General features: G+C 40.9%; 11 protein-coding genes and 1 long non-coding RNA gene across 17 annotated transcripts in view; 1 reads left to right on the top strand and 11 right to left on the bottom strand.

Annotated features, from left to right (window-relative positions):
* Positions 1-13568: 13568 nt before the first annotated feature.
* pane1 (proliferation associated nuclear element) lies at positions 13569-17613 on the bottom strand. Its single transcript, XM_058380758.1, has 6 exons — positions 17444-17613; positions 17198-17277; positions 16503-16601; positions 16289-16368; positions 15617-15708; positions 13569-14242 (listed from the first exon to the last, which is right to left on the bottom strand). Exons 1-6 carry the CDS (start codon positions 17498-17500, stop codon positions 14099-14101), a joined length of 552 nt encoding a protein of 183 aa, XP_058236741.1. The 5' UTR covers positions 17501-17613; the 3' UTR covers positions 13569-14098.
* A 1439-nt stretch (positions 17614-19052) lies between these two features.
* zgc:158803 (LUC7 domain-containing protein) lies at positions 19053-27760 on the bottom strand. Of its 2 annotated transcripts, XM_058380719.1 has the most exons (10): positions 27124-27752; positions 25038-25132; positions 23838-23936; positions 23200-23310; positions 22165-22308; positions 21849-22025; positions 21460-21638; positions 21337-21366; positions 20761-20898; positions 19053-20599 (listed from the first exon to the last, which is right to left on the bottom strand). In XM_058380719.1, exons 1-10 carry the CDS (start codon positions 27182-27184, stop codon positions 20365-20367), a joined length of 1269 nt encoding a protein of 422 aa, XP_058236702.1. In that variant the 5' UTR covers positions 27185-27752; the 3' UTR covers positions 19053-20364. The 2 variants fall into 2 exon arrangements, with proteins under 2 accessions (XP_058236702.1, XP_058236703.1); XM_058380720.1 differs by lacking the exons at positions 19053-20599; positions 20761-20898 and adding an exon at positions 20935-21142 and having other exon boundaries at positions 27124-27760.
* A 4940-nt stretch (positions 27761-32700) lies between these two features.
* mri1 (methylthioribose-1-phosphate isomerase 1) lies at positions 32701-43905 on the bottom strand. The gene is made up of 6 exons (XM_058380726.1): positions 43538-43905; positions 40852-41075; positions 38386-38555; positions 38100-38276; positions 37750-37974; positions 32701-37188 (listed from the first exon to the last, which is right to left on the bottom strand). Exons 1-6 carry the CDS (start codon positions 43667-43669, stop codon positions 37055-37057), a joined length of 1062 nt encoding a protein of 353 aa, XP_058236709.1. The 5' UTR covers positions 43670-43905; the 3' UTR covers positions 32701-37054.
* A 347-nt stretch (positions 43906-44252) lies between these two features.
* cc2d1a (coiled-coil and C2 domain containing 1A) lies at positions 44253-61999 on the bottom strand. Of its 2 annotated transcripts, none has more exons than XM_058380620.1 (30): positions 61860-61999; positions 61445-61659; positions 59412-59494; positions 59160-59307; positions 58952-59058; positions 58323-58553; positions 56795-57092; positions 56614-56723; positions 56387-56459; positions 56177-56260; positions 55955-56082; positions 55617-55689; positions 55378-55511; positions 55117-55228; positions 54502-54674; positions 54053-54163; positions 53333-53391; positions 52661-52777; positions 52515-52585; positions 52318-52376; positions 52174-52225; positions 51092-51191; positions 50730-50820; positions 50404-50559; positions 49818-49873; positions 49643-49715; positions 48970-49096; positions 47967-48043; positions 47843-47890; positions 44253-47431 (listed from the first exon to the last, which is right to left on the bottom strand). In XM_058380620.1, exons 3-30 carry the CDS (start codon positions 59466-59468, stop codon positions 47399-47401), a joined length of 2958 nt encoding a protein of 985 aa, XP_058236603.1. In that variant the 5' UTR covers positions 59469-59494; positions 61445-61659; positions 61860-61999; the 3' UTR covers positions 44253-47398. The 2 variants fall into 2 exon arrangements, with proteins under 2 accessions (XP_058236603.1, XP_058236602.1); XM_058380619.1 differs by having other exon boundaries at positions 61793-61929.
* Positions 62000-62145: 146 nt separating this feature from the next.
* Positions 62146-67287, top strand: LOC131346888 (uncharacterized). Of its 2 annotated transcripts, XM_058380631.1 has the most exons (6): positions 62146-62445; positions 62762-62926; positions 63132-64892; positions 65062-65237; positions 66015-66113; positions 66486-67287. In XM_058380631.1, exons 2-6 carry the CDS (start codon positions 62873-62875, stop codon positions 66589-66591), a joined length of 2196 nt encoding a protein of 731 aa, XP_058236614.1. In that variant the 5' UTR covers positions 62146-62445; positions 62762-62872; the 3' UTR covers positions 66592-67287. The 2 variants fall into 2 exon arrangements, with proteins under 2 accessions (XP_058236614.1, XP_058236615.1); XM_058380632.1 differs by lacking the exon at positions 66015-66113.
* Positions 67288-67773: 486 nt separating this feature from the next.
* Positions 67774-69225, bottom strand: nanos3 (nanos homolog 3). Its single transcript, XM_058380757.1, has one exon. The coding sequence runs from the start codon at positions 69075-69077 to the stop codon at positions 68517-68519; it is 561 nt and encodes a 186-aa protein (XP_058236740.1). The 5' UTR covers positions 69078-69225; the 3' UTR covers positions 67774-68516.
* Positions 69226-69784: 559 nt separating this feature from the next.
* si:ch211-286b5.4 (afadin- and alpha-actinin-binding protein) lies at positions 69785-75775 on the bottom strand. The gene is made up of 12 exons (XM_058380276.1): positions 75715-75775; positions 75412-75515; positions 75108-75176; positions 73839-73962; positions 73660-73738; positions 73189-73306; positions 72854-73004; positions 72128-72231; positions 70882-71043; positions 70470-70587; positions 70131-70281; positions 69785-69919 (listed from the first exon to the last, which is right to left on the bottom strand). Exons 1-12 carry the CDS (start codon positions 75773-75775, stop codon positions 69823-69825), a joined length of 1338 nt encoding a protein of 445 aa, XP_058236259.1. The 3' UTR covers positions 69785-69822.
* Positions 75776-77505: 1730 nt separating this feature from the next.
* On the bottom strand, positions 77506-81685 carry si:ch211-286b5.5 (uncharacterized protein LOC100003596 homolog). 2 transcript variants are annotated; one of them, XM_058380774.1, is made up of 3 exons: positions 81476-81685; positions 80096-80255; positions 77506-79164 (listed from the first exon to the last, which is right to left on the bottom strand). In XM_058380774.1, the coding sequence occupies exons 1-2, from the start codon at positions 81566-81568 to the stop codon at positions 80130-80132; spliced, it is 219 nt and encodes a 72-aa protein (XP_058236757.1). In that variant the 5' UTR covers positions 81569-81685; the 3' UTR covers positions 77506-79164; positions 80096-80129. The 2 variants fall into 2 exon arrangements, with proteins under 2 accessions (XP_058236757.1, XP_058236756.1); XM_058380773.1 differs by having other exon boundaries at positions 80129-80255; positions 81476-81683.
* A 2006-nt stretch (positions 81686-83691) lies between these two features.
* Positions 83692-84748, bottom strand: LOC131346702 (GTPase IMAP family member 7-like). The gene is made up of 3 exons (XM_058380277.1): positions 84700-84748; positions 83820-84519; positions 83692-83737 (listed from the first exon to the last, which is right to left on the bottom strand). The coding sequence occupies exons 1-3, from the start codon at positions 84746-84748 to the stop codon at positions 83692-83694; spliced, it is 795 nt and encodes a 264-aa protein (XP_058236260.1).
* A 7292-nt stretch (positions 84749-92040) lies between these two features.
* LOC131346910 (GTPase IMAP family member 7-like) lies at positions 92041-96289 on the bottom strand. Its single transcript, XM_058380700.1, has 5 exons — positions 95307-96289; positions 95092-95217; positions 94344-94665; positions 94087-94168; positions 92041-93977 (listed from the first exon to the last, which is right to left on the bottom strand). The coding sequence occupies exons 2-5, from the start codon at positions 95175-95177 to the stop codon at positions 93127-93129; spliced, it is 1341 nt and encodes a 446-aa protein (XP_058236683.1). The 5' UTR covers positions 95178-95217; positions 95307-96289; the 3' UTR covers positions 92041-93126.
* A 12296-nt stretch (positions 96290-108585) lies between these two features.
* Positions 108586-114493, bottom strand: LOC131346961 (uncharacterized). Its single transcript, XR_009203681.1, has 3 exons — positions 114001-114493; positions 113812-113898; positions 108586-113696 (listed from the first exon to the last, which is right to left on the bottom strand). It is a non-coding gene; the product is annotated as an uncharacterized LOC131346961 (long non-coding RNA).
* A 23942-nt stretch (positions 114494-138435) lies between these two features.
* LOC131346905 (GTPase IMAP family member 5-like) overlaps positions 138436-142148 on the bottom strand; it is an 11897-nt gene continuing 8184 nt past the window's right edge. For both annotated transcript variants that reach the window (XM_058380687.1, XM_058380688.1), the window contains exons 5-7: positions 141629-141989; positions 141340-141421; positions 138436-141217 (exon numbers count right to left, since the gene is read on the bottom strand). In XM_058380687.1, the coding sequence (XP_058236670.1) occupies positions 140367-141217; positions 141340-141421; positions 141629-141989 (1294 nt within the window). In that variant the 3' untranslated portion in view covers positions 138436-140366. The remainder of the gene's footprint in view (positions 141218-141339; positions 141422-141628; positions 141990-142148) is intronic.

Below are 142148 nucleotides of genomic sequence, written 5' to 3' on the forward strand. Positions count from 1 at the left end.
CGACGTGCCGCTGAACTGACAGACAGAGTCTCATGGTGCTCTAATGACCTAAGAGGGTCTGACCCTTGTCCATGTGGTATTTTGTTTTTCTTTCTAAGAGGTTCAAGGTCAGACTATATTTAAATCGCTATAAAAACCCACCCACGCACACACACACCGCCCATTGTGAGTAGTCAGGCAGGGATAGGCGAGTGAGGGAGAAAGCAGTACGTGCATGCAGCAACGTAGCCACTTTAATCCTGCTCGAGCAATCTATCAGCACCTGAAACACACACACACACACACAGTCCAGTAACTGAAGGTGCCCCTGTTTGGTGGCATGGGACAAAAGGCTGGTCCACGGGGAGGACGGCGTAATCGGACAGAGAGGGATGGCCAAAGAGAAGGCCAGATTACAGCCCCTTAATGCAATGCAGCCAAAGGCCTAAAGATTATTCTGGTAAATAAGGTGAGAAATGTGGACACAGAAGCAGTTTTTTTTTCTTTTTTTTTCTCTGACCGTCACAGGGTCAGCTTTGTTTGTGTGCATATTTATACAAGACAGGATATCTGGACATGTGCTTGTTTCAGTGCACACGGTCAGAGATAAGAAGGTCACCATATGGGGTCAGACACTATCATGACATACATATAGACACACACATAGAGAGAGAGAGAGAGAGAGAGAGGAGTACGTGAGAGAGAACATAAAAGGGTTCGTTTTTTTTCCTTGGGTATAACGGATAAAGTTTCCGCTGAGGGAATTAATTGAGAGTAAAGAAATCTGGTGCACAGGTTAGTTGGCAACAGGTGAATTTGTAAAAAGAGAGGAGGGGGGAGAAAGAGGGAAAGAGAGAGGGAGAGAGGGAGGGAGAGGGATTGAGAGAAAGAGCGAGAGAGGGGGGCAGAGAGAGAGAGACAGAGAGAGAGAGAGAGAAATGAGTAGAAGAGAAAGAGAGAGGGGGGGGAAGAGTAGGAGAGAGAGAGAGAGAGAGAGAGAGAGAGAGAGAGAAATGAGTGGGAGAGAAAGAGAGAGAGCGAGCGAGGGAGAGAGGGATAGAAGAGTAGGAGAGAGAGAGAGAGAGAGAGAGAGAGAAAAGAGCGGGAGAGAGAGAGAGAGAAAAGAGCGGGAGAGAGACTTTGCATTTCAAGGTTATTCAAGTACACAGTGACCAAGATCACCAGAGAGGGGGACGGAGCTTAAAGATTCAGCGACATGTACTATGCTGTGGTTTACACTGTGAGCATGAACAGGATTTACAGCCATGAGCTCATTAAAAAATAAAACAATACTCTCACATTAAAAATGCAAAATGCCTCACTATCGATTTCTTTTCCTGGCAGATTTTCAGATGCAGCGCAGTTCTGTCATGACTAAACTATCAGCAAAAAAACCTTTCACAATACAGAACAGGATTAAGCATTTTACCTAGAACAAGAAGAAAAATGTGTGATGAAAAACTAAATTAGTTTTAATTAAATGAGTTTTTAGTGCTGAATCATAAGGAGCAGGCGATGGAAACAAAATAGTGTGTGTATGAATAAAGAATGAAATAAAGAAAGAAAAATAGAGAGTGAGAATTTGGCATATATGTAGAAAGAGAGAAAAACAAGCAGTTGGAGAAAGAAAGAAAGAAAGAAAGAAAGAAAGAAAGAAAGAAAGAGTCAGAGTTCAAAGCTCAGTTGCACTGCATTGCTAAACTAACAAATTCTACATCTACAAGTCAAGTCAAGAAGCTTTTATTATCATTTCAACAATAAACTGACGCAGTACATACTGGCATGAGACAATGTTTTTCCAGCACCCTGTGATACATAAAACACAACAGAGCTACATAAAACAACACTGAGCTACATAAAACAACACTGAGCTACATAAGGACAACACAGAGCTACAGAAAACAACATAGAGCTACATAAACACATCATAGAGCTATATAAACACAACATAGAGCTGCATAAAACACAGAGCTACAAACAACACAGCTACATAAGGACAACACAGAGCTACAGAAAACAACATAGAGCTACATAAACACAACATAGAGCTACATAAACACAACATAGAGCTACATAAACACAACATAGAGCTACATAAACACAACATAGAGCTACATAAACACAACATAGAGCTACATAAACACAACATAGAGCTACATAAACACAACATAGAGCTATATAAACACAACATAGAGCTACATAAACACAACATAGAGCTATATAAACACAACATAGAGCTACATAAACACAACATAGAGCTATATAAACACAACATAGAGCTACATAAACACAACATAGAGCTACATAAACACAACATAGAGCTATATAAACACAACATAGAGCTACATAAACACAACATAGAGCTATATAAACACAACATAGAGCTACATAAACACAACATAGAGCTATATAAACACAACATAGAGCTATATAAACACAACATAGAGCTATATAAACACAACATAGAGCTACATAAACACAACATAGAGCTATATAAACACAACATAGAGCTATATAAACACAACATAGAGCTATATAAACACAACATAGAGCTGCATAAAAAACACAGAGCTACATAAAACAACATAGAGCTACATAAAACAACACAGAGCTACATAAGGACAACAAAGAGCTACATAAAACAACACAGAGCTAAATAAACACAACATAGAGCTACATAAAACAACACAGAGCTACATAAGGACAACACAGAGCTACATTAAACAACACAGAGCTACATAAGGACAACACAGAGCTACATAAAACAATACAGAGCTAAATAAACGCAACATAGAGCGGGGGGTCACGTGATGTTTTCAGAGTGGAAGGATGTGACTGACCGAGCTCCTCGCCGTATAGTTGAAATTCTTACGAAACAGTCATCCTAATTACTTAAAAAGTGCATAGAACTGAGGATAAAGTCCTCGACACCTTTTGGTCGCAAGCGGATCCAACTAATAAACAAGCTAGAAGAAATACACGGCAGAATAAAAGCACTAACACTGAGCAAGATGGCGACAATCAAGGCCCAACTGCTGTTAATGAAGCTGCCCTATCGGGAGATGTAGTTAACTGTATTGTCGAAAAGGTGGCTATTGTTCTTGAAACGAAGTTACAAGCGATACGTGACCCAATCTCCGAGATATCAGGCAAGTTGAACAATATGGACAAGAGAGTTATAGAGGCCGAGCAGAGAATATCCGACCTCGAGGATAACCAAACTAACAGCTCAACGCGCATTGGCTCTATCGACTCATCCCTGCAAAAAGCACATGAGCGCATAGAAGACCTTGAAAGTCGACGTCAGAATATCAGAATCATCGGTCTTAAAGAGGGCAGTGAGGGGGGCGACCCGGGGGCTTTTTTCGAGACTTGGATCCCAACCACATTGAATAAGAACGCAAAGAACAGACTGATCAAACTGGAAAGAGCGCACCGTATCGAACCACTGAGAAAAGAAGGTGAACGAGTGAGACCCGTGATTGTTCAACTACACAATTAAAGACAAAAGTCTGATCCTAGAAGCAGCGAGACGTCTGAGTGACCTCCGTATCGAGGGGAAAAAAGTATCGTTTTTTCAAGATTTCTTGGCTGGTGTGCCGAGGAAGAGAGCAGAAATGGCAGAGGCCTGACAAAAACTGTGAACGCCTTCTTGGAATCGACTCAACAATCATAACATCCCCCGGCAGGTACTCATGGTGTACAAAACACATAAAGTCTGTAATTAATGCATAGGTCAACTGTGGCAAATAATTATCTGTTTGGCTTGGAGCTCTGTTGATGCGAATAACTTTAATTTATGACACGCTAGAAAAATATCTCTGTATCACGAAATTATGAACAAAAGTCTCCCACGCTATTACCGCTCTCTTTTCTGTTTTTTGGTTTATCTTTAAGAGGATCAGTTGTCAAATGTGAGAGGTTCACAAAAGTGGCATTTTTTGCGTTCCTATACAGTTATAGCCCCCGTTTATGGTTGGGGTTAATGTGAGTTAATGAGTTAATGTACACCTGCACAGTTCTGTCTACACGCAGGTTTTTTGGTTTTGTTATTTTTTGTGTTTCAAGCGGTTGTGGTTTATTTTCTTACTCATTTACTGTTTTGCTTTTCACTTTCTCTTTACAGTATGCGCACTTTAAAACAGTTAATACATACATACACATCTAATTGGTAATTTAATCACCAATGAGTAATCCCTATAACTCTAACATAAGGATACGTACTTGGAATGTAAAGGGCGTCAACAATGTTGTTAAACGGAAAAAGATCTTAAATATTTTGAAAAGGGACAAAATTAATATTGCTTTATTACAAGAAACCCATTTGAATGATCTTGAACACAAAAAATCCGTCAGAGACTGGGTGGGTCAACTTTATTATTCATGTTTTTCCACCAAAAAGTGTGGAGTAATAATACTGATCCACGAAAACTTACTATTTCAACTACAAACGAGTTATTCTGATAAAGAAGGTAGAACAGTCATAATAAAGGGCCTATTGTATGGAGAGGAGGTTGTGATAGCAAATATATATGCCCCAAATATATATGACGAAGATTATTTTGCTCCGGTTTATAATAAAATAGCATATCTAGACTGTAACAATGTAATTCTAGGGGGTGATTTCAATTGCTACCTTAACCCAGAAATGGATAAATCAACTGCAGTTGACATAACCTCTAAAACCGCTAATATTGTTAAAACCTCATGTCAGGAGCTTGGGTTGATTGATATATGGAGATTCTTAAATCCCACTGTTAAGGCTTACACATTCTATTCCCACCCTCATCAAACTGCCTCACGTATTGATTATATATTCTTTTCAAACCAGATGATAAGTTTGGCTGAGAAATCTAATATAGGCCCTATAACTTTATCAGACCACGCACCTGTAACTGTTACAACGCTGCCACCCCAACCTAACTATCAGTCATGGATATGGAAACTTAATCCCTTCCATCTTTTAGATGGGAAATTTGTTGACTATATAAAAGAGCAGACAGAGGCATACTTTCAATGTAACGATACAAGCGAAATAGACCCTAGAACAATATGGGAAGCTTACAAAGCTTTTTTGAGAGGAATGATAATTGCCCACACTAGCAAAAAGAAAAAGGAATTATTATTTGAGCAAGTAAAACTAGAAAAGAGAATTATCACAATAGAAAAAGAATTCTACTCTTCCAAATCAGCCCAACTCCTTGATGAACTCAAATGTCTGAGAGCCCAACTAAACCAACTGCTCACTAGAAAAGCAGATAGGGATATATTATTGGCAAGACAAAGATTTTTTGAAATGGGCAACAAACCCAACTAATCTCTTGCTAGATTAGTTAAAAAGATGTCCACAAAAGGACACATTTCGGCAATTAAAGTTTACTCAGGACGCAGAATAACAGAAAATAAGAAAATAAGTGAGACCTTCAGACAATATTACGAAAAATTATATAGCTCAGAAATAAATACACAAAGTAAATCAAAAAATACCTTTTTCAATAATCTTTGCATTCCCAAAATAAATAGTAAACAACAAGAACTCCTAGAAGCTCCCATCACCCTGTTGGAAATTAAAAGTGCAATAAATCCATTACAATCAGGAAAATCTCCAGGGCCTGATGGGTACCCAGTGGAATTTTTTAAGATTATGAATGACAAAATAAAAATCTCTTGAAAGCTATTAATACATCATTTCAGGCATCCAAACTTCCTAATTATATGAATGTAGCTAATATTACTGTAATACACAAAAAAGAAAAGGATCCAGAGGAATGCAGCTCTTACAGACCAATCAGCTTGCTAAATGTGGACTTAAAGGTTCTGGCTAAAATCCTGGCCAAACGTCCGGATATCACAGACCCAGATCAGACACGGTTTATAAAAGGCCGCCAGTCCTATTACAATGCCAGAAGATTATTTAATATAATATGCCACCTTAGACAGAGTAGAGTGGAGTTATATGTTTGATGTTTTGTCTAAATTTGGTATTGGCGAAAACTTCATAAAGTGGGTCCGATTACTGTATACGTCACCCAGGGCTGCCGTACTAATTAACGGCGTTCTCTCTGACACATTTGTGCTTCATAGGGGGACCCGTCAGGGTTGCCGCTTGTCACCACTATTATTCGCCATAGCGATAGAACCCCTGGCAATTTATATTAGAAGTAATCCAAAAATCTACGGTGTCAGTATTGGTAATAGACAACAAAAGATAATGCTTTATGCAGATGATGTCTTATTAACTATAACCAACCCGCAAATATCACTACCTGAATTAACTGACTTGATCAAACAATTTGGAGCTATTTCCGGATATAAAATTAATTTTCATAAGTCAGAGATAATGCCGTTAGGATCACTAAACAGGTCAGAGCCCAATTTTATTAAACCATTTAAATGGTCCCCCAGTGGTATCACATATTTAGGTATCCGTATTACTTTCACAGCTCTACGATGCCAATATTAAAAAATCAATATCCCGTATCAAGGAAGACTTAACAAGATGGTCAAAACTTCCAATCTCTCTTTTAGGAAGAATAAACCTTATTAAAATTATAATATTCCCAAAGATTTTATACCCTCTGTCCATGACTTTTTCAAACCTGACAAATACTGATATAAAAGGTCTTAATAGTTCTATGTCTAAATTTATTTGATCTAGTAAACGACCTAAAGTTAAACTACAAACTTTACAATTGCCCAGTGATAAAGGTGGATGGTCTCTCCCAAACTTTAAATATTATGTATGGGCAATACATGCTAGGATCATCTTAGATTGGGTACATAAACCTGAAGATGCTTTGTGGGTAGATATAGAACAAGAGTTTTGTAGCCCAGTTTCACTGATCAACTTATTAGACCAGGAAACCCAAGCTCCTGACAAGGTAAAAGAAAACCCACTTGTTATTAGAGTTATCAAAACCTGGTCACAGATTAGAAGGTCTCTCAAGTACAGTCAGAATCTGTCTATACTATCCACACTGACTAGTAACACAAATTTTTATCATACCAATATGGGCTCTCAATTTGGTAGCTGGATTAATGTGGGATTATACAGAATATATGATCTATTCCACAAGGACGTTTTCATGTCATTCAATGAGTTACATTCAAAGCATAACATCCCCCAAAAAGATCTTTATAAATACCTGCAGATAAGACATTTCGTTTATAGTAGACAAGGCAGTCTCACCCTGATCAGCTCGGATTTCTTTTTGGACAGATTCTTTCTTAAGAATACTGAAGTTAAGCATTTCATTTCCAAATTTTACTCTATGATTAACAATTATAAAACAGACAACCTGATTTTGCTGCAGAAGGCATGGAGCACACTTAAAATGTGACATTGACGAAAATGTCTGGGAAGACATTATTAGACTACCCTTAAATATCTCAGTCTGCAATAAATTTAAAGAAATGCAATTTAATATTGTACAAAGAGCTTATATATCTCCAAATAAATATAGCAAAATAAATAATACTGTATCACCCCAATCTCCCTAATGCAATAACTATATCGGCACATTCTTTCATTGTCTCTGGGAATGCCCTATGATCGCTGACTTCTGTAATCTATAATCTATAATCTATAATATGTAAACAGAAGGTTACAGCATCCCCGTTAATGTGCCTGATGGGTGTTTTGCCCTCTTCCTTTTCGGAACATTCAGATGCCTTTAAATCCTTGCTTATGTTGGGGAGGAAATTAATTATGAATAAATGGATCGGGACGGAACCCCCTCTTATCAAGGACTGGATAATCTTGATTAAAGATACTATACTTATGGAAAAGATTGGATATATATTGAAAGGTAAATCTAAGTCATTTCAGAAGATATGGGTAACTCCTTTGAATTGTCTTGGCATTGATTGTAAATTTATTAAGTATCCTTAACTGTCTACATGATGGTACTTTTAATATTGTTTTGATCTTGACCACACTGCTGTTTGTTTTTTGTTTTGTTTTTTTCTTTCTTTCTTTTTCTTTTTCCTCCTCCTTCAAAGATTGTACGTTGTTAATGCTTCATCTGTCACTATGTCTGTTCTCTTTATACAAAAAAAAACAAAACAAAAAAAAACAACACAGAGCTACATAAACACAACATAGAGCTACAGAAAACAACAAGATCACCAGAGAGGGGGACGGAGCTTAAAGATTCAGCGACATGTACTATGCTGTGGTTTACACTGTGAGCATGAACAGGATTTACAGCCATGAGCTCATTAAAAAATAAAACAATACTCTCACATTAAAAATGCAAAATGCCTCACTATCGATTTCTTTTCCTGGCAGATTTTCAGATGCAGCGCAGTTCTGTCATGACTAAACTATCAGCAAAAAAACCTTTCACAATACAGAACAGGATTAAGCATTTTACCTAGAACAAGAAGAAAAATGTGTGATGAAAAACTAAATTAGTTTTAATTAAATGAGTTTTTAGTGCTGAATCATAAGGAGCAGGCGATGGAAACAAAATAGTGTGTGTATGAATAAAGAATGAAATAAAGAAAGAAAAATAGAGAGTGAGAATATGGCATATATGTAGAAAGAGAGAAAAACAAGCAGTTGGAGAAAGAAAGAAAGAAAGAAAGAAAGAAAGAAAGAAAGAAAGAAAGAAAGAAAGAAAGAAAGAAAGAAAGAAAGAAAGAAAGAAAGAAAGAAAGAAAGAAAGAAAGAAAGAAAGAAAGAAAGAAAGAAAGAAAGAAAGAAAGAAATCTTTGGGTGAGTCAGAGTTCAAAGCTCAGTTGCACTGCATTGCTAAACTAACAAATTCTACATCTACAAGTCAAGTCAAGAAGCTTTTATTATCATTTCAACAATAAACTGACGCAGTACATACTGGCATGAGACAATGTTTTTCCAGCACCCTGTGATACATAAAACACAACAGAGCTACATAAAACAACACTGAGCTACATAAAACAACACTGAGCTACATAAGGACAACACAGAGCTACAGAAAACAACATAGAGCTACATAAACACATCATAGAGCTATATAAACACAACATAGAGCTGCATAAAACACAGAGCTACAAACAACACAGCTACATAAGGACAACACAGAGCTACAGAAAACAACATAGAGCTACATAAACACAACATAGAGCTACATAAAACAACATAGAGCTACATAAGGACAAGACAGAGCTAAGGACTAAAAGTAAGTTGTCCTGGCCACATGGTGTGTAAGACGACAGAGCAAAAGACGATACAAAACAAACAAAACACTACAGGACACACACAATACACAAAATAGCGCTGACCAGTATACATTCTGTATATATTATACAGTACATTATGCATAAAATAGAGAGATGTAAACAAAGAGGGTTCTTGTAAACATATAAACATCTGTAATAGCAAGCAGTTGGTGACAGTTTGAAATATGAGCTGATGAATGAGGAAAATGAAAGGGGAAAAGAGTAGAAGGAGTGAACTCTGGAACAGGAAGTATATAAGATTAGAAAGGATGAAGCCAGGAAGACTTTGAAGAGGATGAAAAGTGGAACGGCAGTTGGTCCTGACGATATCCCGGTGGAGGTCTGGAAGTGTCTAGGAGAGGCAGCAGTGGAATTTTTAACTAGTTTGTTAAAACTGAGGAATGGAGAAGAAGTGTATTAGTGCCGCTCTTTAAGAATAAGGGTGACGTGCAGAGGTGCAGCAACTATAGGGGGATAAAGTTGATGAGCCATACAATGAAGCTTTGGGAAAGAGTAGTGGAAGCTAGGTTAAGGAAGGTAGTGGAAATTTGTGAGCAGCAGTATGGCTTCATGCCCAGAAAGAGCACGACAGATGCAATTTTTTGCTCTGAGAATGTTGATGGAGAAGTATAGGGATGGTATAGGGATAGAGGTGGAGGTTTGCACTGGAGAGAAGAGGAATGAAAGTCAGTCGTAGTAAGACTGAGTACATGTGTGTGAATGAAAGGGAGGGAAGTGGAACAGTAAGATTACAGGGTGAAGAGGTGAAGAAGGTACAGGAGTTTAAGTACTTGGGGTCAACAGTCCAGAGTAATGGAGAGTGTGGGAAAGAGGTAAAGAAGCGAGTGCAGGCAGGTTGGAATGGATGGAGAAAGGTGAACAACGTTCCTCCTAGACCAGAGGTGCTACACATAACACAGACAAAGTACAGTGATGCAGACAAACATAGAGCTAAACACAGAAATAAATACTAAACTATACTTAAGGTGCAAGAAATAAACTAAACATACAACAGAAGTGCACAGGATGACAAGACAAGACAGTGCAGACAAACAACATGTAGACCGACATTTGTGCAAATAACTGTGTATACAGTGAGTGCAAATGAACTGAAGTCAATGAACAGCATTCGTAGGTAAGTGTCTTTATTGTCCAGGTGTGTGAGGGCCAGATGGAGGGTTGTGGTGATGGCATCGTCTGTGGAGCGATTTGGACGATACGCAAACTGCATGGGGTTGAGTGAAGGTGGCAGCAGGTTCTTAATGTGTCTCATGATGAGCCTCTCGAAGCACTTCATGATGATGGGTGTGAGTGCAACGGGACGGTAGTCGTTAAGACAGGACACTGGAGACTTCTTTGGCATGGGGATGATGGTGGTTGACTTTAGGCACGTTGGGACGACGGCGCTGCTCAGGGAGATGTTGAAGATGTCCATGAAGACATCTACTAGCTGTTCTGCACATTCCCTGAGCACTCTGCCAGGAATGTTGTCTGGTCCAGCAGCTTTCCGTGGGTTAACTCTGTGTAGAGTTTTCCTCATGTCAGCCGTGGTGAGACAGAGCACCTCGTCCTCTGAAGAAGGGATGGTCTTCCTCGCTGTCACGTCATTTCGTGCCTCGATCCGAGAGTAGAAGCTGTCCAGCAAATCTGGAAGGGAGGCATCACTGTCACAGGCAGGTGGAGCTGGCCTGTAGTTGGTGATGGACTGGATGCCTTGCCACATGCACTGAGAGAGGAAGAAGAAGAGGAGGAGGAGGTGTCAGTTTGAAATGTGTGCAAAAACAACAACAGAGTTAACGTGCAAAATAAAGTGTTAACAGTTAGAATATGGTGGAGTTATAGACATGGAGGAATATTGAATTGAATTGAGTGTTTGAGTTCAGTTGAGTTCACACAGTTGGGAGAGAGAGTGTGAGTCTGTTCAGTCTCTGTCTTTTGAACCGTTTGCTTATTTCATTTCATTTTGCATAGACTAAAATATCATTTCATTTATTTTTTAAATAATCTAGCTCTTTTTCAGTTCTGTGTGATCTGAACTCTTCTGAACTCAAACACTCAGTTCAATTCAATATTCCTCCAGGTCTGTAACTCCAGCCATATTGTAACTCTTTACATGCTGTTCAATTCAATTTCATTTCAATTCAATATATTTGTATAACACTTTTAGCAATGGACATTGTCTCAAAGCAGCTTTAAAGAAGTTACTATTTTATCCCTAATGAGAAGCCTGAGGTGATGATGGTGAGGAAAAAGTCCCTGAGATGATCTGAGGAAGAAACCTTGAGAGGAACCAGGCTCAGAACCTCGGGGACCCTCATCCTCATTTGGGTGACACTGGACACTAAATAATGTAAATATTGATAATGTCCTTTCTACAACAGCAACCACGAGTTCCTGAGGAAATGGTTAGGTCAGCGTAGTTTCTGAGTTCATTATAGACTTTGCACTGTTAACACTGTTTGCACGTTTACTCGGTTGCTTCAGTTGTTTTTTTTACACATTTCAAACTGATACCAACTGCTGCTATTACAGAAGTGTACATGATTACAAGAACCCTCTTTGTTACACTTCTCTATTTTTGCACATTGTACTCTACAACATATACAGAATGTATACTGGTCAGCTGTATTTTGTGTGTCTTGTCTATCTGTCCTGTACTGATTTGTATTTGTTTGTTTGCACTCTTGCTGCTATGCTGAAACACTTCCGTTATTTATATCATAAGCACATACATCAGGTAAAATAAGTACTACCAATGTGCTACTGACATGAAATTTTCACCTGATGTTGGTAACAGACCATGCAATCCACACCTGCAAAGAAATCAAACCATGGATGTCCATAAAGTAAGTTATGTGTAATAATGTAAAATGAAACATTGAACATTGAACACATGAAGAAAAGGAGGTGTAAAAAGGCATGGAAAGCCAAAACACCAGCTGAAGTCAATCAGTAATTAGAAAGCAGTCCTGCCTGCTGGTCAGTGCAAATTAATATCAGCTGCTTCAGTCCCAACTGATGGTCTAGAAAAAGGTGTCTCATTGCCAAAGGTGTCACACAAGAAACATCTCATGATGGCTAAAAGCAAAGAGCTCTCTCAAGACCTTCGCAACCTTATTGTTGCAAAACATACTGATGGCATTGCTTACAGAAGTTCCCATGACCACTGCTGAGGCCATAATCCAGAAGTGGACAGAACGTCATTTCACCATAAACCGTCCACGACCAGGCGCTCCTCGCAAGATTTCTGACAGAGGAGCAAAAAGAATTATCAGAAGAGTTCAAGTCCAAGAGCCAAGGAGCACATGTGGAGAGCTTCAGAAACACCTGGAATTAGCAGGTCCAATTGTTTCAAAGAAAACAATAAGTATTGCACTCAACCACCATGGCCTGTATGCACACTCACCACGCAAGACTCCATTGCTGAAGAAACATAAAACATGTTTAAGCTTGTTTATAAAGTTTTCTGCACAACATTTGCACAAGTCTGTGAAATGAAACTGTGGGAGAATACAGTTCGGTCAGATGAAACCAAAATTGAACTTGAATGCCTTAATTCATAATGTCTGGAGGATAAATGGCACTGCACATCACCTCAAACACACCACAACAACAGTGAAGTTTGGAGGAGGGAACATCACGGTGTGAGGCTATTTACGCAAACTTTCTGGCAAACTTCATATCACTGAAGGGAATGGAAAATTTTTAAAAAATCTGCTGCCATCTACCACAATGATGAAGATAAAACGATGGTGGACATTTCAGCAGGATCCCAAACACACAGCCAAGGAAACTCTCAACCGGTTTATAATCAGATAATCAGATTTATAATCAGAGTTTACAGAAGATTTGAAGAGTGTTTGTGTGGAACAAAGGGCCAAAATCACTCCGGAGTAATGCATGCAGCTAGGTTCTCCACACAGGAGGTGTCTTGAAGCCAACAAAGGTTTTTAATATTAAGTATTAAATACTTTTCCCCTGTGTCATTTCACATTATTACACATAACTTCATGTATGGACATCTATCATAAATCCTGTCACCAGCTAGCTATAAAACCCTCTCAGAAACCCAGACTCTCTATAGCTTATTAGCTACGTTGACAAGTTATAACACTCCTCTCCAGAAATCCTGTCAGGTTAGTTCATGTTTGTTATTTTTCTTTTTGAAAGTTCTCAGGTTAAGTGATGTTAACTCTGTGGCCTTTTTTGCTCAGAAATTGAGTCAGCGTACGTTAGCTACCAAAATGTGTTAAAAACACGAGGCACATGAGTCTGTTTTTGTGTCTACGGTGTTCTGTACAAACGCCTCACTGACTTTATAGTTTATTAGAAAAACCCAAGAACCCCAGTGAAACACATCATACGCATTCAGACTGAAAGTGAGACAGAAAAAAGCTTCATGGTTTAATAATGAACACTGTGGCAACAAAAGACAAGCTGAGAGCGTTAAAAACACAGAAGAAATCATACAGCTACTGCTATACATATCTACATTATGTAAAAAAACTTTATACACGAGGACCAAGACATGAGGAGCTGCAGAACACACCACGTTCAGCTAGGATGGATGGGGAAGGAAAATAAGAAAACCTACAAGGTTCAGGGATATAGGGACACAGCACCACCTGCTGTTAACTAAGGTGCAGTAAAAAGTGACACAAAAAGAAAAAATCTTGAGATCTGTAAGTAAGCTGATAACTTTGCACCTCAGTGGAACCTTTTAGTTGACCACCTGATTTATTTACTAAAACTCCTTTGTGGTCAGTGTAAATATATTACATTACAACTCTGATTCTAAAGCTTCAAATTTATACATTTTTCAAATTTCCTATTGTAACTGCAGACTCTAAGCATCTCGACAGGGATGATACTGATGCAGGATCTGAAAAGAATCAGAGAAAGGTAAAGGGGTGAAAGGTCAGTCCTCATCGAGCTCCGAGGGCACGGTGCAGCGGGTCAGAGTGGACAGGTAGAGCGCTGTGGTCGCCACGGGAGACAGACCGGCCGACACCTTCAGGAGGGTGAGGAGTCTCGACGCTGCCATGGCAACACCATCCTCTGTCTGTAGGGAGGAGAGAGAGAGGCAGACAGACAGACACAGAGAGAGAGACAGAGAGACCGATAGAGACAGAGAGACACACAGAGAAAGAGAGAGAATGTTGTACTATTCTTCTCAGTGACAGTACTGGTAGTCCTACATATGAGGACACTTTCCATTCCAGACTGTGAATTAAATATACATAATAAAACTAATAATAATAAAGCTCGAAGTCCTTTTGGCTTGAATAAACAATAGACATTATCTGGTCATCTCCATCGATCTCTTTCCTGTTACAGGCTCTAACAATTTGACATGGAAATGACCAGATGTGGTCTGTAAATGAACATCTGCACTGAATCTCAATCTAGCTAACTCTAAAGGGATACACAATTAATAAAGCCAGCATTTTTATCTAAATACCTTAGACATTTTTTCCAGCATAATTTGTAGTGCAGTATTTAACTACAAGCGTAAGGAAGATTAGTTTCCTAAAACCCAGATGTGATGAAATATTTACACTTGACCATGTAAGAATCAGCTGAGCATCTTGTTTAAAGACGGAAGATAAAACCTTTAGATCATTAATGTAAGAGATAAATATTCAGCATAAATCAGTGCTGTTAGTATTCCAACAGCCTTCCGATGTTGGTTTTGTGCGTTTTTCACAGACCCTCCTCACTCAGGCTGCACTGTTGCTCTTAACTTTCACTTTCTTGCGTTGCCTTCACGCTCAGACCTGCTCACAAAGACGCTGTTAAAATCATCCAGAGAATCAATCTACAGCCTGCATCATGTTTCCTTTGCAGGTTAAGCTAGACAACTAGATCTTTTACAGACACAGGATTTATTTCTGTTAGAAAATGTATTGATGTAATGTATTGTTTATTAGGAGGGGAAAAAGGCATGGCAGATAACATTTTGCAAAGAAACATGACCCATTTAGAGATGTTTCCTGAGATCTATACACACGCACACTGATCAGCCATAACATTATGACCACCTGCCTAATATTGTCTTGGTCCCCCTTTTGCTGCTAAAACAGCCCTACCCCCTCTAGGCATGGACTCCACTAGATCCCTGAAGGGATCTGGCACCAAGATGTTAGCAGCAGATCCTTTAAGTCCTGTAAGTTGTGAGGTGGGACCTCCATAGATGGGACTTGTTTATCCAGCACATGCTACAGATGCTCGATTAGATTAAGATCTGGGGAATTTGGAGGCCAAGTCAACACCTCAAACTGGTTGTTGTGGTCATCAAACCATTTCTGAGTAGGAAGAAGTTGAGTCCCATCCAACCCAACACTGTATGTGTTAATGTTTTTAGTCAAGCCTGTGCTACGTGTGCTCAGTAGTGTAGTGTAGAGCTGAGCTGATGATGATGATGATGGTGTCATACCTGGTGTTCAGCACAGATTAAAGGACATCGGTGAGACGCTGCAAGTTTCTTCACACTGAGCAACCGCTCCTGAGTCAGAGCGCCACACCTCGCTGAGTAAACACACACACACCACTCAAACATCTGGATGTGGATTGAACAGTGTGATCCCAGGTGGTTGCTTAGTTGTAGTTAATCGGTTGCTAAGGAATCTCAGGTGGTTGCTAGGGTGTTAAATGGGTGCTATAATATTCCAGGGAGTGACTAAGAAGTTAATACATGATATTGCCAAAAGTTTTAGGACACCCCTCCAAATCATTGAGTTCAGGTGTTGGGCTCATCCCAGAGGTGTTCTCTGGGAGCTGGGACTTCAGGCCAGTCAAGTTCCTCCACACCAAACTCACTCATCCGTGTCTTTATGGATCTTGCTTTGGTCACTGGTGTGCAGTCATGTTGGAACAGGAAGGGGTCATCCCCAAACTGTTCCCACAAAGAGCATGAAATTGTCCAAAATGTCTGGGTATGAAGCTGAAGCATTAAGAGTTCCTTTCACTGAACCCCCAACCCCTGAATTCAATGGTTTGGAGAGGTGTCCCAAAACCTTTGGCTATATAGTGTAGGCAGAGCAATGCTGATTTAATATTTTTATATATAAGAAGCATATCTGCATTAACATACAAAGACATCACCTACCATCAGTCACCATGAAGCACACCTTCCCGAGGAAAAAATCTGATCTCAGGTGACTGAGGGAATTCTCCACCACCTGAAGACTAAGGATACATGAGAGCAGAGAAACACAGAAACAGCAGAGGTAAGAAAGATGAACTAAAATGAGTCAAGATGGCCCTTGAAGTAGCAGAATCAGATAGGCATGTGTCTGAGAGCAGAGTGTGATGGAGGTTACCTGTGCTCTGACAGGAGGTTGACTATAAACACCACCAGATCCACACGGGGCCGAGTCTCGCTGTTCTCCACAGGGAGAGGAAGTCTACGAGCCAGACGCCTGAGAAACGGATCAGAATTTAAAAAGTTTTGCAAGTAACAACCCGGATGAAGAGCAGTTCAAGATGACGTCAAAGAATGAAAGAAACGGACTGAATATTATTAAAACTATAACATTTTTACACACATTTGCACGTGCTTGTGTGAGCCACGCGTCTCCACGTCCAATCTCTGAACAACATCGTTCTCAGTGAAAAATCATTCATCACCATGGCTCCTGAACAACAAATCCCTTACCTCCATTACATCCAAGAACCCAATCACTATGCTCCCAATGACCAAGCCCTGACCTCCATGGTCACCAACCGCCAATAACCAATCATCACTGTAAATAATGTCATTCTGAATCACTGCCCGTCTTCAAACGCCCGGATGAAGACCAACCTCCTACCGAAACACTATTTTCCCTGTTTGTTTTGATGTATTGTTGTATGTTTAGGCTGATGGTCAGATCCTCAGGCTGTGACCTGTTGACCAGTGTTAATGTATTCATTGACAGAGACCCCAAAGCACTCTTTGTCACTCTGGATCTGCCAAATGACAGAAATGTAAATGTTAATAAAAAATGACAAATCTATAAATATGCAAATGACTTACACGTTGACGATGGCGTCGTTCTCGCGCTGCACTATAGCGTCGGCTAGTCTGGACTGAAACTTCTCCTCGCTTTCGACCAACTGATATAACACAAAACAAAACAAAAAGAACAACAAGTTTTACAAAATTTTAAAAAGTGAAGCTAGGTCCAGTGTACTTAACCAACCACTAGCTAGCTAACTGGAGCCGTGTGTAAACAACTGTTAAGCGAAACACAAAGACAACACACGTTAACTTGCTGCTTACCAGAATAGTCGCAGTATTGGGTTCAGGTATTTTGGTGTAAGGTGCCAGTAATGCCATCTTACATTTTATATTTATTTATTTATTTTGACAAGACTGCACTATAGCTCGTGCTGCCGCTTCTTTTCAAAGACTCTGTCGTCACTTCCGTCGCCATTTTGCTGCCCGCTAGTGGCCGTGCAGCACCTTTACTCCTCCTGCCTCAGAAAAACAAATCATATTTCCTCACTGTGCGTGGGGCATAAAACATCCTGTTTAGCGACTGAGGGTAAGTGTAGACTTAATATGAATTATTTTCTCAAAGATTTAACGACACTTCTGAGGTAAATGTTGATTAATTAAACAGTTAGCTGCGTGCTAACTTCATCGTTTCCCTGAGAGAGACAGCGTGCGCCGGTTGCCTAGCAACAACTTGAATGACTGGCAGCCATTTTGTATTCAGGCGTCATACCATTGAGAGAGAGAGAGAGAGAAATTAAAACATCTGAATAGAAAAAAACATTTTGTAATTTCCAAACGCCTTTATTTAACTTTTATATCATTTGCTTGAAGGTTTCTTCAGAAAAACAAACAAAAGCAAATTAAAAACAAACAAAAAACAGTTGTGCACACAACATACTATAGTAGAAACAGTTGGCCTTGGTGATGTACAACCTGAACGTACAAAGAAACATGGAAGAGAGTGGTACTGTTTGTTTTCCAAAAGTAAACGAAGGCTAGCTCTTAAACGCCACGCTGCTGTACTGAATTAGCACGCCGCCATCGGTCAGTACACCATCGTGGACGCTGAAAGTAGCCCGAGTTTTGTATTCACAGTTACCTGCTGCTCAGGTCAAGTGTAAGCATAAACTCAAACGCCGTCAACACACCAAACCTCTCAATCTAATCTTAATCAAATACAATAAACAAAAGCTATGAATCTGTGAGTACTGGTCAACAAGCGAACTTTAAGAACATCATGGGCCTCAGGATCGTTAGGCATTTCATCTTGGTTATCACACAATTCAGATTTGGCTCTTGTTAACGAAATATGGTGCTGGAATCAGGAAAACACACATATATTTGAACATCTGCCCAAGATAATAAACACTTTCTCTCTCTTTTTTTTTTTTGGAGAGGAACTCCACCACAGGACTGGTTTTGGGCAGCTTTACTCATTCATCAATGTAGAAAATTAGAGCATGTGGACAAAGAATATTCTGTAATCTCAAACAGTGAGAAATGAAATAAAGCATCATTTAAAAAAAACAAAAACAAACAAAAAAACCCGAATCTCAATCATTATTGCATGTGTACCATATGTGCAGTCACCATAAACAAATCCTCACCCATTTCCATGTACTGAAGAGATAACTGTTACTTATAATAAGCCTAAGGGCACTCGTTAGGGCAGTCAATAAGTGTCTCAGCATGTTCTTGTACAGGAAAACAGGTCAAAAGCTCCATGTGTGATCACTGCACATAGGTTACGTTCATGCTAACCAGTGATTACGTAAAAACATGCTGGAACTTCCTGGAAGATGAGAAAACGCCGGCCGCTTCGGGTTCCACCATTATTCGCTTGTTAACGAATAACTCCAGCTTCATAGCAGCTGTAAAAACATCCTAAGCATCAGTTACCATTTGTTTAATAACAGTAATAAACAAACAAACAAAAAAAAGACTCGTTCATTTTGAAAGAAAATACACATCTTTTGTGGTAGCTGAACATCTGGAGGAGTTTAATTCCTCACATTAAATTGCCGTAACATGAATGAAGGTGAATCGCACACTCCCCCCCGACTCGACTTTGGTTGGCTGGCAGATTGCAGGTCGCTCCCTCCATATCTGAATGCATAAACACCAGTCAATCTCTGGTCCTGTACACATCTTCCCATTTGTAACAAACCCCCCCACCCAAATAAACCCGGTCACAACCCGTCAGAGCGGGCGAATCGTCAAGAGTCTAACACGCGGAGCCGGGATGTGCAAACCTGTTTGAAATCTATTCGCAAATGTTATTTACACGCCCATCATTTCCACTACGTCTCAAAAGCAAACAAAAACCTTAACTAGAGTCCTCGATTCTTCAATCTGCGGCCACTGATTCGTATCTCAGAGGATTGGGTGAAAGGTCATGCAGAGAGCCAGCTCGGTACACTCCTGGTGGAGAACAGGTCAGTCAGATGCATGCCGTCTAGCTGCAGCCCTGAAGGCCGAGTCCCAGAATGGACAAAACCTCAGCTTTGTCAATCAGGCTCTATTCTCTTGTGTAGAAATGTATTGGTGTATTACACAAGTTTTAATAAAATTCATATGAAATCTGCTGTAGTCCGTGATTACAATCCATTAACTCCAATTTGGTCAGTGAGCTAAAGGTGGCTCGGCCAGTTATTTGGATTAAGTGTTGTTGAGGAGTGGACATATATATATAAATATATTAGGTGAAGTTTGGTGAATTTTTTATTAATTAATATTTTTCAGTGTGATTATTATTAACTTAGCTGCACATTACGTAACTTCACGCTGTCGGTCTGCAGGGCTGCAGTTTGACATGCTGACAAAATATCATTACACTGGACAAGACTGAAAAAACTGGAAAGTGGACAATCTTTTTAACTATTTTCAGTTTAAATGGAAGAAAAGAGCGAATCCTTATGAAAGTACAACCTAAACGAAGGATATGAGGATGAGGTGAGGATAAGATCTTTCTTTTAATGTTTAGTCATCAAAGGAATCTCAGATACACAGCATGTCTGTGTGTTGTAGGAAATAAGGCCTAATTGTGCTGATAATTCAGATCAGTGATGAGACATCAGATGTGATGTGCATCTCTCTGCCAAAACCCATCCAGTCACTGACAGATCAGCTAACACAGAAATAAGGAACCGGAACAGGAAGTCATGTGAAAGCATAGCAACCGACATCATTCTCTATCAATCTGTTTATATCTCTCCTGACTCCCTCTCCTCCGAGCTGGAGCGGTTCTCTCTCTCCACGGACACGGATCTTTCTCTGCCCCTCAGTCTGCCCATCTCCGGGGACGAGATCGACCTCTCTCTCTCGCCCGGCTCTCGCTCCATGTCCCTCCAGCCGTCTTCCCTCCACCTGTCCTCTCCTCCGTACTCCCTCCATCGCTCCTGCGATTGGGATGGCTCCCGCTCTCGGGTGTGTGACGACCTGAAATGGAAAAATAATTAAAGTCAAATCAAAAACTTCATGACTGAAGTTCTGCATCTGAATGATTCACATAATACCCAAGATAATATCTAAGATAGCATCCTGTACCAAATTATTATTAGTGAATAAGTGTAGGCGTATAATTAAGGTGAAAACCGCACCTCTTCTTCTTTCTCCTGTGAGAATGAGAGCGAGAGCGATGGCGGTCTTTATGTCTGTGCTTCCTCTCTCGGTCCCGGTCTCTGGAGTGGGAGGAGCGATGTCGCCGCGAGCGATGAGATGATGAGCTTCCACCATCCCTAACACACAGACACAGAACCTTATGGCTTTATGACATGTCTTACCTCTCAGCAGACTACTATCTCACAAAACTAAAGGCTTGTTCCAGAGTCGAGTAACAGACTCAACATCCTGAACATCTGGAGACAAGTTTCAATTCTGACACTGCTACAGCAACCTGTGACCCGTCTGTGCTCCGGGGGTGGTGGTGGTGGTGGTGGGGGGGGTATGCACACCCTTTCTTTCCTGCCCATCACAGCGACACTATCCAATCATGTACATCTGTTAGATCATTATTAAATAGGATGTTTGTAAAGAAAACGACATTCCTTATATGTTGTGCCACTAGCTTCATCTGTTTGCACAGAGGCAAATGTACATGCAACAATAACAATGGTCCTTGGTAAAGTAATTTTTATTTAGCTCTGTTCCTCTACATCTACACACACTGTAGTCACCTGTATCTGTCCCCACTGCGAGATCTGGACCTGAGAGAGAGAGAGAGAGAGAATTTGTAAGTCATATGCTATCATATGATTTAAAAAATTGACACGGATAGATAACATACGAGTGTAACTCACCTCCTGCGCTCTCTCTCCCTCTCCCGTTCCCTCTCTCGTTCCCTCTCCCGCTCTCTTTCTCTCTCACGTTCACGCTCCCTCTCTCTCTCCATCTCCCACTCCCTCTGTCTCTCCTCCTCTCGCTCTCTCTCCTCCCGCCGTTTCATGCGCATCCGTTCCTGCTTTTCCACCACTGCTTTCTAAAAGACGGACAGAGGTGAAAACAGAAAGACAGAAAACGGACGGACAGAGATGGACAGAAAGACAGACAAAAAAAGAAACGAAGAGGCAGAAAAAAAAAGAACAGAAGACAGAGATGGACAGAGAGACGGACAAACAGAGAGGTTAAGGATTAAACGTGTCTTTGCATATCTAATGGGTCTACAAAAAAAGTCTGTTCCTGTCCTCACTCTCAGTTTCTCGAGCTTCTCCCGGATTTCGATGAAGCCAAGGTGCAGTTTCCCGCCAAAGTGGTCGGCAAGGCGACGGTCGTTGTCATGGAGGCCAAGGTAGGCGGAGCACACCTCACACACCCTCAGCTTCTGCTGCTGGAAACTGGAGGCTGGCATGGAGTTCCGGTATATGTCCTAAACACACACACACAGTCATCAGTGTCGGTGCATGTGTGCAGGCCAAGGTGATGTTAATCACAGTTACTCATCGAAGTGTATCTCTCTTCAATGGAGGTGATCATGACCATCAAAAAATGAAGTAAATGAAACTGACCTCTGCCTCTTTCTTGAGGGCGCGCGTTTTCTCCACCTTCTCCAGAACCTGCTGAGCCTCTTCCACGTTTCCCTCTCCACCCAGCTGCTCCGCTCGTGCCAGGAGCTTCCCGATTTCCTCGTTGAGTTCATGCACACGCTCTGCCTGGAGAAAAAGTAGTAGTAGTAGAGGAATAAGATGGAAGAAGCAGAAGAGCAACAACAGTGGTCCAGCAACAGTAAAGGGATTACAAATTCATCAGCATGTGAAATATAAACTGCCTAAATCTGATCTCTCAGAACTCAAGAACAATACTTCCTGTCTGGTTTCATGACATGAAGCAGTGATTCCTGCAGCAGCAATAACATCTGGATGGAGCAAAGGGTTTAATCTTAGATAAGGAACGTAGTCAACACATTAATATGAAGTCCCTAAGCTGACATGTTAAACTATTCCAAACAAACAGACGTCAGTCCATTTTGAAGATGAATATTTAAAAAACCATTAAGTATTGCTATTTTGTGGAGCGCTGTAGCGAACTTCCTGTCAGCTGTTCAGCAGGTGTCCAAGCCGCCTGTTTCAATGCCACCTAACCGACATCCTTTCAGCACAGAAATAGAGTTTCAGAACAAGCAGTAGTCTCACTGGGAGTTTCACACACTCACTCTGGAGTCAAGAAAGGCACTCATGCACCAGAACACACACTATATACTTTTTTATTTATAGCTGCTTAATGAGCTAAAATGTTAATACAGTGATCTTGGGTTTAAATGCAGTTGAGCTTCTGATCAGACCAGAAAATGGTGTTTTGGTCACTGGTTAATCACCATCTTTTTTTACATTTTCGTTTCTGCCATTTAGGAGACGCCCTCATCAAGAGCCACTTACATTTTTTATACAACTGAGTAATTGAGGGTTAAGGGCCTTGCTCAGGGGCCCAGCAGTGACAGCGTGGAGAACCTGGGATTCAAACTCACAACCTTCCGATCGGGATACCAACTTCTTAGCCACTAAGCTAAAACAGTACATGTCCAGGTGGCTAAACATTGTGGTTACCTTGGCAGCGACCTCTGCGCTGATCTCTTCCTGAGTCTCAGCCAGACGTTTCTTGGCCAGTTCGGTCCTCCGGTCACAGTCTGCGATAAAGGACTGCAAGTGTTCGGCAGCCTGGATACGCCCACAACAGACACCCACAGACAGACAGACAGACAAACACACCCCCCAAAAAATAAAATAAAATAAAATATCAGTCACATGATTTTTCTTTAGCTATGTGACTTTTTCCAACAAACATTTCCATAAAGATGTGAGACGTATATTCGGTTAAACGCATCACTTTGGCTGTTGCTACATAAAATGTGAAATAAACGATTTTGATCATTACTCTCAACATCCACACTGATGTGTTTCTGTATCAAACCCAAGGACAAGACATTAATAGAGCCAATTAAGCCAGGAAACAATTAATCATCTACTTTCATCGGTAAAGACGTCTGAGGAGACATCTGTTTCTATAGTAATCTGCAAACTGGAACCAGTGGATTTTGTGAGTTCTCATTGATGGGCATGTTATTTCTACACTACTTACCACAACACAAAAGTTTTTAGCACTACAAAATGTCAGTTCTATAAAGTAGTGCTCTACACAGCAAACATCTCATCGAAAGTGTGGAGGCATCTGACATCACACTCACGTCCAGCTCGAAGAAGTACTCCTGGTGTTTGGAGGCAATCTCGTAGTCGGCTCTCAGAGCCAGGTCGTGCACTTTCAAACACTCGCCCAGGTCCATACGCTGCACATGACACACAGGACCAGAGTGTGAAGAGGAAGATTTACAGTCAGGAAATAAAAGCACTGCACATATATTTATACAATGGAATGCTGGTCATGAATCTCAGAAACCCGTTAGAGATCTATACTCATGTACATGTACATTTCTGGCAGATGTCCTTATCCAGAGTGATCTACATTTATCCCTTTTTTTTATACAACTGAGGATTAAGGGCCTTGCTCAGGGGCCCAGCAGTGACCAGCTTGGTGGCCCTGGGATTCGATCTCATTTGAACCTTCCCAATCGGTAGACCAACATCTTAGCCACTAAGCTACCACATCCCCACTATACTCAATATGATCCATACTATAACGTACAACACTATTCTATACTATACCATACCACACTATACAACACTATACCATGACATACTATACTAGTACAAAAACATAGAGGAACAATTTTAAAGTTAAGCTACTATTTTATCCCTAATGAGAAGCCTGAGGTGATGATGGTGAGGAAAAAGTCCCTGAGATGATCTGAGGAAGAAACCTTGAGAGGAACCAGGCTCAGAACCTCAGGGACCCTGATCCTCATTTGGGTGACACTGGACACTAAATAATGTAAATGTAATTAATAATGTCCTTTCTACCACAGCAGCTAAAAGCTCTTGAGGAATTAAGTGTTGGCGATCTAGCTGTCTCCCACTCCTGACAAGTTTGTTAGAAAGCTGATATCTTTTCCTTCGTATAATAACCCCGAAGCTCTTTAAATGCTTTGTATGAAGTGTTGTATATGAGAGAACTATCATTACACAAACTCAGTACATTTTACTCCTTCACAAGAGAATAATCATGTGATGAAATGCCAGAATAGTCTAAATTTTCAACTCCAGATTAGAAATGAGCTCCTCAAATTAAGTGTGGTCAAATACATTTCACTATGTCATACACGGCAGGTAGAACATCTCATTCAATCTGTGGACGTTGTTTCAAAATATGTCACTATCAGTAACTTATGTTCATATCACTGTATCGTGTGTAAAAATACAGAACGATTAAAGAAAATCCTCCACAAATTCCCATAAAGCCTGAACTGTCTGCCAAACAGACACACACTCACCGTCCCTGATAAGATGTCGTGAGGGCAGGATTCCAGCAGATGACTTTTACACACACTCTCATCTGTGAACTTGATCCTCTGGCGCATCGTGTCTCCTAAAACCACAAGAAAACACAAGTTTCCTGAAACGGGGCCAGCTGCTGAATCCCATCGAACCTTTCAGACTGATTCAGAATTCTCTACATGTTAAACACTCTTAAGACTAGAATTTTATCCTGCTTTAGCCACTCAAAAGGGGTTTCAATTTATTACTTTCTCCATAGCCTTTATTTTTTATTGTGTGTGTTTGTGACAGAAATAAACAATCCACACCGCTGCATGTTATGCCATGTTCACACTGCACAATTGTCAAAGGAGGTTACATGCTGCATGACTTCACAATAGGACAAACTCTGTCTGGTCCACAAGCTACCTCTCACAACCAAATACATAACTCCTCCCCAAGCTTCACGCTGCCCTGTCTCACAGTGTTCTATGGGGTTGAGGTCAGGACTCTGTGCAGGCCAGTCAAGTTCCTCCACACCAAACTCACTCATCCATGTCTTTATGGATCTTGCTTTGGTCACTGGTGTGCAGTCATGTTGGAACAGGAAGGGGTCATCCCCAAACTGTTACCACAAAGAGCATGAAATTGTCCAAAATGTCTTGGTATGAAGCTGAAGCATTAAGAGTTCCTTTCACTGGAACTAAGGGGCCGAGCCCAACCCCTGAATTCAATGATTTGGAGGGGTGTCCCAATACTTTTGGCAATATAGTGTATTTCACAGGCATCGGCGATTCTCCCAGATCGAGTCTTTGATGATCCGCACTGCGTGATTATCACTCGTGTGATACGAGCACCAATTTGCCTCCGAATTCTGGGCATATGTCTGCGATTTCGCAAAACCTGTTTTTCACCTCGACCGAGTGAAAATCAGGGCGAGAAACGTACAGTGTGAACTCGGCAGTAGTCATTAATGATGTCTACAGAGAAAAAAACACCAGCACATGAACGATGCTTCGAAGGCAGAGGTAACCTCAGAAAGAGTTTCGTACATCAGATAGTTTAGTTCAAAGTTTTGCTGAACCGTGGCACAAACCAAACAGCAGCCCTGAGGACTGGGAAGAGGGAACTCGTTTTCACGGTTAATTCTAAAGCTACAAGCTTTCAATCAAGGGTACATGTTTTATAGCTTTCAACAGTATGACCATCACACCCATATGAACGTCTCATTCCATATTTATTCCCTTTTGTTGTTATAATCAGCTCCACTCTTATCTTCTGGAAGGTTTCCCACTAGATGTTGGACTGTGTCTGTGGGGATTAGTGATCATTCAGCTACAGGAGCATTAGTGAGATCAGACTCTGATGTTGAGGAGCATTAGTGAGATCAGACTCTGATGTTGAGGAGCATTAGTGAGATCAGACTCTGATGTTGAGGAGCATTAGTGAGATCAGACTCTGATGTTGAGGAGCATTAGTGAGATCAGACTCTGATGTTGAGGAGCATTAGTGAGATCAGACTCTGATGTTGAGGAGCATTAGTGAGATCAGACTCTGATGTTGAGGAGCATTAGTGAGATCAGACTCTGATGTTGAGGAGCATTAGTGAGATCAGACTCTGATGTTGAGGAGCATTAGTGAGATCAGACTCTGATGTTGAGGAGACTCCAGTTCATCCCAGTGGGGTTGAGGTCAGAGTCAGGGCTCTGTGCAGGACACTCCAGATCTTCCACCTTCTCCAACCTTCACCCTCCACACCATGGAGATCTTCATGGAGCTCAGGAGCATGGTCAGTGTCCGAGTCTCTGAGCTCCAGTGAATAAAAATTGTAATGATAAAGACATTACAGATAATGATGTACTTCAACAGTTTTAGGGAAGAACCAAGACATGGGTGTGATGGTCAGGGGTGTCAATACTTTTGTACGCATGTACTACTTGTCTATAAGGTTTTAATGATACATCAGCGATTCTTCAGCTCCAATGAGTTCCTCTCTGATGGAAACATCTGATGGAGCAGGAATGAGGAAACACTGCTCAGAGGCGAAGCTAAAGCTAAGCTAAAACACGATTAAACAGGAAACACACACTGGTTATAACTCACCGTCTCGGCCTGTGCCCATCAGCTGGTCCAGCATGGCTCTCATCTGCGCCTGGGCCGACATCTTCACTCTTATAAATTATTATTAAAATAAAATCTAATAGTTTCTCTCCTCAGACACATGCAGGCCTCGGGTTCAGTGCGTGCCAGAGTGCGCGCGCGCGTGCATGTGTGCGTGCGCGTGTGTCTGTGTGTGTCGAATTTAACTTTTCTGACTGAAAGAAAGACCCCGGATGTTCAAGTATTCCGCCAAGTATTAATCCTTATAATGTTTATTTTAGACCCGGGAGTGTCTCTGTGACCGAGGCAGCACTGTGTGAATGCTTCCGTCCTTTTTCACCTCTCTCTCTCTCTCTCTCTCCTTGTTAGCAAAGTCTAGCTAAGCTATACTAAGCTAAGCTAAGCTAAGCTAAGCTAATCTACGCTAGCGCTAGCCGCGCGCAAGGGGTGAGAAACTTCCGTTTATATATAAATATTTTTCTTCTGAAACGATTTCCCCCGCTCCGATAGCGACTATTTCACTCTGGAGTTAACCATGTTCAGGACAATTGTTTTTTAATTTTTTTTTAAATTTATCGTTGTTGTTGTTTTTTTTTTTTTGTTTGTTTCGTAGCTTTGCGAACTTCCTGCTCTCCCTCTCTCCGAACCGCGCGCGCTCGCCTCGCGGACGCGGCCTCCAGGAAGCGCGGCGTCATGGCTCCCGGCGTCTGATTGGCTGAAATTCTTGTGACGTCAACGCAAGGCTTCCGTTCCTAACTAGGCCTTAACAAACTACACGTTTAACATACACTCATCAGCCATAACATTATGACCACCTGCCTAATATTTTCATCGTCCCCCTTTTGCTAACCCGTCCTGCACTGTGCATTCTTGACCGCCCATGACTCTGTCTCCGGTTCACCACTGTTCCTTCCTTGGAGCACTTTTGATAGATACTGACCACTGCAGACCGGGAACACCCCACAAGAGCTGCAGTTTTGGAGATGCTCTGATCCAGTGGTCTAGCCATCACAATTTGGCCCTTTTGGTCAAACTCACTCAAATCCTTACGCTTGTCCATTTTTCCTGCTTCTAACATCAACTTTGAGAACAAAATGTTCACCTGCTGCCTAATATATCCCACCCACTAACAGGTGCCATGATGAGGAGATACTCAGTCTTATTCACTTCACCTCTCACTGCTCAGGATGTTATACCTGATCTAATTTAATTTTCCTAATTAAACTGTTGTATCATTCTTCTAATCGATACATACGTCATATTGCCATCTGGACAGCAGAAGGGGGAATTATGTCAAAATGCTGTTTGTCGACTACAGTTCAGCGTTTAACACCATAATTCCCTCCATACTCACCACTAAGTTGGAGATCCTGGGCCTTAGCCCATCCCTGTGTCGGTGGATCTCCAACTTCCTGCGAGACAGACCTCAGGCAGTACGGGTGGGCAACCATGTCTCACCCTCACTCACCCTCAGCACTGGAGCCCCCCAGGGTTGTGTTCTGAGCCCCCTGCTGTACTCTCTGTACACCTTTGACTGTGTGGCCACTTCCAGCTCCACCAACATGGTGAAGTTTGCAGACGATACTGTGGTGGTGGGCCTGATCTCCAATAACGATGAGACGGCCTACCTAGAGGAGATTAAAAACCTGGAGACATGGTGCCAGGTCAACAATCTCCTCCTGAACGTCAGCAAGACTAAGGAGCTGATAGTGGACTTTAGCACAAAGCAGGAGAGGAATTACCAGCCCCTCACCACCAACGGGACCCCAGTGGAGAGGTGTTTACATCACGCAGGACCTGACATGGTCCTGTCACGTTAACACCCTGGTGAAGAAGGCCTGGCAGCATCTTTATCATCTCAGACGCCTGAAGGACTTTAAACTGCCCTCAAAGGTGCTAAAGACATTCTACACCTGCACCATTGAGAGCATCCTGATGGGAAGTATCACAGCCTGGTTTGGGAACAGCACCAAACAGGACAGGCAAGCTCTCCAGAGGGTGGTGCAATCAGCTGAGCGCACCATCCGCACCAAGCTTCCTGACCTGGAGACTATATACAGCAAGCGGTGCTGGACCAAAGCCAAGAAGATTATGAAGGACCTCAGCCATCCCAAAAATGGACTCTTCTCTCTGTTGAGGTCAGGGAAACGTTTCTGTTCCTTGAAGGCGAACACAGAGAGAAAGAGGAGAAGCTTCTTCCCGCAGGCCATTCAGGCCCTCAACCAGTACACCTAGAATCTGGACTTTCTGGACTTACCCCCACACGACATAACATTCCACCTCAGCTGATTGTTGCACATGCAATAATTGCACTACTTTGTACTCTGCACTACTCTGTACACACAATAACACTCTCACTGTACAGCTTTTCTGTACATCTTTGTGTGCACACTGCACTGACACTTTACTCCTATTTGCCTTATATATACATCTACAAATATATTTATATATTTATCTTACATATGCACACTGTACATACTGTATTCATTTGCTACACCATTTCAAAGTTGACCTTTTTATCTACATACTGTATATGCATATACTGTACCTTCTATATATTATAGAGTCTACACATATATATTTATTTATATTGTTCTATTTTTCACATATACTATATACAGGGGTTGGACAATGAAACTGAAACGCCTGGTTTTAGACCACAATAATTCATTAGTATGGTGTAGGGCCTCCTTCTGCGGCCAATACAGCATCAGTTCGTCTTGGGAATGACAGATACATGTCCTGCACAGTGGCCAGAGGGATTTTGAGCCATTCTTCTTGCAGAATAGTGGCCAGGTCACTACGTGATGCTGGTGGAGGAAAACGTTTCCTGACTCGCTCCTCCAAAACACCCCAAAGTGGCTCAATAATATTTAGATCTGGTGACTGTGCAGGCCATGGGAGATGTTCAACTTCACTTTCATGTTCATCAAACCACTCTGTCACCAGTCTTGCTGTGTGTATTGGTGCATTATCATCCTGATACACGGCACCGCCTTCAGGATACAATGTTTGAACCATTGGGTGCACATGGTCCTCCAGAATGGTTCGGTAGTCCTTGGCAGTGACGCGCCCATCTAGCACAAGTATTGGGCCTAGGGAATGCCATGATATTGCAGCCCAAACCATCACTGATCCACCCCCATGCTTCACTCTGGGCATGCAACAGTCTGGGTGGTACGCTTCTTTGGGGCTTCTCCACACCGTAACTCTCCCGGATGTGGGAAAGACAGTGAAGGTGGACTCATCAGAGAACAATACATGTTTCACATTGTCCACAGCCCAAGATTTTCGCTGCTGGCACCATTGAAACCGACGTTTGGCATTGGCACGAGTGACCAAAGGTTTGGCTATAGCAGCCCGGCCATGTACATTGACCCTGTGGAGCTCCCGACGGACAGTTTTGGTGGAAACAGGAGAGTTGAGGTGCACATTTAATTCTGCAGTGAGTTGGGCAGCTGTGGTTTTATGTTTTTTGGATACAATCTGGGTTAGCACCCGGACATCCCTTTCAGACAGCTTCCTCTTGCGTCCACAGTTACTCCCGTTGGATGTGGTTCGTCCTTCTTGGTGGTATGCTGACATTACCCTGGATACCGTGGCTCTTGATACATCACAAAGACTTGCTGTCTTAGTCACAGATGCGCCAGCGAGACGTGCACCAACAATTTGTCCTCTTTTGAACTCTGATATGTCACCCATAATGTGTGCATTGCAATATTTTAAGCAAAACTGTGCTGTTACTCTGCTAATTAAACCTTCACACTCTGCTCTTACTGGTGGAATGTGCAATCAATGAAGATTGGCCACCAGGCCGGTCAAATTTAGCCATGAAACCTCCAACACTAAATTGGCCAGTGTTTCAGTTTCATTGTCCAACCCCTGTATATATTATATTGTACTGTATTATACTAGTGTATTATATTTTTGTTTTTAAATTTTTTTTTGTTTTTTTATTTTAATTAATATAGACACTTGACTTTCAAGTAATTTTTTTGTGATTTCCACCATTTAATTTTCCCTACTTTTCCCTATATATTCTTAACTATATCCCCTATTTTTCATGTCCACACTTTAAATTTTTCTTTTTTACTATTTCTTTTTTATGTAAGACAGTCGTAAAAAGCATTTCACTACATGTCGTACTGTGTATGATTTCGTATGTGACCAATAAAATTTGAATTTGAATTTATTTGAATTTGATATTGCCAAACATATGTGCACCCCTGACCATCACACCCATCTGTGGTTCTCTTTACCACAAAGTTAAGAGTACACAACTGTACAGAAGTCTCTGTGTTCTGCAGCGTTACAGTTTCCCTTCACTCTTGGCTAAAACACTGTTCCAGCATGACCATGCTCCTGAGCTCCATGAAGATCTCCATGGTGTACAAAAGTATTGACACCCCTGACCATCACACCCATGTCTTGGTTCTTCCCTAAAACTGTTAGAAGTACATCATTATCTGTAATGTCTTTATCATTACAATTTTTATTCACTGGAGCTCAGAGACCCGGACACTGACCATGCTCCTGAGCTCCATGAAGATCTCCATGGTGTGGAGGTGAAGGTTGGAGAAGGTGGAAGATCTGGAGTGTCCTGCACAGAGCCCTGACTCTGACCTCAACCCCACTGGGATGAACTGGAGTCTCCTCAACATCCCAACATCAGAGTCTGATCTCACTAATGCTCCTCAACATCAGAGTCTGATCTCACTAATGCTCCTCAACATCAGAGTCTGATCTCACTAATGCTCCTCAACATCAGAGTCTGATCTCACTAATGCTCCTCAACATCAGAGTCTGATCTCACTAATGCTCCTCAACATCAGAGTCTGATCTCACTAATGCTCCTCAACATCAGAGTCTGATCTCACTAATGCTCCTCAACATCAGTCTGATCTCACTAATGCTTCTGTAGATTAATGATCACTAATCCCCACAGACACAGTCCAACATCTAGTGGAGAACCTTCCCAGAAAAGTGGAGCTGAGGGGAACAAGACGTTCTCAACAAGTGCACATGGGTACGATGGACAGGGTGCACTTTTGAACGTATGGTGCATGTTGAAATGTTACCTCCAGAAACAAATACATGCAAATGAAGTAGAATATTTTACAAAATATTTTATACTGTGTTGAAAACTCTAGATTATACTGTGTATGGCTGTCCAGCTTTTATAGATGTAGAGGAATATTTAAAAGAATAAATATATTTTGTAAAAATGCATTATTATGAAACAAATAAAATGATTAATTTAAAAAATAAAAATTAAAGATAAGTCTTTAATTTGTCTTTAATTTGATTCATGATTCAGACATGGTTTCTTTAAAAAATTCCAGGATGTAATGTAATCCAAGGTTTTGATTAAAGTTTGAATAATACACCTCCATGTAGAGAAAATAGAAACCCTGATGGATTAAGTGCCTCAGATCCAGCAGTACTGTTATAGTCTCTAGTCCAGTGTTGATGTTTTTATTGGTTTTATTGGTTTATTATTTGCTGTTATTATTGGTGTTATCAATAGTAATGAAAATCAATCAATCAATCAATAAAATCACTGACCAGCAAATGAATGAGTCCAGAAATGCATTGCTTCTTTATTGTACTGATGTGAAAGAGACATTTTTGTAGTATATGTAAGCTGTATACAGTTTTATATTCATATACATATGTATAAAAAAATCAAAGGTGTTTTTTTTTCTTTTTCTTCTCCTTAATCTTTTTCCCTCATTATACAAAACACAACCTAGCTGTGATCAACAGGTAGAATAAACGAGAAGATGGGTATGGGGAGGGGTTTTGTTTGGTTTTTTTTTTTTAAACTCACACGGTCACCCCACCGAGCACACTTCCCATCGGTCAGGAGGGTGGACCGGGATGTGCTCTGACCGGCTTGGAGCGTGTAGCAGTTATGCAGAATCGTGCGACCGTCTGGACTCATGTTTTATCACATCACTCTTTTAATTTAGTTAACTTTGTCACATGTACATTACAGCACAGTGAAATTCTTTCTTCGCATATACCGTCCTTAAGGGTTGGGGTCAGAGCGCAGGGTCAGCCATGATACAGTGCCTCTAGAGAAGGGGGGGTTTGAGGGCCTTACTCAAGGGCCCAACGATGGCAGCTTGGTGATGAAGGGTCTTCTTCTGGTCAACGACCCAGAGCCTTAACCATTTGAGCCACCCTTAAATCCCAGCTCAAAATTTTCCTCTTCAGAAAACCATCAGTGAGATTTTTCTACACTATTAAAGGAAACAGGACTGGAATAAGATTCTTTTTATTTTTTAAAAGACAAACTGCCTCACAACCTGGAGTCTGACCTCGGGAACTGGACAACACAGTGAGTCGCATGGTAAAATATTGTCTAGCCCATGATTGGCTGGTGGTTGGTGTGAAAGCCGCTCTCTGTGTGAAGACGGCCTACAGCTTTTGAACCGACAAGTGGTAGATATACGGCATACAGACTGTATAAACACTGAATTACCACTTCATCAGGTCTACTCAGTCCTTTTACACCTACAGAGTGACCAGTAATATTAACCTAACAAAATAATATAAATAACGGACAGTAAGTGCGGAGAACCCGAAACCTGTCGACTTCGTATGTGTTTATACATATACTAGATAAATAAAATCACCAGAGTGAACATGAGGGTTCGTACTTTGTACCTTTTGAGTGAAGTGGACACGGACATGGATGGTCACAGATTTGCTACAATTTTGTGTAGATGTTTTTATACAACGTTAATAAAAAAAATCTCAAATACAGACATTTTCTAAAGAGATTAAAAAACACAGAAATACTGCAGAAAAGTCAGAGAAAAGGATCACAAGGATACTGACTGCAGCTGTGATGATTTCAGGAAACTTCATCCAGATGTGATGATGATGATGATGATATGAGCTATATGACTGACTGACACACAGGTGATTTGACCGATTCATTTCATCATGCTACATTTCCAGTCAGATTGTCCATTAAAACAAAATACAGACATGTTGACCTTTTTTTTTCTTTTCATATCGTTAAAACCTCTACATTTAGCTGTACAGAGCTTTATCTGAATAATTCATCGACAAATCTGAGCAAGATGTCGATATTTCTGATTACACTGTCTTGTTCTCTTCATCGACACTCCTTCACATCGTCCAAAAAAAACGACCTTTAACGACTAGCTGCTTTACTTGACTCGTCTATCGTAAAGAAATGGGACAGATTTTCATTTATTGCTGGATTGGACTGGTGCAGAGTAACACAGACCACTCCTCACTTTCCTCACAAACTTTCACTTTCCTGCCTTAAAACATGACCAAACTGACTGGATTGTTTTGGGGAAAAAAATAAAACGATAATTCACAGCCTCTCTGATCATCCAGTTCATTGTTATGGCACCTAACATCATATTTTATTTTTGTTCTTTTCCTTAAGAAAGCGATCTCCTTGCTGCTATGCTAAAGAATACCGGCAATGCTAATGGAAGGTTTCTGCTGGTGGCAGTGAGGTGAAGTGGCTCTGCTACATTCAGTAACATTGGAGTCGCGATCGGGATCTGACCAAAATGCTGATGATCCCGATGCACCTGCTAGCTGGCAAGACATTCGTTGCTAGCGTGTGTGCCTAAGCTAATGAACAAAAGCTAATGTTGCTAGCTAGCATGACGACGTTTACTAGACAAAATTAGCTTCAAAGTGTCTGTAGATATTCCATTCATTTCGATTTGTTCAACCTGGATGCTAATCGCCTCACGATGTTTACTTCTTTTAAATGATATGCTTGCTGTGTTTACTCACTCAGAAGAAGTAAATTTTCTCATCCATTTTACACAATTTCTGATACCTTTTCCCACCACTTTGATGATGGTAGGAGAGAAAATTCTGTTGGCGACTGATGCTAAACGTAATTATGCAGGAACGTTAGCTACAAGGAGCCTTTTCTTAGCAATTCATCGACACATCTGAGGAACATGTTGACCTTCCAGAATAACCTCTCTTGTTTTTTCACCAATCGCTCAACAACTAGCGATCTCCGACATTAGCTCCATTCCTGTGCGGTATAATGAGTAAAGGCCCAGGCTAGGATGGCGAGACTCCTCCTAAGTGTGTGTTTATGGCGAGACATCACAGACCTCACTGAGGAGAACAGAAGAAAAGCGACTATAAGCAACAGGAACAGAGGATTCTGGGTAATCTAGTGAGGTATAGTGTAACGTCTAGCTCCATAGCACCGTTTACTCACTCCAGCTACGACTACCGCTAGCTATTTACACGCTTACGTAAGATCGGCTCACGTTATATAACCGTGTTATAGGACAGTTTAGGAGTTTCATCGGGTTTTAAACACAAAAGTCTATTTCAAATTTCAGATACAGCAGAATTCGGGCTGGAATATTAATACAGAGTGGCATTCTGGGTAATTTCCATTCTGAAATAAGACTTGCTCTGGCCATTTATTTAGCGCTAAATATTTCGGGAGCAGATGAGGAGAAGTGTGTAGTAGTTTGAGATCATCGTAGATTAGCAGGAGGTGTGTATGAGGCAGTGTACGTTGCGTTCATCTTTTGTTCTTATATGAAAACGAGACGTTAACATTTTTTTTTGGCTTTAATAATTTAGCTGTGATATTTCACCTCTGCTTCCCTTCAGATTCTTCTCCAGGCTGAAATTTAATCATCGCTCTTGAACGACCTTGAAGAGATGCGTCTCAGTGATTACTGGGTAAATCGGCTTTAGTAGCCAAAGTAGCGAGTGCTGATAATACGGATCATTAAGTGGGTTTTTAAAAAGAGCAAGAGCGCGTCATGAAAGGAGGAGGACAGGAAGGGCTGAACACATCAGGGTTTTCCAGGTTCTGTGATTTAAGAATGTTTTAATCAGATTGGTATTTCTACAGACGCTGATCCTTCATGAAAGCAGAATACGGTTTGAGAAACCTTAAACTGGGTGGAGTCTGTAGAGCCGCTGACATGACACAGATTTAGGAATATTTTATATGTTTGGTGAAACATTAATAAGTCAAAATATCATTGTTATTATTATTATTTTTTTTTTTAAACAGATGAACGCAACACACTGGGGAGCAGGAAAATTCCACAGAACCCACATTTTCTTGTAAGAGCTCCAAATATCAGATTTGCACCCATGATGGATCCTGGACCTTCTGAGGAACACCACAGATCCTGGACAAGTCCCTGTTTTGTGTTGAAACTGATCCACTAGGTTTGTAATACTGAGAATGAGTGACCGGTGCTGGTGTGGGGACGCCCTCGGTGCGCTTCACATGGAAATAACTTTCTATAACAGTTCTATATCTAATTTATGAGTCAGAGGGTCAGTTTTTGTTCAGCAGACATCACGGCTGATTCTGTACATGTACACTACAGGATAGCCCTTGTTTTATGGAGCTAAAATTGAATTCTATGCCAACACGCTAATCCGTTAATTAACACTTTAAAAAGAAAGACGTTCACAAAATGAACTGACTTTAGTTTTCTTCGGGAATATCGGTTAGAAAACGAGACGCCCTCGCTAGAGCCGAGCTCCGGGACACGCCGTTCAGTAAGGACTGGAGCTGAGCGAGAAAGGGGAAAGAAGGGAAGGACGTTTAAAGAATATTTATAAACATAAACAGAGAACACGGACGGCAGAAAGCTGCATTATACACAGACCTGAAACGGCGTGGTTGGTGTCTACGTGTCTGTGTATGTGTGATTTCGAAGCGTTTCCGGTGGTTGTACGGCTGTGGAAAATGTATCATCGTGTTGTAATTTTCACTTTACTCTGCATGTGTGTGTGTGTGTGAGATAGAGAGAGTATATTTTTAACCAAGGTGAGATTTCCACCCTGTGTGAAGTAATGGGAATGAAGGTGTGAGCTGTGAAGCAGTAGTGAAGGTGCAGTAACACACTGTGCCCTGCGGGGGGCGGCTTGGACTCTACAGCGCGGTCAGGCGGCCGGTGAGAGCGGCCTGCAGCTCAGACGGCAGAAACACTCCGAGCTCGGTGATGATCCCGCCCGTGATCAGCTGATGAGGAGTGACATCAAACGCCGGGTTCCACACATCAATACCTGCAGAGAACAGTGACACAGAGTGTAACAACCTACAGCATAATAGAGAGAGAGAGAGAGAGAGAGAGAGAGAGACACTAAAGGAGATGGAGAAGGGGAGAGACACATGAAGAGAGACTGAGATGAAGTGAGAATGAGGATGAGGGAAAGAAAAAAATGAAAAATGAAATGAAAGACGGGGAAAATAAAAATAAAAACAAAAAGACAGACAGAACCGAGAAGACGTATCTCTGAGCCGAGTCATCACATCTCTGTTCACATTCACTCTGGATGAAACACACTCGCCATGATGTTTTATTTTTTACAACACACAGTGTGTGACTGATCTCAGATCATCGTCTTCTCTCTCAGTGCTCACTCACCAACACACACACACACACACAGCTGTTACAGTCTGTCATTAATTAAACTGCTCCCACACACACACACCTCAAACATGTTTAATTAAAAGACAGCTCGGTACAGTTTCATCTCACAGACTCTTCTCTCCCTTTCTCGCGCTCTCTCTCTCTCTCTCACACACACACACACACACACACACACACACACACACCCACCCACCTGGAGCAGCGACAGGGATGCCGTTGATGCTGGTGAGCTCCTCAGGTGGTCTCTCTTCAATCACGATGTCTCTCCCACTCTCCAGACTCAGGTCACATGACGTGCTGGGAGCTGCCACGTAGAACGGTATCCCATGATGCTTTGCAGCAATGGCCAGCTGGTAGGTGCCCACTTTGTTGGCCGTGTCACCGTTAGCCACCACCCGATCTGCCCCAACAACGACGGCTAAACAAACAAACACAAAATACAGTTTGCTGGAGTTTCTTTCCCAAAACATCATGTGCACCAACAAAGGAAAATACAAAAAAAGAAAAAATGTTTTCATATGAAATGACGACACACACACACACCTGTGATGCCTTTCTCCCTCATGGCGAGAGCGGCCATGCTGTCTGTGATGAGCGTAGCAGGGAATCCCTCGGCCACGGCCTCATACGCTGTAAGCCTGGCTCCCTGGTTATACGGCCTCGTCTCTGTACAGTACACCCGCTTCAGACGCCCCAGAGCGTGCAGCGATCGTACCACACCTAAACACACACACGGTAACATAGATATGGGTTATGGTCTGGATTACACACTCACACACACACACACACACACACACACACACACACACACACACACACACACACTGACCGAGAGCAGTGCCGTATCCGGCAGTGGCCAGACTGCCCGTGTTGCAGTGTGTGAGGATGGTGACCGAGTCTCTTGGCACGCCGGACAGGATATGCTGGGCTCCATAGTTACCAATTTTCCGGTTATCGTTAACATCTCGTTCCAGCATCTCCTCAATCCAACCAATTACACTACAGAGGGGCGGAGCCAAGAGAGGAAGGTTAGGTAAAAATTACCACAGAAAGAGCTAACTTTACCACAGAAAGTTATTGTTAGAGCTAACTTTACCACAGAAAGAGCTAACTTTACCACAGAAAGTTATTGTTAGAGCTAACTTTACCACAGAAAGAGCTAACTTTACCACAGAAAGTTATTGTTAGAGCTAACTTTACCACAGAAAGAGCTAACTTTACCACAGAAAGTTATTGTTAGAGCTAAATTTACCACAGAAAGTTATTGTTAGAGCTAAATTTACCACAGAAAGAGCTAACTTTACCACAGAAAGTTATTGTTAGAGCTAACTTTACCACAGAAAGTTATTGTTAGAGCTAAATTCACCACAGAAAGTTATTGTTAGAGCTAAATTTACCACAGAAAGTTATTGTTAGAGCTAAATTTACCACAGAGAGGTATTGTTAGAGCTAAATTTACCACAGAAAGTTATTGTTAGAGCTAAATTTACCACAGAGAGGTATTGTTAGAGCTAAATTTACCACAGAAAGTTATTGTTAGAGCTAAATTTACCACAGAGAGGTATTGTTAGAGCTAAATTTACCACAGAAAGTTATTGTTAGAGCTAAATTTACCACAGAAAGTTATTGTTAGAGCTAAATTTACCACAGAAAGTTATTGTTAGAGCTAAATTTACCACAGAGGTATTGTTAGACCTAAATTTACCACAGAAAGAGCTAAATTTACCACAGAATGAGCTAAATTTACCACAGAAAGTTATTGTTAGAGCTAAATTTACCACAGAAAGGTATTGTTAGACCTAAATTTACCACAGAAAGAGCTAAATTTACCACAGAAAGTTATTGTTAGAGCTAACTTTACCACAGAAAGTTATTGTTAGAGCTAAATTCACCACAGAAAGTTATTGTTAGAGCTAAATTTACCACAGAAGGAGCTAAATTCACAACAGAAAGAGCTAACTTTACCACAGAAAGTTATTGTTAGAGCTAAATTTACCACAGAGAGGTATTGTTAGAGCTAAATTTACCACAGAAAGTTATTGTTAGAGCTAAATTTACCACAGAGAGGTATTGTTAGAGCTAAATTTACCACAGAAAGTTATTGTTAGAGCTAAATTTACCACAGAAAGAGCTAAATTTACCACAGAAAGGTATTGTTAGACCTAAATTTACCACAGAAAGAGCTAAATTTACCACAGAAAGAGCTAAATTTACCACAGAGAGGTATTGTTAGACCTAAATTTACCACAGAAAGTTATTGTTAGAGCTAAATTTACCACAGAAAGGTATTGTTAGACCTAAATTTACCACAGAAAGGTATTGTTAGACCTAAATTTACCACAGAAAGAGCTAACTTTACCACAGAAAGTTATTGTTAGAGCTAAATTTACCACAGAAAGTTATTGTTAGACCTAAATTTACCACAGAGGTATTGTTAGACCTAAATTTACCACAGAAAGAGCTAAATTTACCACAGAAAGTTATTGTTAGAGCTAAATTTACCACAGAGAGGTATTGTTAGACCTAAATTTACCACAGAAAGTTATTGTTAGACCTAAATTTACCACAGGAGGTTATGACAGAAGCTCAAGTTAGAAGAGGAGGATGTAGGTCAAAATCTTTAACATGTATGATTTAGGTACATGATTTTTTATTGAACTATCTGTGTGATATTTAAATGGCCTCTGTTCGTAATGAACATGATATAAACAAGACTAACTAGTCATAATAGAGTTATTTGCTTTTAGTATAGTGGCCGAGAAGTGCAAAACAAAATGACAAATCAGAATACAAAATAAATTCATAACCACAAGGACGATTCAGACAAAGCAGAAAAGGTAGGTATATCCTTTAATCTGGAATAGTTTGATTTTCCAAACATTCTTCAGGTGTGTTTTTAGAGATTGCAAACTAATCTTGACTCCATGATACACTATCAGTATATCCAACATCACGCCATATGAACATCCTTCCTCACAGTAGCGCTGAATGAACTCCATTTTCTTATAAAGATAAATATATATCTTTATTTTCTTTAAAAGATTTTAAGTTGCACTACTGAAAAATGGTTTAAAGTGAAGGCAGAACTCCACACATGTACAAGAAATAAAGTTAGATACACAATTTCCTACTTCCTGTATATGTTGAGTGACCAGAGTCTCGTCCAATCAGAGGTCAGAATTCCATTCACAAACTATTCCTACATTTTCCGCCTTGTCTGAATCGTTGTTGTTTTCTGATCTGTTATTTTATGTTGCACTTCTCGGCCACCGTATTTTATCCAGTGCTCTTGTACGTTTCTCTGAGCTGCTCTCCGCTTTTCTCCATGCTCTCGTTCTCGGTGAACTCCATTAGCTCTCGTGCTGCTCGGCCCATGTTGACAGCGGTGGGCCGTGCCGAGGTCAGGTGACACAGAGACTCCCTGATGAAGGACACGGGATCCTCACCCCCGGCACCGGCCCGCAGCTCCACTGCCAGGCTCAGGCAGCCCACTATGGCAATTGCAGGAGCACCACGCACCTAAGGGGTCAAATGTCATTAGTCAGAATGGTCATTAGGTGCACTTAACTGAGTAATCTTTTTATGGTGGATACACAATGTATATACAGTACTGTGTAAGTGTCTTAAGCACAGAAAACACAGACAGAAAAACCAAAATCAGCTGAAGAGTTCAGGTGACCAGCCTTTTCCTTTACACCTGCATTAAATTCACTCCAGTTCACTCATGCAATCTTATAAATAAATAGACAGACAGAGAGACAGACAGATAGATAAATAGATAGATAGAATGGATGGACAGACAGAAAGATAGATACACAGACAGACAGATAAGATGGATGGACAGACAGATAGTCAGATAGATAGTCAGATAGATAGTCAGATAGATAGTCAGATAGATAGTCAGATAGATAGTCAGATAGATAGATAGATAGATAGATAGATAGATAGATAGATAGATAGATAGATAGATAGATAGATAGATAGATAGATAGATAAGACGGACGAACAGACAGAAAGACAGATGGGTGGACAGACGGATAGCCAGATAGATAGATAGACACAGACAGACATAAGATGGGTGGATGGACAGAGACAGATAGCCAGATGGATAAATAGACAGATAAGGTGGATGGATGGACAGACAGATAAGATGGACGGACGGACAGACAAACACACAGACAGACAGACAGACAGACAGTTGATCCCATGAGGGGAATTGACTTTGAAGAGGTCCTGCCACAGTTCTTCCTGGCTTCAGTTTCTGCAGTAAAACCAGACAGCTTCAATAATTATAAATTTTAATATAGCTTAACTTTAAATTAATATTTTGTTCCATCTGCAAACAGCTTTCACTACTTCATCTTACTTCCTTTAACAATACACAAAACCCTCTAAAGGTCCGCATTTCCATGTGTTTGTCTTCTGTATTGAACTGTAATCCAAGATCATTCTAACGAGAAGCACAAAAAAAAACATCATAATCTGTAAAATATTGTTTTTATTACACCACTATGTTCCAGGAAGTGTTATTATCTTTATGAAACTCCTCTGCAGGAAGAAGAAGAAGAAAAAAAGTTATTACCATAACAGCAGACTCTAGGAAATGTTATTAATGACATGGGCTCTATGGTGATGCTTAAAGACACTATGACATCACTACGACATGTCAGGAACGCTCGTCAGCGTTACAGCGTTGTCTTTTGAGATCATGACCCTTTTTGACGAAAATGATTGTGGTTCTGACGTCAAACTGTGACATGTCAGAAGGGAAAAGTTATGACCATCATGACGTCATACTCGGGGAAAGGTTCCTAATATTATGAAAGCTGTGCCTTCTGACGCTTCGGAAAAAGGAACGTTCTCTGAAATGTTCTCTGTGGGAAAGGTAGCACCATCATGAAAAGTTCTTAGCTTTTGACATCACACCCTGTGAAACCATATTACGTTTATGACAACATACTACAGGCAAAGTCTTTACGTCTATGACATCACCTTTACATCATCCATCGAAATGTATTCACCTTTACGTGAAAAGTGGTACCTTTCTGCTTCATGAAAATTCTCACCTGTGTGACATTGCATTCTGGGAGAAAATTATTATGTCACTCTCAGTTAAAGTTATTAGCTTTATGTCATCACACTGGGGAAAGGTAGAGCCATTATATGACCATGAGAAGTTTCTATTAATACCTTCAGCTATGTATAGATAGGTAGATCACTTAAGTTCCACCAGCTGTGTTTAGTAGCTGTGACTGGATAAATGTCTAAATTTAGAGACAAATATTTTGGAATAAAAATACTAGTTAACGCTTCAGCAAATCTCAGCTCTCACAGAAGGAGCTCGTAGTGTTTAAGAGACACACAAAAGAAAATAAAAAAATAAAGCAATTTCAGCTGGCGGGTGCGCGTGCAGACAGCTGTGCAGAAGTCTCGTAAAGGGGGGAATAGCAGGAAGAGAGCTAAGTGAAGCTAGCTGCAACATCAATAATTCATGTTGCAGCTAGGTTGGCTGTGACAGCAGGGCGCGAGCACCTCTAATTAAAAACGATGACGAGCACCGGGAAATAACTGGACCGCACCGGGAAACGGGGGAGACGACAATGCTTGTAAAAGTGACACATCACCGAGGAGGTGGAAAAAAAAAGAAAGAAAAACGATTGGAGTTTCCTTTCATACAGAAAGGTTCCGTTCACTTTGGCCGGTTAAGACAGCGCGTGAGCGATGCTGTGTGGTGCTCGAGCACACCGACGGAGACGCGGAGACGCGCGCGTGCGTACGAACGAACGAACAAAAGCGCTTGACACAAAGAAGCGTCTGCGTGCCTCGCGCGATCTAACGTTCTTCACGCACCGTCTCGTGCAGGGAAGGGGGAAAGGGGGAAAAAAAAGAAAGCAGGCTGACTGAGAACAAATAAATGCAAAAACAAACAGATAAAATGGTAAACGGAGAGAAGTGAAAGAAGACTTGCTGATCTTTCCTACCTTCATGCTCTTGATGGCCTCGTATCCGTCCTGCACCGAGCGGATCTCCTCGTACACGGTCTCTCGCGGCAGCAGCAGCTGGTTGAGGATCTGCAGAGACCCGGCCCGGTACCGGATCGCTTCCAGCGTCATGACCCTGCTTTTAGGCGTGCTCAATTCGAGTGCAGGTTCCGGTTAAGCGCGAAGGATAGAGTGAACAAAAAGAAAAAAAAATCTTCAAAAACACCGAACACCGGGGCCGTGTTCGCTCGTGAAAGCCTCGCGGTGTGGGCGCGATTTAAAGGGGCTACACGCGCGCGCAGCAGCAGCGACAACAACGCGCACTGACTTGACAGAGGGACCTCTCGCGGAAGCACGTGCTCATTCCGGCAGGAAACGCACGGCTCGCTTTTTTTTTTTTTAAGCCACGCCCACCGTTTTTGGTTCTCTTGCGCGCGCTCCCGTCACCTTAGCATAGGATGGACAGGCGCGCACACGTCAGACTTCACACACTGACCCTTGGACGGATGGCGTGGAGATAAAGATAAATAAACAGAGATGGATATTTATCTCTGTGAGGACCTTCCTCTGTCAGAAGTGCTAATAAAGCTGAATAATGCTCTAGTTCCTCTAGTTCAGTTCTTAAATAAAAAGGTCATTAACTCTGGGATACTTCTGTCCTTGTCATGGACATTCGATCCCTCAACACGATATCAGAACACATCACAAACACACATCACATTTCATACTTTAATGAGTCAACATAAAACATCTGCCCGAAAACACCTGGATACACAGTGTTACAGGGTCACTGGGGAAAAAAAACACCACATACATGAACACATACATGTGTACTGATTGCCATGTTATTAAATATGATGGAGGAGTATGTGTGGAAAGATGAGAAACAACAAAATATTAGAATCCCAAAATTATCTCGTTACAGAGACCGCGTCATGAGATGAGCTGTTGCGTAGCGAAGAAGAGCTCCGGTACTGCAGGTGGTGCTGTTCAAATGTTCTAACCTCGACAAACACATGAAGACGACCATCCAGGTGATCCGTCCCAGAACGAACATGAACCTTCACCTGTTGTCTGTTTTCTCCACGCCGTATCGGCAGGACGTGTGCCGAGGCTTGTAGTGAGTGTGAGGAGGAGGAGGAAAGAAATTTGGGATTGTCCTGGTGGAACCCAGACAACCACCGACGAACACTTTCCTGATAGGATGATCATGCTACCTGCACCAACAGGGACTTCCACCGCATGTGACACTTTAATGCGGCTCATTTCCTGCCGAACCAAAGTGATAAAATTACCACAGATTTCTAACAAAACTTTTACGAATCAGTGTTTTTGCCAGTTATTATTATCAGGACCAGTGTTGAGTCCAGAAAACCACAAGGAGGCAGGGCTAACATGCAAAACTCAAAAACTCAGGTAAACCGGTAACACTGAAAGGTAAAATCTGAAGATTTATTAAGCTACAGATTCACTATAATATGAAAAGAAGCGCAGTTTTGGTGTGAGACAGGAAATGAGCTACATTAGAAGGGTCAAACTCGCGTCTCAGACGCCATAGGTTCAGCTCATGAAGCTCCCGGTAACTAGCTGAATTGGAAAGGAAGTAGAACGAGTGAAGTTCACTTGCAAAGAGACGCATTAAATCTCGTCCATGTTCTCCAAACGACGGACTGCACAGAAAATCCCCGCTCCAGCATAGTCACATGACTGGTTTTCGACAGGTCTGGTTTCAGCAGCGGTCTACTCCACACTACACAGTTTAACACTGAGAAACAGCAGTAAGACGTATTAGCCTTGTATAGTAAAAGGAAGTGGCACGGTAGCTACAATATTGTTTGCATATACTTCGAATTGGTGTGTTCTGTCAGGGTTTAGCTAATTATGGAGCTCTCCTCTGTGATAACAAGCTACTAGTGTTATCAACTAGTCAGCTTCAAGAGTGCAACGCTGTGATGGTTGTAGCAAAACGAATCACTTTTCCAAATATTTTGTTTCCTTTTCAGTTCAGAACGAACGCGAATGCTGGCGTTTGGGACACGGCCCTCAATTTTTCCTTTATGTAGTCCCCAAAGACCACAATCTGCACCTGATCACCTGGCTCAGGTGTGCTGAGAGGCAGAAGAGAACATAAACCAGGAGCTGGAACCTGATATGGCTTCAGTTAGGTTCACAAATCCAGAGCCTTGTTTGTTTGGGTGAAGGTTGAAAGTAGGCTGCTGAAGCTCTAGAGTGTAGCGCTTGGTAGCTAGCATAGGTTCTGTGTGAGAGAGAGCGAGAGAGAAGGAAAAGAGAGAGAGAGAGAGAGAGAGAGAGAGAGCTGAAGCTGTAGAGTGTAGCACTAGGTAGCTAGCGTGGGTTCTGTGTAGTTTATTGTAATGATGGAAAAATGAGAATAATTATTACCAGTACTAATAATAATAATATTGCGTGGCTCCTCTGGACTTTAGTCATTTGATCCGAACGCTGGTTATGAAACGTCCCACAGTCAGTTTGTTCGTTTTTTTTTCTCTCCACTGGAGATCAAAGGTCACCTGGGCGACCAGACGAGGGCTAATCCCCGATTATGGGCTGTGATCCTGGCCCCTCCCCTTTTCCTCTATATACATACACAACCCTCTATTCCCATCTCCTTAACCTTCACCGGCGGAGTGTTAACATTATCCCCCGTATCACAGCATGCTGAGCTGCACACAGGAAGGATTAAGCAGAATCCAGTGCAGAGACCAGATTACTCTTCATATGCTCTCTATAAGGATTTACACCATTCTCACACACACACACACACACACACAAAGGCACATGGAGCATGGAGACGGATGGCAGATGGAGAGAATACAGAAAAGCTGCTGTACTGCTGCACGCCTCATCAAATGTGCAAATGATCGCTAAAGGAGCAGTTTGGCCGAAAACGAAAATGTACACAGTGACCCCTTTAATGCCGACAAGGTCAACGGACCAAAGTGACCACACACTTATCAATATAGACAAAATAAAAGCACAGAGATAAAAACATCGGCCTGTCTTAAAGCCAGAGCAGCACCAGACTGAGGAAGGAGGTGTGGCCTAAATTTTTGACAGCTGGAAATCTGAAGTGAATTAAAAAAAAAAAGCTTTCCTCCCTTGTTAGCTAAATTAGCTTAGTAGTGAATAAGTAAACACGTCTAGTAGTGTGCACATTTCATTTAAGGCGAAACTGCTCTGTTATAAAAAAAAAAAAAAGCCCTGAGTCACGTGACTCGAAAACATTCGAAACAATAATAATTAGTGCTTCATTAATACGACGCTGTCGTCGTCATCCTGTTCTTACACACGCCCACACAGGTCACGTTTTACTGGCGACGTTTTCCGTTCACTTAGCGGCCTGTAACGCCCTCTCGCTAGCAAATGAGAAGTATTTGTAGGCAGAGACTGTACTGCTGTTTTGAAGTTTCGGAGCTTATGGATTGGATGTGCTGCAGAACTAATTTGCATAAAAGGTAAGAACGGTTACATTTAATCTTAGCTTAAGTTACGTTCAGCTTCCACTCCCACACACACACAGGGTTACACATCTGAACTGCGGTGTGTGTGTGTGTCTTAACTCCAGAAAAGAAAAACAAAAATAATAACTTATGGCCTCGTTGGCCATCCATATAGCCCGAGTGAAAAATGTTTTTTTTTTTCAGTAAAGTAGTCCAGTTGATCTCAGGTGAGTCTGGACTAAAATATCAGGAGTGTTTGTTTAAGACGCTACAGCGAGAGGAGAGAAGTAACAGAGAAGTGTGTGATGTTTCTGGAAGAGAAGACGTGTGTGTTAGTGACTGCTTCTGCGTGTGAGAACAGTTTTCCAACGCACATCGACGTTCCACCTCCTGTACATGTTCACGCAGGACGCTTCTTCCTCAGAGACTCCATCTGAGAGAGAGAGAGAGAGAGTGAGTGTGTGAGTATATGAACAGACGTGTGTGAATGTGTGTTCTTGGTTGTTTCTGTACTCTGGCTGTAGTAGTGATCACACACTGGATCTGTTCTGACTGGACTCACTGTCTAACTGACCAGAGAAACACACAGACTCATCATACACAGTGACCATAAGGCAGCAGATGAAGTGACACAGAACTGCAAGTTCTTACATCTATTATTTAAACACAACCACGGAGTTAAGCTCCAATGCTGGAAAAACATGTTTTAAAAAAAGCCTTTGTGTATTCGTGTATCTGGGACACATCACACCAAAGACCGAGCCCGGTGTCCAAACCGCTGAAAAACAATAACCTTCTAACTTAAAACTAGTTAACTAGTAACCATGTAACCTAGTAAACATACCTCGGTCTCCACCATCTTAAGCCTTCCCAGAGCATCTTTAGCTGCGTCCTGGACACAGAGAGAGAAAGTGTTAAAGAAAGAAAGGAACAGGAACACGTGTGTGTGTGTGTGTGTGTTTACTCACTCTGTTGCCTTCACTGGAAAACCTCTTCACAGAATCAGCCAGACCATGAGCGAACTTACTTAATACACTATCATACTCTAAAGAGAGAGAGAGAGAGAGAGAGAGAGAGAGAGATTTAATGATGAAGAGAAAGAGATGGAATGATGGAGAGAGAGAGTGGGAGAGAAAGAGAGAGAGATGGAATGATGGAGAGAGAGAGAGTGGGAGAGAGAGAGAGAGAGATGGAATGATGGAGAGAAAGAGAGGGAGAGAAAGAGATGGAATGATGGAAAGAGAGATGAAATGATGAAGAGAGAGACAGAGAGGGAGAGAGAGAGACAGAGAGGGAGAGAGAGAGACAGAGAGGGAGAGAGAGAGATGGAATGATGGAGAGCAAGAGACAGAGAGGGAAAGAGAGAGAGAGAGAGAGAGAGAGAGATAGAATGATGAAGAGAGAGAGAGAGATGGAATGATGAAGAGAGAGAGAGAGAGAGAGAGAGAGAGAGATGGAATGATGGAGAGAGAGAGATGGAATGATGAAGAGAGAGAGAGAGAGAGAGAGAGAGAGATGGAATGATGGAGAGAGAGCGTGGGAGAGAAAGAGAGAGATGGAATGATGAAGAGAAAGAGACAGAGAGGGAGGGAAAGAGAGAGAGAGAGAGAGAGAGAGAGAGAGAGAGAGATGGAATGATGTTGAGAGAGAAGTTCAGTTTTTGCTTTTGTGGATGTGGCTTGTCTGTTTGTTTTTTTTTTTAACAATGGCAACAACCACAATATACACACTCATCATCATCATCATCATCATCATCATCATCTAAGTAGCAGGATTTATTAGTCATCTAATTATACGGAAAATATTTATTTTGTTGCCATGACAACTGCTTTTTGTTTGAGAGCACTAAAGAATGAGTTATTGAAGATGTGTACCTCCTGGAGGGCAAAATATGAATGTAGACTGTTTGTGTGTGTGTGTGTATGCTTGTGTGTGTGTGTGTGTGTGTGTTTGTGTGTGTGTGTGTATAACCTGCTAACACAGATGAAGAGCCCCTCTCCAGGTAGGATTTTTGCCACTGTAGTCGGTGGCAGATCTCTTTATGCTGGTTCAGCAGATCCGGCGGTGGATCCCGTCTGTTTTTCTTATAATCACCGATCTGTGGACAGAAAGCAAAACCCTGCAGTGCTACACATCAAACACTCAAAATAAACCTCAACACATCTCAGTGTTCTTTCCCTCTCTGTTTATCCGGTCCTCTGAAGGGAACAGAGAGGCAGTGTATAAACTACCAGTTTAGATTTAGCCTCACTGTAAAATCTACATTTTCAGAGTTCACTCTTTAGATGATGTTGATTTGTTGGAGTTGTTTGTTGGAGTTGCCGTAATTGAATAATGTGTTTATAAAGACAGGAAAATGTCTGAACACTGATTTTCAAATTACATTCACATCTACATTCTAACTGAAAGCTAACATTCTGAAACTGTTTTATTATTCTGTCAGATTTAAATTTATTACTGATCTGTGCAAACAGTGCTGAAACTATTCAATATGTAAGACACAGACAGACAAACAGACAGACAAACAGACAGACAAACAGACAGACAAACAGACAGACAAACAGACAGACAGGCAGACAAAAAAACAGAGACAGACAGACAGACAGAGAGACAGACAGAGAGACAGACAGAGACAGACACACACCTTTCTCTCTAGTCTTTCCTTGTCATAGTTGAGGAGGCTGAAGCTGTGGAGTTTGTATTGAGGAGGTGAGAGCCTGAAAAGAAAAATAGATCTCTATAATGAGACACCTGTGTATCACAATTACACCAATTCAGCTGTTAGAGTCTATTATGAACAGGACACACACACACGTTACCTTGAATGGCCGCTCTTGCCTTGATCGTTGCGGGGTTTGGATTTTGGTGAAGGTGCCTTTTGGAGAAGAATGAAATGTGAAATGAATGAGACACAGTGATGACCGAAGTGAGATCTGATGGGATTTTTTGAAGGTAGTAACACAACAGAACAGCGCTTCTAAACACTGCACTGAAAAATAACAATTTTCTCTCTTGTACAGTATGTAGGACAGTCTCTCTTCATCCAGAGATATAGCAGACTGATAACAACAAGAGTCTGTCAGATTTCTGACAGAATAAACCTGACAGTGAAAATGCAGGCAACATCCGGAATACAGAAGATTACACCAGATTGAAGTAGGTGAAAGATCTCTTTGGTGCTACTATGATACTCTGCCTGGACCAGTGCTTGGCCCCGTAATTTGTGCCTCGGTACTTTGTACCCTGATATGATCCTCATTCTTCATACTTGCCCTCTTAAAATGATGCTTAGTGTTTGACCCATTGATCCAATTCCTCTGCACTTGCCTCCTGAATATGTTCCTTAGTGCTTAATACCAGGATCTTTGGTGCTTGGCCCCCTAATTTGCTCCTTGCTGTTCTTACCCGCTCTCTGGCTCTCTCTCTGTCGGGGGTGATGGCCGGTGGATCCACTACGATCCATTTCTCTGTGACGGACTGGAGCTGGGCCCCACCCAGCGGCTCCCGAATCCTCACCCTCACCTCCAGCTTCCCTCCTGTCGCCTTCCTGCCATCCAGCACCTTACACACACACACACACACAGCAGCTCACATGCTGACCTCACATTTCTGTATATATATGTGATGTGTAGATATGATGAGGATTCTGCTGAAGAGTGAGCGATATTTTATGAGGGTGAAAGATGAGAAACGTGTATGAGAGTGTGTGTGTGTGTGTGTGTGTAACTCACATCTATAATCTCTCTGATCTCACACTGATTCTCCAGTGCTTCGAGTTTCAGCTGAGCATTTCCCACCACCTTATCGTTCTTGAAGAGGCCACTGAAACCACACACACACACACACACAGGGAATATGAATGAGTCTTTAAAGTTTTCAGTTGCATGCATTTTCAGATAAATCACACAAATCATGTTTATTTAATATTTTATACACCCACATTCACGTTTTCACATGATTTGAGTTTTTCTCACATTCTGCTGGTTAAAAGTAAGTATTTTTTGAGGCTTTTGAAAGGATGGTGTGATTTTTCTCCAGCCTTCTTAAAACTTTTAGAGTTTTATTCGATGATAGAATTAAAATAAAACCTCACCCTTTGTGGATGACCTCGAACCTGATGCCTTTAGTCTGCACCACTCTCTTAAAGCCTCGGTGTGTTCGGTTGATGAGCAACTTAAAGTACGCTTTGAACTCTGTCAGTCACAGAGAGAAAGAAAAAAGGAGAGTGTGTGAGAGAATATACACCGATCAGGCATAACATTATGACCACCTGCCTAATATTGTGTTGGTCCCCCTTTTGCTGACCCGTCCTGCACTGTGTATTCTGACCCCTTTCTATCAGAACCAGCATTAACAGCTGCTTGAGCAACAGTAGCTCGTCTGTTGGATCGGATCACACGGGCCAGCCTTCTCTCCCCACGTCCATCAATGAGCCTCGGCCGCTCATGACCCTGTCACCGGTTCACCACTGTTCCTTCCTTGGACCACTTTTGATAGATACTGACCACTGCAGACCGGGAACACCCCACAAGAGCTGCAGTTTTGGAGATGCTCTGATCCAGTGGTCTAGCCATCACAATTTGTCCCTTCATCAAACTCAAAGCTCAAATCCTTACACTTGTCCATTTTTCCTGCTTCTAACATCAACTTTGAGGACAAAATGTTGACTTGCTGCCTAATATATCCCACCCACTAACAGGTGCCATGATGAGGAGATCATCAGTCTTATTCACTGACATCGCTTAATGTACAAATGACAGCAGCTAAGATGTCACCATGTAATTAGATCATCATGTAAAGTTCTAAACAAACAAACAAAGTTCTGTTTGTAACTCTCTCACATCTTGGAGTTCTGGGAGATTACCACAAAACCCCTACAGAGACAAAAGAAGTCCCAACGTGGGCGGCTGATTGGCCGTTACTCTGATGGACAGGACCGTTGTTAATAGTGTAACACTGTAATTTTACCCTGAAGGTCACGAGATTATGGTTACAGGTCTTCTTTTCATATTTTTGAGCCATATCTGTTACATGGAGAGTAAATGAATGATGTGAAAGCAGAACTGTTTATGCTTTATTACAGCATTATAACTGAACATATAGCTTGTCATTGCTGAAAACCTATACTAGAGCGGAACACAGGGTTAAGGGGTGTGTGTGTGTGTGTTTTTACACCTGGGCAGTTGGTGCTTCTCACAGTGTTGGTTTTGTCTCTCTGAGCTTCTTCCTACACGATAAATAAACAATACAACAATGAATAATACTATAATGTCAGAGAGGCAGAATAAGAGAGAGAGAGAGAGTTTTTATTTTTTGTACCGAGCTCGGGAAGGGAAACTCAAAGCGCACGCTAGCGTCCAGATCACTGGCTGAAAATCCTGCAGCACACACACACAGAGAGAGAGAGACAGAGAGAGAGAGAGGGACAAAATGAGTGAATGATCCAAGGACAAACAAGCAAGAGATCATTTCTCATCATCTCTCTCTCTCACACACACACACACACGCGCACACACCTGGAGTGGGCAGGTTGATTCCTCTTATGATTGTCAGCTCCATCTCACTGGCAGTGAAATTAGGAAAAATCCTGCAGAGAGACAGACATTTCATATTGGCACTTGAGTGTGAGTATGAGTGTGTGTGTGTGTGTGTGTGTTTTTACTTGACGGTGTTGATGGTGCGCTCCTCTGTGTGGTGGCCTGGAACAGGATAGCCTTTTGCATGAGCTTTCTTCAACAGTTCAATATTACTCATACACTCCTCTGCCAGCTTCTCAAATCTACACATATACACACACACACAAATATTTATCATGTCATGCTACACTGGTTCTGAGAGTTAATATAACATAAATGGAAATGCACCCAAAACCAGAGAATCACACTACAGGGCGTGGCCTAATAATCTAATTTGCATACTACATTGAAGTGCCCTGCTATGCTCCTCCCCTCAGGCTACTTTTGGGCTACTTGTTAGCTACATCTGGTCATATTTACATTTAAAATTCTGACATTTGGCAGACGCCCTTATCCAGAGCGACTTAAAATGTATCTCATTTTATACAACTGAGCAACTGAGGGTTAAGGGCCTTGCTCAGGGGCCCAGAAGGTGGCAGCTTGGTGTCACTTGGGATTCGAACTCACACCCTTCCCATCACTAGTCTAATACATACTCTACATCATGTCATGTCTCTGATCGATTACATTCAGATACACTTAAAGAAGATTGAACTGTAAAGCTTCAAGCAAATAAACACAACCACACACACACACACACTGATACAAATACCTCAGCCGACCAAATCAGAATCAAGCTGATATATTTTTTTCTTCACCTTATGGTCTCGGCCATGTTGCCCATTTGAGTGAACTGCTGCGTGTAGCTCAGGCATTTCTGTACACCATGAGAGAACAGAGATTAGTGAATGTTTAAGGAGACCTTCACAGTGTACTCACAGTGAGCTTTTTTCCTACCTGCTGCCTGGTGAGTACCAAAAGTTCTAAGTGTGGTTCATTTATTTTCAGTTTGCTCAAGATCAGCACCAGCAGGAACTAATAGTGAATTCAATGAAAATCTTCTAACTGGTAATTAATACGACCTCAAATTCAGCAGGTGAGGTCATATCAACATGGCTGCCCACAGCGTTAACAGTAAACAAAGCATACCATTAAAGGAGTTACACTATACACCGATCAGCTATAACATTATGACCACCTGCCTAATATTGTGTTGGTCCCCCTTTTGCTGCCAAAACAGCCCTGACCCTTCAAGGCATGGACTCCACTAGATCCCTGAAGGTGAGCTGTGGCACCAAGATGTTAGCAGCAGATCCTTTAAGTCCTGTAAGTTGCGACTTACCGTTGCCATGATGAGGAGATACTCTGTATTATTCACTTCACCTCTCACTGCTCACAGTGTTACACTTGATCGGTGTATATACTTAATATAATGCAGCAGATTTGATTAGACTACACTGCTAACAGGTTATAACCCCTGATGTTAATGTATAATATGTGTGTAACTGGTATGTAGGTGTTGGGGAGCGTGTGCTGACCTCGTGCTGTTGCCTGAGGCGCTCCATGAGCTGAGTGTACTGCTGGGTTGAGCGGGAAGAACGAGTCTGAGAGAGAGTGTAGTCTTCCTCACACACTGGGGCACTGGGCACCTACAGAGTGAGAGAGAGAGAGAGAGAGAGAGATAGACAGATATATATATATATATATATATATATATATATATATATATATATAGAGAGAGAGAGAGAGAGAGAGAGAGAGAGAGAGAGAGAGACAGATAGAGAGAGACAGGTGAATAAAACAAATTAGAGGACAGGTCAATAAAGAGTTGTTCAAGGTCCATCACAATTATTCAGTCGGAATTTTTCCCCATTAGCAGATTCTTTAATCGCACCATGGAATCATCTCAGGTGTATAAGGTTGTATTTGTACTTCAGTCCTGACGGTAGTGTTGTGAAAACTCTCACACACACACACACACACACACCTTGCTGATATCCACGGGCAGGCCTCCTTTAGCTGCAGTGATCATGGGGTCGAGTCCCTTGGCATTGCGCAGATGCTGCGCTGCTCCCTGGACGTCCTTCATCTGCTTGGAGCGCAGGGCCGCTTTAACAAACTGCTGCCTGCGACGGAGGAGGAAGTCCAGCTGCTGCTGAGCTACACACACCCACACAGTAATACAAGTTACCATATTGACATTCATGTAATTGCAATTTAGCCATTTGTTATTATTTTTAATAATAATTATTAAAAAATAGTAAAGGATTATTCTACCATAATGGCTACCTTTAGCATCTGCATTTTTACAGAGCTTGTCCAGAAATTTCTGCAAAATTGATCATTTCTTTTGATCAGTTGATCATTGATGAAGTGTTTTATGGTACTACTCCAGCAATAATCATGATTCGATACATTTGTTAGCATTTCTCCAGTCCCACTCCAGCACTTTTGAACGTGTGCCAATTGTTAAACTACATTTCTGCTACTATAGCAAGGACCAGTAACTTAGAAATCAGCTCTAGAAGGTTAGTAATGGTCAAAGAAGTTAACAAGGCTTAAGAATCTATTGAATTCCCATGATTCAGATCCACCTGCTCACCTTTATTTCCCAGTTTGGAGGTGTCTGTGGAGGCTGTGGGGGTCACTGCAGGGGATGAGGAGTGTGAGGGGGCAGGAGCTCGAGCTTTCTGAGCAGCAGGACGCACCGCTGGCTATATAACACAAGGGACAGATACATAAACAATCCAAAACCAGGATAAATACATTTGCATAATTAAATGGAGGACACCAGTCATGTCCATCCTGATCCACTAGATTTGGGGTGAGGAACAATTCTTCATCCTTTTTTGTGGTCTGTTACCTTTGCCACTTCATCCTCGGCTTCATCATCATCCTCCCCTGCGTCTGCATCCCGATTGGCTAGTTTCACAGCCGTTTCCAGGACACCCAGGAAGTTTTGCTCGGTGCTTTCTGCACCTTGTAGAGGAGGACAACCTGAGAGAGGGAGATAAAAATGCTACCGTAAGCACACCTGGACACTGATGGACATGCCTGGACACATTCTATCACACACTTCAGGTGTGTGTGTGCGCATGTTACCTGGTGGTACTGGTAGCTCTGCTAGATTGACGGGTCGTCCTGCTTTGTGTGCCTTAATGGCATCTTGATATTGCTAAACACACACACACAGAATACATATTTTGTGTATAATCTTAAATACAGATACAGCTGCTAGTTGAATGATAGGCTGCATGACCACTATGTGTATCAGTCTCAGTGAAGGAGGTGTGGCCTTAGTGTGTGTCAGTCCCAGTGAAGGAGGTGTGGCCTCTGTGTGTGTGTCAGTAAAGGAGGTGTGGCCGCTGTGTAAGTCCCTGTAAAGGAGGTGTGGTCTTGTGTGTGCACTAGACTTAGTGAGAGAGCCGTGGTCTTTCAACCTTAGCAATGCGCTCGTGCATGCGAGCTTTCCGGTCATCTCCTTTGCTCTTGGCGCTCTCAGCTGCGCTTTTGTATTTGTCCATGCGCTGCTGCAGGGCCTCGGCCAGGTTACGGGGAGCAGGAAGGGCTACACACACACAGACATGGGTTATCTCCAGCCTAGTATTTGGCATCTATATTGCACTGTAGCCTAAACACACTCACTCAGACAGCACACTTACGAGCTTCAGCGGGTGGAGGAGCAGGGGTGGGTTTGGCAGGTGCAGATTGAGGAGGTGGAGCAGAACGCTCAACTGCAACATCTCCTGCAGTGTGTGTGTGTGTGTATGTGTGAGAGAGAGAGAGAGAGATAGAAATCAGTTTAATGAACAGGACATACACTGTGCTCATTAACGTCAAAGTATAAATGCAATGTGATGTTGGGAACAGACCAGGAGGGGGCGGCAGTGAGCTGGCATCCATATGCTCTCCTCGGTCAATCGCCTCTACCACAGAATCCAACTTCTGTGGAAGGAAGGGTCAGATTCTAGTATAAATTTCTTTATTGCTGCCCAGTATAATACATGGGGAGGAGTTCTGAACAACATTGTCATTTTTGACAAATATGTGTTTGCAGTTAAAAACAGGATTTTGAATTCTGACCACCAGAAATGGTTACCTTGGCGATGACAAGGTGTTGCCTGGCCAGGTCTGTGTTTCCACTCTGTTTAGCCTGAATAGCAGCCAGTTTATATTCCCTCTGTCTGCTCAACACACTGGCCTTCAGCTCTGTGATACACCCAGAGAAACACGATATAGGACAATCTTTTGGGTGATTCTGTGTGTGTGTGTGTGTGTACCTGAATGCTGGGTGTTGGGCTGGACAGGAGTTAAGGGTGAAATAGCTGGTGTATCTGGCGTCACAGCAGGAGTTTTCTGATTGGGCGGCTGCAGGAGCTGAGGTTTGGGTGGGGTTACAGTCTTCGCCTCCTGCAGTGGCTTCTCATTGGTCCTTGGTGGTGGAGCAGGCTGTTCCTGTTCTCTGACCGGTTCTTGCTGTGCGGTGGTGGGTTTAGCTCCGGTAGCTACTGGGGGTGGGATCTCCTCCTCGTTAATGGGTTTTCCCTTTTTCACAGATGCCAACATGGACTGTAGAGTCTGTAACCACAATTAAACACACACTTAGGCTAAATCTGACCTGAAGTGCTAATGTACACTATATAGGCAAAAGTTTTGGGACACCCCTCCAAATCACTGAGTTCAGGTGTTGTTTTTCAGGGGTTGATCTCGACCCCTTAGTTCCAGTGAAAGGAACTCTTAATGCTTCAGCTCCATGCTAAGACATTTTGGTCAATTTCATGCTCTTTGTGGGAACAGTTTGGGGATGACCCCTTCCTGTTCCAACATGACTGCACACCAGTGACCAAAGCAAGGTCCATAAAGACATGGATGAGTGAGTTTGGTGTGGAGGAACTTGACTGACCTGACCTCAACCCCACAGAACACCTTTGGGATGAATCAGTGCCTGACCTCACAAATGTGCTTCTAGAGGAATGGTCAAAAATTCCCATAAACACACTCCTAAACCTTGTGGAAAGCCTTCCCAGAAGAGTTGAAGCTGTTATATCTAGCAGTTTGTGCTAACATTCTTGCTCTGGTCATTGCACCAATTTGTGCATAAATTCAGTCATGTTAAAGAATTGAGACATTTTGTGAGAGGACAGTTTGATGCTTTCTGTTTATCAGCTTAATACAAAGGGACACAAACAGGAAGCTGTGACAAGGTTTTTGCACCATGCATGTTTGCTCCCATAATTAACCGAAGGTAAATGACGAGAACAGAAAACTACCAAACTTGTGATAGTTCAATCAAATATTAACAGTGAAAGGTAAGAAAATAAGTCAATTGGAATAAATCAGTCAATGGTGGTACTGAAATCTGTGTTATTTTTACACAGTTAAAGGTGCTTTACAGATCACTGGTTGATGCAGTAACATGACCACAGACCAGACATAACGAATGGATTACTGATTTGCAGAAACGTGGACTTATAAGGAATTATCCCTTTAACTTGAAGACACGTTATTTAAAGCAGCAGTGTGTAATTTTCAGAGCACAGTGCTGATGCAAGTGCACAGAAAACAGTAACAGTAAGCCTTCCCATTTTCCACCAATCGACTGCTCCCTCAAGACTAGGTATAACTTGTCAGTTGCCTTTTCTGGCTATGTTTCAGCTGGAGGCAGAGCTAATTTCTGGGCCTGAAAAATGTAAAGAGAAGCTTGAAATGAAAGTACAGAATGGTAGTTTTACAACTGAGGTGTGTAGTTGCACTAGAACAACAAATCTGTTCTGAACTATAACATGGGTGTTAGAGGCATGGGGTCACCTTTAGTCCGCGCTCATATCTGCGAGCCTTGCTGCCCTCTCCTGAAGCTTTGGCGTTAGTGATGGCCGCCTGGTACATGCTAATACGCTCCTGTAGAAGGGACTCCATTCCGCCTGCGCCACTCGGGGTAGTGGCGGTGGATTTGGGGGTTGCATTAGAGCGCTGAGGCGGGGTTGGTGCAGGAGGAGCCGGTTCCTCTTGATCATCCTCCAGAACATCGTTCAGTTCAGCCTGATTTACAGAGAGGAGCCAAGGTTAAGCATGACAAATTAAAAAAACTGTTTTGTGGTTTGGTTTATGAGCTAGTCTTCCATGTAGAGCTGTTTTCACCCCTACACTCCACACTTAAACATCTCTTTCACCTTGTGCAGATCAGCAAAACCCTAACCAAACCTAACCCAAGAAAAATCTAATCTACTGATCTATTCCTCAAATCTGAGCTAATCTACTCACCAATAGCTAGCAAGTGAAAGCTAACCAAGTGGGTAAAACAAAAGTGGGTCTATTGAGCAAAACCTGAACTAGCGACTGAAACCTAGCAAGCCTAACCTTCTGACGGTGTCAGACACAAGGTTGAACGATCCCACCTGAACCTCAGTGTACTGCATGATACAGTGTTCTGTCATTACCAGGAGTTCTGCATCGTCCTCCAGGCCTTCATCATCCTCTCCTTCCTCATCCAGGTCCTTCATGCACAGGGCGGCCATGCGCTCAATGTCCTCCATGGGGACAGGAGCTACCACAGGAGCGGATTTTTTTTTTTTTTTTTTTTTTTTTAAACAATATTATTAAAAAAATCAGTCATTTCTTCTGTGTTTGTTTATCTATACTTCTCACCTTTCCCACCATCATTCTTTCCAGGCTGCTTGCCCCTGCCACCTCCTCCTCCTCCAATCAGAGCAAGCAGCTCCGCCTCTAAAGCCTCATCATTTCCACCAGAGTCCTCCATTGCAGCGTCCGGAGACAGATCCAAGAGCAAACCCATCTGAGAGAGACACAGAGAGAGACAGAGAGAGAGAGTTAACGTCACTCATGAAAACCCAGCAGCAGATCTGGGTTGCTGCAGTAATTAAGCTCCAGACTGTTTACCTGTTTGGCTCGGGCGGCTCCTTGGCCTTTTTGTGGAGGATTCCTGCTGCGACTCATGATATGTGCTGTGACCGAGCTCAGAGCTGGAAGATGATGAGAAAGAAGATTAAATTTACCTGGTGTCATCGCCAATAGAACAGTAAAGCATAACGAATAGCAGGTACATAACGAGTTTATCAGAAAAGCCTTCACTTTACTACAAATTATCCAGCCAAGATGTGTTTACTGTCTGGCATCTACAGCACTTCTGATTTAAAGTTAACATGTCATGGAGGTCTGTAGCCTCCTGGTGGGAATGGTCGTTTCCCGGGCAGGGAGCTACCCCAGCCACTGAAGAGTTAACCCTCAGTGCCGGTCCCAAGCCTGGATAAAATGGGAGAGTTGCGTCAGGAAGGGCATCTGGCATAACACTTGTGCCAAATCAAAGCATGTGGACCTCTGTGGTGATCCCAAACAGGGAGCAGCCGAAAAATAATCAACAACATTTCATGGAGATCTGTCTCTCTGTCTCTCCTAAAATCTACCTTTAGTTCATTACAATTACTGTATAACTGAATGCTTAATATTTTTTGGGGGGTTGGGTGTCATCTGGACAACCAGAATCAGTGATGAACCTAAGTACAGTTCGCTATGGCCCCACCTCCCACTTAGGCCCCGCCTCCCACACTTTGAAGGTAGACTTGTAGCAGAAAGGTGGAAGAGCTGCAGATGATAATTCAGTTCTACTCTGAAATTAAACACATGTAAAATAAGAGGTGACTTTCGATTATAATCTCATTCACAGAAATGTTTATATGGAAATGAGATACGTTAGAAATGAAACACTCTATAACATGCTGTGCAGGTATAGTAAAATAATCGATGACGGGGCTGTATGATGAAACACACTTGAAAAACCTTTACCACACCAAAGTTGATTATTTTCCTATAACAACAAATTCACACTTTTTTGTTACTCTTATAAGCCAGCAATTTGCCATATCTATCTATCTATCTATCTATCTATCTATCTATCTATCTATCTATTTAATAATTAATATATATCTGCAGTGGTCAGTATATATCAAAAGTGGTCCAAGGAAGGAAGTGGTGAACCGGTGACAGGGTCATGGACGGTCAAGGCTCATTGATACACGTGGGGAGAGAAGTCTGGCCCGTGTGATCCGACCCAATAGACGAGCTACTGTTGCTCAGATTGCTGAAGAAGTTAATGCTGGTTCTGATAGAAAGGGGTCAGAATACACAGTGCAGGACGGGTCAGGGCTGGTTTAGCAGCACCAACACAATATTAGGCAGGTGGTCATAATGTTATACCTGTTCGGTATAAGTCTGTTGGCTGAATTGAGCTGTTGTTGTTGTTGTTGTTGTTGTTGTTGTTATTTAACACCTTCCCACCAATCAGATTCCACAGAGCTCTGAAGCGCTCAAACATGTAGGGCGTGTACAGAAGGATTCCGGCTGAGCTACAAACTTTACATGTTTGCTGAAGTAGTAATGAAGTGTAAAAAAAAAATAAAAATAAATAAAAGAGCACTGTCACTTGGCCCACAGTAAATAAAAGTAACAGGAAATAAGCCCAGAAATCAGATAAAGAGACTATGGACCTGTCTGACGTCACACTCCTAATGTCATCTACACTTCCGGGTATACACAGTGTTGTCCTGTGCGTCCTCGTTTTTTCCACAGCATTTCTCCAGATATTTAATTCATATTGTTTCTTACTAACATAATCACATATTTATGATTACCTACCAGGTTTACTAGTCGGGTTTCTGTACCTGGAGAGCAACCAGCATAAAAAATATTGACCATAAACCTTTCGGGATGCAGTTTAAAGTGAATAAGAAAGTTTTGCTGAAACCTAAGTGGCACCATGTTAAACATCAAGTGCACTAGATAAAGCAGGGAGCTCTCTAATTAGTGCACTTGGTTAGGGACTAATAAACCCCATGGAGCTGCTACCATCTAGACCATTAGCTGAAGGCTAACAGAAGAAACACGCAGCGTTCTCCTCGACTCCTGGACACTCTTACCTTCAACATGTATTTAAGTCTTCCGTCAGGCAGTGCTGTGTAGTTTTAGATGTCCTTTTAGTGAAATATTGCCCCGTTCAGCGAACATAAATCTCTTCCAAGCTCCAAAAACTACCCTGAGCTGTTGTGACTCTTGCCACTTCCTGCTTTCCGTCTCGTCTCCAATAGCAACGACAGCTTCACGCTTTACGGCAGTGCCGTGTTAGCCTGAGAAGCTAAAAATAAAACGAAAATAATAATAACAAATAAATATTATTTTTTATTTACATAACGATGTATTATGACTAGCAGTAATGTTTTTTTTAAATAAATGATTTCTCTCAGTGTTAAACAGTCAATAATAATTACTTTGTGTAGCTCTTAGCATCTTTCCTTAGCATGTTTAAATCTCCTGGAGTCGACTCTTTTCCGATACCTGGTTATGAGTTGGTTCCACGAAATTTATGAGACACTGCAAACTTCTTGAAGAAATCATTTAGTTTTCAGACACAACTTCATAGAGTACTTTTTACTCGTTACTCTTTTATTTCCCGCAGTTTGTTCAACAGCGCTATCTGTATCAATGTTTAAGACTCGAATCAAAGAATCGGCTCCATAAAAAAGAATCGATTCCTAGTCCTGTCATCCCCCTCGTGAAGTCTTTTGATACTTTAAAGACTTTAACAGAGAATAAATAAGTCCCGAATCTACTGTGTGTTAGTGGGTACACTATGGTAATTTATCGTCGTTTGTATGTGTATGTGTGTTTAGTTAAATTGCTTTAATAGTAGTAAATACAAAGTAAATTTAAAAAGTCAGCGGTTGCCGAGCTACTTCGCGAAACGGCGAGAAAACGCACGCGCACAGTTTCCCCAGCACTTTCCCGCCTATAAAGATGGAAATGTTTCTCAAAGACTCTGACAGAAAAATGACTCTATAGGCATTAAAGTGATGAAAACTCTTCACTTAATGCCTAAAGTTGTCTATTTTTGTACTTTTTCATTAAAACAACTTTATCACAGGTAAGTAAGCTAGAAACAGAAGAAAGTAAGTGGTTTCACAGCCACATAACTAGCTAACTTACCTATATTTTAAACCTGCTAATGCTAACATATCTATCTATCTATCTATCTATCTATCTATCTATCTATCTATCTATCTATCTAGCTATCTATCATTATATTTATATTCATGTTCATTGAGGAGCCATGATGGAAGCAACCATAAGAACCAATAGTTAACATGAGAGAGACACTTTTAATGTATTTCAGTTTCCATGAGAGATGTTTATAAACCTTCATTTACCTCCTCAGTTTATTCATGACTCTTTGTTTTTAGACTACTTTTTAGACAGGTCCATAAATATTAAAAACTCTACAAGAGCCTCTGTCTTGTCTGCATCCACCTCCAAGTTCAAGTCTCTCCTCTCCAACTCGTCTGATAGAAGTGATGGTAAAATTATCCGGCGAAACGAAAGAAACACATCCCGTAGCCTGGAGATCGGTAGGTAAACTTTGTCCTGTTTTTCAAGAGCACAGTTAAGCTGTACCATTTTAGGCAGATGTTAGTGATGCAAGCTTGTAGTAACCTTACAAGATGTCTACTTCTACATTATCCATAAAATCTAATACACTGATTAAATAGTCTTAATGATTGGTGTTAAAGGAACAGTTCATCTCCCCAATGGTTTCCTTCCACATTCGTTTAGACTGCAGAAATGGTTAACCCCAGTTGTGGAAATGAACCACATGTAGACAAGTTTAAAGAGCATCAGTCTCAATGTGAAGCAGTACAATATAAAGAATCAGACAAAGAAATATCCATGAGTGCAGATGAACGAGAAGCTGTTTCCGGTTCTGTCGTGGTCCAAGGCAATGCATGTGACGGATTAGAGCCTGCTGATGTTCAGGAAATTGACACAGACCTGATTGTTGTCCTCCCTGAAGAGATACAATGCAGTGTAACCACAACAGAAACTGAAGAACTTTGTACTGATATCAAAAACGAGCCCCAGGACCAGAAAGATTTGGAAGGTGCCATCATTAAATTCCTTGGAGACTTGGATGAAACCAAGGCAACCTCTAGTCCTCAAAGCTCCCCAAACCCTTCACCTTCCCTACATGTTAACCGAGATGACCTGCCTTTTCAAGAAATAGAAGAGAACAGCATGGACCCAAAGGCCAGAGATGATCATGCTGAAAGGTTATCAGATACAATACTAGAGCATACAGAAGAAACATGTTTCAGTAGTGAGATACAATCGCAGGCTACTGAAGAGACGGAACCTTTGGAGCCTCCAGCAAAGAAAAGATTAAAGAGAAGAATGGGTATGTGTGGTCTAGGAGACAGGAAGAAGAAGTTGCTCTTTGATGGACGGCACTGTAGGCAGGGTCTTCTAGGAAGACAGAGGGAAGAACGAGCTCTTAAAGGAAATGAAGTTGTCCAGCACTTGTATAACACTGTGTTAGAGAGTGATGGTACCACACCAATGGACCATGAAAGAACTACTGGACCTGCATGTAAGGAAAATGATGAAGAGGTTCTGAAAGCCAGTGAGAAGCATGGTGCTGCAGTGATGGATGATGATAGAACAACAGGAGAAGCAGAAAAGGAGGATAGATACAACACGAGTAAATGCACTGTGTTAATGAATGATGAAGCAAACGCAGATGAATCCCCAAAAGAATATACAGATGTTCTGAAAAAAGGCACCTCAGAAGAAAACCATGGAACGGTAAACATGGATGACAAAGGAACTGCTGAACAAGTGGTTTTTATGCTTGACCCATTAGAAGATACATCAACAGGGATGGGTCAAGCACTACCAAGTCTCACCACTGGGACAAACTTAAACATGATCCAAGATGAACTGTCAGGACCTGCTGCTCCCAGTGACCATCAGATGGAACCTGCTACCTGTGGTGAAGAACCAAACTTCCCTGGGACTGAAATGACCAACAGTGGACAAGATATGGAGTTCAACATGAAACATGAAGTTCAGTGTGAGAGACAAACTCATCATACTGATAATAAAGTACATGAGGACCCTGACGAGATTGCAGCGGAAGTTGAAGTTGCACATGAAGTGAGTGGTGGCACAACTTGTGCTGAGATAGAAGTGTCTGAAGATTCTGTCATGGTCACTAAAGTGGTCCAAGCGGTTCAAACTGGTTTGGAAGAATGTGAAATAGAGATTGAAGAGAAGCATCCACCTAATTTTGCTGCCACTGAGAAACATGAACCAAATAGTCCTGACCTCAGCAGGTCCACTGAAAAAGGATTAGACCATATGGGTATTCTGGAGGTCACTTCCACTTATGAAACACAGAATGAAAAAGGTCAGGGTGAAAATGACCAGTCTGCTACAGCTGTATACGAGGGTATGGATCGTTCTGGGGGAGATGCTGAGGATTTTAAGGAGATCAGTGAACCTCTAGCACCACCTACTGGCCAGGAGCTCCACATGCATGTAAGTGAGGAGAAACTGTGGTACTAAACAGAATGTACTGAACCTAGTTCTAGATCAGTTTATAGTGCATAAGGTAGTAGCAATAAAAATAACTAAAGATAAGTTGTTATCTTTATATCTATGTGGCTGTGAAGATTACTTGTATTGTTTGTTTTTTACCCCATGTTAGTGTTTTTTAGCCCAGAATGCACGTGATACTACTGTGACCCCTACTGTTGGTGAGCAGCAGGTCTGTAACCCCACCCTGACCTCTGTTGCTAGTGAGCTGCCTCAGGAAGCTGATTTGTCTGACCAACCCTTGCTTTACTCCATGACAGACTCCCAAATCCATAAAATTGCATTAAGGTGAGGGTAATGACCTGGATGGATTAGATAAAATTTGGAAGACAATAATGACTGAATTATAACATTCTGACCACCTGCCTAATATTGTGTTGGTCCCTGTGCACTGTGTATTCCGACCCCTTTCTATCAGAACTAGCATTAACAGCTACTTGAGCAACAGTAGTTTGTCTTTTGGATCGGATCACACGGGCCAGCCTTCGCTCCCCACGTGCATCAATGAGCCTTGACCGTCCATGACCCTGTCACCGGATCACCACTGTTCCTTCCTTGGAGCACTTTTGATAGATACTGACCACTGCAGACCGGGAACACCCCATAAGAGCTGCAGTTTTGGAGATGCTCTGATCCAGTGGTCTAGCCATCACAATCTGGTCCTTCATCAAACTCGCTCAAATCCTTACGCTTGTCCATTTTTCCTGCTTCTAACACATCAGTCTTATTCACCGCACCTCTCAGTGGTCATAATGTTATGGCTGATTCAAGATTTAAAGATCAGTTAAAGATAGTTCTCCAGTACAGTGTAATACTGTTCTCAAAACACTGAATCACACAGTCATACATGGCAACAACCCTCGTATCATAGGAACGTGAACAGCTGTCTTATTTCTGTCTTTGATATGTTAGATATAATTAAACAGATATTGAGATCTGCATCATCTTAAAAGAAAAGTTACACACCTCCTAAGAACAGTACAGACCACTGTCTGCATACAAACATGATGTTTTCTTTGTAAGCGTACTTGTTTTGTGCCCTCTTGTTAATTTTGTTAATCTTAGCATGGAGCTGGAGGACCAGCCTGACCCAGAAGACTGCGATCAACAGGAGGATGCCTCAGAGCTCGTATGTGGCCTCATCAGAGAACTCTCCTCTCTGAAGTATGAGCGATAAATCCCAGTAATGCAGCATTAGCGGTGTTTCCTTACATGTGTCAAAATGAAAATTTGCACAAGAGAAAACTTGACAGATTCCTCTTGAGGCCTAAGGTGTGAAAGTTGGCATCTCAACAGATTTGGAAATGGAAACAGCGACTGTGTGTATTTAGCTAGCGGTCCTTGAAGTATTTACAGCAGGAAGTCAGTAAAAACACACACAGTATGCTGTTTATTAAGCTTTGAGCCTGAACATTCACATGCGCAAAGATTTTGGACACCAACTCTCAGAAAAAGAAATAATGGTTTAGAATGATTTCAGTCTTGCTGTAGTGTCATTGACTAACACTCATAATGTTTTCCTTCTCATCACACCAGCCGAACCGTGATGGCGGCCCACCGTGAGATGGAACTCTTGCGGCGCGGAAAACCTCCGAAGGCTCCAAATCGCCGCCATTGTGGTCTTCCCCATCCTGAGAAGTAGCCACATACATCCGGCCTTCCTGATGATGACGTAGCTGTGATGCAGAAAATAATACTGCATCTGATTCGTCAGTAGGGACCATTAGTACTTAATTTACACAAATCTGTTTATAGAGAAAAAGTAAATGGTGTCATTTGAAATGTGTGTTCCAGACTGGATCTATCCGGGTTGTCTCTGGTTATACAGGTTTACTTGTTTGTCCCTGAAGTTTGATTCGTTGTTCAACTATAAAATGAATTGCCAGTGTGTTGGAATGAGCCTCAGTATTTTCGTGACATTTCTGTCATCAGTGCAAGAAGCAGCTAGCTATACCTCACGGTGTATTTATTTTCAGAAACAGATTAATAGGAGGGGTCAATTGATAGGTCACATTGTAATGAGCGCCTTTGAATCCACTTGCCATCGTATCATCTTTCTTTTAAAGGCCTTCACCTTGGTTTGTAAACTGTTTAACTGTTGGATCTAAGACCAGTTGGTTTCAGCTCATCTACACTGGTGTACATTTACCATTTGTGCTCACTTCTATACTCGTACAACCCTAAGGAAGTGTATTGAATTCACCTGCAGCTGAATTTTGGAAGTGGTCACTTTGTTCTCCTCCAGGTGTTTAGTCTGACCAATGTACAGGTCACAGAGAAAGTTCTTAAGTGATGCCTGATTTCAGTTTACTACAGACATTTCAGTCATTTTGTGTGTTGATGAATAAACATCTTCCTCATTATAGTAAGATATATGGTGTATGGTTGAAGTTCTGTCAGTGAATGTTTTCTTGTGTTGAGTTTCTCTATAACACGTTTCTGCTGTCTTACATTTTTAAGAGAGTGTATGGTTTCTGACTGTAGTAGCATCTGTTGCACATATACAGTTTCCTATATGGAGAAGAACCTGAAGATAATGCTCAAGGAGTGTAAGGTAGGCGTTCTTAATAAACTGGAACCTCAGGAAGAATGTGATTTCATCAAGAGTAAAATAATGCACATTAAATGTCAGGAAGAAGGAAGGAGAAAACAGACAACACAGAGTTAAGTCTTTAAATGTATTATTAGAAATTGAACTTGGTACAAAAACCGCAGAAGAATCAGGGGCATCGAAACATCTCAGTCAGCCCAAAACACTCCAAAAGATAGATATTTAAAACAAAACAAAACAAAAGCAGCACAGAGGCTTGTTCCAAACAAACAACTCAAATCCAAAAGAGTCTAAAACATCTAAAAAAGTCAAAACGCCAGAATTTCTTAGAATTATGGACAATAAAATGGACCAGAAGAACCCCGGGAAGAAGGTCATGCTCCCATCATGAAGCCAGGGAGAAACCTGCACCTGTGATAAGCCCAAGAGGCCCGAGCACAAGCTTGATAGAGAGAAATCAGGTTCAAAAACCACACCCAAAAACACACCAGTGAAATAAATCAACAACTCAAATAACCACACAATTATAAAACACACACTGAATTAGGAAAAACAAACGACTCCCTGGCTGTTACAGCTCTAAACCCAGGGCAGGTCACTCCCGAGAGTGCTTATAGGTTCATGACACACACACACACTACTTAAAACAACAAAACCTAAGCGCACAAAGCCATAATGACTATTAACTACAATAAAATGCTGAAAAGCGTTTTTTTTTACAAGTTGTTTTTTTTAAAAGCACTTCCAACTTTCTGCATCTCAGAAATAGACACCAAACTTCACTTCCTCTGCAGTGTCATCATTAATTCTGCGTCATCTATTGTACCTTCAGAGTGATTTATAGTGTAGATATAAAACTACATCCGGTACATAGTGTGGCCTTAATGACCGCTGATGGAGCTACCTGTGACGTTTTTCCATCTAAAAGCTTATTCTTATTGTTATTATTATTAGTATTATTAACATTTCCAGGTAAAAGAGACAGAGTGCGAGACTGAGATTCGGTGCTTTCGTCATTACCGGGGAGCCCGGGTGTACACGGAGCTGTAGGTGCTGTCCACGAGCGGGCAGAAGCGCTTGGTGTGCGCGCGGCCGCCGGTCGCCCCGCACTGCGGACAGACGTACCGGCGCAGGTAAGGACACACCACTTCTCCTCCGCGGCCCTTCAGGCAGTGCGACGTGAAGACGTTCTCAGACTCGCCGTTGTGTTTGCAGAAGGTGCAGAACTTCTCCCCAGAGCGAGGACTGACCCCAGCTGTAGCTGAAGGTTGAGATCCTACGGTCCCGGTGCCAACGCATTTCGGTCGCCCCTTCTGCGTTTTCGGTTTGTCCCCGAGCTCGGACATCTCAGGCTCAGGGAAGATCCGGAGCGCGCCGTCGTGTCCGCGGCGATGAGAGATAAACCCCAACTCCTGCTGAGCTTCTGGACCGGGGGATTCCGAAAGGCGCGAGCTCCGCATGGCGCGCACCGTTTCCGCGAGACCCATGTAATCACGCCACGGCTGAAAGTGCCGCTGCTCCTCGGACTCCATGGAGCCGTGAGTCGTCAGGATGTAGCGCAGCAGAGAGAACACCATCACAGGTCATCGAGATAGAAAGAGAGGAGGAGGAGGGGGGATACAGAGAATACATACCAGAGTCCTCACTTATGTAGGCGAGTCGGGAGCGCGCACGCGTACGGCGGGTGAACGGCGGGTGTTGCTTCGGGAAGCAATCAGTGCGCACCTGCTCCTGACCCCGCGCTCGAAGGTTCGATTCAGCAAAGAATCGGTTCTTTTCTTGCTGAGAATCGACTCACAGGTTTCTTCTCAGCTCACTGAATGTTTAACTGTAGCCTGTTTAGTCATTCATTTGGATTAAGAAGCAGATTACCTGGGCTACACAATTTCTGCTAGGCTGCTATATAGAAGTGAATAATCGCTGTGCAGAAGTCACTTAAGGGATCTGAATGGCCATCAACACCACAGACTCATAACCACATAATGCCGGGGTCCTGGAGAAGCTTCTGCACAGGTTTCCTGCTCCATCACACCTGATTCAAGTTAGCAGCTAATAGCAGTTATTTCTTAGCAGATGTGAGTGTGTTAGAGCAGGAAAATACTCAAATGTGTAGTGATCTGATCTCACACACACTTTATCCACTCAGCTCTTATGGGACATAAGGAATGATACAGTATAAAAACTCCACATCATCCTACAGCTGGAACATTGACCGCATCAAGACTATTGAGTAGACAAACAGCAGCTCATTCTCCTTATAACACACAGGGCATAGAGTTTAAAGGACTTTATTTATACAAACTGCATCACACACACACAGAATTAAAAGGGCCAGTTGTCCATGTTTTGTTTGTCATGGCTGAAGTCAACTCTCTGTGTCTCCTTCACCCAGGTCTCAGATGGAGGACTGGCACTTTCCCTGAGAGAGAAAGAAAGAATTATATTAGAATCTTAATATTTTCTGGACTATGACAGTGTATCAGCATTCACACAAGAGAGAGAGAGAGAACAGATTCAGAAAGTAAGAATAGCAAAGGCACAGAAAAATTTTTAGAATAGAAAAAAGATATGAAAAGTGTAAGAGAAGGTAAAGGTGTGCAAGTGTGTGTGTGTGTGTGTGTGAGACACACCTGCAGTACAATGGCAGCTGAAGGACACAGTAAAGCTCAGGGGTATTGGGGGTCATTCCTGTATTCTGCTCTGACCAGGGCATGACCTCTGAGCCTTCAGAGGATGGAGTGATGCAGGGGGAGAGAGACAGCCGATCTGGAGCCATCATCCCTACATCACACACACACACACACACACACACACACACTATTTGTAATGAAGTTTTTGTTTAGTAAAGTACAGTATGTTTGTGTGTATGGTCAGCCTTATCAAAATCAGTATAAATTAAATGAGTAAAAAGAATCAGTAATGAATCTAATTGGTGAGTCAGGTGTCGTGTGTGTGTGTGAGATGCATACGCAGTTCACTGAGTGCTGTGCTCTCTCTCCTGTTGGAGTGTGAAGTCTTCATAACCGGAGATGTGCTGAGGAACTGCTGTTTTAACAGAGACGCCTTCTGCTGCTCAAACTCACATCTCTGCAACACACCCACACACACACACCAATACTATACCTACAGACAGTTAGCAGAGGGTTAGCTGTAACAAAATATATTTTACTATACTAAAAACAATATTATTAAACTTTAATTCTGCCGTATATCCACAATCCTCCTGTGCCAAAGATATAAATGTGGTCTGATGATTAGGGAACAAACATCAGGAGGATTTACTACACAAATATTTCAACCTAAACTTAAACCATTTAAACTTACAATTAATTTCCCGTTACTGTCCCTCACCACAAAAATCGCTCTGTTTTTCCTCCTTACCTCACGGCCCAATCGGATTGCAGCATCAGTGAAGGCCTGCCTCTCCTGCTGGAAGCTCCGCCTTTGCCTGTCAAACTCGGCCCACTTGTCCTGCAGCCGCTCCCACTCCTCCAGATAGTAAGAGTCGATCAGTGGGTCTGGGAGAGGAGCGATCACACTGTCCTGAGAGAGAGAGAGAGGAAAAAATGAGAGAGAAAGAGTGTGAAAGAGTGAGAGAGAGAAGAGAGAAAGATACAGTTAATGAAGATATCTGGGACAAACCTGTTAGCCATGACTTATATTATGCATATATTATGATGTATTGTTGTTATTCTTTCGGCAGCTCCCCATTTGGGGTCGCCACAGCAGATCATTTGGTCCGCATATTTTGATTTGGCACAGGTTTTACGCCGGATGCCCTTCCTGACGCAAACTTCCCACTTTGTCCAGGCTTTGGACCGGCAATGAGAGTTAACTGTTCAGTTGTTGGGTTAGCGTCCTTCCCGGGGAACCGAACCTGGACCATGGCAATGAGAGCGCAGGATCACCAGGAGGCTATATATTATGATGATGGAATAAATTTGCTGATCCTTTTAATGTATACTTTCACAACACCACCAGAAGCTGTTTCAGCTAAGTTGATAATGTAAAAATCATCGTTGCTTGGTCATTTGGAAATGCAGATGCTAAGCATAATCTAACAAATGACCAACAGCAATTTTTACCCTTCACACAAAATCATGTTTTCTTTTGTTAAAGGATCGAGTTCTAACTGATGACTAACTTTTATTAATCAAACTGCCAGAGTTTCCACAGCAGTGGCATCATGTACCAGGGGAGGGGAGGGGAAGGGAAAGGAAAGGAGAAATGTGGCATTTGTAAAAATCCAGTGTATTTAGGCAAAAACCAGATGAACCTCCATTTTGCTCCCAAGTTTGTAGAGATTTACATAAGGAGACTACTGTAAACCTCCACTGACTTCAAATGGTATAACTGTGGAATTATTCACTTCATCTCTGTGAATTTGGCCTTTTGTGGAATTTTCTGGCCTTTAATAAATGTAAATCAGTGGTACCATAAAAGTATCTGGTAAATTAGGGCATTTAGGGCTGAATAAACTTTAAACAGACGCAAACTTTAGAACACCAACCCAAATCTATCAGGAGACGGTGATAAATAAGTGAAAACTCATGAAAAGCTTTCTAAAGTTTTCTAGAATTTATATTGTATTAAACAAACTGGACACGTGTCTGAATTTATAACAGACCTGCAGTAGCTGCTGCTGCACTCGGACCAGCTCTCTGCTCTGCTCCAGCTCTTCTTCAAGCTGAGCCAAGAGCTTCTCCTGGTCTGTTCCCACTGCAGCTGGACCTGCGCACACACACACACACACACACACACACACACACACACACACACACACACACACTTCGTTGCAGCTCAAGAAAAGTTCTGGTGCATCTCAATCATCTCTCTAGTTCAGTACTCAGAGTGCCGATCAGGAAGTCGGTCATTCTAAGGGATGGGGCTCGGGCACTTCCTGACTCAAAGTCCTTCCAGTGCACTGGAACATTTGCTGTTTACTCCCTAAAAACCCCCACAATGCACCACAAAAACCAGGGAGCTTCGATGCTCACTTACGATATGTTCATTTACTGGAAAGGACACCATTTTCTGAAGCCTCAAAGAAAAAAAGGAGACAAGCCAAACTCTGCCAACTTTGTCTACAGATGTGAGTAGCTTGTTATTGTGGCTCTTGAATCGGCACTTGTTGCTTTGTTTGACTTTAAAATGATAAAAAAAGAAAAAATCCACGATCCTGCTGGAAGCACCATGAATGAAAGAAACGCATCATTCAGCCAAAACTGGAATATTCGATAATTTACCAGAGCCCTGACTCCTGTACCCCATGTACTGATTCACCAGCTAGAGAGCTGATTGAGACACACCCCTGGTTTCTGCTCCTTAATGAAACACAACCACGCTCACACACTTTGTGACTGCAGATCCCTCAGCCTCTGCTGGACGTGCGTCCACTCCAGAAACACACCCCCTGTCACATGATCACCAAGCGACTGCTCCGCTTGGACCAGCCTGCTCGTGTCCGTCTTCTCGTCCTCAGAGTCCACGATCTCGTTTAGAGTCTAAGACACAAAATGAGCAGAGAAAGTTCTCAGAGAAAGAGTGGACACCAAAAATATCTAGGCTAATTTTAATATAATAATATAACTTTCAAGCAAAATATCATTATATATATATATATATATATATATATATAAGCTAATTTTTTTAAATGTCCTGTAGCTGCATGAGCTCCTGGTTTATCACCTGCTGCATGTCAGTTCTGAGCGTGTGCAGTAGCGTCGTGAGGCTGTGACGCAGCTTCATAGCCTCCCTGAGCTCAGCCTCCCTCCTCTCCAGCATTAACCTCAGAGCCTCCTCTTTCCTTCAGAGAGAGAGAGAGAGAGAGAGAGAGAGAGAGAGAGAGAGAGAGAGAGAGAGAGAGATGGATGAAGATGAAGAAATAAAAACATGTTCAAGATGACCCCAAAACAAATGTTGCTGAAACATGACCCTGGATATCAAATAGTTTCTCATTTTGGGGATAAATGAACCAGAACCTAAACTGCTGTTGGGTTCCGTTTGGACTGGTCCTTTTTATGTACAGTTACAGTGTCTTTGTCTGGAACTGAAAATGCCTGACTGATTTTGGGATCAGTCTTTTATCTCCAGCCTAAAAGCTGAACCTTGTAGGTAAGAAGCAGCAGCATGCAGGACATACATACATATAAAGCGTACCTCCCATCAGGCCGTGCGCTCCGGGACACAGGCTCTCTCTGTCCTGACGGCTTAGGAAGAGCGTTTAAGATCTCTATAGCTGTAAGGAAAAGAAAACATAGCCACAGTTTCTCTTAACCCCAGTCCTGTACACGTGCATCTCTGTATTCAGAGAGAAAACACAGCTCTGTGTCTCTTACACACGCCTCTGTCTCTGTGTCTGTCTGTAAACTGGGAGAGCTTCTCCCTCATCCTGTTGACCAGCTGCTCTCTGCGCTTTAATTCTAAAGCCTGCTGGTTACAACGAGACTGCAGCCTGGAGTTCTGTACAGGGGGGGGTACAAGAGAGAGAGAGACAGCACAAGAGAGAAGGGGGGGAGCGAGACAGAGAGAGGAAGAAGAAGAAGAAGGAGGGAGGGAGAGAGATACAGACAGAGAGCAAGAGAGAGAGAAGAAGAATAAGAAGAGGCAGAAGGAGGGAGAGAGAGATACAGACAGAGAGAGCGAGAGTGACAGAGGGAAAGAGAGAAGAAGAAGAAGAAGAAGAAGAAGAAGAAGAAGAAGGAGAAGAGGCAGAGGGAGAGAGAGAGAAGAAGAAGAGGCAGAGGGAGGGAGAGAGAGATACAGACAGAGAGAGCGAGAGTGACAGAGGGAAAGAGAGAAGAAGAAGAAGAACAAGAATAAGAGGCAGAGGGAGAGAGAGAGAGAGAGAGAGAGAGAGAGAGAGAAAAGAAGAGGCAGAGGGAGGGAGAGAGAGATACAGACAGAGAGAGCAAGAGTGACAGAGGGAAAGAGAGAGAAGAATAAGAGGCAGAGGGAGAGAGAAGAAGAAGAGGCAGAAGGAGGGAGAGAGAGATACAGACAGAGAGAGGGAGAGTGACAGAGGGAAAGTGAGAGAGAAGAAGTAGAAGAGGCAGAGGGGGAGAGAGAGAGAGAGAGAGAAGAAGAGGCAGAGGGAGGGAGAGAGAGATACAGACAGAGAGAGGGAGAGAGGGAGAGAGAGAGACTGTTATACTTCTAATTAGTAAAACACAGTGTTCCATTTGAGATGACCGTTGTAACATTCGTACACTGGACAGTAGAATACAGTGTATAGTGTAAGCGTGTAGATCACCACATGGGACACGGCTCCTGGTATAAATTCTGCATCAGCATTATTAGTGTTTGCTGTTTGTTAGTGTTTGTTACAGTAAATTAGCATCACTGTTTACATGCTGCAGAACACTGAAGGGCAAAAATGACTCGGAGGTTTCAGTGTAGAAGACTTTGTAATTACCCCTGGGTAAAGATTTAAAGCTGATTACAGGGCTGTCACATCTTCACTACACCAGTAGGAGGCACTAAAGTGCTGCGTTAGAGGCAGTGTGAACGTCATGAAGCAACCATGTCTCCTATATTAATATGATATTGTACACACACACACACACACACACACACACACACACACACACACTGCTGTTCCTCCTTACCTTCTCCCTCTCACACTGAAGTGCATCCTGCAACCTGGTGATATGCTGATCTCTCTCCACGAGCTGTTCCTGAGAATGGTTTGGTGGGATGATGAAATCACAACCAAAACTTTACACATCATTAAAATAAAGAAAGCTAGTTAATATTTACAAATAAAACACGAGCTGGACATGGGAGGAGTTACCACCCCAAAGCTGTTTATTTTACTACAACACCTCACGTTAAACATTGTAGTTTTTACCCGTTTACGGCTACATCTAATCCTGCATTTGTTGCTCATGTTCTCTTCCCTCATCACCGCACCTGAAGCGATACCTTCTGTTCTTTCTCTTCTTCTTTGCGGATCCTGCTGGACGTGGAGCTGCACGCAGAACTGATCTGCAGCAACACTCGAGTGCTCTGGACCTCTGGAAAAGAAGGAAAACACACACAGGAAACTGAAGCTCATTAACATACACACATGCACACATATATGTGTGTGTGTGTGTGTGTGTGTGTGTGTGTGTGTGTATGCTGAGCTTCAGTTTCCTGTGTGTGTTTTCCTTCTTTTTCCTGAGATATATTATATTATATATATACACACACATTCCCCATGCTGGAGAATACCTGAGCTGTCATGAGTCCTGCCATGAGATTTTAACAGCCTTCCTTCTTGTCTGTATGCCATCAGACCTAAAGCAGACCTAAAGACCCACACACACACACACACACACACACACACACACATTTTAAAACAGAGGTCTTAGAACTATTTCTAATGCATAAATGCAGTTCTATGAATATTAAGGACCAGACCCCAGGCAGAAAATGAAATGTACACAATATCCTCTGATCATCTGAGACACCTTCACTGTCTGATGTTTCTTCCTTCAGGTTTTCACTCAGTTACAAGGCTAATCAAGCGAACCAGAGCCTCTGTATATAATTGTCTTTTATATAACTGTATATAAAAGTCTTGTGGATGAACTCTAGCTGGACTCTTGAGACAGTGGAGCTGCATCTAAACCTGCTTTGTGGAGATGTTTAGTGTCTCCACCGTAACATCACATCATCTTAACACAATCAAGAAATTATTATTTTTTTGTATGGAAATACGCATGTGTTTATATACAGCGGCTCATTTGCAAAAATACATCTTTTTAATTAAGAAAAATAGTTGCAGGAAAATCAACAACACATCAACAGCATAACTACTCTCACCTCACCTATTTACCCGCAGTGGACAAAGGTTTGGAATTTGTGATTCTTTACCTGGCCTCGTGCTTGAACAAATGAAAAACTCGTCTTCTGGGAAAGAGATGAGGTTTAATATGATCCCATAGTCTGGAGTTAGAGACTTGACCCTGAGTGTGTGAGCTGAGCTCTGACTCAGGTGGATGTTATTACTGCTCATCAGTTACACACCTAACCGTGCTGCACTGAACCCCCCCCCCAAACCACACACACACACACACACACACACACACACACACATACAGGAAAACTGGATAACTCCTCCCCTTTCAGTAGAGAACAGAGCTGACCAAATGAACACTGACAGTATGAAAATTCCACAATAATTACAATATACAATATATTGCCAAAAGTTTTGGGACACCCCTCCGAAGCAAGGTCCATAAAGACATGGATGAGTGAGTTTGGTGTGGAGGAACTTGACTGGCCTGCTGAGTCCTGACCTCAACCCCATAGAACACCTTTGGGATGAATTAGAGCGGAAACTGTGAGTTAGGCCAAACGTTTTGGGACGTCTGCCTTCACATGCACATGAATGTAATATGGAGTTGTTCCGGAGTTGTTACAGTTATAACAGCTTCAACTCTTCTGGGAAGGCTTTCCACAAGGTTTAGGAGTGTGTTTATGGGAATTTTTGACCATTCCTCTAGAAGCACATTTGTGAGGTCAGGCACTGATGTTGGACGAGAAGGTCTGTCTCACAGTCTCCACTCTAAAATGTAAAATGTTCTGTTCTGAACTGAAAGAAATGAGAAAGTTTCCCTCGACATGGCGCAAATTTCTAACTTCATAAAACTCTGAATTCATTCAGAAACGTTTGTATTGTTCTTGACTTTAGTGAACTTAAAAAGTTCTTCTTATTGTCACTCTTACAATTTCTATGACATTTTATAACAATTACATTTTATTTGAATCACGTTTTTAAAAAACTGACAATATCGTTAAGCAGCTTTACTTATATATTTTACTTTATATTTTATCCTGAAGGAAAATCGTCTGGAGACGATATGTCTATGAATCCAGACTGAAGACAAATCCCAGTCATAATCTATTATAGTAGATTATTGGGACAGGATGAGTTCATGTGGAGCAGATATTATTTTGTAAAACTTATCATCAGGGAAAATTACACGACTTTGAAGATGAAAAAAGATCGCACACAGATCAGAGGTAAAGTGTGTAGATTTATTGAAAAATTTACAAAGACAACGTAAGGCACGCAGATTCAATTCAACAGTCTCACTAATAACAAACAACAATAAAGAAAAGCACTACATCAGAATGAAGAGTGATGAATGGATTAGTGTTTCGTTTTCATACTTTAGTGAATGTGGAAACACAGACAGACTGATTTTCCCCTAAATTAGAAATAAAGTTTCACCCAAAACACAAGAAAAATCAGAGCGTTTATGCTTCAGTGTTAATATCACTCTAGTGTTAGAAACCTTTCAGCTTAAGGATTAATATTTATGTGGTTTGCATATCCAGAGCATCAGTGTGTGTATGTGTGTGTGATAAAACACATGCATATACAGTATCATAATCTGCACATGTGGTCAGTAATGTGTTTTTAGGGCTAAAAACCTCGGTTTAATGATGAAGAGCATAAAGTGTGGAGAATAATACTAATACGAATCAGTAGACCAACATTATTCAATCTTTTTAATGTAAATCGATTGCGAATAAATTAGTAAAGGATCATTTTGATAAATCTACACCCTAGTGTTAGAAACCTCTCCCATCATTCGTCTAATATAGAACCTTCTTCATATCAATGCTAGAAGGTGAAGTTTAAGAAAAAAGTGGAAAAGCTTCCATGAGGCCGGTTTCCGCGGCTTCCACGATGGAGACGCTCATTCTAAGGCGTCCATTTCTAACACTCTTAGAAAAATAAAGTTCTTTCTCTCGGGTTCTCCAGATGAGTTATGGTTAGGAACGTTGTAGCCCCTTTACATAATCAGGAAACACTGAATTTTTAAGCATTTCTGCAGAGAAACTTTTAAGGTTTCTAGATTTAAGCTTGGTTTAGTGTTAGTGTAATTACGGTAGACGCGATACTCCAGTGATTTACGGAGGCATCAGTCAGTGTTCTACGCATTAAAAGTCTAATAACAGAAACATTTATAGTATGTTATAGTAACGTTCTTAATGATCAAACGACTTTATGATGAAGGCTTCATGATTGAATGAAGGCTTCATGATTTCACACACCTGACATCAGCAATGCAACACTGTAGTATCAGGACAAGCGTCACACTACGCCAATCAGACGATGTTCTGCTAACACGTGGCATAGCGACAGATATGTAGAAGTATGCAGAACTTTGTTTCTCCAAGCAGAAAGAACATCAATCTCCAGAGCTAGCTGTAGTCTTGGAATTACAGTACCTAAAGCAAGTGTGTGAAGGGATTCTGTATCAATACAGTGAGAAGTGTCAATATTAACTCCCAAAAAAAAATAAAGGAAAAAGATAAAGGTAACAGTACAATCCTGCTCTGAACGATTCACTTCATCTCTCAGCATTTACAGCAATTTTAAACCTCAAAGGTTTCTTTTTCCATAACAGTTTTCTGCCTTGTATAAAAGAAATAATTCGTTCTTTTGAATCGGTCGTCAATCGCCTCTAAAGCGCTGAGAAGGCAGGAAGTGGGCCGTTCAGTCAGGACTGGTTTAGTGAGAATACGATACTGCAGTTTAGAGGTCATGCACAGTGTAGGGCGAGACATCCAGCAAGAAGAGCTCTCATAACACTGTAGTATAGTGTGTGTGTGTGTGTGTGTGGGTGTGTGTTGCTCCATGAAGTCTTTTTGGATGACCATCACCTGTGCCAGAGCAAAAAAAACAAAAACAAAATAAAATAAAATTAGTGTGCATATGACAACTAAAATAAAACAAATGCTAGACATTTTATTAGATCATTTCATGTCAGCTGGAATTTAGAAATAAAAAAATTAATGACATGGAAATTTGGACGTAATTCTTTCTTTCTTTCAGCTTTTCCCTTCAGGGGTCTCCACAGTGAATCATCTCTCTCCACCTATCCCTATCTTCTGCATCCTCAACACTAGCTTCATATCCTCATTTATTCCATCCATATACCTCCTCTTTGGCCTTCCTCTTTTCCTCCTGCCTGGCAGCTCCATGTCCAACATTCTCCTACCAATATACTCACTCTCCCTCCTCTGGACATGTCCAAACCATCTTAATCTGTCCTCCCTAACTTTGTCCCCCAAATGTCCAACATGAGCCGTCTCTCTAATGTACTCGTTCCTAATCCTGTCCAACCGTGTCCCTCCCACAGAGAACCTCAACATCTTCAGCTCTGCTACCTCCAGCTCTGACTCCTGTCTCTGTCTCAGTGACACTGTCTCTAAACCATACAGCATGGCTGTAATTACTTAAATCATTGTGTCTTTGCACTTAAATGAAGACGTGTACGATGACAATCGTTGCTTTTCCACGTTCCACGCAGTGTTCACACGCAAACTCAAAGCCGTGATTTCAGCAACAAGTGGTAAAACAGTGGCGTTACATTTAAACTCATTTATATGTAAATCAGGTCCGAAATATTAAAACAACAAACAAAACCAATCTAAAGATTCCTCGGACCAGTCCGATGGCATGCGTGTGTGTGGGCTGTCGTTACTTTAGTTCCTATCTGCAATTTAAGAAAGATTTTGTCGCACACATCCTCTTATCAACCTTAACATATATAAAGAAGCGATACATATTATTGCTACTGTTTCTCCTCACAGTCCACACAGTGCACTGCAGCAGGCAGTGTACCTCAGAGCAGGCCACATGATTTGGGAGGGCGGAAAGGGTTATCTCCAGACGGGACGCCCATCAGCAGAGGGTCTTTATGAGCATTCTGGAGGCAGAAATTCTTCAGATCTGCAGCTGCCTGGGAAACCTGAACAAACAACAGGGTTAACATCAAGCAGGAGGAATCCGAATCTATCTATCTATCTATCTATCTATCTATCTATCTATCACTACATTTAACATCAAGAAATATGACGCGTGGAAAATACTATTGCACAACAGTTTTTTTAATTTGTAGAAGAGATACATCTACATAACTGACAAATCTACACACGTTATGTCCATTTTATTAGAAACACCTGCACTTCCATGCAGCTATCTCATCAGCCAATCACATGGCAGCAGCACAATGCATACATTCATGCACAAATGCATCATGAGCTTCAGTTAAGGTTCTCATTAAACATCAGACTGATGCTATGATATATTTTTCATTATCATTTATGATTATCATTCGGCGTAAACTCCTGTGGAAATCTCAGTTCAGCAGTTTCTAAAAAAAAACTCCATGCTAGACGAACATCCATGCCACTGTTAAGGTTACAGAGATCAGATCGATGTGAATATTAACTGGAAATACTCTCCTGTTTATTTTTCTTAAGACAAAGCATATTTATGTAGAATTTCAACTAGCTTCTGTTTCATAATATACTCAAAAATAATAATAATAAAAAAAAAAAAAACATTTTAAGGCGTGGTACCTTGCCTAAGTCCCCAAACACCACAAATGATACAACCTTGTTTACAGGGCCAGGTTATTTACTACACAACAGAAACGAGATATGAGTAAAGTAAAAACCAAACTGGCAAATAAATACCAAGTCACTTTTGTTCGTGTTTTCGGTGCATTTATTTACCATTTTTTCGGATTTCTTAAAACTTTTTTTTTTTTTTTTATTTAGCCAAAAACAGTAAACAAAACGGCTACAAGTTAAGCTAACTAGCATCTCGGCTAGCATTAACCGTTTCCCCAAGTTTATTTGAGACACTTTGCTGTAAAATCTATTAAAATATATCTACATAAACATATATATTTTTTTTAAAAAAGCCCCAGAGATAGAGAGATTATAAGACACTTTCAGCGAATCAGTTATTTTTTATCCCTGAATTGATTTCTAACTCCTCTGTTAGCAACTAGTGTCATTATTCTGGACAAATCCCAAATCCCTCTATTTTACATTCGCAGTGCCCTACGTAGGGAGCGGAAGAATGAGCATCTAGTGCACGTGTACAGGAAGGACGACGTGATTTGGGATCCGCCCCAAAAACTTTCACTCGGTTACAATGTTTCTTTCTTTCAGGACTTACGTGGATTCGGCGGACACTGGCCTCGAGCCGCAGCTGCTTCACAGCCTTGTGAGCGACGGCCAGGCTCGTGCTGGTGGCGTTATTGTTCGACATGGCGACCAATTTAAAGATTCTCCACTTAAAAAAAAGAAAGTTTTTAAAAAACGCCCAAGAAACTGAAACCGGAAGCGCACACTATTAGATAGATAGTGAACTCACTCAACACCCGCCTCCTGGGCAGGGTTGCCAGGCAACTTTTGAAGACCTACCTACTTTAAGGGGTTGCCAGACAATGGGTACAATCTGGCAACCCTGTGAAAACCCGTCACGTATTTTGGAAATGAATGTAAAAGTTTTCACCCTCTGACATCTGGGTGAACCAAGAAGTAAAATATACCTGTGTTTAATTTATTTTCCCACCCATTCTTATCCATCATCAGTAAGAGTTTTATTCTTGGTGTAGGGCCTGTTACAGAAAACCACTGAAAAAAACCCCAAAAAAACAATTTGCTTTTGACCTTGATGTGAGATTGAAGAGTTTTTTTTTTTTCTAATAATTTGGTGTCTAGAGTTTTTGTATGAGACAGTGGTGAGACCGGCCCTGCTGTATGGTTTGGAGGCAGTGTCACTGAGGAAGAGACAGGAGTCAGAGGTAGCAGAGCTGAAGATGTTGAGGTTCTCTTTGGGACGGTTGGACAGGATTAGGAACGAGTACATCAGAGGTACGGCTCATGTTGGACGTTTGGGGGACAAAGTTAGGGAGGACAGATTAAGATGGTTTGGACATGTCCAGAGGAGGGAGAGTGAGTATATTGGTAGGAGAATGTTGGACATGGAGCTGCCAGGGAGGAGGCAAAGAGGAAGGACAAAGAGGAGGTATATGGATGGAATAAATGAGGATATGAAGTTAGTGGGTGTAAGTGTTGAGGATGCAGAAGATAGGGATAGGTGGAGAGAGATGATTTGCTGTGGAGACACCTGAAGGGAAAAGCCAGAAGAAGAAGAAGGTGTCTAGAATTTTTCTCTGATATCTTAATTAATATCTGACCCGAAAACATACATTTTATTTACATTATTTTCTGTCCAGTGTCACAAAAATGAGGATGGGTTCACTTCTGAGCCTGGTTCCTCTCAAGGATTCTTCCTCAGATCATCTCAGGGAGTTTTTCCTTGCCACTGTCGCTGCAGGCTTCTCATTAGGGATAAAACTTTAACTTAAACTTTATATTTTTTTCCTCTTCTCCGTTTCTATACCTCTCTAAAGCTGCTTTGAGGCAATGCCCATTGTTAAAAGCGCTAAACAAATAAACTGAATTGAAGTTTTTTACTTCAAAAAGTGTCCACTCTATCATGGCTATGTGTCTGAGGGGTGTAAAATGAAATCTGAATGAAATGAAATTTAATGAAATAAAAATTCAATGGTCATGCAACAACATTCTCGAACAGTGACACAGTGGTTCAGTAGTCTTGAAGAGTTTAACTGCTAAAAGCAAGACACAGTTGATTCATTTGAAATTTAATGAATGAATAGGAAAAATCAAAATACATGAAAAAAATTCCTTTGCTTTTTAGAATGTTGCAGTTGTCTTTTTTTCTGGTCCTTCTTCAGGGTCTCCTCTCTTGCTTTCTACCAGTGATGATGTGGAGCCTTTTGTTTTGAGTGACATCAAATTCAAGGCCTTTATGCACATGTGCAAGAGCATGTCTGAAACAGCAACACCACCACCTCAACACACTCCTTGAGATGTTCCCACCTGCAACCTGCTATCAGTGGTTAATGCCTGACGCCTGGTAGTTCCCACTCACTAAAACATCAGGTAGACAGCAGTATCTATCACTATCTTCAAAAGCAGACAAAGACCCAACTGTTCTACACTTAACTAACTCCTAACTTCTCAGCACTCCAAAAAAAAAAACCTGCACTTTGCTCCTCTAGCTCTCATTTAAAAATCTGGCATGGTAACATTATTTGTATTGTTGTCTGTTTGATGTAAGGCTTGGGTAGTATTTCCTCATGTGTAAGTCAATGTAGATAAAAGATTCTGCTAAATAAATAAATGTAAACATACTCTGAGCGCTATCTACCCACTTATAAGCACATATTTTAATTCTAGCCACAAATACCAACAACACTCTAACACACTCAGAACTTTACACACACTGTATAATGAAAATAATAATAATTATTATTATAATTAGTAAGACCATAAAAAGTAAGATCATAAAAACAAACCCCTCTATGATTCGTTCTGAAAATCCTCCAATCCTCCAGTTAGTTTCATTCTTGGCATAAACACAGATCAGTATTAGAATGAGCAAGCATTCTAATTTTAACCAGAAAGACTTCTGATATGCATCTTCTAACTCTGCCTTCAGATTTTTGTTCTCGTGCTGCTCATCTCTCAGTTTTATTGCCATCTTATTCATCTTCCTCCTCTCCTCCATCTGCATTTCTTCTTCCATAGTTTTCCTCTTAAATTCCTCTTCCTGTCCGATTTCCATCTCTCTGCTCTTATAGTCACTCCGCTCTTGTGTGTAAAAGTAACCCATGTTCAAGTGTAGCATTACATTGATCTTTTCCAACAACTCTGTGACTTGTGTGTGGTTACTTTGATCATAGTTGTTAAAAACATGATATCTACTTTTGCAGTTGTTTACAAGATTCTGGAGATCATAACTATTACTAATAAACTTCTCCACTGGCTTCCCTTCCAGCAGATCTCCACCAGTGAAGAGGATCATGGTGAAATCCAGAGCTTCTTCTCCAAAGTTCTCCTGAATCCACTTCACAGCGTTGTTTTCCTCCACTGTGAATCTTCTGAGCCTGATAACCAACAGGAACACATGTGGTTTGGGAGAAAACATGGAGATACAATCATGTGCATCGTGGGTCTTTTGGTCTGATATTAACCACGTGTCCATGACACCAGGAGTGTCAATTATGGTGATGTTTTTTCCATCCAGGACTTTGTTCTTCACTTTACAGTTTGCGGTCACAGATGAAGGAGACACCTCGACTCTGAAGGCCTCTTCACGCAGGATGGTGTTTCCTGATGCACTCTTTCCTGCTCCAGTTTTCCCCCACTAACATCAGTCGAAGCTCAGGATGATTCACCTCATGTTCTAAAAAGCAGATAAAACTAAGCAGATAATGTGGATAATACAGGGGTCTTTTGCGTGGTGTTTAAATATTAGTGGGAATATTGGATTTGATATTTGGTAGCTGTAGTTGGATCAGCATTTACCTCTGAAGGTGAAGTGTAATCCAATACCCAGTGGAACCAGAGCCAGCATGGAGATCAGCCAAATGAGAGAACGAATGTTTTTCTACAAAAACAGGCAAAACTGAGTTTTGAGGCAATGATATTTATTTAGGCAATCCTTTAAGAGGCAGTTATTTTCAGGCAGGTATGTTTAGCAAGCACATTCTGATCTGTAGGGTAAACAAAAGCCAATGCAAATATTGAATTCTACACTATTTCATATGTGACAGCAACGTCTGCACCGCAGCCTTACAGCGGGTATTTTCTGCTACAGTACAGTGTGGGTGCTGAAAGGACAGCGGTACCTCAGCACCATCAGTGAGGCAATGCTGACTGAGCAAGAGCTACCAAATCCACCCCAAGCCAATAAGCCATGGGTAGCTGGGAGTGCCCTACATGCCCCCACAATGCCAAAAGCCCCCATCACCATTGTTGATATCAATGTCAACAGGCGGTCTCTAGCCCTGCTCTTGGTCTCTAGATGTACGGTGACATTGGCCAGCAAAGTTAACTATCCAGAACCAGGAGGGTGAGTGGCCCTTGCTAGTTGGCTTAATTGCTGATCTTTCAGGGCAAGACTGGTCGGGGTCCCCTGCAAGAAGCCCACCAATGAGATCACGAAGACAATGTAGGACTTAAAGACCTCAGAGAGTCTGTCTGGCTTGGCGCAGAGGGGATGCTCACATGTCTTCCGAAATCCACCTGATACAGCTTACCACCTTATGTCTACTGTCTTTAATCAGGTTTCATGAGAATGCTGTTTCATCTGGGAGCAAAAGGAGGATAAGCAGCTGAAACACTGCCTGCTATATCAGCCCTCATGCACCTGGCCCATGCTCATCCTCTTGGCGGTCACCTGGCAGCCTGAAACACCTTGAAAAAATTAAAGGCTTTATATGGGCTGTGATGGATGTGGAAGTCTGGGCCTTCTGCCATCAATGTCCCCAGTGCCAATGTACATCACTCCAGATGCCTGCTATCACACAACTCATACCACTACCAATCATCAGTGTCCTCCTCAAATACATGGATCTCAGTGGACTGCTGCAGAACTCAGACCAGGGTCATGGTACATCCTCGTTATTATAGACTACGCCACTCACTACCTGAGGAGGACCCACTGCGGAAGGCCACCTCCCGTAACATTGCCCGGGAACTTCTGCTACTCTTCAGCAGAGTAGGGATACCGAAGGACATCTTAACTCACCAAGGTACACCTTTTGTCTCCTGAGTTTTGGTTGTTCTGTTCCTGTTGTGTCTGTGTTTGCTGTATCCTCCATAGAGCCCATGGATTGTGCCTTGGTTGATCTCAATCCATCCCAGCAACAACTAACCGAGTTGGTGGACCAGTTCACATATTTTCATCAATTCTCGGCCTTAACCATCTGGTCCACCACGAGAGCAAGACTCCTCCAGGAATAGTAGTCAGACAGCGGCCATACAGGGTACCTGAAGCACGCTGTCAGACTACAGAGGCAGAAGTGAGCCAAATGCCTGGTCTAGCCCCATCGAGGTAGGAGGGAGCCTTTGCTTTTTTGTAATGACTTCTGGAGGCTCAACCATGTCTCAGTGTTTGATAGCTACCCCCTTCCCTGGGTGGATGATTTAGTTTGGGAGCTTGGGAGATCCCGGTTCATCTTCAGTCTGGACCTCAGAAAAAGTTATTGGCAAGTGGCCCTTGCAACCTGATGGTAAAGAGAAGACTGCCTTCAGCATGGCTAGTGGCCATTGGCAGTACTGGATTCTCCCATTCGGGCTGCACAGAGTGCCTGCAACCTTCTAAAGATGAATATATATTGTACTATGCCTATTCCATCTCTATGCAGCTGCCTTCTTGGATGATGTCGTCATGCATTCCTCTACTTGGACTGACCACCTCTGCCATCTGGGGGAGGTCCTGGGTGTACTCTGGAAGGCTGGAATTGCATTGGGTGGGGCCTTCTATAACCACAAGAGAAGAAGATTGAGGCTGCCCAAACCTACCCCCGTCCAATCATCAAGAAACAGGTATGGGCCTTCCTGGGGCTGGCGAGTTATTACCGGCATTTTGCACCTAACTTCTCCTCTGTAGCTGCCCACCTCTCAGATCCTACCAGGAAAGGACAACTGGATCAGGTGCAATGCACCACGACAACAGAGCAGGCATTCCAGCAGCTAAAGGATGCCCTCACCTGCGCCCCTGTATTGCATAACCCTGCCGCCCCTTTATTGTCCACATCGATGCCTCCGAGACAGGAGTTGGCAAAGTCCTGTCTCAAGTCTTTGGAAGGGAGGAGCACCCAGTTCTCTACCTGAGTCGAAAGCTGATCCCATCTGTTAGCCGCTACACTGCAGTGGAGTGAGAAGCCCATGCGATTAAGTGGGCCATTGAGGAGCTCAGGTATTACCTGGCTGGCCATCACTTCACCCTAGTGACAGAACCTGCCCCCCTTCAATGGATGGCAAAAGCTAAAGATGCTAATGCCCAAGTGACTCAGTGGTTCTTGTCACTTCAGGTCCAACATTGAGCTGAAACTCACAACGGAAATGCTAATGGGCTGTTCCAACATCATGCCTTGTGGGTCAACATCCGGCAGTAGTAGGTCTAAAGCTGGGGGTGGGCGTGGGGGTTGGGGTGCGACTATTTACAGCGACTATTTTCCACTCCTCACTCTATTACAGTGCAGATGCTGAAAGGACAGTGGCACCTCAGCACCACCAATGTTTTGGACAGCTGAGGAGTGTGTGCTGGCAGGGTGGGGCGACCTCAGCAGGGGGAAAATCTTATTGGCCTCAGTCATCTACCCTTGCTGTACTCAAACTAAGTGTGGCAGGAGGACTAACACATGTTTCTCTCTCTTTTTCTTTTTTCAGAATGGCCCGAAGATATGGAGCACAGTGACATTGCCTGAAAACGCTGCCTTCTCCAGCATCCTGGGTCCCAGCCTTGTCAGCCTGCCTAAACTTCCAGCAAGAGCACCCAAGTTCTTTCGTGCTGATTACCATGCTGCTGCCTGCCTCCACATGGCCTTTTCCTGCTATTTTTGCACTGATTTGAATTCACTGGTTTCTGCTCTTTTTTCTCACTTTGCCCACTTAAAGTAAATCACATGAAGTGTTCACAAAGTGCTGTCACAGTGTCTGTGTTCTGCCCTCATAGGTGAGTTGATACACATAGTGCGACAGCAGGATTGTAAGAACATTTTCCCTGAAATGATACTAACCTTTAATTTCCTGTTGTTATGATTTGACTCCTCTAACAGTCTCTCAAGTCTTCTGTTCTTCTCTGTCATTTCCTTTAACTTGTCAGACATGTTTTACTTCTCCACTTCTTCTTCTTGTTTCTTTTGAATCCTCATTTCTCTTTGTCTGTTGGAAATTGTTAACTGTTCACTTTGAGAAATTCGGTGGTGTACAGTGTGAAACGATGTGGTATTAGAATGTTACAGCTAGTTGCTTAGCACCCTATTCAGAAATTGAAAAGCACTTGAAAACCTCATTTGAAAAACAGGACACAGCAAAATTTCACAAAAATAGGTCAGTTGATAGCTTTCAGATAGCTTTCTTCACATTCTTAGCAGAAGTCTTACCTTGAACCATGGTAATGACCTAGTTCTTCTATCCTAAAATTGTGCCGCAGGTCCATAGATTCATTATCTTCATTGTCTCCATGTTCATGTAATTCTTGCTGATTCCCGGTTGAGTCCCTGTCTATTTGATTTACAAAAAATAAATTATATTAACATATTTGAGAATACATTTCATGCAGTTATGTCTGAATTTGTTAAGAGTTTTACTGACCTTTTTGTCCTAGTTGTGTTACGCACTATGAATCTGGAATCAGTGTCAAAGTCAGTTTGCAAGTCTTCCTCTGACATCCATGACACAAGCAGAAAAACTACAGAGAATAAAATCATAATAAATAAAACTCGAGAAAAAAAAATTTGTACAATCACTTTAAATTTGAACAGAATTCATATGGCTCTATTCAGAGAGCAACAGTATAAGCAAACTGCGAAAAATGAGACGATTGTTTGCTTGTAATTTCACTTTTAAAATACGTTGTCCTGTTTTACATGCAATCTGATACATAATTTAATAAATATATAAATATAGAGCGTGGTGTCTAGAAATATTGAAAACGTGAATTTCAAAAGACATTCACCAGAAACCTACAAATCTAATATGGGCTTTTTAACACTCAAGTGTGATGAGTATTATTAGAATTGTATAATTCTAATTGTTCTAAGAAATATGTTCTTAACATTTATAAAATATATTCATAACTTTAGAGTTATTATTATTATTTTTCACTCCTAGTAATCTGTACCTTTATCCTTTAATGACTACCTTGAACACCATTAGCCTGGTACACCAAGACCAACTCTACCACCAACTAACCAGGGGAGCTCCTGAACCTGAATGTATGGGTCAACATGTAACTTCTCTTTGAACAGAGAGTAACCAAACCTCTTGAGAAAGGAAGATGTCGTAGTTGCAATTTTACAAAATAAAATGTATTGTGTAGAGTTCAGTGGAAAAGCTAGAATAGGTCAGAAGGTCAAGGTAAGTAGGAAATTGTGATATGATTAATACTACACCAATCGTGATTTTGGCTGTTGAGTCCCTGTCTGTTTGATCTACAAAAATTTTTTATCCCCCACATGTTTGAGAATACATTTCATGCAGTTATGTCTGAATTTGTTCACTGACACCTTTGCATTCCATTGTGGGTTTTTCCTAGTTGTGACACTGATTCCAATGCACCATGCAGTTTGCTAGACTTTTTCTGTGACATCCATGACACGGGCAGGAAAACTACAGAAAATAAAATCTAAATAAACAAAACTATAGAATAAAAACATGGACTTAATTTTTTGACGAATATCAGTTTTGTTATTTTGGATGCACTGAACAGTGACATAACCAGTGTGGGACTGAATCAGAACAAATACTCTGCAGTTTTCATAGAATGTGCATTTACAGCATTCTTACTAGCACAGATATAACACACACACACACACACACACACGATAAAATCTCCATTTAAGATTCCTGGCTCAATTACATTGATAAAACCAGTGACTTTGAAAAGCAATTACTTTAATATTCTGTTAATCAGTGAAATAATTTTTTTATATTGTGAACACAGAGCAGGTCATTATGAAGTGATGTAAGGGAGTTTAATGGTCTACCAATTTGAAATGTCATTTTTATTTCAGCAGTAAGATGAAGTCAAATATATATTTTTTGTTGTCAGAGACTTACTCTCTCGTTTGGTCCTTTTTAAAAAGGTATTTACAATCTTATTAGTAAATGTATTTCTGTTTATTTTAATGCTTTAAAGCGTCTCTTTAAGCTTGAAATATTTTGCCCATTTTATTTTGTAAAGAATTTAAAATATTTTTTTAGCCTGCACACTCACAGATACTGTGAATGTGATGTGCTTGTTTATTTATAATGAGTTTATTTATATTTTATTTAAAGACATTTTAATGAAGTATTGAACCTGGACAAATCATCAGCAATTTATTTGCAAACAATGAATGTTTTTAAATATTAATATTAGACATTTTGAGGTACAGCAATATGTATTCTTTAAAAATAACAAAGTAAACAGATAGTCCAATAATTGTTTAGAGCTTTGGAGTCATTTGTTGAGACATTTCTTGCACAAAGTAACAGTAACAGTAAAAATTCTCATTTCTCTATTAAACATGTAGTAAGTGCGTGCTTCAGCTGCAGTTCCTCACTGTTCCGGGTCTCTGTCATATGACCAACCAGATTAAAGTATATGCTGAGAGCAACGTGTTGCCAGGTGAGATTGAATAAATGGAGCGTGCATGAGATACTGTTTATTTAAAAAAAAAAATGCACAAGGAGCTAAATCCAATACAGTCAACATTTATATTTTCATATCTACTTACTTTTCTCTTCAGAGGACGTTTTAGGTTCTTTCTCTTTTCAGTTTGCTACACCTGTAAACTTTGGAGTTTGGACCATACTCTACTTTAATTGTTTTATTATTATATAGACCTACCATAATATATCTAAAAAATCCTCAAAAATCCTCCAAAATTTCTCTTTGGAGAGAAAAAGGCGTGCCACCCTCAGTTGTTTAGAATGGTTTAAATGGAGGAAGGTGTTAGAGTACTTAAGCCTTTAAACTACCACAAAGTGCTACCCCTTCTGGCCCTATAGTGTTGCCAACTGGGCAGGTTCCAGCCCAATTGGGCTCGTTTTGGTCACGTCTAACCAGGAGAAAATGCACTGGGTGGGTTGATAAAATTTGGGCAGATTTTTGATGCAACTGGCGGGTTTTTATTTTTGACTGTAAACACGATATTTTATTCCATTTTTCATTCAAATGAACTTCACAATAAAGTATAAACATGTAATTTGATGTTTTAATAATATGTTCAGTTTAGCCAATAAGGTTGTCCAATCAGACTTCGATCCTGATTAGCAGGTTGTTGTGATCGTTGTACTCGTTAAGCCAATATCACAAGTGTTTTAACATCATCATGCCAACGTGGGAGAAATATAGAAAGTTCTACAGTAAAGAATGTGAGAGCGAGCTGTTCTATAATATTCAACTCATATATAGGAGACGTTCTCATCAGTTCTGAGAAGATTCTCTACATTAAGTCCCTATAAAAAGGTAAGCATGTTTATACGCTATTATTCTGCTCTAAAATTCTGATGTCATGTTTGATAATTAAATAAAACATATACAGGTAGCTAACGCAGTGTGTGTGTGTGTGTGTGTGTGTGTGTGTCTAAATAGTGCCTTTGCACTAACCCATTTGTTTTGGGTTTTCTGTTTGTTATTGTATTAGTTATCACAGTTTGCATTTTGGGCTGGTATTTTTTTAAATGGGCGGGGTTTAAACTGTAGTCAGGCTGAAAATCTTCAGTCCAATCTGACAACACGGGCTGGCCCTTGAACAAAGCTTTTAACCCCTCAATTGTATGAATTAGATAATATGTAAGTTGCTCTGGATGACAGTTTTCTCCAAATGACATTTGGATTTAAGTGAATTTAAGTGAACACATCATTTAGGTTGGACAGAATTATGTGTATTATAGATTACAGTATGAAGGAATGTAAAATTAAATTAAAAATGAAAAGAAATTTAATGAAATGAAACTTTCATAGTCAAGCCACAACATTCTTGAGTAGTGACAGTGATTCAGTAGTCTTGAAGAGTTTAAGAGGTAAAAGCAGACACAGTTTATTAATCTGAAGTCTTTATTTTAATGAATTAAAAAACAAACAAACAAACAAAATACACGAAAAAAATCCATTTACTTTTGGTAACATCATTGTTGTTGTGTACAAGATGTACGTGTACAAGACCTTGTCTGGACCAGCACCACCACCACCTCAACACTCTTCCTGAGGTATATGTTCCCACCTGTAGCCTGGTATCATCATCATCTCATTTTATTACATTTCATTTACATTTCATTGCACATTCTTTTTCTCTTTTTTTCAGTGCTAAGTGTGCTGTGTTTTTGTGTTGTCTTTTTTTGTATTTATTATTTTTGCACTGTCTTGTTGTTGCTTTCTTTGCACCTAGCTGCACACTTACACTTTATGTGGCTTGGACGAACTTTTGGTCCTAGCTTTATGTTCTATGTTTATGTAGCACCAGGTCCTGGAGAAACGTTGTTTAATTTCACTATGTACTGCGTCAGCTATATGTGGTTGAAATGACAATAAAAGCTTCTTGAATCTTGAATCAGTGGTTAACGCCTGACACCTGGTAGAAAATATTCAGTAAAGCATAAGGTCCCTGTCCAGAACCATAAATCTGATTGTCCCAGAGTGGTGAAATAATCTTCCTAACTTAATCCAGACAGCGGTATTTAAAACCCAGATAGCAAAACAGGTCTGGCCCAGACCTGGCCCACACAATGCACTTACACTTGGGCCACATACCACAAAGAATGATGGCCCTTTGGTGGCCCATGTCTGGTTTGCAAGAGGTGGGCTCTAACACAGCTCTCACTGCCTCATTGATTGTAATAATTAACATTTTTGTCATGTCTTTTAATGGGTGCCAATCTGGAGCTGACTGTACACTTCTGTGTTTTGAACGAATTAATAGTTTCAGACATGTCTGATATCAGGTGAATCAGCTCTGATTTTTAGATTTTTAGTCCATTTCTAGTGAATTTATCTGCATATAGCCAGTCTAACACAACTGGGAAAACACTCCAACACAACAGGCAAAGCTTTACACACATGTATACTGCAAATCATTATTATCATTTGTAAGACCAACGTAAGTAAGAACATAAACAAGATTTTTGAAAAAACAGAAAAACCTGGAAAAATGGAAAATGAGTTTAACTTCAATTTGCTGTAAGTTTTAAAGATTATTCAAAAGTTACAGTTAGTTGTGAAAATCAGCTTCAGCTAGTTTATTTCTTTGCACAAACCACAATGATCAGTATTAGTATGAGCAAGCCAGTTGAGACTTTGAACCAGAAAGATGTCTGATATGCATCTTTTAACTCTGCCTTCATATTTTTGTTCTCGTACTGCTCATCTCTCAGTTTCATTGCCATCTTATTCATCTTCCTCCTCTCCTCCATTTGCATTGTTTCTTCCATAGTTTTCCTCTTAAATTCCTCTTCCTGTCTGATTTCCATCTCTTTGCTCTTATAGTCACTCCGCTCTTGTGTGTAAAAGTAACCCATGTTCAAGTGTAGCATTAAATTGATCTTTTCCAACAACTCTGTGACTTGTTTGTGGTTACTTTGATTATAGTTGTTAAAAACATGATATCTACCTTTGCAGGTGTCTACAAGATTCTGGAGATCATAACTATTACTGATAAACTTCTCCACTGGCTTCCCTTCCAGCAGATCTCCACCAGTGAACAGAATCATGGTGAAATCCAGAGCTTCTTCTCCAAAGTTCTCCTGAATCCACTTCACAGCGTTGTTTTCCTCCCCCGTGAATCTTCCCAGACTGATAACCAACAGGAACACATGAGGTTTGGGAGAAAACATGGAGATACAATCATGTGCATCCTGGGCCTTTTGGTTCGATATTAGCCACGTGTCCATGACACCAGGAGTGTCAATTATGGTGATGTTTTTTCCATTGAGGATTTTGTTCTTCACTTTACAGTTTGCGGTCACAGACGCAGGAGACGCCTCGACTCTGAAGGCCTCTTCACGCAGGATGGTGTTTCCTGATGCACTCTTTCCTGCTCCAGTTTTCCCCACTAACATCAGTCGAAGCTCAGGATGATTCACCTCATGTTCTGAAAAGCAGATAAAACCAAGCAGATAATATGGATAATACAGGGGTCTTCAGTATCTTTAACTTTAGTGGGAATATTTGATATGATATTTGGTAGCTGTAGTTTTTACCTTTGAAAGGGAAGTGCAATCCAATACCCAGTGGAACCAGAACCAACACAGAAGTCAGCCAAATGAGAGAATGAATGTTTTTCTAGAAAAATAGGCAAAACTGTGTTGCAGCAATGATATTTTCTAAACCAATCCTTTAAGAGGCCGACAGGTCTAGACAGGTACATTTAGCGAGCAAATTCTGATCTGTGAATTCTCCACTATAACATAGTGTGACAATATGATTGTAAAAACGTTTTCTAAAAAATGATACTGACCTTCAATTTCCTGTGGTTATGATTTGCTTCCTCTAACAATCTCTCAAGTCTTCTGTTTTTCTCTTCCTTTTCGGTCAGCTGTATATTCACCTCCTTTAACTGTCCATCAAGTTTACTGTTTTTCTCTTCCTTTTCAGTCAGCTGTATATTCACCTCCTTTAACTGTCTCTCAAGTCTTCTGTTTTTCTCTTCCTTTTCACTCAACTGTGTATTCACCTCCTTTAACTGTCTCTCAAGTCTTCTGTTCTTTTCTGTCATTTCATGCAAGTTTTTCTTCTCCACTCCTTCTTCTTGATTATTTTGTATCCTCCTTCCATTTTGTCTGTTGGAAATTGTTAACTTGTAATTTCACTTTCAAAATCAAGTGACGTGTGTGAGTAAAAGTTTAGCAAATCTGAATTTTCAAAGACATTCATCAGGAGCCTAAAATTTTAATGTGGGCTTTTAACCACTTGAATGTGATTAGTATAACCAGAAATAATTCTGAGATGTTTTTAGCGTATACATACAGCATATGTACATAATGCGGTGTTAACTCCACACTTGGATGGTGTACAGTGTGAAATGACGTGGTGTTAGAAAGTTACAGCCAGTTGCTTAGCAACAGACACCCAATCAGAAACAGAACAGCGCTTGAGAACCTCATTTGAAAAACAGGACGCAGCAAAATTTCACAAAAACACCTTGGTTGATAGCATTCAGAGATTTTTTTTTTTTTAATAATTTTTCACTTTCTTACAAGTCTTACCTTGAACCATAGGAATGATCTGGTTCTTTTATGCTAACTGCTTGCTGCAGGTCTAGAGATTCATTATCTGTTGTCTCCATGTACATGTAATTCTGCTCTCTTGCTGATTGCCGGTTGAATCCCTGTCTATTTGAGTTACAAAAAAAAATTATATTGACATATTTGATTATACATTTCATGCAGTTATGTCTGAATTTGTTCAGAGTTTTACTGACCTCTTTGTCCGAGTTGTGTTACGCACCAAGAATCTGGAAACAGTATCAGAGTGTTAAGTGCATAAATGTAACATCTATTATTATTTTTTTCACTCGTAGTAATCTGTACCTTTATCCTTTAATGACTACCTTGAATACCATTATGTAACCCAGGTTAAAAGAAGGGAAATAACCATGATAGAATAAAAGGGATAATAAAAAATAAATAAATAAATTGAGGAACCAGTTTAATTAAAGTTCAATTAGTTTAATTTAATTATGGAAAAAATTTGAATTTGTAAAACAACAATTTGTATGGGTGGAGGCGGAAGTGTGTGGGAAAAAAAGGACGTGCCGTGTAAATCACGGGCGTGTAGGTGATTAATTGCGAAAAAAAGGTGAATTATTAACAGTTATTAATTCCGAAGTATATTGTGTAATAAACCTTCATTTAAGCGCAATGGATTGCTTTAGGTTAACGACTGTCGAATTTTGAAGCGGATGTTAGTGGATTAGAGAGATCCTCGAGAGAACACAAAACAACACGGAGTTGATGTTTAACTGATAGTTGGTTGATTGACTTGGTGAGTTCTTTGTACCACTGTTTTATTTCTTTGTAATTCAATGATAATTTGAATGTTATTGTTATTTTTCATAAGTGTGATGTGAAACTGCTAGATTTGTGAAATGTAGACGATATGTGACTTCAGGTCATCGGTGATGTATTTGTAATTTATTACAGTGTAAAGATGATTTTGAGGGATACATATTGAACTGTCTGTATACACAGGTCAGGTTTTTTTTGATGATGAATTAAGAGAACAAGGATTGCTTAATTTGAGCTGGCGAGCCACCCCAGGATTTAGCTTCAGTGTGATAAGAGAAGGATTAAAAACATCTCTACAGATCATCACCACTGGCAACTTGGTGAAGTTTTTTTTGCACTTACACCGGAGTGGATAACTTGATTTCCAATTATGGACAACTTGTTAATGTATTTATTTATTTTCATGGGTCAGTAGGAAAAGTAGGTATTTGAAATTTGAGTTGTAACACTGAAAGTCAAAACCATTGTTTAATTATAAATTTTGATAATTTATTTTCTTAAAAAAAAAAAGAAAGAAGCTAAATAGGAACATTAACACAAAGTGATTGAGATACGGATATGTCCGGGATTTTCATTTATGACATTTCACTGTTTTTTATGTTGCATTGAATATAGTACATGCTTTCTGTTTTGTTTTGTTTTTTTGTAAATCTCAGCCAATACACCTTGTTATAATATACTTAAGGTTGTGGTGGGTTTCCTTTGTTTTGCTCGCCAACCCTGCTCTCCATGCAAACCTAAATACTGGTCCATCATTTAAGTGTAGCTCCACAGGCGTGTCAAAAGGGGAAGCACATGTTACAGTTAGCCTGGTACACCAAGACCAACTCTACTACCAACCAACCAGGGGAGCTCCTGAACCTGAATGTATGGGTCAACATGTAACTTCTCTTTGAACAGAGAGTAACCAAACCTCTTGAGAAAGGAAGATGTCATAGTTGCAATTTTACAACATAAAATGTATTGTGTAGAGTTCAGTGGAAAAGCTTGAATAGGTCAGAAGGTCAAGGTAAGAAGGAAATGTTTTGTCATGTAATTGATACTACAGATAAATGTGCTGTAAAAAACACAATTACACCATTACACCATTCACATGTTACACCAACTGTGATTTTGGCTGTTGAGTCCCTGTCTGTTTGATCTACAAAACTTTTCCCCACATGTTTGAGAATACATTTCATGCAGTTATGTCTGAATTTGTTCACTGACACCTTTGCATTCCATTGTGGGTTTTTCCTAGTTGTGACACTGATTCCAATGCACCATGCAGTTTGCTAGACTTTTTCTGTGACATCCATGACACGGGCAGGAAAACTACAGAAAATAAAATCTAAATAAACAAAACTATAGAATAAAAACATGGACTTAATTTTTTGACGAATATCAGTTTTGTTATTTTGGATGCACTGAACAGTGACATAACCAGTGTGGGACTGAATCAGAACAAATACTCTGCAGTTTTCATAGAATGTGCATTTACAGCATTCTTACTAGCATAGATACAACACACACACACACACACACACACGATAAAATCTCCATTTAAGATTCCTGGCTCAATTACATTGCAACTACTTTAAAATTCTTGTTATAATTAATGAGTAAAATATTTTTTTATATTGTGAACACAGAGCAGGTCATTATGAACTGATGTAAGGGAGTTTAATGGTCTACCAATTTGAAATGTCATTTTTATTTCAGCAGTAAGATGAAGTGAAATATTTATATTTTGGTGTCAGAGACTTCCTTTCTCCTTTGGTCCTTTTTAAAAAGGTATTCACAAACAAATGTTTAGATTTATAACAACAATAGATTCTTAACTGATCTTATTAGTAAATGTATTTCTATTTATTTTAATGCTTTATAGCATCTCTTTAAACTTGAAATATTTTGCCCATTTTATTTTGTAAAGGATTTTAAAAACTTTTCATCCTGCACACTCACAGATACTGTGAATGTGATGTGTTTAGTTTATTTATATTTTATTTAAAATGACCATTCTGTAGAAGGTAAAGTGTTTAAAACCAGATATACAAGACTTAGAACTAAATAAATCTAAACACATACTTTAATGAAGTATTGAACCTGGACAAATCATCAGCAATTTATTTGCAAACAATGAATATTTTTAAATATTAATATTAGACCTTTTGAGGTACAGCAATATGTATTCTTTAAAAATAACAAAGTAAACAGATTACCTGAAAATCCAATAATTATTTAGAGCTTTGGAGTCATTTGTTGAGACATTTCTTGCACAAAGTAACATTAACAGTAAAAGTTCTCATTTCAGGACATTTCTCTATTAAACATGTAGTAAGCGCTTCAGCTGCAGTTCCTCACTGTTCCGGGTCTCTGTCATATGACCAACCAGATTAAAGTATATGCTGAGAGCAACGTGTTGCCAGGTGAGATTGAATAAATGGAGCGTGCATGAGATAACGTTTATTTTTTTTAAAATGCACAAGGAGCTAAAGATAGCTAACGTGAGATAAGTCCTAAAAAATTTGTTCTATAGACTAAACTGGATATAAAATCCAATACAACTTTTATATTTTCATACCTACTTACTTTTCTCTTCAGAGGACGTTTTAGGTTCTTTCTCTTTTCAGTTTGCTACACCTGTAAACTTTGGAGTTTGGACCATACTCTACTTTAATTGTTTTATTATTATATAGACCAGAGAGAGAGAATTATGGGGTCCTTTTCATTACTTCGATTTTGACAGGTCTGACAGCCAATCAGAATCGTCCACATCACAATGCCCCGCCCCTTTTCAACCAATCAGAATCGTCCACTTCACAATGTCCCGCCCCTTTTCAACCAATCAGAAAAACGTATCTGTCACATTATCCCGCCTCCTTTTCAACCAATCAGAAAAACGTATCCGTCACAATATCCCGCCCCCCTTTCAACCAATAAGGATGATTGATGGGGAGGTTACATAATCCTACGTCATCAGACCCTTAATCACAAACACACCCACACACACACACACACAACACCCCTGTACGTGACACACTTACGCACATAAGCATATGTTTTCTCTGATATGGCATATTGTATAAGTTTATCTCCAGAATATGCCATATTCCCTTAGTCATCATTGGGTCTCCCTGAACATGACACACACACACACACGTGCACAAACCCTCTGTACGTGACACACCCATTTTCTCCCCTTGAAATACTTTATGTTTCCACATACGGAATATCGTAGCTTCACTGAGCACAACTATGGCTACTTGTCCTGGTGCACCTAAAAAACAGAAATCTACTATGGGTAGATTTTCAGACATCATAGAATGTGAAAATGTTCAATACTGGACATTATCAGAAGACTGCACAGTCGGTTTTTATTTCAATGTAGAATCAGTAGACGTAACGCTTTTCAAGCTACCGGGACCGGGGCGGATTCACTGGAGCAATGCCACAGAGATGGTGACTTTTGACCTGGGTGACTGGATCAAGTTTTGTAAATGGTGTAAAGACTTTGACTACATCATTCGGATGGATTTCTTTTCACCGACAGCCTACAAATGGAAATGGAAAAACTACGCATCTCCACATCTGACATACCGCATCAGAGCAACAAATTTCTCCAAGAATCAAGTCTCACTACATATTTCTACCACCGCTAAGGCCAAAGCCTACACATCTGAAGACGGAGAGATCTGTGATGTGAGGTTTGAACGTACCAGCTGGCATGATCTAGATCAGTACTTTAATCAAATCAGCAGATCATTCGAAACAGTGGCAAGAATCAAAGAAATGGAAGCATTACGAGTAAAACTAGAGGAACTTTTCTGATTCAATAGTCTTTCAAGACTGAACAGAAACCACACCTTCTACTGACTCCACCCCTAATGCTGTATATATGACCCCAACTAAATTTTGAGTTGTAAAACTTCTGGTCATCTGAGAACGAAATGTCTCAAGAATTCAACCCCTTCTTCTACACCCCGTTCGCTCCCGACGGTGATGATGATGCGACCTGTTCTGGTTATAAAGACGATGAAAACATCGCTGATTCCTTAGGAAAAAGAAATCTAACCTATCTGTCTACGAACGACGAAGCTGACGGGTGTATTTCTACCACTGTTCTGGCTATCATCCGTGCTGTGATGGGTGAACTGCTGGACAGGATCATCGATCAAGATCTCAAAGACAACTGTAATGGTTGCACGATTGATCACCCGAGTCAACTTCAACACTCGTGCCTTTTCGATCCTGAACAATACTACCTGCATATGAACTCCCACAGATTGATGAAAAAGCTGTTTAAACCGTGGCTGAAATATGCTGTGGCTAAAGGACTGAAAATGTGCGGTATCAAACAAACTCCATCCTTAGAAAAAATTCAGGGTATTGCTGAAGCTACCATATGCGACTGGAAAGATGAACCCTCCATCAAATCGGTTCTGAGTGAGGCTAAAGAGAAAACGAAGGAACTCTGCAGCGAACAGGTGTATGAAGATGTTGTGGATTACTGGACCTTTCACTTGTCTCTGGAACCCCAAGACCCCCCTCATACCTGGGAAACCTCAAAGTGCGCCACGTTGGTTCTGACTCAGAGAAAAAGATCTAAAGACTGAGATCATCACCATTTGTTGTTCACCATATGAACAACAACCTGGGTATTTTCACTAAACCCATTCATGTTTAATTTGTTTTTAGTCTATTGATTATTTGAAATTATTATTTGAAAAAATGTTTATAAATAAAGTTTAATTTGTTTTTAATCCTTTGATTATTTGAAATTAAATTGTGATATGTATATTTTAAAAATGTTTTATAAAATAAAGTTTAATTTGTTTTTAGTCTATTGATTATTTGAAATTATTATTTAAAAAAAGTTTATAAAAATAAAGTTTAATTTGTTTTAGTCTATTGATTATTTGAAATTATTATTTAAAAAAAGTTTATAAAAATAAAGTTTAATTTGTTTTTAGTCTATTGATTATTTGAAATTATTATTTAAAAAAAAGTTTATAAAAATAAAGTTTAATTTGTTTTTAGTCTATTGATTATTTGAAATTATTATTTTAAAAAATGTTTTATAAAAATAAAGTTTAATTTGTTTTTAATCCTTTGATTATTTGAAATTATTATTTTAAAAAATGTTTTATAAAAATAAAGTTTAATTTGTTTTTAGTCTATTGATTATTTGAAATTATTATTTTAAAAAATGTTTATAAATAAAGTGTAATTTGTTTTTAGTCTATTGATTACTTGAAATTATTATTTTAAAAAATGTTTTATAAAAATAAAGTTTAATTTGTTTTTAATTCTTTGATTATTTGAAATGTTTATGTAACATTAACCACGTGATGTGTCTTTTTTTTTAATGTGTCTATAATCTTGTTTGATCATTATTGTTCTGACACTTCAAAATGAGTAAACGACTATTGAAAAACATATATTATACACCATCCGACCCCGGTTCATATGGCGGTGTTGAGAGTTTGCAAAGAGCTATCGTTGAGAAAACGGGTAAAAGAGTTAATGATGTAGAGATAAAAAATTGGTTAGCCGAGCAGGATGCATATACTCTTCATAAACCGGTGTCTACAAAGTTTAAAAGAAATACTGTTTTCGTGAAACACATCGATGAACAATGGCAAGCTGATTTAGTAGATATGAGTAACCTGTCAGACATTAATGACAATGTGAAATTTTTGATAACGTGTATAGATATTTTATCCAAATATGCTTGGGTGCGTGTGTTACGAAACAAGACCGCTGATGAAGTAACTAAAGCTTTTGAGTCCATTCTAAAGGAAGGTAGAACCCCTAAGAAACTACAAACTGATCAAGGGAAGGAGTTTTTTAACAAGAAGTTTCAGAATTTAATGAAGAAACACGACATTATTCATTTCGCCACGGGTACAGGGCAAAAAGCAGCGGTGTGTGAGAGGTTCAACAGAACACTAAAGACCAAAATGTGGAGATATTTTACCGCTTTTAACACAAGGAAATACACAGACGTTGTACAAGATCTGGTTCATGGTTACAACCACAATTATCATTCCAGCATCAAAATGAAGCTGGCCGAGGTCAACGAAGCCAATTAACACGATATTTAAAACTGTTTACGGGTTATGCTCATCGAAAATGAAGAAAACAGAGAAAATAAAATTCAAATATAAAATAGGTGACGTAGTTAGAATTTCCAGATCAAAAGGACAGTTTGAAAAAGGATACGAACAAAATTTTACGGATGAATATTTTACAGTTTCTGAACGGATACCGAGAGATCTGCCGGTATATAAACTGCAAGACTGTGACGGGGAAAAAATTGATGGGACATTTTATGAGCCTGAGATACAAAAGATTATTATTGGAAAAGACAAGACATTCAAAATTGAGAAAATCCCGTCAGAAAAGACTCTAATCCAGAAAAAGGTATGTCTGGTGAAATGGCTTAATTGGCCCCAGAAATTCAATTCCTGGATTCCAGCTGAAGCAGTAGTGAACATCACACGATAGAACTTAAAGATCACGATGCGAACACAACTTCTAACTATATTCATTAAGTCATGGATGAGTGCGGATTCTTTTTGACTCTTCCGAGCAATGCGTCTATGGACATTTACCCCGATAATAAGATCTCACACTACACTACTAAACTAGCCAAACCAACTGATCTGAAAGGAGACTGGGAAGTCTCACTTGTGGAGGTTCAATATGTCCATAGTTGGCACTTAGTAACCCAGAAAGAATGTCAATTTCATGTGGTTCTGTTGAACGGATCAAAGAAAATCAAATACTACGTCTGTCACATCACTAAAGCGTATTACGGAAGTATTGAAAACCTGGTTAGTGAAATCAACCAAACGATGAGAAACCATAATATCGACATGGTGTTATCCTAAAACCCTATAAAAAATAAAATACCTATGGTATGCCAAATATCGTACACATTCAGTGCTAATGGAAACCTGGCATATATGCTAGGTCTACTCTCCGGCGGTCTGTTAACGTTTGAAGCCCCAGTAGCACCCAACCCCATTGATATTCGTGCAGGCTTTTACACCATGTATGTGTATAGTGATGTCATAGAGTATCAGAGTCGGTGACAGCTTTGCCCCATTACTGAGATGCGTACAAATAACGGGAGAAAAAAATAAAATAGTTAGTATAGTGTATGATAAGCAACACTACACATGTGTAACTAAGAACCATATTACCGATATCGTAATCGAAGTCAAATCGGATCAGAACAAGCATATACCGTTTAGTTACGGAAAGTTCATAGTTAAACTACACTGCAGACCTGCTAGACACTCGTTCTGCCTGTGAAAATGTTAGATAGGGGGTATGCCTATGTGAATTACTACGTCAATCAGGCAGGAAATGGATTCCCTGGTTTTCAAGGTATGGGGCAGGTCTAGGAGGTCTGTTTAAAGGGCTTTTTAGGATGGCTATTCCGTTCCTCAAGAGGGGGATATCTATTGCAAAACCTCATTTAAAAACAGCAGCCAAGGTATTGTAAGCGATGTAGTGACCAACATTATGAACAAGATGCAAACTCAGAATCAGGAGGGGTCAGGTCTCGCGATGCTTTCACGTAAAAAATCTAAAAGACCCCCGGGGCAACGACACACGATTCCGAATAAAAGACACAGAGTAACTAACATCAAAACCAGTGTGAAAAAGACCAAGCAGAGAGACAACAAGTATCCTCCCATCTCCCACAAAAGAAAGCAGCTGAACATTTTCTAACACCATGGCTTTCTTACACAGTCTATCCACAGAGTGTACAAAGTCCGAACTGGATATTTTCACATTACCTTATACACAGACTAGTTTTGAAAAGTACACTTATGTTGAAATACCACTGCTTTCTGCTTTGACAGACAATGGGCCCCTGGAGTTCTTCATGGCGGGAAACGGTGAAGATTACCTCGATTTGAATAACACATTCCTACATCTCACATGTAAAATCACCAACGCTGATGGGACCAACATAGACGACGATGCTGGTGGGGGTTATAAATTACCCCATAGCTTCTATGTTTTCACAAGTCGACATCATGCTTGGGGATCGACTTATTTCACAATCAAGCAGTACTTATGCTTACTGCATTTGAATGTCTGCTCAATTATGGTAAAGAAACATTGGAATCACAATTTTGCACAGGATTATTCTATAAGGACACTGCAGGACATATGGACGCCACTGACTCCGAGGGGCGAAATGAGGGTCTTAAGCGAAGGGTCCGATTCACCGTTGAAAGCAACACGTTTGATCTGATCGGACACATTCACTCAGATATATTTTTTCAAGATAAACTGTTGTTGAACGGTGTGGATTTAAGAATTAAAATGGTTCGTAGTAAAGACGAATTTTGTTTGATTAAGGAAGGCAACGGCAGTTTCACTCTAAAATTCTCAACGCAGCGTTCAATAAAAACCCTTTTAATTTTAAACATTACGATACAGAGTTTGTGGCTCTGTACATGGACGGAACTCAATACCCTGCAAAAACTCTCAAGCATCAGGAAAGCAACTAAAGGATCAAGCGCTAGCTATAAACAGAGAAGAGTATTCGAATGGATATACTTTAATTGCATTCAACTTCAACCCCGACGATGATTGTGGTCAACATTTGTCATTAATAAAGTCGGGGAACATGCGACTGGAACTCAGATTTCGCGTTCCCCTACCAAGAACAGTGAATCTCATCGTCTGCGCCAGTTTTGACAGTATTCTAGAAATAAACAACCGGAGAAACGTGCTCATCGATTACCAGTACCGACGGTACCATGGATACCGAGGAACTAACAACCGTTATGAGAAGTTGCTGTGAAATAGATAAAATGTTTCGAGGTGTGATGGCCTGTGATGAGCTACCTGTGAGTACTATTAAAAATTTTCCTGCGCTATTAATTGTTAATACACATCCGAGAAATATGCCTGGGGAACACTGGTTAGCTTTGTGTCTTAATGATGAAACCTCCGGAGAGTTTTTTGACTCGTATGGACACCCGCCAGACTATGAACTCTTTCCTGAATCTATTCAATACTTTTTTGAGAAAGAACTGCCGCGAAATAAAATATAACCCTATACAGGTTCAAGACTTTACTTCAGTTTGTTGTGGACAACACTGTGTATTTTTTCTATGTCACAGAGCTAAAGGTTTTTCTTTTAACCGTATTATGTCTAAGTATAGTGATGATTTAAAACATAACGATAACGCAGTCGTGTCTTTTGTTAAAAAAATATACCCTAGAGCAAATAAAGAAAGGCACACATATAGATGTGTGCAGTGTGTTAACTCTTTGGAATTGTTTCATTCACGCGTGTAGTAAAGTATTTAATCACGATGCACCACACAATATTTCTTCATGATTGTTATTTTTATTGAAATAAAGTATTTAATCACGATGTATCACATGATATTTTTTATGATTGTTATTTTTATTGAAATAAAATGTTACAAATTACATTTAAACAAACATAGTCCCTCGAAAGTCATTTCAAAAATCAATCCATTCAGAGGGGGGAAGAATGGGGGAATTAAAAACAGGGGACAATGAACTGTAGACTTTTCTTCTTCTTCTTCTTATAGGGGGTGGGGAAGGGGAAGGGGTCAATGAACTGTAGTCTTTTCTTCTTATAGGGGGTGGGGAATGAGACACGGGTTGAGAAGGATACGGGTCCTTAGAACATTTATGTCAGATATTTTACGTCGAACAACCCCATTAGGTATCGTTGAAAATGGTATATTTAGACTAGCTACTGTATGCAGTAATTCTGTCCATCCTAAAGGTCTCCGGTCATCAGAAACTTTATGAGGGGCGGTGATATTTCTAAGTAGATCCACAATGTGGGACCCTTTGATTGTATTTCCGTTAAAAATAAATTCACCAGCGTCATTCCATGACGCAACATCGTCGGATTTTAAGATTTTCTCCATAATGTACGAAGCGTTTCTTTTTTTCTTCATGGGGATGTTGGCAAGCACTTCTTGTACAATTCCATCTTCTTTAGATTGTGAATCTTCAATAGGTGCCAATGCTGCTGTTTTATTATCAGGTATTTGGGGGAGGGATAGAGTCAGCTGCGTTGTTTCCTGATCTCCGAGTTTAACCAAGTTTTAAAATTTTTGCAGGGTCATCGTGTAGAGTTTTGCCTTCTCATATTCGTTCAGATCTGTTCTTGACAAAATTTGACGTATCCCAACGTCTAAGTTGTTTTCAGCAGTCTTTCTTAAGTTTTCTTTCTCCGCAGTGATGTTTCTAAGCTTATCAATCTGATGCTGTGGAACTAAATACATTTTCTCAGCTGTCTCCATGTTAACTGGTGCGAGACGAGATTAAACTACTTATAAAAGGCACTGCTATGCTAAGTAGCGGGAGAAGAAACCCACCAGATTGGTTAATAACTTTCCTCTTGGTTTCTACAGACGCTCTTTTATTAGCAAAAAGTTTGATCCATTTTTTCCGTTTTTTTAATTCCTTGTACTGCTTTGATGTTAGTGGTATGTTCCCTCTAAGAAGATTCAATGACAACTCACAGATGGTGTGAATGAGATCAGCGGGTGCTTCACGCAATATATATTTTCTCTGAGTGAGGGTTGACTTGTGTCAAGGTTTTTTTTTAACCGAGCAGACATTTTTAAAGATATTTCTTCTTCTTCTTTTTCTTCTTCTTTGGAATATACACAACCAGAGTTTTCTTGCAAAATCACCCCGGACCGTAGCCACAAGTCTTCTGGTGTGACAGTTTTAAAACCGATAATTAAATACCCCCTAAGGTCTACCGACGGTGTCGTAAAACATTCCGGAAAATACCTGCTGATACATCCGTTACATTTGCCGAGTTAGTATGTCGGTTTGTAATTCATCTCTAGGATTTTTAAACAGAACCACATAATACGTAGTAAATACTTCTTCTTAATGGTGTTTGAATTGTGTGTTGTTTTCATCAGCGGAAGGTTTTTGCTCATCCGAGCGGGTATTGTTTTAAACATATTTGTTCTTCTTCTTCTTTGGAATATACACAACCGGGGTTTCTTGCGGAAACAACCCAAACCGTAGCCTAAAGTCTTCTGGTGTATTCGCTTTTAAATCGACAAATAAATACCCATAAGGTTTAATTGTAGCGTCGTGAAAACATTCCTGAAAATATTTGCTATTATCTGGATACATTTGCTGAGCTAGTATGCTGATTTGTAATTTATCTCCAGGATTTTTAAAAAGAATCATATAATTTGTGTTTAAGTTAATGGTTCTACTACTTTTTCCTTGAAAAAACAAATTCTGTACCAGATAGATAACACTTAGATTTCTGTGGTGTGCCTTCTCTACTTCCTCGTTTTTACTGGCAGACTCCATTAAATCATCTATTACCAACAAGTTTGTCTTGTTAGTAGGTAAAAGTTCATCATCACACAATGAACTGGGTATTCCTTGAAGAAATTTTATGTTTATTTTGATCATCAACTCATCGTACAAAGGTTGCCAACAAGAATAAATCCACACAATATTTTCAGGTACTTTTGACAACACTTCTTTACTGTTTTCCAGCAAAAGTTTGATAAAAAAAAGATTTACCGCTATTACTTGGTCCACACACAATACATGAAAATGGCATTTGCAATCTCGTATCAAAAGTAGTCACATTCATGTTATCCATGACTAGTGGTCAGGTTGACAGAATGACAAACAAAATGATCTTTTTATTATACATACATACAATCATATACACACTCATAAACATGATCAATCTTAATATCCATAAGGGAGAGTTGTAAAATCAGGTAATAAAACAGATGATCTTTTTATTATACATACACTATATTGCCAAAAGTATTCGCTCACCTGCCTTGACTCGCATATGAACTTAAGTGACATCCCATTCCTAATCCATAGGGTTCAATATGACGTCGGTCCACCCTTTGCAGCTATAACAGCTTCAACTCTTCTGGGAAGGCTGTCCACAAGGTTTAGGAGTGTGTTTATGGGAATTTTTGACCATTCTTCCAGAAGCGCATTTGTGAGGTCACACACTGATGTTGGACGAGAAGGCCTGGCTCTCAGTCTCCACTCTAATTCATCCCAAAGGTGTTCTATCGGGTTGAGGTCAGGACTCTGTGCAGGCCAGTCAAGTTCCTCCACACCAGACTCAGTCATCCATGTCTTTATGGACCTTGCTTTGGTCACTGGTGCACAGTCATGTTGGAAGAGGAAGGGGCCAGCTCCAAACTGTTCCCACAAAGTTGGGAGCATGGAATTGTCCAAAATGTCTTGGTATGCTGAAGCATTCAGAGTTCCTTTCACTGGAACTAAGGGGCCAAGCCCAGCTCCTGAAAAACAACCCCACACCATAATCCCCCCTCCACCAAACTTTACACTTGGCACAATGCAGTCAGACAAGTACCGTTCTCCTGGCAACCACCAAACCCAGACTCGTCCATCAGATTGCCAGATGGAGAAGCGCAATTCGTCACTCCAGAGAACACATCTCCACTGCTGTAGAGTCCAGTGGCGGCGTGCTTTACACCACTGCATCCGACGCTTTGCATTGCACTTGGTGATGTATGGCTTGGATGCAGCTGCTCGGCCATGGAAACCCATTCCATGAAGCTCTCTGCGCACTGTTCTTGAGCTAATCTGAAGGCCACATGAAGTTTGGAGGTCTGTAGCGACTGACTCTGCAGAAAGTTGGCGACCTCTTCGCACTATGCGCCTCAGCATCCGCTGACCCCGCTCCGTCAGTTTACGTGGCCTACCACTTCGTGGCTGAGTTGCTGTCGTTCCCAAACACTTCCACGTTCTTATAATACAGCTGACAGTTGACTGTGGAATATTTAGGAGCGAGGAAATTTCACGACTGGATTTGTTGTACAGGTGGCATCCTATCACAGTTCCACGCTGGAATTCACTGAGCTCCTGAGAGTGACCCATTCTTTCACAAATGTTTGTAAAAACAGTCTGCATGCCTAGGTGTTTGATTTTATACACCTGTGGCCATGGAAGTGATTGGAACACCTGATTCTGATTATTTGGATGGGTGAGCGAATACTTTTGGCAATATAGTGTATATACAATCATAAGCACGAACAATCTTAATAACCGTAAGGGAGAGTTGTAAAATCAGGTAATAAAACACGTTTGTCATACACAACTCTGAATCTTTTTATTTGTGTTTGATTTCTCAAATGAAAACCCTTTTTATCTCAAATGATTTGTTTGTGTGATGTTATAAGTTGACCGATTTGATCCGGATTCTTCACTCGATCATCCACTAGCTCAGTAAGCGATTTCAAATTGACAACTTCGGAATTTAAATTGATACCTTTTGCTTTCATAGATGTTTTTTAGTTTTATACCCATAGGTTTTAGGACCAGTACTGACAAACTCAATAATATGATCACCATCCTCTAGCTCGCTGGTAAGACCCAAGTAATCACTCAGTGGAGGCATCCAATCACCTTCACCGCTTTTAAAAATGATGCTGTCTGTGTCTGTGTATAAACAACGCTGTTTTACACGATCCAACAGATTGTACAGTTCTAGTCTCGCATATGCTGTAGTAAAAATTCCGATGAATACGTTAGCATTACCTGGTTTAATCAGTCTGTCATCCTTATAGCGTCACTGTGTGAGAGCGACCTCATCTGACAGAAAAGAGAAATGGCTAACATTGTAGAGATCAGAGAACATAAAGTTTAAAAACTTTGATCAGAGATGTGTTTGATCTGTTTTTGGCACATTTTACCCCACAGCGAATTTAACACGAGTTTAGCCACAGATCTTTTTGTGGGGTTGACCCTGATGTGATCAGGATTCAACTCGATACCCTCGTTATGCTTGTAATTTTTAATGTATGTGTCTTTTGTGTTTTCATCGACTACCCATGATGGGTAGCCTGAACTTTCCTGTTTGGTTTTGAGAAACATTTTAATATACTTGGTAAAGAGATTGTTAGATCTATTGGGGAAGTGCCAAACCTCAAACACTTTAAAACACAAAATTTTGTAACCCTTTACAATGGCCTTAGCTATTTCGACAGATGCCCAAGTTCCGATAAGAGCTCGGTCTTGGTCTGAATGGCGACACTGCTTTTGCTGTTGTTGCTCACAGCATGTTTTACACAGAGGGAAAAGAAGTTTGCTTCTTACCCTGTAAGGAAGAACAGGAGACCACAGACCTCTAGGCGGTAATACTTTAGCTCTGATTAACCTGAAATAATTCTCTAGAGGCTCAAAGTCACGGTAAATGATGACTGGGTGACTGATTGGGTAGGTTTTTGTCTTATTCACGTAGTGATAAAGAGAAGTGAAATCATAATAATCTATTCTCTCCTCTGCTTTTACTGTGTAATGTAAATGAAATGCGTTGGTTCTACTGCCGTAAAGGGCGTCTCGGGGGTTTATGTGCTCTGGAAAGTCAAACTCTTTTAGAAAGTTTACCACGTTGTTATCACATTTCTTCATTTCACTCCACTCATGCTCCCAAATTGTTGTGACATGTAAATTGTGTGTCTCTTGCAAATACTTAATTTTCTCCAACGTTTTTTGACAGACATCCCCGAAGCTAATGTTGCTGTTAAAGGGGAAGGGGCCTGTTGAGGGATAACACTTTTCACACCCATGATAAAAACAACCGAGAAACTCGAATGCCTTTCACGTCTGACCCACTTCACAATACCCATCAACAGAATAAAGGCCAAACGTTGCTTCACCTTCGTTCAGAGCGTGTTGAATGGGAAGGTTTTGTGTGGCGGAAATGTATTCAAGCCACTGAATGGATGGTGTTGAGAAAGATTTCTGTCTATTGATGTAATTATCTAGTGGTGGGATAGCTAGTGTGTCTTCATCGAGAAATAATGACAGATGCGATTGTTATACATTTAAAGGGATCAACTTCTGTACTTTCTAGAATTTCATTTCTGAAAGCTAAACACCCCTGTCTCAGAATGTCTACATCGTTCATGCAGTATCTCTTTCTTTAAATTAAAGACTTTGTCAGTCACGGTCGCGTACCACATAAAAAAATCCTCCCTGTCCTTAGGCATCATGCTATCCACACCGTAAAACTCGGGCTCAGGATACGGACCTATGTAGTCTCGGTGTTCTAATGTGTTCCAGAAATGAGGAAAATAACCTTTCTTATTTTCTGAGAACCCCATGGCTTTAGGAAGATTACTTAGCTTCATGGGTAAGAAAGACAGACTATTGATGTATTTCTGTTGAAAATCTGTATCAGAAAAACACATAATTTTTCCACCTTGTGCAATGATTTCAGGTGCGATTCCTTCTTTCACTAAATGATTTAGCAAAAGGTATGAATCGAACCCTCTAGTGTTATACGCTATAAATGTGTACCCTCTGTACTTTTTATGATGGAAAGTCCTAAAAAATGCTGCAACACACTCCTCCCCTACAATTCATACAACATAATAAATTAGCAGTATGAGTTCCTGTTTCCTGTCTAGTCTCGAAATCATAAAAGATGTATTTCATATTTGGCTTTTCTTTCCTTAACAGTTATGCACTGTTTCTGAATCCACTTTTTCACCACAGAGTTCACAATGTCTCCCTAAGCACACATGATCTTTCCGGTTAAAGGGGTTCCGATACTCTATGACATTACAGGTACTACAATAGAACCCCGTTTCACACAGAGAGTATTCACCTCTTTCAGATCGATGTTTTACTTTATGTATGTCGAAACAACGTTTTGACTTACACAACCTCGAACAATCAGGACATTTAATTATACCCTGTCTATGTTTGTAGCAATCTACATCACGACAAATGTTACAGCTAAACTCACACTTGTGAGCTCTGGCTTCCTCATACCCCGAATGACAGAAACGACAGACATGACCACGTCCCAAAAGTCCTGTAATGCTTTTAACTCCGTAATAATTATTGTCATGCAAGAACAAGTAAATTGTTTTTTCATGGGGGGTTTTGCTGGTTTGAAAGAAAGAGTAGCCGGCTTTGTTGTCAGAACGGTGTATGATTACGATTTTACACTTCAGATGCTTCTCAAATTTAGATACATCAGCGAATGTGACAGCTGTGTTTTCAGTTAATCCTACATCACGGAGGATTTGTCTAGCGATTTTTTCAGTTTGAAAGTCATTATTTTGAGGGTTCAAAAGTTGTGTAACACATAGTGTAAAACACATGTTGTCTTTATTATGAAATATATACAGATGTCTCATCTTCTTCTGTATAGCTTCCGAAGTGAATAATGTACTAACCTTCCTTTTATTTGGATTACTATTTCGAGTGTATTATCTGTAAAAATTTCACGTTTACTTTGAATAGAATTTTCAAGCATGGTCAGAAATGACTGTAAATCAACAGACCCATTAACTAGTTGAATGCATGAAGATACGTTGATCGTATCACCTCTAATTTCAACCGTTACTATGTCCTTTGGTGAAATCATTTCATTAGCCACTTCTATCAAACTGTTTAAGATTTCTAAAACAATTATAAAAATCCGTAAAGCTGTCTACAGCTGCGATCGATGAAAAATTTACTCTTCTCCTAATTTCAGTATTACTGAATCGGTCGCGATTAATTATTCTAATATTAGGATCAATTCCGTTACCAACTTGCACGTTTTCATTACTGGGTGAGGGTATGATCTCATCATTATCTAATTGCATGCTTTCAACACTATGGGGTTGTATGTTAACACCACAAAATATTTGCATGTCATCACAGCTTTGGGGGTTTATGTTCTCAGTATTAGCTGTTTGTACGTCTTCTACATTAGGAGACTGTTTCAGTCCTGTTTTCATTTACAGTTTGAGTGTTTCGTGACGCAACGGTATCGAAAAAGTTTACAAAACCCGCATTTAACATAACGAGGCTTTGGTTAAGATCATGAAACAAATCATGTGGAGATAACGGTGTATGATTATGCTCGATTTCTGAAGTAGAGACCTCGTTGATGTTTTGAACTATCATTTAATTGATTAACCGCATCTAATAACGCTGGATTCAAGGGGGTAGAGTAACCTTGTTCATTTACACTATTCTGTAATGCTAGCAGACTCTGGTTAAGTTCACTGAATATGTCGTGTTGAGTATGTGGTGTATTTGATACATTATGATCTGAATTATGATTGGAATTGGGTATTAACCGGCTCAGGACTTCTTAGACTAACATTCAACTGGTTAACTGCATCTATTAATGAGGGATTCAACTGTGTAGAGTAACCTTGTTCATTTAGACTATTCTGTAATGCTAACAGACTCTGGTTAAGTTCACTGATTATGTCATGTTGTGTCTCAGGTGTAATGATGTCACTATAATCTGTAATAGGGGTCTGACTAACAAGCTGCTGTGATGGTCCTAAACTCTCGTTTAACTGATTGATAGCATCTGTTAAATAAGGGTTCAGAGTTGTGCATGAGTTGTGCTGTAACAAACTACTAGAAAAAGTTTCATCAAAACCGAAATCATAAGACGGTAGATTATTTTCACACCATATTTTCTTAGCCCCTGAAGACTGTGTGAGATTCACCCGCTTCTGCTCCATGTCTATTGTGAAATCTTTTTAACAACTCTATATTCACAGTAACACAGCTTTTCAGACATTCAAGAGTATCATATAAAGATTGTAGATATTCAATACCTGAAGTGTTGTCAAGTGTAATAAACAGACGTTCAAACCTTCCAAATATTTCGTCTCTTAGTTGAAAGAATCCATTCAATGTGATGAAACACTCCTCAGGATATGCAGCCACTTGATCGAGATTATTTTCTCCTCCATCGAAAATGTGGCCTATGTCTTCTTCTTGTTCTTCATCAGTATCACTCACTTCTGGATTAGAAAGGATAATATTAATAAAATGTATAAGGGTGAGCTTTTACAACCCTTGAATGGGTTGGTTACATTTTTAGAATATTCAGTATTCATATTTTATGTCATGACTTACCATCAGTGTAAGTGGCTTGATCTAGATGATTAAGCACTTGATCCGAGTTGTTTTCTCCTTTGAAAACGCGGCCTATGTCCTCTTGTTCTTCATCAACAAATAATAAAATGTATAAGGGTGAGCTTTTTTACAATCCTTGAATGGGTTGGTTACATTTTTAGAATATTCACATTTTATGTTATGAGTTACCTGCAATTCGAGGAATTGGTTTAGGCCACGGATGTACTAAAGCGGTAGGCCTTTGGTCGGAGTCAGATCGTTCTGTTGTTCTTAAGCCTTGCGTTGATGTTTCAAGACACTCGTCATCTGAAATAATCACTTCGCTGTTGTCTAACACATCATAGGAAAAAGATTCTATTAGTATTCCGAGTTATACATTTCATCTTAAAACAATGTTCTGTGAGACATAATGAAATTACCTAATGCTGATTGATTTTGATTTCCTAGACACTACTGCCAGATATGTATAGTCTGACCTTGTTCTGTAATTAAATGTATCAAATTAAACTTTATATATCTGTTTCCATCTATAACTAAATAGAACAAGATATTCTTTCTAATTATATTATTCTAATATTAATATTAATATTATTAATGACATTCAATCTAATACACATAAATGAAATGATTCAAGTTAGTGAAAATGTGTTAAGTTCTCCCCTGCAGAAAGGTCCGTGATCTCTAAAAGTTAGATTGGAGAGCGTAGAAGTTCTGTACCCTCTGTCAGATCCTCTAAGTTGTGAAACCACTTGGGAGACCCAACGATGACTAAGGGAATATGGCATATTCTGGATATTCAGTATGTACCATATCAGTAGAAAACATATGTTTATGTACGTAGGTGTGTCACGTACAGAGGGTTTGTGCACGTGTGTGTGTGTGTGTGTCATGTTCAGGGAGACCCAATGATGACTAAGGGAATATGATATGAGTGATTGAAGCTGTGGTTGCTCACTCTGCTCCTGGACATCAACACACCCATACATTCTTGCTGTACCTTTTTGTTGGCAAGAGGCCCACCAAACCCGGGAGGTAAACTGTGTCCCTTTGTCAGAAAATATCTTCTGAGATGCCATAATTTCGAAAACCTGATGGGCATGCCTTTGAGGGGGATGAGGTGGCACACTTTAGAGAACCAATCAATGGCTACAAGAATAGTGTTATATTTGTTTGAACATGAAAGATCCTTGATAAATTACACACCCAAGTGTTACCAGGGTCGTTGTGGTATTGGCTGGGTTTGCTGGAAGCTGGTGGCTAGGGTTAGTTTGGGCACTGACAGGGCAGGCTCTGACATGGTCCACTACATCCCACGCTATCTTGGGCCAACAGAAGCCATTTTGTACGATAACTATGGTTCTTCAGATGCCCGGGTGACCTGAACTAAGTGCCAAGTGGACCCATTGAATTACTCATTCTCTAAGTGCCGGCACATACTGCTAAGCAGGAGGACATTCTGGTGAGGCTAGTTCCAACTGCTGTGTTTGGCGCATTTCTTCCCTTATGTCCCATCTGACAGGTGCAAGCACAAGGGAGGGTGGTAAAATGGGTTCAGGGCATAAGGGCAAGTGCACAGGGTCATGGTGGTCTGCTTCACCATTATTAGTGCCTATTATGTTGCGCCCCCTCTAGCCAGTGCCACAATTCCTCTAGTGCTTCTTTGATATATATATATATATATATATATATATATACACTATATTGCCAAAAGTATTCGCTCACCCATCCAAATAATCAGAATCAGGTGTTCTAATCACTTCCATGGCCACAGGTGTATAAAATCAAGCACCTAGGCATGCAGACTGTTTTTACAAACATTTGTGAAAGAATGGGTCGCTCTCAGGAGCTCAATGAATTCCAGCGTGGAACTGTGATAGGATGCCACCTGTGCAACAAATCCAGTCGTGAAATTTCCTCGCTCCTAAATATTCCACAGTCAACTGTCAGCTGTATTATAAGAACGTGGAAGTGTTTGGGAACGACAGCAACTCAGCCACGAAGTGGTAGGCCACGTAAACTGACGGAGCGGGGTCAGCGGATGCTGAGGCGCATAGTGCGAAGAGGTCGCCAACTTTCTGCAGAGTCAATCGCTACAGACCTCCAAACTTCATGTGGCCTTCAGATTAGCTCAAGAACAGTGCGCAGAGAGCTTCATGGAATGGGTTTCCATGGCCGAGCAGCTGCATCCAAGCCATACATCACCAAGTGCAATGCAAAGCGTCGGATGCAGTGGTGTAAAGCACGCCGCCACTGGACTCTAGAGCAGTGGAGACACGTTCTCTGGAGTGACGAATCGCGCTTCTCCATCTGGCAATCTGATGGACGAGTCTGGGTTTGGCGGTTGCCAGGAGAACGGTACTTGTCTGACTGCATTGTGCCAAGTGTAAAGTTTGGTGGAGGGGGGATTATGGTGTGGGGTTGTTTTTCAGGAGCTGGGCTTGGCCCCTTAGTTCCAGTGAAAGGAACTCTGAATGCTTCAGCATACCAAGACATTTTGGACAATTCCATGCTCCCAACTTTGTGGGAACAGTTTGGAGCTGGCCCCTTCCTCTTCCAACATGACTGTGCACCAGTGCACAAAGCAAGGTCCATAAAGACATGGATGACAGAGTCTGGTGTGGATGAACTTGACTGGCCTGCACAGAGTGCTGACCTCAACCCGATAGAACACCTTTGGGATGAATTAGAGCGGAGACTGAGAGCCAGGCCTTCTCGTCCAACATCAGTGTGTGACCTCACAAATGCGCTTCTGGAAGAATGGTCAAAAATTCCCATAAACACACTCCTAAACCTTGTGGACAGCCTTCCCAGAAGAGTTGAAGCTGTTATAGCTGCAAAGGGTGGACCGACGTCATATTGAACCCTATGGATTAGGAATGGGATGTCACTTAAGTTCATATGCGAGTCAAGGCAGGTGAGCGAATACTTTTGGCAATATAGTGTATATGTCTATGTATATGTAGTATCAATAGCAGTGAATATAAATATGAAAAATAAAATAAAAATAATATAATAAAAATATTAATAAAAAAATAGTAGTATAATATAAATGCTTTATAAAAACTAAATATAAAAAACAAATATAAACAAAAATATAATACACTAATATAATACAGTACAGTGGTAACTTTGAAATGGTGTCGCAAAAGAATACAGTATGTACAGTGTGCATATGTAGATGTATATGTAGATGTCTATAGGCAAGTATAAATGTCCAATTTAACAGGGAGTAAAGTGTCAGTGCAGTGTGCACACAAAGATGTACACGAAAGATGTACAGTGAAAGTGTACTGTGTGTACAGAATAGTGCAGAGTACAAAGTAGTGCAATTATTGCATGTGCAACAATCAGCTGAGGTAGAATGTCATGTCGTGTGTGAGTATGTCCAGAAAGTCCAGACTCTAGGTGTTCTGGTTGAGGGCCCGAATGGCCTGCGGGAAGAAGCTTCTCCTCATTCTCTGTGTTCGCCTTCAAGGAATGAAAACGTTTCCCTAACCGCAACAGAGAGAAGAGTCCATTGTTGGTATGGCTGAGGTCCTTCATTATCTTCCTGGCCCTGGTCCAGCACCGCTTGCTGTATATGGTGTCCAGGTCAGGAAGCTCGGTGCGGATGGTACGCTTGGCTGATCGCACCACCCTCTGGAGAGCTTGCCTGTCCTGTTTGGTGCTGTTCCCAAACCAGGCTGTGATACTTCCCATCAGGATGCTCTCAGTGGTGCAGGTGTAGAATGTCTTTAGCACCTTTGAGGGCAGTTTAAAGTCCTTCAGGCGTCTGAGATGATAAAGACACTGCCGGGCCTTCTTCACCAGGGTGTTAACGTGGCAGGACCATGTCAGGTCCTGTGTGATGTAAACACCTAGGTACGGAAACTGTCCGCTCTCTCCACCGGCATCCCGTCGATAGTGAGGGGCTTGTAATTCCTCTCCTGCTTTGTGCTAAAGTCCACTATCAGCTCCTTAGTCTTGCTGACGTTCAGGAGGAGATTGTTGACCTGACACCATGTCTCCAGGTTTTTAATCTCCTCTAGGTAGGTTGTCTCGTCGTTATTGGAGATCAGGCCCACTACCACAGTATCGTCTGCAAACTTCACGATGTTGGTGGAGCTGGAAGTGGCCACACAGTCAAAAGTGTACAGTGAGTACAGCAGGGGGCTCAGAACACAACCCTGGGGGGCTCCAGTGCTGAGAATGAGTGAGGGTGAGACATGGTTGCCCACCCGTACTGCCTGAGGTCTGTCTCGCAGGAAGTTGGAGATCCATCGACACAGGAATGGGCTGAGTCCCAGGATCTCCAACTTAGTGGTGAGTATGGAGGGAATTATGGTGTTAAACGCTGAACTGTAGTCAACAAACAGCATTTTGACATAATTCCCCCTTCTGCTGTCCAGATGGCTCAGGGCTGCATGATGGAGGTGTGCGATGGCGTCCTCAGTAGACCGGTTGGGACGGTACGCGAACTGTAGCGGGTCCAAGGTGTCAGGTAGAGAAGAAGTGATGAAGTCTCTGATGAGTCTTTCAAAGCACTTCATCACCACTGAGGTCAGGGCCACTGGATGGTAGTCGTTCAGGCAGCCGGGCTGGGGTTTCTTGGGGACAGGAACAATGGTGGACCGTTTGAAGCATGTCGGGATTGTAGACTGTTCCAGGGAGAGGTTGAAGATCTCAGTGAACACAGGAGCAAGCTGGTCAGCACAGGCCTTCAGGACCCAACCCATGATGCCATCTGCTCCTGCTGCCTTCCTGGTATTCACTCTCCTGAACGCCTTCCTCACGTCGTGCTCCGAGATGATGAATGCGCTGTCCTCTCTGGCATGCTCCTTGTGTGTGCTGCCTGTAGCACTGTTAGCACTGTTAGCACTGCTAATGCCGTTAGCACTCTGAGCTGCAGCGTCGAAGCGAGCATAAAAGTTGTTTAGCTCGTCTGCCAGATCTGCATCTGCATTCACCGATCTGGAAGATGGTATTTTGTAGTCCGTCATAGTTCTTAGTCCCTGCCACAGACTCCTAGAGCCACTCTGTTGAAATTTTGACTCTAGTTTCTGTCCATAGCGCCTCTTTGCCTCCTTCACCACTCTGCACACGCTGTAGGATGCAGCTTTATACTCGTCCATGTTACCGCTGGTGAGCCCCGTGTTGTACACAGCGGAGCGGGATCTCAGAGCATCGTGGATGGATATTCACCCACGGCTTCTGATTAGGAAATGTTCTGATGATAGTCTTGTGAACTGTGTCATCTGCTAGTTTCCCGATGAATCCCACAACCGCTTCCGTAAACATGTTGACGTCATCAGAGCTGCGCAGGAACATATCCGAGTCTGCGTCCTCCAGAGCGTCCTGTAGAGTGGCCACCGATTGGTTCGTCCAGCGTAAGACCTCCCTCTCCCTCTCCCTCCCTTCCTGCTTGAGCCTTTGTTTATATTTTGGCATGAGGAAGATGGCGGCGTGGTCGGATTTCCCAAACGGTGGGCAAGATTGTGCCTTGTAGCCGTCTCTGACTGTAGTGTAGCAGTGGTCCAGTGTCCTTTCACCCCTGGTGGGGCAGCTGATGTGCTGGTAAAAGTTCGGCGTTGTGCGTTTGAGGTTGGCACTGTTAAAGTCCCCCGCCACAATAAGCACAGCGTCCCGGTGTTGAGTCTGGTGTTGTGTGAGTGCTTCATGCAGCTCGCATAAAGCAGTGTCCGTGTCCGCCTGAGGTGGAATATAAACGGCGCTGACTATGACCGATGTAAAGTCCTGAGGAAGATAAAAAGGACGACATTTGATGGTCAGTAGTTCCAGGTTGGGTGTGCAGGAGAGTGTGAAAGGAACAATGCTCGCGCCGTCGCACCAGCTACTGTTCACCATTAAACACACACCAGCTCCTCTCGACTTCCCCGAGTCCAGTGTTCTGTCCATGCGGTGAACCGAGAAGAACTCGGACGGCTGGATGGTGTGGTCTGGCACCGCTGGGTTCAGCCATGTCTCGGTGAAGCAGAGGAGATTGCAGTCCCGAATGTCTCTCTGGAACTTTCCCCTGGCCCTGAGGTCATCAAGCTTGTTCTCCAGTGACTGGACATTGGCGAGCAGGATTCTAGGCAGAGGTGTGCGGTATGCACGGGCTCTCAGCCTGTTTCTGACACCGGCTCGTTTCCCTCAGGATCTCACTCGGCCAGCTTGGATCCGGGGTCAAAAACGTCGATTTGTGAGTACATTGTACACCAATAGAAATAAGAGTATCTCTATTGTAACGAATGTACTCCATGTTGAAGAATTAGCCGGTATGTCTGTACTGTAACTTACTTTAAAAGACAAAAACAAAGAAAAAGTGGTAGGAGCAGTCGTGACGGCAGCCGACCTCACCGGTGCCATCTTGGTACGCCAAGACCTTAATCCCATAGAAAATCTGTGGAGGCAGCTGAAGGGTCAGCTACAAAACCTTAATGACTTGGAGAGGATCTGCAAAGAGGAGTGGGCCCAAATTCCTTGAGATGTGAGATGTGTGCAAACCTGGTGGCCAACTACAAGAAATGTCTGACGTCTGTGATTGCCAACAAGGGTTTGCCACCAAGTACTAAGTCATGTTTTGCAAAGGGGTCAAATACTTATTTCACTCAATAAAATGCAAATCAATGTATAACTTTTCTGAAATGTGTTTTTCTGGATTTTTTTGTTGTTATTCTGTCTCTCACTGTTCAGATAAACCTACCATTAAAATTACAGACTGATCATTTCTTTGTCAGTGGGCAAATGTACAAAATCAGCAGGGGATCAAATAATTTTTTCCCTCACTGTATATGTTTAGTATTGTCACAGTGTATGCTGATACAGACCACCAGAGGGAACCCTCACCTGAATATTGACTGTGCGCATGTTGTTTCCTGTTTTCAGGACTTTTAAGCAGCATGGTCCCACTGGTCAAACGTGTAGTATCATCTCCTTGTGTCACGTGCGAAGCCTTGAGTTATTCCTGAGATTATTGATATATGTGTATGATCCTTGCCTGTTTCCCGGTTCTACGAGTTTCGGTTTCTGTTTTGGTTTTGATGCATAGTGTTTGATTTTCTGGTTTAGACTTCCTGCCTGCCTTTACGGTTTACATTTTCTGCCTGCTTTTTATTAATAAATCTGCTGATGGATTCTTATACCTACGCCTCCAGCCCATCATTACAAGTATATATACAGTATCTCACAAAAGTGAATACACCCCTCAAATTTTTGTAAATATTTTATTATATCTTTTCATGTGACAACACTGAAGAAATGACACTCTGCTACAATGTAAAGTAGTGAGTGTACAGCCTGTATAACAGTGTAAATTTGTATGGGACTCTGATCCACGAATAAGGATTTCGGCGGATTATTTCGCTAACCAACTAAAGGAGGTGTTCGAATACCCCGCTGGGGCAAATATGTTTCAATTCAGCTACTGGAGCTGTGCCAAGATTCTGAGACTGCTGAGGATTATGCCATTAAGTTTTGCATACTGGTGGCGCAATCGGGATGGAACGAGCCCGCACTCATGGCCGTGTTTCGCGAAGGGCTTAATACGGAACTGAAAGCCGACATGACGTGCAGAGAGACTACTTTTCCTTTGTCCCAATACATTACCATAGCAATCCGCCTCGACAACCTGTGCCGACAGCATCCGCCTTTGTCCACCAAGTCACGCCATCAAGAGGACAGCCTCGATTTCCAGCCGGACTTTTCTGAGTCCATGCAGCTGGGGAGGGCTGAAATCTCTACAGAGGAACGAGAAGGCAGCAGAAAGCTCCAGCTATGCTTCTACTGTGGGAAACCCGACCGCAGAGTTTATCACTGCCTTGAAAAACCCACCGTGTCCAAGATAGAGACTTTAAAGCTATCATACAAAGTTTCACTTCCCGTTCGTTTATGTTTTGCTAATTCCTGTTCCTATGCTATGGCACTGATTGACACTGGTTCAGCGGTTAATCTAATCGATAGTAACCTAGTAGTTTGCTGTCCCCCCAAAATAACTCACAGCAACACACAGCCATTAATGTCTAAACCTATCGCTCTTGCATTAATGTCTAATGTATATTGCTCTCACACCCTCTCATACTGGTCACTGGAAGTTCAACATGGCACCTCATGGCAAAGAACTCTCTGAGGATCTGAAAAAAAGAATTGTTGCTCTACATAAAAATGGCCTAGGCTATAAGAAGATTGCCAAGACCCTGAAACTGAGCTGCAGCACGGTGGGCAAGACCATACAGTGGTTTTACAGGACAGATTCCACTCAGAACAGGCCTCACCATGGTCCACCAAAGAAGTTGAGTGCACGTGCTGAGCGTCATATCCGGAGGTTGTCTTTGAGAAATAGACAAATGAGTGCTGCCAGCATTGCTGCAGAGGTTGAAGGGGTGGGGGGTCAGCCTGTCAGTGCTCAGACCACTGCATCAAATTGGTCTGAATGGCTGTCATCCCAAAAGGAAGATGATGCACAAGAAAGCCCGCATACAGTTTGCTGAAGATAAGCAAACAAAGGACATGGATTATTGGAACCATGTCCTGTGGTCCGATGAGACCAAGATAAACTTATTTGGTTCAGATGGTGTCAAGCGGGTGTGGCGGCAACCAGGTGAGGAGTACAAAGACAAGTGTGTTGCCTAGAGTCAAGCATGGTGGTGGGAGTGTCATGGTCTGGGCCTGCATGAGTGCTGCCAGCACTGGGGAGCTACAGTTCATTGAGGGAACCATGAATAGCAACATGTACTGTGACATACTGAAGCAGAGCATGATCCCCTCCATTCAGAGACTGGGCTGCAGGGTTACAGTACAAGCCTTAGTTCACCATAGGGAGGTGAGCCCAGTGTTTTCATCCATAGCCACACCCACAACAGTTGATAAAACTAATACTGGTAATCTTCATTCCAGATCTGTGACTTCGTTTGGGGAGAGTGATGGGTACATGGGTAAAACCACTGCTGTACAGAAAGGGATAAGGATGATGGGGTACAACAAAGAGACACATTCTCCATTGAAATCCCAATCTGAATCCTCCTTTGAGTCTGAACCCACAGTAGCGTTTGAATCCTCTCGAGTGTCCTCTGACTCTTCAGACGAACAACCCTTAGATAGAATCCCACTCAGAAACACGCCATACAGGAACATCAATACTGATAGGAAATCAGTAGACTGGTCCATCACCATTCATAAACCAATTGTGTTCATAGGCGATTCAAATTTAAGCCGTATACCTCACATTAGGCTTACAAATGTACAAGTAGACAGTTTTCCAGGGGTCAATTTCATGCATCTTTCCACAATTCTTCAGAAACTTCCAGTACAACCAGACACAGAACATGTGGTGTTAGCTGCAGGAATAAACAATAGGCAACAGCAACCATATAAAACAGCTATTAAACAGTTACAGGGCCTGTGGAGAGCGGCCATAGTATCTTTTCCCGGCGCTATGATCCATACACCAATTATTCAATTTTCAGATCTTTTGCCACAGCAGGAGCAGCAGAACCTGGAGATAATCAACAAACACATTGAGTCTTATGGGACCCCATTGCCTGAAATTAACAAGTTATTTTTCAAGGTAGAGGAAGATTGCATACAATTCAAAAAAAAAAAAATTAAAAAAAAAAACATTGCTCAGACAGCACAACTCATTTTTGACCTTTGGACAGATGATATGGATCTTCAATAGTACAATAGACTTTTCTAACTACTTACCTTAATACAGTTTAATGATTGGGTCTAAAGGTCAAATTTTCAACTTCAAAAGATGGAGTTCCATGAGACTCAATAGTAAAGGTGAGACAATATTCTATAAAGGTCATTAAAGTTATTCCAACTGTAAGTTTATCATTGACTTTTTCCAGTACAGGTCTGTGGGTTCCCTTCCTGGTCACCAGCAACAATATAATGATCGTTATTGATTTATTTAAAATTGTATTCTTCTTCTTCTTCTTCTTCTTCTTCTTATTATTATTATTATTATTAAGATGACTATTATAGGAGACCTTAATGGAGACCCCCCCCCTTTTGTGTGTTGATTGCTGTGTAAACACATGTGAGCACTTTATTTTTTAGCACTTTTCTTTTAGCACTTTTCTTTTAGCACTTACCTTGAAAGCACTTAGAAATCTCTTATTTGGTCTTTCTTAACTATTTCTAATTAAAAAATAATTTAGAATTATTCAAATTACAGTTGTTTCATCAAGTCTTACTATCATTTACTTCCTTTCTTCATTCCCCCTCTTTTCCTCTCCCTAACCTTAACCCCGTCCCCAACCCTGCCCCTACCCCCGCCCCTAACTCTAACCCTAACCCCGCCCCAATCCTACCCCTAATCCTAACCACGCCCCCAACCCTAGCCGTAACCCCTCCCCTAACTCTGCCTCCCCAATCATAGCCCCGCCCCTAACCCCAACCCCTCCCTCTTCCTGTCTCAATAGATTTCAAATAAAACATTAAAAAGGATCAAAATTTAAAATTTATTCTTACATAATTTTGGTCCTATTCTTCAATACTTACCTCAATTCCAGTCCATATTCCAGTTCCATGTGTCCAGGGGGGGATCATGAAGACCTGCCCTAGAAAAAAGAAAAAGAAAGAGAAGGTTAGTTTATTTCCTAAACTAAAAATCCTTTTATGATTTATGAATATGGAAGTAAGGGAGAAGGGGGTCTCTTGGATGTGCCCATGCCCCTAAGATCCACTTGGATATTTATAAATAAAAAAACACATAATTCATAACCTAACCCTAATTCTAACTGTAACTCCAACCCTAACCCTAATTCCAACCCTAACCCTATCCTGATTCCAACCCTAACCCTAATCCCAACCCCATCCTGACCCTAACCCTAATCCCACCTCTAATCCTAATTTCCCATTTCCCACCCCCTCCTGGGGATGGGACTCCGGACGGGACTTGGGTACAATAATTGAATGGTAGGGGTGAGAGGGGTTTCTTGAGGGAGGGCCCATGCCAATTAAAAAGCTCAAAGTGAGATATTAAAAATCTTTTAATAATAAAACCTAACCTTGCCTGTGCCTCCCAAACACCTCTCACCCATAATTCAATAAAAATACACATCATTTAATAAAAACACATATTAAGAATTCCTTTGGGGATATATTGAATAAATAAACAAAATATTTATACATATAAAACAAGAAATACGGCCTATAGAAGAATTCACCCTTAAAAACAATCAAGATAAAAGCAACTTTAATTTTGAAGGGTTAAGACTCTTCCTAAAAAAAGTTTTTGTTTTTTTAAAAAAAGAACAACCAAGCTTAAAAGAACTTTTATTTTGAAGAGATGAGGAATTTTCTTACTTAAAAATAACTAGTTTAAAAGAACTTTTATTTTGAAAAGATAAAGGACTTTTCTCATTAAAAAACATGTTTAAAGGATCTTTTATTTTGAAGAGATGGGGGACTTTTCTCATTTTAAAAACAACTAGTTTAAAAACTTTTATTTTGAAAAAGAGAGGGGACCTTTCTTATTTAAAAACAACTAATTTAAAAGTTCTTTTATTTTGAAATGATAAGGGACCTTTCTCATTTAGAAACAACTTGTTTAGAAGAACTTTTATTTTGAATAGATAGGGGACTTTTCAGTTAAAACCAAAATGGCCTCAGGGCTGTGTGCTCAGTCCATTGCTGTTCACTCTGCTGACTCACGACTGTGCAGCAATGCACAGATCCAACCACATTGTCAAGTTCGCCGATGACACGACCGTGGTGGGTCTCATCAGCAAGAACGACGAGTCAGCTTACAGAGAGGAGGTGCAACATCTAACAGCCTGGTGCAGAGCCAACAACCTCTCCCTGAACGTCGACAAGACCAAAGAGATGGTTGTTGACTTCAGGAGAGCACAGAGTGACCATTCTCCACTGTTCATCGACAGATCCTCGGTGGAGATCGTCAAGAGCACCAAATTCCTTGGTGTTCATCTGGCAGAGAACTTCACCTGGTCACTCCAGCTCCATCACCAAGACCCAGGCCCAGCAGCGCCTCTACTCTCTGAGGAGGCTGAGGAAAGCCCATCTCCCTTCCCCCATCCTGACTGTGTTCTGCAGAGGGACCATCGAGAGCATCCTGAGCATCTGCATCACTGCCTGGTTTGGGAACTGCACCGTCTCAGATCACAAGACCCTGCAGAGGATAGTGAGGACAGCTGAGAAGATCATCGGAGTCTCTCTTCCCTCTATCGTGGACATTTACACCGCACGCTGCATCTGCGTAATATTATATGCATAATACTGTGGATGCATACACACAAAATTTATATTGTTCATTACTTATTGCACTACCTCAACCTGTCATCTGCTGCTATAGTTATATTTGTTTATTTCTATTTGCACTACCTCAACTGCTGCTATTTTTTTTTTTACATCATTTCATTTTATCTTATTTTATTTCACTTATATTCCATTACACATGTTCTTTTTGTTTCTTTTTCGGTGCTAAGTGTCCTGTGTTTTTGTGTTGTCTTTCTTGTATTTATTATTATTATTTTTTTTCTTTGCACTGTCTTGTCTATGCTCTGTTTGCACCTAGCTGCACAATGTGCACTTTACGTGGCTAAGACAAACTTCTGTCCTAGCTCTGTGTTGTTGTTTGTTTGTGTTTGTTTTATGTTTATGTAGCACCAGGTCCTGGAAACAACGTTGTATCATTTCACTATGTACTGCATCAGCTATATGTGTTTTGTTTTTTTTTTTCAAAAAAAAAAAAAAAAATGCACAGTGTCACAAAGTAATGTGCGTAGCAGCTTGAAAGACATGTACATGGGCAGAATGTTCGGACCACTCTCTGCAGTGCTCTGCGATTAAGAGTGGTGCAGTTGCCATACCAGGTGGTGATGCAGCCAGGCAGGATGCTCTCCACAATGCAGGTGTATTGACTTCATCATGTAGCGGTTGGTATGGTATGTGAACTGAAGAAGATCTAGTGAGGCAGGCAGCACAGAGCAGATGTAGTGTCTGACCAGTCTTTCAAAGCACTTGCTGATAATGGGCATTAGAGCAACAGGGTGCCAGTCATTTAGGCATGTGACTTTGGTTTTCTTTGGTATTAACCTATCTGAGGGATCGGGTTGCATCTGCTACAGAGACAGAGAGTATACTAACCTCTGTAGGTTCAGCAGCAGGAGCTCTCTCTGTTAGATGGGTGTTGTTTACTTTGAAGCAAGCGTAGAATCTATTTAGCTCATCCGGTAGAGAGGTAGTGATGTTTGTAGCAGAGTGTTTTTTCACCTTGAAATCTGTGATGGTGTTCATTCCTTGCCACATACTTCTTGTGTTGTTGGTACTACACTGTTCACCATTCTGTTCCTGTACTGATGTTTGGCATCTTTGATGGTTTTATGGAGGGCATAGCTGGTTTGTTTGTACTCCTCCTATTCCGGATTTAAAAGCACATACTCGTGCTTTTAAAGCTGCGCAAACCTCGTTGTTGACCCACGGTTTTTGGTTGGAGGACGTTCTTCGATGTATTTCCTGAAAAAACACGTTACAGTATCTGAATAGACCTTGATTTTTCCATCTGAGGCTGACCGGAACATTTCCCAGTCCATGTGGTCAAAACAGTCCTGCAGCACAGAATCTGACTGGTCCGACCAGCACTGACTCGTCTTAGGGTGGGAGCTTCCTTTTTCAGTTTCTGCCTGCAAGCAGCCAGAAGCAGCACAGAGAGGTGATCTGATTTGCTGAAAGGTGGGCAGGGGAGGGATTTGTAGCCATCCCGGAAGGGAGAGTATTGTTGAAAGTATTTTGGAGTCGTTGTCCTTGTTGTCTTTGAGTCCCCAGTTACAATAAACATGGCCTGTGCTGTTTTCTGCTTACTTATATGCTCATACAGTTCTTTGAGTGTGTGCTCTGTGTCAGACTTTGGGGGATATGTACACAGCTGTAGTAACAACTCCTGTGAACTCACAGGTATTCCAGAAGGTCCTGATGTTGTGTATGTTTCCTCAGTCACACCAAGAGTTACTGAACATAAAACATACATACCCCACCTCCTTTGCTTTTCAAATGAAGGCAAGTTTGCTGTCCATTTGCTGTAAAGCTTTATGGAGATGCTGATTTCCTTTTCCAGCAGGACTTGGCCCCTGCCCACAGTGCCAAAACTACTTGGATCTGGTTTGCTGAACTTGATATTACTGTGCTTGACTAGTTGGCCAATTCACCTGACCTTAACCCTATAGAGAATCTATGTATTGTCAAGAAGAAGATGAGAGACACCAGACTTTGCAAAACAGGTGTGCTGAAGGCCGCTACCAAAGCAACCTAACCTTCCATTACACCTGAGCAGTACCACAGGCTGATCACCTCAATGCCATGCCGCACTGACGCAGTAATTTGTGCAAAAGGAGCCCCAACCAAATATTAAGTGCATAAATGAACTTACTTTACTCAGAAGTTTGACTTTTCTGTATTAGAAATCATTTCTTTGATTATCTTATGAAATATTCTAATATTTTGAGATTTTTTATTTGAGTTGTGAGCCATAATAATCACCCTTAAAAGAATAAAGGCTTGAAATATTTCAGTTCATGTGTAATAAATCTAAACTATATGAGAGTTTCAATGTTTTAATTAAATTGTGGGAAAAAATGAATGTTTCTTCGATATTCTAATTTTTTGAGATATTACTCCCTGAAGAAAAAACTAGATGCAGCCTGGGATGTGGAGGGTCGAATATAGCCCATTGCAAGAGCCTCCTCTATATATTCATCCATAGCTTGCCTTTCCGGTGGAGACAGCAGGTATACTCTGTCTTTGGGTGGCCTGGCTTTTGGGAACAGGTGTATGGCGCAGTCCCATAGGCAGTGGGGTGGGAAAGCTTGGTGGCCTTTTCCTTTCTGAAAACCTCTCGAAGGTCAAAGGTCGAAGGTATTGTCAGTGGTCAATCACTTTCTAGTGTTTCCACACTGGTTATAAGGCAGGTGCGAGTGATAGGGCTGTGTAGACATAGCCAGGGAAATCCCAGGATAATGGGGTTTTGAAAGCTATGATATAATGTACAATGACAGTTTCTCTGTGTGAAATAATCGAATGGTGATCGAGTGGTCTGGTGAATGATGAAGCCTCCAGAGATTGGCTGGTTATCTACAGCAGTCACTGCATGAAAAGGCAGATTTTCGTCCCCATGAATGCCTGATGACTTCTCTAACCACCGGCAGTTATCGACAATTCACAGCCTGGGAAGTTCCCGTTCGTGAGTGACAGAAACAGTCATTATCATACCATGGGGTGTATGGGGAGGGAGGTGTGTGGAGGTACCAGGTGCGAAATGCGAATTAGCATATGAATTAAACCACCTTGAATGCTGTACAGTACCTAGTGGATGAAAGCACAATTTTCAAAACAGAAAGATCACCTGTGATTGGCTGAGACATGTGTTGCTATTGGTCAGTCTGGGCAATTATAATACTGATATATTTTGAGTAAACCCCTCCCTTTTCTCTTGTCTATATATATATATATATATATATATATATATATATATATATATATATATATATATATATATATATATAAATTTTTATTTATATTTATTTATTATATTAATCTATAAAAATTGTTAAAGATATATTATAACAATATAGGTGACATAAAGGCTAATAGTAAATATTAGGAAAACAGACATTTGGGAGAGACATGTTGATTAAATGTAAGAGTTTTATTAAATAGACATATGAAATATAAATACACAAAAAGTAGCTGGAGATTACTGTCATGGCACAGGTTTGGCATCAAATGTCTTTTTGCTGCCTGGGGGTCATAGGTATGCGATGCCGTTCTGTTAGACGGCAGCCCAGTTCACAGACACCGGTGATGCAGTGCTGCATATTTTGAACTGGCTTCTAGTCTCGCCTGCAGCTTAACACACAGATTGATGAGCTCCTGGCTGCGGATTGATGGAGGCCTCATAATCCACCCCGAGACTCCATCAACGGCACCGTCTTCTTCATCTGACATGTCAGCGGTGATTCCCCTCCAGAAGTCCACTTCGTCTGCAGCCAGTACACTTTGCCTCGCCTCCAAGAGCTGAAAACACAATTGTTACATATAATAAGCAATATGTACATTATTACAGTTTATACTAATGCAACAGAAATAAGTAAAACGAATTTATTTCTAATCTGTCTTATCCTCTTTCATGTGGCCTTCAGATTAGCTCAAAAACATCACCAAGTGATGGTGATGGATTAGGAATGGGATGTCACTTAAGTTCATATGCGAGTCAAGGAAGGTGAGCAAATACTTTTGGCAATATAGTGTATGTCAGAGTGGTGCAGGACATGTACAAGAGGAGCAGGACAGTGGTGAGGTGTGCTGTAGGGCAGACAGAGGAGTTCAAAGTAGAGGTGGGACTGCTTCAGGGATCGGCTCTGAGCCCCTTCCTGTTTGCTATGGTGATGGACAAGTTGTCAGAGGAGGTCAGACAGGAGTCTCCTTGGACAATGCTGTTTGCAGATGACATTGTGATCTGTAGTGAGAGCAGAGAGCAGGTGGAGGAAAACAAGGAGAGGTGGAGGTTTGCACTAGAGAGAAGAGGAATGAAACACAGTTGTAGTAAGACTGAGTACATGTGTGTGAATGACAGGGAGGGAAGTGGAACAGTAAGATTACAGGGTGAAGAGGTGAAGAAGGTACAGGAGTTTAAGTACTTGGGGTCAACAGTCCAGAGTAATGGAGAGTGTGGGAAAGAGGTAAAGAAGCGAGTGTAGGCAGGTTGGAATGGGTGGAGAAAGGTGTCAGGAGTTCTGTGTGATAGAGAAATATCGGCAAGAATCAAGGGGAAGGTGTACAGGACAGTGTAACTGAGGAAGAGACAGGAGTCAGAGCTGGAGGTAGCAGAGCTGAAGATGTTGAGGTTCTCTTTGTGAGTGACACGGTTGGACAGGATTCGGAACGAGTACATCAGAGGGACAGCTCATGTTGGATGTTTGGGGGACAAAGTTAGGGAGAACAGATTAAGATGGTTTGGACATGTTCAGAGGAGGGAGAGTGAGTATAGGCAGGCAGGAGGCAAAGAGAAAGGCCAAAGAGGAGGTATATGGATGTAATAAATGAGGATATGAAGCTAGTGGGTGTGTTGAGGATGCAGAATAGGTGGAGATCGATAATTTGCTGTGGCCACCCCTGAAGGGAAAAGCTGAAAGAAGAAGATTTAAAATTTAACTCTGTAGGAAGTGTCTAAAAGCCCCTGAAACCTAAATGTGTTTAATTGAACTGTGCTTTCTTTTCTTTTCTTTTCTTTTCTTTTCTTTTCTTTTCTTTTCTTTTCTTTTCTTTTCTTTTCTTTTCTTTTCTTTTCTTTTCTTTTCTTTTCTTTTCTTTTCTTTTCTTTTCTTTTCTTTTCTTTCTTTTCCAAATTTGGAGATGCGACTACAAACTTTTACACAGCCACCAAACACACTATAGATAAGGCAATGCATTAAATCCTTAAAATATAGGCTAATATAGTGGTAGAAAATTACCTGGTAGAAAGTGTTTTACACTCCACTATCAGATCATATCACTATCCCTCCTGTGTCAATATTTAACCCAATAAACACAAGCCAGATACACAGGACTTACAACTAAACAAATCTACAAATTTTAACAAAGTATTCAACAATGAATATTAATATATATAATTATATAATTTCATTTCATTGTCTATACCGCTTATCCGATCTATACTCAGGTCACGGGGAGCCTGTGCCTATCTCAGGCGTCATCGGGCATCAAGGCATGATACACCCTGGACGGAGTGCCAACCCATCGCAGGGCATACACACACTCATTCACTCAAGCAATCACACTACGGGCAATTTAGAGACTCCAATCAGCCTAGAAGCATGTCTTTGGACATTTTGAGGTACAGCAAAACATATTCTAAAAAGATAAACAGATTACCTGAAAACCCAATAATTATTGTCATTTTTTGAGATTTGTTGTTTCATGCAAGAATCATTTGTTTGTTTTCTCAACTAAACAGTAACAGCTCTTGCTTCAGGACAGTTTGTGTATTAAACATGCAGTAAGTGCGTGCTTCAGCTGCAGTTTCTGATTGGTTCCACAATGTTAGTGCTATCTGTCATTTGACCAATCAGATTAAAGTATATACTGAGAGCAACGTGTTGCCATGTGAGATTGAATAAAGGGAGTGTGCATGAGACACTGTTTAATTTTAAAAAGCAAATGTTCATGCACAAGGAGCTACAAATGACTAAAGTCAGATAAGTCCTAATAAATAAGTCCTATAGAATAAACTAGTAGAATCAAATCCAATACAGTCATCTTTTATATTTTCATACTTTTCACTTCAGAGAAAGTTTTTGTTTGTGTTTCTCTTTTCAGTTTGCTTTGGAGTGTGTCCTGTATGCTACTTTAATTGTTTTATTCTTTTATAGACCTACAGAAATATATCTACAAAACAAAAGTTTGGAGAGACGGACAAAGGTCAAAGGTGTGTCACCCTCAGTTATTTACAATGGTTTAAAAAGAGGAAGGTGTTAGAATGCTTCAGCCTTTGAACTTTCTCAACTGTTGTCACTTTTTTTTTGTCTTGGATTATATAATTTACCGTCCCATTTTTTGTGCATGGAATCAATTTTTCATATTTTCTTTCATGAAGAAAGCTTTGCATTACTTTTGTAATCAATTAACTCAGTGGTTAAGCTGTTGGACTACAAAGCCCTTAACTGCTTAGCTGTATAATTGAGATAATATGTAAATTGCTCTGGATGACAGTTTCTGCAAAATACCATTTGTGAACACATCATTTAGGTTTGATAGAATTATGAAAGTTTATTAAAGATCATGGTCATATCACAACATTCTTGACCAGTGACAGTGATTCAGTAGTTTTGAAGAGTTTAAGTGGTAAAAGCAGGACACAGTTTATTAATTTGAAGTATTCATATTAATGAATAATAAAAAAAAAAAAAAAACTAAAACTAAAAAAAATCCCTTTACGTTTTCTAACATTAATGTTGTTGTCCTTTGCCTGGTCCCATGTTCATGGTCTTTCACAGTGATGATGTCTTGTCTTTATGTAATAAAAAATATTTGGGTCTCTATCTCCACGGCGTGCAGGCATGTCCACACAACACCATGGCCCCGGACGTGACAATGTGATTATCAATGTTCTGTTTTACCTGTAAGTTAAAAGAAGTGTAACATAATGATGCTCATGTGTAAAAATTGGTGAGCGTGTATGAAAACAACTTTTCACGTGACTAATATCAACCAGTACTGAATGGGGTAAAAGGTTATTGACGGGATGTAAGACCCGATGCATGAGTAGAACGTTTTTTTCGTTGTGGTTGGTTTTTTTCCTGCTCCTGCTGTTCACGGAGGACCGAAAGGACCAAGTCTAAAAGGATTATCAGAGAAAGTGATACCTTTTATGAAGGTTTTCTTTGTTGTCCCAGAGATAACCTAGTTTCGTGTCCGCAAGGACAGACAAAATAATGTGAGGACTGTTATGGAGTGGACTAGGTTAAGTTGCAGTGCATGGAACTGTAAACAGAGTTAGCCACAAGCTAATTAGCAGTGGATTGTATTGGCGGTATCACATTCAAATGTTTTGGTACATTTCATTGCTAGCTAAGCGTCAGGTGGCCCGAGGAGCTTCAGGGGGTATTGCACCAAGGTGTGTGATACGTGAGTTTGCAGTAAAGAGACCAGAGACTCTCAAGGATACTTTGTGATTTTATCAAACTAATGTGAGTGAGTTGTTCCGATTTTTGTTTATTTACGTGACTTACGTGAAGTGGCCATTTTAGTTTAAGGCCTCACTGCTCACAAGCTTCATCTCAGGCCTGCAACGTACAGATGTGGCATTTAAGAATACGTGTCAGAGGGACAGGAATCCCATGATGACTCATGGCATTGTGCGTAACTGCGAGTGATGCTCTTGCGCAGGAAAGACGAGACCAGTAGGTGGCAGTCGTATTTCATGTACATTGAAATCGTACATAACGTGGCGCTGCGGAGAGCAACTGGCGAACAGTCTGTTCTTGCAGTAGCTACTTTGATGTCATAAACCGATCGGTCTGCGAAGTGCTGCATGAAGTCAAACACATTAAATGATGTGCTTGGCCACTGAATTTCTCTCAGAAGCAGATTAAAACAAGTAACAAAGAAAGTAAACGTGTGGAATTCATATTTAACATTTTCAGCTGTGAGTTTTCAATGTCATCACTTCATGGTGTGAGGTTTTATTGCGTGTGATGGAAGCGGGAAGAGCGCGTTGCCCTGCCTCCATCAGGACACGTTTAAAAAAAAATCTTAAGATTCTTCTACTTACGCACTTGTTTTTGAGTGTAATGGATAAAACCTATTGTGCCTAAAAGCTATTTTAAGCCATTGTTATAATATTATAGCAATATGTAAAAATTTGTTTATGGACTGGCCAAATGGCTCTAACATTTTTATGGCTCAGTTATTAATAGTTTTTACATCATACGCGTTTGATCGTTACTGTAGCACATATATTATCTTATGACATATTTACAGTATATATTCTCTAAAACACTTCTAAATATGAAATATATCTATCTATCTGAACATGGTCTCTGTTTAATAATCACTGCGGCATCTCCCTCCCGCAGCCCGCTGCTATGTACAGTCCTGTAAACTCGTGCGCTCTGAAGCTCGCCGGACCAAACAAGCAGATGTGCGTCCGCTGACTTTTGTTGCTTAAGGGTCGGTGCAAGTTTTTGATTTGATATCTTTTATTAGCTGATTTTTAAGAAATGCAAAACTTCTGTCAGGGAAACCTGTTTAATGTCTGTAAGCAAAGACCTATCCACACCTATTCACATTTATTTGATGAAAAACTATAAGGCCACTTAGAGTATAAATTTTAATAAAATAACATTTAGTAAAATTATTACATGGATGCTACAGTATTGGGACAATAAAAGCTTTCCCTTACCGACCCCTAACCCTACCCAGTAAATACTTTATTCTTAATAAAGACTCGATAGACTCGATAAGGATCGTTTGATCCTTATCTGCAATCGTGTCATGTTCATATTTTTGTCTAAAACATATCTAAATATGAAATATAGCTACAGTGAACATGTTAAATAAAAAAATGGAATGTAGTCTAGATCTAGATATCCTGTTTTTTTTTTGTTTTTTGTTTTTTTACAATCAGCCCGTACGCATTTGGTGTTAATAGGTGCTGTCTGAGGAAAAAAAGCTAAATAGCTTTCAGAGATGCTAATACGGTAATTTAAAAAAAAAAGTTAAAATACTTCGCAGCTTTACACTCACACAATCACGGGTAAATTTATACACATTCATTTAAAATGTAAATATTATTATACATGTATTAAAGTATATATACTTTATAGTATAAGAACTGTGTCTATTTCTTTCAGAATTTATTGTGGATGTTTTCTCAAAATCACTACATTACATTGCAGTTAACAAATTTATTGGACACTTTTTAATGTAACGTGATAAATTACAATCGTATTTAACAATAGTATGAAGACTACATAGCAACATTTGAGTGATTATACTGTATAATGTGCTCTGGCCAGAGTTGTACCATGTGCCACCTGGTGGAGATTCTGTGAATCTTGCGGCACACTGCGAGCGGAATCGCGGCATGCCGTGGGAAAAAGCGCGCATTTTTTAATGCCACATCTGTATATGATAATTAGTGTTCTCTGATAGACTTAAGTGCCAGGTTAGTTTAAATTTCTTTAGAAGGGCCCTATAGATAGGTTAGTGTCTAAACAAAACATTAGGATCCATGTATGTTTTGGTTTGGGCATGCATTATTGACTGCGTTTGAGTTTATCTGTTTTGCAGGTACTGTGTACATCTTTGTTCTTTGTATTATTTTTTACAGAGGTGGACGAAGTACACAACTTCCTTACTTGAGTGAAAGTACAAATACTACCGGTCAAACATTACTCCTTTACAAGTAAAAGTTGTAAAGACAGATTTTTACTTAAGTAAAAGTACAGAAGTACTTGTTTTTAAAAGTACTTAAGTATCAAAAGTAAATGTCAACGCATTGTTTTATTATTGTTGCATTGTTGTATGCAATACTTACAGTACCTTTTGTAGCAACCTAGTGAATATACTGACCAGTTTGTAGTTTGTAGGAATTGAGCTTTTAGAATGTTACAAAACCTATAGAAATTGTGGGAGATAATTTTGTAAATGAGGATATATGTATGAGGTGTGTGTTTGATGTAGTGTGAAATAATCAGGGGACAGCAGGAGTGAGTTCTCAGGTAAGGTCGTTTGAGCTTGAGAACAATATAGGGTTTAACGCGGCATGTTGCTCTGTCACGGGCCTTGCACACAGGCTGCAAGGGCTTTGGAGAACAAACAGTTGTATCGATGATGTCAGTCTGGCAGGCCTTCTCTGCGGTACCAGGCTTTCCAAACTTGGACCAATCAATGGCAGAGACGTACCCTAGATTATCATGGCCAATCTTCCCTCCACTGGTACCTTGAGCGGCAGTGATCTCATCATGAAGTAAACGCAGCGCGTGCTGGATGGCAATGGTGGTACCAGGCGAAATATTTAGAGTACATACGTAGAAGACAGCGGATAAATCAGAAAAGCCGTGAAGTGTAGAGTGTAATGTAGAAAAATAAAAGAAAGGGTGTTGGCCCCTGAAGGACTGAGAACTTACCCATGCTGTCTCCTGAGGAAGAATGAGGTGTTGGAGAGAGTGAGGTCGAAGACAATCCCACTGGTGGGGGCGGAAGCGCCCAATTTTTAATATAATGATTTAGGAAAATTTAATTATAATGGTATTCGAAAAGTTGTAAATTCAAAGATAATGGTGTAAAAAAGAACCTAAAAGGTCCAAAAAAGAAAAATGGGTGGGATTGTCTTGGCAAAGAACCAGTGACGTGTTGCATTGGAAAGATAAGGGAAATGTATATAAGGGCTGTAGTTGGAGTTTCCCGGGAGGAGGTTGTTGGGGCGTTCATGCGTGAGCATCTCAATTCTTGTGTCAGCGCTGATTACAAAATAAAATCTCTTATCTGCATTCATCTAGTCTGCTTGATTGGCTTATTTAGTTTGGAATTTTATTCCACAAAATTAAACAACTGAATTGACAAAAAAGACAGGTATAATCATTTTCATTTTTAATTTCACACTCCTACCACCCCCAACAAAAAAGTACAGGTACATCTCAAAAAATTAGAATATCATGAAAAAGGTCGATATTTTTTATCACTCAGTTCAGAAAGTGAAGCCCATATATTATATAGATTCATCACACAGAGTGAAATATTTCAAGCCTTTATTTCTTGAAATTGTGATGATTATGGCTTACAGATAAGGAAAACCCAAAATTCTGTGTCTCAGAAAATTAGAATTACATAAGATCAATAAAAAAAAGGATATTTCAAAGAGAAATGTCAGACTTCTGAAAAGTATGTTCGTTTCTATGCACTCAATACTTGGTTGGGCCTCCTTTTGCATCAATGCGGCGTGACATAGATTCTCTATGGGGTTCAGGTCAGGCGAGTTTGCTGGCCAGTCAAGCACAGTAACACCATGGTCATTGAACCAGCTTTTGGTACCTTTAGCAGTGTGGGCAGGTGCCAAGTCCTGCTGGAAAATGAAATCAGCATCTCCATAAAGCTCGTCAGCAGAAGGAAGCATGAAGTGCTCTAAGATTTCCTGGTAGATGGCTGCATTGACTGTGGACTTCAGAAGACACAGTGGACCAACACCAGCAGATGACATGGCAGCCCAAATCACTGACTATGGACACTTCACACTGGACTTCAAGCAACATGGATTCTGTGCCTCTCCACTCTTACTCCAGACTCTGGGACCTTGATTTCCAAATGAAATGCAAAACTTACTTTCATCTGAAAAGAGGACTTTGGACCACTGAGCAACAGTCCAGTTCTTTTTCTCCACAGCCCAGGTAAGATGCTTCTGACGTTGTCTCTGGTTCAGGAGTGGCTTGACACGAGGAATGCAACATTTGTAGGCCATGTCTAGGATTCGTCTGAAGCTCCCCCAAATTCTTGAATGGATTTTGCCTGACAATCCTCTCAAGACTGCGGTTATCCCTTTTGCTGGTGCACCTTCTCCTACCACACTTTTTCCTTCCACTCAACTTTCTATAAATATGCTTGGATACAGCACTCTGTGAACAACCAGCTTCTTTAGCAATGACCTTTTGTGGCTTACCCTCCTTGTGGAGGGTGTCAGTGACTGTCTTCTGGACAACTGTCAAGTCAGCAGTCTTCCCCATGATTGTGTAGCCTACTGACCCAGACTGAGAGACCATTTAAAAGCTCAGGAAACCTTTGCAGGTGTTTTGAGGTAATTAGCTGATTAGGGTGTGACACCACGACTTTCCAGTATTGAACTTTTTCACAATATTCTAATTCTCTGAGACACAGAATTTTGGGTTTTCCTTATCTGTAAGCCATAATCATCACAATTTCAAGAAATAAAGGCTTGAAATATTTCACTCTGTGTGTAATGAATCTATATAATATATGGGTTTCACTTTCTGAACTGAGTGACAAAAAATATTGACCTTTTTCATTATATTCTAAATTTTGAGATGTACCTGTACACATCTATGTGTATCCACTCATGCACATTTCAATCAAATGGTCTGTAAATGAAGACTGGTCAGAAATAACCTGCTTTAAAACCCAGCTACACAACTGTAGCTGTACAACCACCCAACAGCAACACTGCTTTAACAAAGAGTTATATATATTTCCACAATTCATTTACACCGTTTTAATATGCATTTACACCACTGTCCAGGTTCCTCCCTCCTGTGTGCAATGCGTTGTGGGCAATATTACCCATTAGAGTGTGCATTGTTCTGCACTTTGAATTTCTACAGGAAGTAGTAGACCATCCAGGAATTTTTGGAATACTCTTTTCAGTATACTACGATTTGGGGCATACTAATTCTATTTTTGAATACTATTTAGGACACATCGTATGAGGATTTGGACACAGCATACGTTTTTGTGTGTTAACTAACATCATTACCAATGCGTTGGTGGTGTATAATATACAAATCATATCTTCATCCATTTTGTCAGCAACTGATCAATTGAGAAATTGAGTTAAAAAAAATTATGGAAAACCACTGAACTTTACAACACGTGACGCTACAAGAGTGAAAAAAATCCATCCTATGATTAATGTAACTACTTTCTACTCAATGACCTGGAAAGAAATGTAGTGGAGTAAAAGTAGAGTATTTGTCTTTCAAATGTAGTGAAGTTAAAGTAAAAAGTATCCAGAAAAAATAATACTCAAGTAAAGTACAGATACTCAAAAAGTGTACTTAAGTACAGTACTCAAGTAAATGTACTTCTTTACTGTCCACCGCTGATTTTTTATTTTTTTAATTTTTTTTTACACACGGAAACACAATATTATGTTTAAGCATTTTGTTTAACCTCAAATCTTTTTTTCATTGTCTGTACCGCTTATCTGATCTATACTCAGATCACGATAGATTACTCATTAGGGGAACATACTGTTGCCCTTTAATTGTGGTCCGTAAGTTTGGAAAACGGGTAAGAGGACCCAGGATGCCCCTTGTAGTGTTGGGTAAAGTGCCAAAGGGAACAAACAAACAAACAAACAAACAAACAAACAAACAAACAACCCTGCATGTACCTACAGTAGCTCTTACACATTACACTTTGCTCCTCTAGCTCTCAGTTAAAAATCTGGTATGGTTACACTATTTGTATTGTCCTCTGCTTGATATATGGCTTAGCTTGTATTTACCCATTTGTAAGACACTGTGGATAAAACAATCTGCTAAATGAATAAATGCAAACATATTCTAAGTGCTATACACCCATATTCTGCATACATGCCTTCACAGATTTCATACATGATTTCAGACATAATTTTGATTGGATGTTGTTGCTGTGACTGATAGGGGAGAGAGAGCATCCCTGAGAGTATGGCCTGTTTTTGCTGTGGAATTGTCAGGATTTGGAGACTTGGACAAGGAGACTTGCTGTCTCTGGATGATAGGGTTTTCTTTTGCACAACTTGAGAGTCCATCTGTGAAATCTAATATCTCCAGCAGCTCCTGGGTCTGCCCTGTGGTCTCTGTACAGAGGCTTCTCTAACACAGCTCTCACTGCCTCATTGCTTGTAACATTTAGCATTTTTGTCTTGTCTTTTAATGGGTACCAATTAATCTGGAACTGACTGAACAATTTTGTAATTTGTACGAATTAATAGTTTCAGATATGTCAGATATATATATTAATATTTCAGATATTATGTGCATCAGCTCTGATATTTTGATTTACAGTGCATTTATAGTGTATTTATGATCAAATGTTTTAATTTTAGCCACAAATGCTAACAGCACTCTAACACAACTGTCAAAACTTTACACAAATTTTGTATACTGTGAATCATTATTATAATTTGTAAGACTATTCTAAGTAAGAACATGAATAAGATATTTAAAAAAATCAGAAGACCTGGATCTGAACTTCAATTTGCTGTTAGTTTTAAAGATAACAAAAAATGTCATTTTAAGCCCTGGCCTGATTTGTTGTGAAAATCCCCCAATTCTAGTGCTAGTTTATCTCTTTGTACAAACCACAATGATCAGTGTTAGTATGAGCAAGCCAGTTGAGACTTTGAACCAGAAAGATGTCTGATATGCATCTTCTAACTCTGCCTTCATATTTTTGTTCTTGTGCTGCTCGTCTCTCAGTTTCATTGCCATCTCATTTATCTCCCTCCTCTCCTCCATTTGCATTTCTTCTTCCATAGTTTTTCTCTTAAATTCCTCTTCCTGTCTGATTTCTATCTCTTTGCTCTTATAGTCACTCCGCTCTTGTGTGTAAAAGTAACCCATGTTCAAGTGTAGCATTACATTGATCTTTTCCAACAACTCTGTGACTTGTGTGTGGTTACTTTGATCATAGTTGTTAAAAACATGATATCTACCTTTGCAGGTGTCTACAAGATTCTGGAGATCATAACTATTACTGATAAACTTCTCCACTGGCTTCCCTTCCAGCAGATCTCCACCAGTGAACAGAATCATGGTGAAATTCAGAGCTTCTTCTCCAAAGTTCTCCTGAACCCACTTCACAGCGTTGTTTTCCTCCCCCGTGAATCTTCCCAGTCTGATAACCAGCAGGAACACATGTGGTTTGGGAGAAAACATGGAGATACAATCATGTGCATCGTGGGCCTTTTGGTCCGATATTAACCACGTGTCCATGACACCAGGAGTGTCAATTATGGTGATGTTTTTTCCATCCAGGATTTTGTTCTTCACTTTACAGTTTGCGGTCACAGATGCAGGAGACGCCTCGACTCTGAAGGCCTCTTCACGCAGGATGGTGTTTCCTGATGCACTCTTTCCTGCTCCAGTTTTCCCCACTAACATCAGTCGAAGCTCAGGATGATTCACCTCATGTTCTAAAAAGCAGATAAAACCAAGCAGATAATATGGATAATACAGGGGTCTTCTGCAATGGTCTTTAACTTTAGTGGGAATATTGGATTTGATATTTGGTAGCTGTAGTTTGATCAGCATTTACCTTTGAAACCGAAGTGTAATCCAATACCCAGTGGAACCAGAACCAGCATGGAGGTCAGCCAAATGAGAGAATAAATGTTGTTCTACAAAACAGAAAAATAGACAAAACTGTGTTTGGAGGCAATGATATTTTTTAAACCAATCCTTTAAGAGACAGTTAGGTTTAGACAGGTATATTTAGTGAGGACATTCTGAACTGTGAGCTAAACAAAATGTAAACACTGAATTCTACACTTTAACATTGTGCGACAGTACGATTGTTAAAATGTTTTCTATAAAATGATACTAACCTTTAATTTCCTGTTCATATGGTTTGCCTCCTCTAACAGTCTCTCAAGTTGCAGTTCTCTTTGAGATTTCTTTTCACTGGCCTCCTCTAACAGTCTCTCAAGTTGCAGTTCTCTTTGAGATTTCTTTTCACTGGCCTCCTCTAACAGTCTCTCAAGTTGCAGTTCTCTTTGAGATTTCTTTTCACTGGCCTCCTCTAACAATCTCTCAAGTTGCAGTTCTCTTTGAGATTTCTTTTCACTGGCCTCCTCTAACCATCTCTCAAGTCTTCTTTTCTTCTGTGTCATTTCCTTTAACTTATCAGACATGTTTTTCTTCTCCACTCCTTCTTCTTGTTTCTTTTGTATCCTCATTTCTTTTTCCCTGTTGAAAATTGTTAAATGTTAACTTGTAATTCCACTCTGACTATACGTTAACTTGTTTTATATTTAAACTGATACATAAAAAGCAAGTGACGTGTCTGTAAAAGTTTATATGTGAATTTTCAAAGACATTCATCAGAAGCCTAAAATTTTAATGTGG

This window comes from Hemibagrus wyckioides, linkage group LG26 (genome assembly GCF_019097595.1).
Source record: "Hemibagrus wyckioides isolate EC202008001 linkage group LG26, SWU_Hwy_1.0, whole genome shotgun sequence".
NCBI classification, from domain to species: Eukaryota; Metazoa; Chordata; class Actinopteri; order Siluriformes; family Bagridae; genus Hemibagrus; species Hemibagrus wyckioides.

Excerpts from the sequence above, each read along its gene's own strand:
- si:ch211-286b5.4 (XM_058380276.1), bottom strand. The coding sequence starts at position 75,775 with ATGGCATACAGACAAGAAGGAAGGCTGTTAAAATCTCATGGCAGGACT. Across the intron at positions 73,005-73,188 it reads TCAGAACTGACATGCAGCAG|ACTCTAAACGAGATCGTGGA; the intron begins GTGATAAACCAG and ends TTTGTGTCTTAG. Across the intron at positions 71,044-72,127 it reads TGCAGCAGCAGCTACTGCAG|GACAGTGTGATCGCTCCTCT; the intron begins GTCTGTTATAAA and ends TCTCTCTCTCAG.
- LOC131346910 (XM_058380700.1), bottom strand. The coding sequence starts at position 95,177 with ATGTACATGGAGACAACAGATAATGAATCTCTAGACCTGCAGCAAGCA. Across the intron at positions 94,666-95,091 it reads GATCATTCCTATGGTTCAAG|ACAAAATGGAAGGAGGATAC; the intron begins GTAAGACTTGTA and ends AATTTCCAACAG. Across the intron at positions 94,169-94,343 it reads ATAACCACAGGAAATTGAAG|AAAAACATTCATTCTCTCAT; the intron begins GTCAGTATCATT and ends CTATTTTTCTAG.
- LOC131346888 (XM_058380631.1), top strand. The coding sequence starts at position 62,873 with ATGGTAAAATTATCCGGCGAAACGAAAGAAACACATCCCGTAGCCTGG. Across the intron at positions 62,927-63,131 it reads ATCCCGTAGCCTGGAGATCG|ACTGCAGAAATGGTTAACCC; the intron begins GTAGGTAAACTT and ends ACATTCGTTTAG. Across the intron at positions 66,114-66,485 it reads AGAGAACTCTCCTCTCTGAA|CCGAACCGTGATGGCGGCCC; the intron begins GTATGAGCGATA and ends TCATCACACCAG.
- si:ch211-286b5.5 (XM_058380774.1), bottom strand. The coding sequence starts at position 81,568 with ATGTCGAACAATAACGCCACCAGCACGAGCCTGGCCGTCGCTCACAAG. Across the intron at positions 80,256-81,475 it reads CCAGTGTCCGCCGAATCCAC|GTTTCCCAGGCAGCTGCAGA; the intron begins GTAAGTCCTGAA and ends TTGTTTGTTCAG.
- mri1 (XM_058380726.1), bottom strand. The coding sequence starts at position 43,669 with ATGACGCTGGAAGCGATCCGGTACCGGGCCGGGTCTCTGCAGATCCTC. Across the intron at positions 38,277-38,385 it reads CGGATACGGCACTGCTCTCG|GTGTGGTACGATCGCTGCAC; the intron begins GTCAGTGTGTGT and ends GTGTGTGTTTAG. Across the intron at positions 37,975-38,099 it reads GAGGGAGAAAGGCATCACAG|CCGTCGTTGTTGGGGCAGAT; the intron begins GTGTGTGTGTGT and ends TTGTTTGTTTAG.
- nanos3 (XM_058380757.1), bottom strand. The coding sequence starts at position 69,077 with ATGGTGTTCTCTCTGCTGCGCTACATCCTGACGACTCACGGCTCCATG.
- zgc:158803 (XM_058380719.1), bottom strand. The coding sequence starts at position 27,184 with ATGTCGGCCCAGGCGCAGATGAGAGCCATGCTGGACCAGCTGATGGGC. Across the intron at positions 25,133-27,123 it reads GATGGGCACAGGCCGAGACG|GAGACACGATGCGCCAGAGG; the intron begins GTGAGTTATAAC and ends TTGTGGTTTTAG. Across the intron at positions 20,899-21,336 it reads CGCAGTGGGGACAGATACAG|GGATGGTGGAAGCTCATCAT; the intron begins GTGACTACAGTG and ends TCTGTGTGTTAG.
- cc2d1a (XM_058380620.1), bottom strand. The coding sequence starts at position 59,468 with ATGAGTCGCAGCAGGAATCCTCCACAAAAAGGCCAAGGAGCCGCCCGA. Across the intron at positions 59,308-59,411 it reads GAGCCGCCCGAGCCAAACAG|ATGGGTTTGCTCTTGGATCT; the intron begins GTAAACAGTCTG and ends TGTCTCTCTCAG. Across the intron at positions 59,059-59,159 it reads AAAGAATGATGGTGGGAAAG|CTCCTGTCCCCATGGAGGAC; the intron begins GTGAGAAGTATA and ends CTCCTGTGGTAG.
- LOC131346702 (XM_058380277.1), bottom strand. The coding sequence starts at position 84,748 with ATGCTGGCTCTGGTTCCACTGGGTATTGGATTACACTTCACCTTCAGA. Across the intron at positions 84,520-84,699 it reads ATTACACTTCACCTTCAGAG|GAAAGAGTGCATCAGGAAAC; the intron begins GTAAATGCTGAT and ends AAACTGGAGCAG. Across the intron at positions 83,738-83,819 it reads AACAAAAATCTGAAGGCAGA|AATGAAACTAACTGGAGGAT; the intron begins GTTAGAAGATGC and ends GTTTATGCCAAG.
- pane1 (XM_058380758.1), bottom strand. The coding sequence starts at position 17,500 with ATGGCATTACTGGCACCTTACACCAAAATACCTGAACCCAATACTGCG. Across the intron at positions 17,278-17,443 it reads CCAATACTGCGACTATTCTG|TTGGTCGAAAGCGAGGAGAA; the intron begins GTAAGCAGCAAG and ends GTGTTATATCAG. Across the intron at positions 15,709-16,288 it reads GTGCTTCATGGTGACTGATG|CGAGGTGTGGCGCTCTGACT; the intron begins GTAGGTGATGTC and ends GTGTTTACTCAG.